The sequence below is a fragment of the Zosterops lateralis genome (assembly GCF_965231275.1).
Source record: "Zosterops lateralis genome assembly, chromosome: 14".
Classification (NCBI taxonomy): Eukaryota; Metazoa; Chordata; class Aves; order Passeriformes; family Zosteropidae; genus Zosterops; species Zosterops lateralis.
Window position 1 is genome coordinate 18,606,784 of NC_139774.1, and position 141,068 is coordinate 18,747,851.

Here is a 141,068-nt window from a genome sequence, read left to right on the forward strand (position 1 = left end):
GAATGATGAGAGTAGCTATCAGATTGTAATTTGGTGTGTTTGCAGGGCTGAGAGATGCCCTGTTTATGGAGTTTTCATGGCTATGGATGAAGTAAATGATACTCAAAGAAGGTATGTCCTAGGATTCTAAAAAGGGTTCTACTTTTCTGACCTGAATAATTGATTCTCTTGTTTCTGAGTCTTTACCTTGCCTGCACTCTTTCTGCCTGTGCTGCTCTTTACTAGTTATCTCCATCTGTCTCTGTGTTGATCTTGATTCCAGTTCTCCATCTTTCTCTCTCTTCTTCTTTTTTTTTCATTCCTCTTTCTCTCAGGTTTCCCTTTTATTTCGAGCTGAAAATCGCATTTGTGATTTGGCTGCTCTCCCCTTACACCAAGGGCTCCAGTGTCCTCTACAGGAAGTTTGTGCACCCAACGCTCTCCAATAAGGAGAAGGTACTTGCTTGTTGTTGGAAGATACTGACCTGACTGGGAACTGACTGATTGCTAAATCAGTTATGCCAGAATAAAAACTGAAATCAGTGAATCTTGCTTGTGCTGACCTTAGTGAATGTAGAATGATTCTGTGTCTGACAATGATGTCATACTGCAGCTTACTGAAGATTGCAGCGTAGCCAGTAGTTTGCCTAATGCTTAGAAAGCTTGTTTGGCTAACCCAGTGTCATGAGCCCTTACAGTCACCATCAGTAGTTCAGCCTTTTGAATCACGATAGGAGTGGCATGTTCTGTAGCCAGTCTGTTTTTCCACATTGTTGGTGTAAGCAACTGCTTTGTTTCAGCAGTTATAATACGGAAATGGCATGCTGTAAATTCAAGTTGCATTTACAAGCTTTCTGTAATTAGTAGAGAAACTCGAGTTATATGATCAATGATACATGATGCTAGTAGCCTGAAAAAAAGAGTGTCCAGATGAGCTTTGTGTTTTTAAGGGTGATGATGGGGGAAACTTTGATCGTGTTTGTAACGAGGCGCTAAATGCCATGTTCCATGTTGCATTCCTAGGAAATTGATGAATACATTACTCAGGCTTGTGACAAGAGCTACGAAACCATGATGCGAGTTGGAAAGAGAGGGTTAAACCTTGCTGCCAATGCAGCAGTTACTGCAGCTGCAAAGGTAATGCAATGCCTTTGGTAAATTGAGGAATTCTCCAGCAGTTTATCTTTGTGTACCAGCAGTTAGGTGCTGTGGGTCTTTTAGAGATACTAGTACTTGTTTGGCACTAACCTACTTTTCCTTCCTTCCAGTTTGCTCTGCAGTTAATCCCATCCTTTGACTTAGAAAAAGTAGAGGGGGAGTGGAGTGGATTTTGCTTTAACCTCTTAGTTATTGTTCTTGGGAGCATACATTTTCCCTTTTCTTTGGTTTTTTTTTTTTTTTTTCAGAGTACTCTAATGGGGAATAGGGCATCTTTGCTCCTCTTCTGAAAGAATGAGCCCATGTGAGATGAACTTGGTGAGGTGTCTTTCACCCTAATTTTATGTCCTCTTAGGGCCAGGGAGTTTTGTCTGAGAAGCTTCGAAGTTTCAGCATGCAGGATCTCACTCTGATCCGAGATGAAGATACTGTGCATATGCGAAGCCATGATCCACAGCTGCGCCCCTCTGGTGCGAGTCTTCTGGAAACTATTGAAGATTCAGGTAAAGAGCACCTGCTGGGCCCATTGTAGGAGACCTCAGATGGTGAGCCAGGAGGGCATCCCTGAGCCTTGGGTCTCAGAAAGGAGTACAAGATTGTTGAAGTTGAGCTGTCTTCCCTAGAGCCTTCTCATTTAATATGTATTCCTGTACTTATCCAGTACATTATTCAGGATGGTTGACATCCCTCTGTCATGCATTCCTTGAGGATGGGACATTTTAAGCCTCATGAGATTTTTTTAAAAGTTTGTTAAAACTTTTTACATTTGTTAAAAGTTTTTCTCTTGTTCCTTAGCTTCCTGTTACTCCTCAGGAGAGGAGAGCAGTGTGGCACATCGGTCTAATGGAACCCCGCCAGATACTAGAACAGATCCATCAGATGAAGATGCAGGAGACAAACTTCCTAAACGTTCCCAGAGTCTCAAAACTCCTAAAAAGGTGATGAAAGCTGAGGTGAGTTGGTGTATAGATAATTTGCAGCACTGACATTGATTTGTGAGCTTGGTTGGAAGGTTCTAGCTTTATAGTCTCAGCATTTAGAAGCTGTACATATAAATTTTGTTGGACTGTCTTTGCTAGTTGAGTCCTACATCAGAGGACTTGCCGTCTACTTGCTATACTTGTCTCTAGCTTTTGCATTTTTATCGTGCCTGTAAGCCTCTGTCATGAGCCAGAACCCAGCTTTTCTTTCATTTGGGTTTTGTGTTGAAGGGCAGAGCATTAGATATTTTTAATGTGTTTCATTGATAATGTCCTCTCTGCTGTCTGCTACAGTCTGAATATGTAACAGACACATTTATCCCTGGGACAGCCACTTTCTCTTCATCTAAATGCAGCAATTGTGTACCCTCTTAGGCCTGCCTTGACTTTTACACATTAGGTATGGAGAATTACCCCACTCCCCACCTTCCCCATTCCTGGAGTTTTTTCTTGAAATTTGAGTAACTCGTGATTTTTCAGTTGTCTTCCTATGTTTATGTGATGATCCAAGGTATTTATGGCCATTCAGATGAGATATGAGATACCTGATTTCTTATTATTAAAATAAACCATACACAAAAGTAAATGTGCTTGTGTCCAAGAATCGTTTAAGCTTAGCAGTCTTGTTTTCAGATGTGTTTTGTAGAAAATGTTCTGGGATGCTGCTTCCCAGGTCTTGACTCTTACTTGAGTGTTTCTTATGGCTTGATTTGTACATGATAAAATGCTTCTCCCTTTTTGAAGGGAGTTGGGGTCCTATTTTCTTGATTCAACTTGGACTTCTAATATTATTATTTTTACCTAAGATAAAGAATGCTATATAACTGACTCACACTGTTGAGCTATTCAGGCTAAATATTAAATAGTTTGAAGGAAAGTAGTTGCTTAGAGCATGATTTTAGGTTGTATTGTTAATCTGATTTTACAGTGTATGGGAAGACTTGGCATGTGCTTAAGTACTCCGTGTAATAGAATCACAGAATAGTTGAGGTTGGAGGGGATCTCTGAATTCATCTGATTCAAATCCACTGCTCTTGTAGAGCCAGTTCACTGGACCAGGTCCAGGTGGCTTTTGATTTTCTCCAAGGATGGACATCTATGTCCAAAGATGTGTTTTAATTTAACTCAGATCTTTCTATGGCTTCTTTCTGAGTTGACCCCTCTTCTTTCTTGTCTACTGTATTAGACAGGAGCAGGGAAACAAGAGGCTCAAAATTTGAGTGAAAGTTTCCTAGTGAGAACTTTCCAAAGTGAAACTGTAAAAATTCAGAAAGTAGTCTTCTATGCCGTTTATTGTGAATACAGAAATACCGATGAAGCCCTTTGCAGACGTTTTGGTTTTTATGCTCAGACTGTTGGATCTTTGGGTCAGATGTAGGACTTGTAGGTGTTCTTTGACTGCAATCTCTGAGATTGCCAGCCAGGGCTGAATGCATCATAGATGAGTAAATGTGCTCTTCTTGCTAATGTCTAGCATGAAAGATACAGAAGTAAAGTGTGCAAATTAGTTCAGGATGTTTCTACAGCTTTCAGAGAACTGCACTGGCGATTAACTGGAAGTTAAGAAGCAGAAAAGTTAGAGCAGTGAAATGTTATGTGAATGTTACCAGTTAGAAATATGTGTTTAACCTTTTGTTTGGACAACCGACTTTGATTTTACTACTGTACGTATCCTGTTATAGAATGTCTTCTCCTGATTGCTATTTGATGGATTTGTTGATTGATTTGTTTAATGAAAAAAGAAGGAGTGGTTAAATAACCTTTTGAGACAACAGATGACATGAATAGGGTCATGTCATAGCTGTTTTGTCCTATTTTCACTCTGCATTCTTGCGTCTTTCTGTTAGACGTTTAGATGTTAAAATAAACCAGCCTAAGATGCCTCTTTTCTTTCTCCTCAGCTTCCAGTGAGAAGTGTAAAAGCCCGCCCTAAGAAGAAAACTGCCACCTCTCTTGCTTCTGGCGAGTCATCCTAAGACGACCTCCTCCTCCCCAGCATCTGTCTCTGTCCTGGGATTTGCCTTTCGCTTTTATGGGGAAACTCTCCAAAGGAAGGGAGCTGAGATTCTTGTACATAACAGATACTGCTTTACAGAGCTCATTCCAAGGCAAGGGGGAGGCTGGGATTCAGAAAGCAGAGTAGAGGATACAAATCCTCAGGAATTTTCTCCTTTTCATCTCTCTGTTGGAGGGAATGCTGATATGTCTGTACATAGCCAGTTGCTTTGGAATTCCCACTCTATAACTCTAGTTGAGAATCTTTGCTGGAAAAATTGACTAGGGTTAGAGACATCCATTGCACAGAAGCTGGAAAAATACTAGACACTGGAATTCCACTGGGTGGGTGGCTCTCTAAAATGTCTTACCTTGCTCTGGGTATTCTCCTGCAGCTGTGTGTTGTTAAGAAGTGCCCACCATGAGTTGTATTCCTTAAGAATGGACCATACCTGATATGACCATAGCCTTTGAGAAAGTGACTGAAGTGATGTATGCTGAGTGCTTTTGAACTTAAAGGACTGTCTCATGGGAGGTATATGCTAGATTCCCATTACTCATACTGGAAGATGAAGAGATTGGTTTTTATTTTACTTTCTCTGGAAGGTGAAGGGAGACAATTGGAAAAACTAATAAAGGAAATGTGCTATTACATGCACATTATATGATGGAGTATGTGAGAGTTACTGTTGGGAAGGAAAGTTTGGCATCTCTAAGGTTTTGGCTCTTTTTGAAGCTGATTGATTTTTATTTCAGGTTCTAATGCTCACTTTGACTCATATGACAGCATCAGAATGAGGCAAGTCCCATGCAGTTCCGTGGCAAGTCATACTCACTTTGCCATTTAGCGATTGAACTCATGTCATTGTGTTGCTTGTTACATCACATAAATTCCTTTATTCTAGCAGATGACTGGGGAAAATCTGTCTCAAAATAGTCTGCGGGCATACTGGAGAATTTCAGAAGCCCTCACCTCTCAACTTTAGCAGAGTCAATCCTCAGGACACGATAACTGAAACAGTTGATGTATTAACAGTTAAGTTCGCCAACTTCAGGATTACATTCATGGGGGATAAAAAGCAGGGACTAGGGCACAGTACTGTGATTAATCAGTCCTCTTGCTTTATCCTGCTGCAGGCCTTGCACAGATTTTCTGTCTGACATGTGTTGTGCTTATCAGTGTCCTGAGACTCAAGCAATACTTAACACTTGGGACAGAAAACTACAAGGAATGTAGAATATGTATTGTGGGAGTGAAATCACAATGCTGCAGAGAAAATTTGCGTCATGCCAAGCCAGGGTAATCTCTTGAATGTTGTTATGGGGACATCCCCTGTACATGTGCCAGCTGAGTCAATGAAAATGTATGAGATTTATGAGTATGGTTCTTGTTATCAAGATCTATAATGAAAGTGCACCATTATAGATGTGAGTGTCTGAATGAATACTCAATGGTCTTAATTTTCACTGAAATTAGTTATCAAAGGAGCATCACTCCTACATGCAGGTTGGTGTTTGTCCCATACTTACGTGTGCTTGTGTCCCATACTTTTGCTATCGCGTTTCTGAAACTACAGTGCATTCTTCACAGAGCACAGTATTTTGCTGTTGAAAAATTCTGCAACTAATGCTCCACGAGTATTTCTGTCCTAGAGAATAGCCTTTCAAAAGTTTATAAAGTTGAAGATTAAGACTGATTTTTTTTTTCCTGTTTCCCATTGTCTTGGTGGCAAATTCTTTGCTGTTGAATGGACCAGTTATTTCAGGAAGCCAATTAAGTTTGGTTTACTATTTTTTGTCACTTTTAAAAATTTAAATCTTTACAGTGCATGTTAGAAATTTGCATCTCGTCAGAAATATTTCTCCTAAATTATCCACGAGGCCTTATCCAGCTAGTAGAAAATCCTTGATTTGGTTCTGAGTTTCACAAAAAAAACCCAATTATTTTGTTCTTTTTTAGTTTATTAGCAAATTTCATATTCATGTCTTACTAGCACATCCAAATGCATGTCCTCAAGCAGGAATACTTTCTGTTTCCAAAGGAAATTCCTCTCTCCGGACAACAGATAAAAATCTTTTATGGTTATGTGGAAGATCTAGGTGTGAGGAATTGCTGTGCTAGACTTGACTGTGCTGAGCAAGAGAGAACCATCATTCTCTATATGCCAAGTATGTCTATGGCCGTGTTTCTTGATTTTTTTAAAATTAAAATTTTGGATAGCAAATTATTCATGTGAATCATTGTGAGGGACTTGATTTGGAAGCCAAGTCTCCCCTTGTGCTCATCTTCTTGCCCTTTCCTTGTGCATGCACTGTGATGTCTACGATTACTAGGTTTCCACAGAGTGACTTCTCAGAATCTTCTCTAGAATCCGTTTATTTGTTGTGGCTTTTCTGCTTTGAAGCACAGGAAGAATTTCTGAAGATTCATTTGTGGTATTTGGAATATCTTTGTCTTCCTGAGCTAGGTCCTGTGCTAAGTAACTTTTACTTAGCATTGATGCTTGATGTCATTTGCTTGTGGGTAAATATGGGTCAGTTTTACTCTGACTTTTGTTTATACGGGGGAATTGGTTTTTGGTTGCAAGAATGAGTCTACAGTAGAGTCAGGGACTATCTAGCGTGTGATGTGAAGCTGATGATGTCAAGCAGCAGAATTTACCCAGAGCAAGATTAATGTCTTAGCATGGGATACCGTTTTCTTCTTCTGGTACAAATGTGACTGCTAGATTGTGCTTTGCTTGATCAAAGCCACTGCAGGTCTACCACCACCCACGTGACCTTTTAGTGACTTTCTAGATATAGTTCTGCATTGGATGGCACTGTCTTGCATAGAAATTCTCTTGTTAATGAGAACGCTGAATGTGCTGTTTTGATGAAATGCTTTTATCAGCTGCTGTTCGGTGTTTTCAGCAGGAAATGCTGGAATGTAGTTTCTCTTCAGTATCATCTGTGGGCTTCATTGTGCAATTAAGCGAACGGTTAAATCTTCACCTGGCAGCAGAACCTGTTGTATTTGGTAAATGTTTAGATCCTTTTCCTAATAGGCCTGACCACAGAGCAAAGTGCAGTAAGAGAAAATGATACTTGATGGTGGGGGCTGAAGAGGGTGGCATGAGTGTGTCAAACTTAGTGTGCCTAAAAGTTATCCTAAAATACCTGTACCATGAGATACAAAGTTGAAACCATGACTGCCTTTTGAAAAGAAATGTTTTACTTTCATGCTTTGTAGCAGTATGAATCAGGGTTCTGCTGGTAGAAAAGAAAATAGTGAAGCGTGGTTTTCTGTCTGAGAAACTTAAAGATCTGTTGCATAAAAGGGAAAAACATTTTCTTGTTTAGCAGTAATCCTCCATGGTAGGTAAGAAATATGAAAATATAGGGGAGACAATTGTCAGGTTTTAAACCTTTACACTTTAGGTAAACATCTTTATTACTTACTTTTTTAAAATTGAGTTTGTGATTCTCCAGCTTTACATTTCTGGGACTGATTTCTTTTAGACTAGAATAATTTGCTTGGTAGTTAGAGCATATATATAGAGAGGGGTGCTGGTGTTAAAATTGCGAAGCTTGTTCTGGAGGAAGTTTCATCTTCCCTCATTGTAGTGAATTGATTTCCATTCATTGTGTTTTTGCAATGCTGGGCTTTCTTTTATACATCCCTCTTGGGAGTACGACTCCCTCACAATATACTTCATTGGAAAGCAAGATTTCTAGGGAACCACAATTTTCCAGAAATGGTTATTTATTCTGTGCCATCTCAACCAGCAGGAAATTTAGTGCCTTAGGAGAAAAGTAAGATATCTGTGGAGAAGTCTGCTGGTTCTCTGATCTGCACGTAGCATTGTATTAAGGAGGCTCACAAGTTAACTGTGAAGTGTCATTGTATGCTTGAGAGCAGCTGTTGAATTGAGCTCATTTTTCTTTTCTGTATTCCAAAGCTCCATTACAGTGCTGGAAAGTGTGGATTGTTCCCTTAGAGAGAAATCTAGGGGAAAAAAAAAGTTGTATTCTAATGGAGACACTATTGTCACATTACTGCTTGCCGGGGACATGCTGAATGACATCTCTATGTAACTGGTCTGTACTACAGCTTTTCTTGCTTTAGCCAGTAGGAATTTGTAATGTGCTGTCTGTCTGAAGCATTTTGTGGTGCTGCTTTGTGAGTTGTCTTGGAAAGTCAGATATGTGGAAAACCAGGAAAGTATTCCAAAGTTACATGAGCTTGTAGAACCATAGAGCTGTCAGAGTTGGAAGGGGCCTCTGGGGGTCATCTGGTTCAACCTCACAACTCAGTCAGGGCCACCCACTGCCAGTTCCTGTGTGCTATTTCTGGTCTGGAATCTACTGAGTTTGATGTTTAGGAGCTGATAATATGTGCAGAAATGCATATGCTGCATGGGAATGTGCTTTTAGTGTTACTGAAGAGAAATGTTTCCTGATCACTTTTCATCTGGAATTTGACTCTGTTGTAAGACACTAAACATAACTCATTCTTATCTTCCATATAGGTATTGTTAAAAAGCCTAGAGGCCTCAAAAAAAGATCCTAAGAGTTATGTAGAGTAAGATGTGAAAACAGCTGGTTCTAATAGTAAATGGAGACGATAGCTGCATAGCAGCCAAGAACCTTCTAGGGAGACAGAATTAGAGTAGAAAATGAGCTGTGTATAGTAGAGTTGTCCAGTAAATACTGCTAACTTTCTGAGCCTCAAGCAACACTTAAACTGTACGTTCTACAGCTGACAGCTTGATGTCTTTTTTTGAGCCTGATTTCGCTGTTAGAGTCAGTGTCTGTCTTCCTGCCTCCCTTCATTCCCCCTTTCCTTTCCCCCCTGCCCCCTTCAACTTCTGAACTGGGCTTGAGTTGAGATTCTTCAAACTTTCATCTCTTCAGAACAATACAGTTTGACTTTTACCTCAGCAGGCAACTGATCTGCGGGGAGGACCAAATGAATATCAAGTATCTCATCACTTGTAGGTGTTTTATGCTGGAGAAGCACTAGCAGGAAGGATATGTTCTATAAGGATACGCACTAGCTTCAGAGGATATGTTTGCCCAGGAAATTCTACCCTCTATCCACTGCCAAAGCCCACATTTTTGGGTGAACCAAATGCTGGACTTAGCTATGCTCATGTACACAATTATTTGTAGAATCCCAAAATTCAGTGTCAGAATTTCCAGTGCTTTGTTTCTGATGATAACAGGAATTAAAATAATATGAAGTGATAAGAAAGAGTGACAAATTGGTGGGAATTTTTTCTGCAACTTTGCGGGTAAATTTAGGTCATTGCTATTTATACGCCTAAAATCTTTGCCTGAATCCCCTTGCAAGCTATCTGTTACTTTCTTGCTCTCGTTCTGAGCTCCTATTCTTTTGTGAATTGGTAAAGTTTTTTTATTAATGTTTAATTTTATTAATAATGTTTACTCTTATTGAGCAAGGACTGGCTTCCATTTTACTGACTGAGGAGACTTGAAATATACTGTATTAGGGCAGTAATTTAGCCTTTTTTTGTTATTTAAACCTATGACCTAGATTAATACGTGTAACTTGTACGACAAAGCCTAAGGCTGGATTCCCAGGTGGAATGTGAGCATCTATTGCAAAAAACATAGTTTGACATACTTCCCTTTTCTTACAGTGGATTCTGGAATGTGCTTACTGCAGACCTTTTGGATAAGAGCATTCTGTCAGGATTTAAGATAATATTAGAAGTAACATTTATGGGAATATTGCAAAAATAAGTCAACACTAGAGGAGCAAAAGCTCCTCTGTTTGATACTATGTAAAACACTAAAGCATTTCTGGTAGCGGTGGAAATACATTGCTGTACTGACTTACAAAGGTGGGGAATTCAGTCATGGTCTTTGTAGCAGGTTTGGGAGCAGTCAGTCTGGATGACAGGCATATAAAGTTTTACATACCAGGGAACTAAGTTTTTATCACAAATAGTGCTTAGTAATGCTACCAAAAAGAAAGAAGTCAAAAAACTTTGGTGACTATTAAATGGAGAGGAATTTTCCTGAACATCAAATCTAGTGTTGAATATAAACCTGTATTCATGCTGCTGCCTTATTTGGAAAAGCACTGAGTTAATAGATTCCTTATTTCTGGCTCCTCTGTTAGATTATTTCTCAAATTAATGTCAAATTAGAGATGCTTGGGTTTTACTCAGCATTTTAATGTCAAAGTCCCTGTTAGCACGGTGCTAATCTAAATGCAGTACTGCACAAGGAGGGTTGTGAGTTACTTGTTGTCCACCAGAGGGTAGAAGCATAACACAGAATCACTTAACATGAGAGAGCAGACATGTCCCTTAACAGTTCAGTTATGACAGTTGAACAGCAGTATTTCCTAGGTATGAGTGAAGGTCCTCCTTGGGGGTGACAGGGAGAACAAACTAGGGCTCTGATGGAGAAATATGAAATAATACTGCTGTTAACCTCTGACCGAAAAGGCTATTTAAGCTTTTTTTGTTTTGTTTTGTTTTTTGTACATTCAAACCATTTCCTAGCTGCAGGAAGCAGCTCTGAAAATAGCCATGTTTGTGATTCCCCACCCCCCGCCCCAGCTTTGCAATTAACCAATTGCTGTGTGTTGCTTTACTTCATACTCTGAATTTTAATAGTAATTTCTGGTAAGGGTGAGTATTTTCTTTCAGTTGGATCTATTTTCTGTGAAAAGAGAAGCAATTTTAATCTAAAAATATAGATGTATCTAATGTTACTATGGTAATTTGTGACCATGGGAACAGAGAGTTAGCATTCTGGAGAACAGACAGACAAATTTGGTTGTTTTTTTGGTTGTTTGGATTTTGTTTGTTTGTTTGTTTGTTTTTAACTCAGTGACCTAATTAGTGGTGCACGCATTTCAGAAAAAGAACCTGAGTTTTCATATTTGTTAACCATACAAGATCATACGGGTCCAAGGGATTTTGACATTCTTACATAGAAAAGCTGATGAAGTGCAGGCTGAATGAGCAGACAGGGCAGTGGAGAAAAAAGCTGGCTTGATGGCCAAGCCCAAGGGGGGCAGATCAGTGCCAGAAAGTCTAATCAGAGGCCAGCAGCTGGCAGCATACCTCAGGGTTAGGCCCGTTCTCTTCATTAGTGATGGGAAAGAGCGTGCCCTCAGCAAGTGCCCTGGCAATGCAAAACTGAGAGGCGTGGCTGATATACCAGAAGGTTATACAGGAAGCAGCAAGAGGAACATAAGTTATTTTACCTTCACTCTCAAAATACATGGAAATCCTAGTAGGAACATAATGTAACAGTATGAGATTTTTTTCCAACATTGAGAAAATCTTTTATTTGCAACAGCATAGATGAAGACTTGCAGGCTGAAGGAGGATCCAGGACATACCAGGAGGTTTCTGTAGGAAAGAGAAATGGAATCTAGAGTACTCCTGGGGATTGTTCAGTGTCAGTCTTAGGGGGAGAAAACCAGAAGAATAAAATATATTCAAAATGTTTCTATTTTTCCATCATATGATCAGAGTTGGGTAAACTAACAGTGCTTTTGGGCAGGTGCTAAATTTCAAGTACAAGTTGTGGATTGTCCTGACATGCCCCATCCCAAGAGCACGTACTGCATTCTATAAACCATTTAGTAATGATTTAAAGAGTTAAAAGAAATTAACTTCTTAGTGAGGGAGATAGGAATGGGCTTTTGTGGCTAAGCCTTGTATTTAGTGTATTTATCTCTGCCAGTATAGAGCTAACATTGAAGGCTCTCTCCTGTCAACAGTCAATGTCAATTTTATAGGAAGTGTGTGGATGTAAGTTTAGCCAAAACCAAACCACTGATTTTTTTTTCCAAGCTTTTCCTTTTTTCTAGGCTCTGTTGGGGAATCTAGCAACTGAATGGAAAATGTAACATTGCTGCTTTCACTTGCTTAATTGGGGCAATGAATATACTGAACTAAATACAATTAAGCAGCATTTAATAGCATAATTTTTGTAAAATCTAGCTCTTGTGACCGTTCTGTATTTACCACAAGAATATGGTAACTGAGGCATGGAGCCCTTGTAATGCAGGAAGGATATTGACTTCAAAAAGGGAAAGCAGAGAAAAGGCCAACCCAAACTGAATTGGTACGGCTAGTGCAGTCTCCTGTCTCTGATGCTGCTCTATCTATTTGATGACCAGAGGGTAGTTTGGAATTAAACACACATTGGAAAACGCCTTGTCATGACACTGTCACCTTTTTACCCATGTGCTGAAGCACAGTGGTGTTAAATGACTGGGTTAACAAAGTTTTCCTGGGAGGGGCAGTTGTTTGAATTCTGTCACTAATTTTTTGTAGTCATTAAGTTTGGTCGCTTGCTGCATTATAATGACTTATACATACCAAACCTAAGTGTCATGTTGTGCTTGCTTTAATACCTAGACTCTTCTTAGGTATCTTTTAACATTCTCTTTTTTGAAGAACCTATTTTAAAGGGCCCTTTGCTTATCCTCCGTTTCTATCTGGAGTATAATACAGAAGGTTCTATGAATGCAGATGTACTCTCATTCCACAGGGTGGCAACTAATCCTTATTCCTCTATTTAATTATTTTGATATTTCCACTAGAAGTGGCTTTCCTGGCTAAGTTCCCTTCTGAGGCATCAGGGTCATAAACATGGAAACACAACCCTTCTGCTGGAGTTAAAGAGTATTTGGAAAAGCTTATTATACTGTGTCTATTCAGGCTGTATCAACTTGCTGAAGATTGCTGATGAGACCAAAAAGGCATCATCTAAGGACTAAATTTTGAACACTACTTCTTGGTACTGTCTCGTGTGGGTCTCTCTGGTAAGTGGTGCTCCCAAGCACAACTGATGACAAGTCTATGATGGCACCTCTAAAGAAAAAGTTGCTGTAATAAGGTTTAATTATTGATGTGGTTAGGGGAGAAAGGTTCTGGAGGTTATTTATTCACTTTTTATTTCCAGTTTATTTTGACAGATAAATGTCTTGGATACTTTGAATTTAATTCTACATGTGTCATTAGAACAATCGTATAGATTTGAGTTGAAGGTATGGCTTTTTGTTCTTTGCTAGTGAGTCTGCACACCTTTCTCCCACCTCATGCCCCAGTTTCTTGCTACTGATGCCTGTGGATATTATTTTTAAAAATGCTGTTTTGCTATCTTGTCAAATTGTGCTCCTAAATAATTTTAGGTTATCTTCATGTCTTATGTGTTTAGTCTTCTGCCTTTCCCCCTCTCCATTGTTGACCGAATAAAGATATGAAAATGAATACAGAGTCCTGCTATTTCTGCTATGTAAAAATCAGTCAAATTTTGGGCATCTGTTTTGTCCTGGCATTGTTTCCTCACTTAAACGTTGCCTCTCAGGCTGTGCCCGCTTCCCAGCTGTTAACTGAGGACTTGGATTCCTATCACAAGTGTATTTGTTAGGTGCCCTTTTTGTTCCTGCAGAAAAAAACATTGTTGCCATTAAGCATCTAGGAGACCTACCTGAATTGTAATTGCAAATAACTTTTGAGGAGGACAGAGGTTGGAAAGCATTCATTTGTGCAAAGTTAGAGAATGGTGAATATCTTTTTCTAGGTCCACAGAAGCACAAATGTTTAGTCAGTACTACATACCTAGGCATGAAACATTGGAGTGGTCAGGAAATAATAACTGTCTTGCAGAGCGGGTAGCAAGAACTCAGCTTGCTTACTGGAAAACCTGTGGTACAGACAACAGGCAGAGGGTGTGTGAAATTACAAGTTAAAAAGTCTGTGAGAAGACTTTTCTGTAGCTATCAGTAAGAGTTGGTCTTCCACTGACCCAACTAGCGGGTAAAGTGGGTAGTTGGGAGCTAGCAGTTGTAGTGGCTGGGATAAGAGAGGAAGTCAGCTTGCTGGGTTCTAGTGGCATCTTTATACCTGGCATTTTGGACAACGTAAGTCTGAAGCTGATGAACTGTGGTCTCTATCTGGAACTTCTTAACAGTAGTAATGGACTGAGTCTCTATTTTGGATTGAGTTTAAATCATTTTTGGCTTTGAAATTCAGCCTAGCTTTTTTTTTTTTCCTCCCCCCACAGTAGACTCTTGTGTAGGTGGAGCCTTTCTCTTTTTACCCCCTTGCTGTCAGTTTTTCCTGCCAATGCAATGAATCAAAGAATCATAGACTGGATTGAGTTGGAAGGACCCTTTAAAGATCTCTACTGCCAGCCTTCCACCTTTGTGAATGTCCTTGTGAAGGAAGCAGATTTTCTTCTGTTTCAGCCAGCTCAGATTGGCCATTCCTAAACACAACCGTCGAAAGCTGAAATGTTTATATAGTAAATAGAAAGTGTCTAACTATATTTGTAAGCATATGCAAAAATTACGTGGTTATTTTGCTCTTTGTATATGTCTGTGACATTTCATATCCCCACTTGCTCCAACAGCAGCTGACCTGTGCAGAACGATTACAGGAGCAGTTAATGAGCTGCACTGGGTTTGGACTTTGAGGTTGCCTGTTTGTTAAAATCATTGGCTACTCTTGAGACTGAGCCTCTTCTCTGGGGCTAGCAGGCTCTAGTGGAAATTACCACTGAATTTGTGAGTTGCTAGCCCTAAACAGTCTTTTCCTTATCTCTCATGAAACTCTTGACAAGCAAGGAATGCTTCTCATCAAATTGACCTCACAGAAATCTTAACTGCATCCTTCTTTAGCTTGGGTATTGCTATGCACTCTAAAATTTTTGCATATGTTCTTTTTCTAACTGCAGGGAAAAAAAATAATTAAACATGGGAGATATATTTTACACTGCTTTTGAAAAGGCAGCTTCTGCTTTCTAATGAGTTACCTAAGCCACCGTGCAGTGAAATTTCCATCCTTCCCCTTGTAATTGCACACAAACCCATTGTTTTTATTAGCTTGACACATTGGTAAAACGAAGCCATTTGAGAAGGGAGGAGGGCTGAACTTTTGTAGAAATTCCAAACAGCTCTGAATCATCAGTCCCAAGAGCACAGACATTCCATAGAAATGTCAGACAGTCCTTCTGGCATATTAATGAGGAAGCAGCAATGAATTTTCAGTCATGCTGATTTTAAAGTTCTTGCTCAGCTTCCAATAAAAATTCTTAGCATTTGATAATAGAACAGTTTAAGCAAATCCAAAATCAAGATAAGGATACAATCCAGATTTGGGCTATTTCAGTTGTGAAGTAGGAGGGGAACCTTGCCTCTAGTGATGTGTTCATGTGTTATTACAATCACACTTTTTTCCTCAGCTTTCACAATCAAGACTAAGAAAACCTGTAAGTCTACCACTATTCTAACTACTATGAGACTTTTTCTAGTGGAAGATTGTGAACTTTAGCTTACTATATGCTTAAGCATTGTTTTATCTTTCAATACTCTGAAGTAAATTTTGCATTCAAATTTTCTTTGAAGCAAGACTTGTGCTTTATTTTGAAATTTTTGTCACAGATCACCCTTGAGAAATAAAAAGTTAAAAAAATACATTCAGGAACAATAGCTTACAGAAGAGGAAGGGCAGGAGATTAGGTAATTAATATGTTTGTGACATTTTTTAGTCAAAGGATTTAATGTTTATTGAATGCAATGCAAAAAAACTCCCATTCATGTGCCACTGAAGTTGAATATATAAAAATAAATGGAAATGCAAATGGGAATGTTAACAGAGTGAGTTCAGTATAGGCACATTGTATTTCCCCTAATTTAAGAAGTACAAGAGGAGGTGTTGTCAAATTCTTGTATTCTATAAAAATTAATTCCTTGGGCTTCCTTAGTCTAGGAATAAGAAAAAGTGAATTGACTTGTTTTTATTGCAAGAGCCAAAGTTTTGTCTCCAATACACAAGTCTGTAAATTGCGAGCTTGTGGGATTCGTTGTTGCAACATGTCTAAAATCAATGGGTTTATTAGATTTCAAGTATTTGATTTGTTTTATAGCATACATAGTAACTGAAAATATTATAGTAAATGATAAAGCAAAAAAAAAAAAAAAAAAAAAAATCCAAGCAAACAACTACTGCTTTTCCCTCCCTTCTCTACTCACCTGCAAAACGCAAAAATTCTAGACGCAACATTACCTTGTCTGAGCTACAGACCAGGTCCAGCATGCATATAGTACTCTATGGATTCATTGCTGCATATTTTTCTCTACATAACACAGCATTTCACAGAATTGTTATTGAGATTAACCACAGATAGAGTCCTCGGTCTTGGTGGTGAGTAACAATACAACACAACATGTAATTTGTAAGTCCGGCTAGAAGAGGAAATTATTTCCTTTAAGAATACTGATGTCCTTGTACTTAAGTAGTCTTTCACTGGTCTATGGTATTTCTTCATCTTCCTACCTATTTATCTAACATGTCTTGAGTTACCACGAAGTCAGTTAAAAATACTACTTTCACTTTTCCCCTGCCTGCATTTACCATTCAGAGAAAACAGTGGATTTTAGCTATGTCCACAAATCCAAAACTATTCTACAACAAGTATATGCAGTTTCTGAAGCACTGAAATTAACAGTTTGAGACCAGTTGCTTATAAAATGTCAGTGTTGGAGATGTAACAGAACATAACTTCTTTGATCTAATCCAAAGACTTTATGCTCAGTCTATGATAACGTCTTCACCATCTTTCCTGTGATAACATTCCTTCAGTGGTCCACGTTTGTGGGAGGTTCTGTGTCTCAATAATGGAAATGAAAGACGGAGGACAATTGTGTGAAGGATACCAGTTAACATAAGAAATTGGCCTTTCTTGCCTCACATATAAAATATAGTAAACTCCAAACAAAGCTTCTCTCCTGGGTGCAGGACACTAAACATCAGTTTAGGCAGCATCCCTGGCATTTAATGAGATCTGGTTCCTCAGATACTAGTGAGATCCTTTGCTGATACCGTAATGTAGTTGTCATGGTTACAAAAGGACTAGGTGCTGAATACAAAATATCAGAATGATTTTCTCCATTTTCATCTATGTCCAAACAAAAGGTTGCAGAGCAGGTAAGATGGTATCAGAAAAAAAATAAAGGGAATGGTGGCAGCAACCAGGGAATTTGACAGGAAATAAGAGGAAAGAAAGTTCAAAGGTAGATAATGAGATGTTTGATCCAGAAGCAGATCTTGAAGGAACTTGACATGCTTATGTTTGTAATTAATGAAAAGCCTTCAAACAGAAGTCTGGAAATAATATTCCCTAGCAAAAGTCCCTTTTGGCTCATTCTCTGTGAAGCTTTGCACATTATATCTTAAGAACGTACTGTGGAAGACAAAGTTATGTTCTGATACTGAAGCATGGACAGTAAATTTTCCCCCCAGGATAATACAGCTGGTGGCATAGGTGAAAAATAGAGGTAACTATATACGATGTTGGACATGAGATTTGCATAGAGCGTTCCTGACTCTGTGCCCTCTATGTTGTTGATGTTTTGGGCAAGTTCCATTTGAAAGATATAGATCTCCAAGATGTAGCTTCTATGTTCTCTGCCTTGGTTTTGAGGCAGTAAAGATTTAGATGTCCCCCTGCTTTTTTTTTTTTTTTTTTTTTAAGTTGGTGAAAGCTAATTGAACCTTTTGTTCTGATGAAAAGAGTATCTGAGATAATAAAATGAGCCTCATAGTGCGATGTGAGTTAATATCACAGTGATTCCCTGAGCAAGTGGGTTGGGATCTTCAATTAATTCCTGCAGCAAGATGGGAAATCAAGTTTCCATGGATACTGAGCCAGCAGCAGCACTGACACTCAGCAATTGCAAGCTTAGTTTCCCTAAAGCTTGCTTCCTAAGGAGGATTTGCCTGCCTGTTTCCCCCTGCTCTGTATTCTGTATTTTCAAATCAAAAATGTGAAGACAGATGGGCATTTCAGGAATAGTTAGAGACAAAAAATACTGATCCCCTAACCTAGAAAACTGAGTACAAGAAATGCAAGTGACTTGCATAATTAAAATCTACAATTAGGAATAAAACAAAAAATATTAAACCTAGGGGAGGAGAAAGGCTGTAGACTATTGAGCTTTTGACAGTCACTGAGGATGACAAGGCCTCTGTAAGGACAGATTTAAAGCCAAGAACACAGAGCAGAGTACCTTTTCTAGTGCAGGGCTGTAGGTGGTTTCAACATATGTGCTCACCCAGGTGATTGCAGCAATATGTATATTAGCACTCACGAAAGAAAACTGGAAGAAAAAAGCATCCAATTAAAAATACAGTATAGAAACCCTAAATTATAGTTCTTAATGGGCTTGCTGCCAAGACATAGTGATAGGTGGTGTGCTCACATTTAAAACATATAATATAAATGAGAGGAAGAAAGATATTTGGTAATAATGTGCATTTTTAAATCTCTTTTGAGTCAAAGTAATAACTAGCATTGTATTTTTATCTGCCACAGGATACAAGTTTGAGGAAATTTGCCACCTTATTTACACCATGGAGTAGTCCATCAAATACAGAATGAAGACTGATGGCTTGCATAGGAAGGCACTATAACTAGGAATGTCTTCAATACCTGATCTACTCTAGAAATCCCTAAAACACATTCTTACTGATTATAATTTAAACTCCCATTAACCTCTTATGCTGACTTATTTAACATGGTATTTATAGATCCTGGCCAACTCCATTGGCAAACACAGCAAAAGAAAAGCCATTCTTCATGTTATTTTCTATCCAACACTGCAGTGAGAGTGGGGAAAAAAACTCATGGGGTTTGAAAACTGGAAGACAGACTTTCAAAACAGTAAACTGCTGACCTTGCCATAACATGTTGAGTACACAGCAAGCACTTTGGCTTTGTCTCCTAGTGAACTGTCATACAAGAGAGAGAGTACTCTGCGTAGATATTTCAGGTTAAGCAGAAAGGCAGTATGGTAGAGTTCATAGGTATTTCTGTGATGAATTTTCTAGTGTTTTGCTGTCTAACTCCCAAACCTTTTCTTGTCAGGCTGGTTTGCCTCTGTGGTTTTGTGATATCTTGTAAATAAACACAACTTGTAGCACTCTTTGTGCTCTCAAGAGTTGTGCTTGTTCTCAAGGTTATGTAATACTACTTGCAGTATGTGTTCCCTGTACTGTGCTAGGAACATACAATCAAATTGCTCTTTGAAAACATTTTTCTGTCACTAGCACCACCAGTCCAACTTCCCCTACAGAATACAAGGCCTACATCAGAGGCTACAGTTCCATCTAGGCAGTAGTTGTTAATGATGAAGTGCTGGGGTGCAGTAACCTCCACAATCCATCTAACTGAGCTAATTTAAGAGCTCAGATTCAAAGCAGAACTTCTTGTCTATCAGTCTATCAGTCTTCCTGAAAATCAGTCTCCTCTGCCATGAAAGCTTGTGAGGAATTTTAAGTGTCACATGCTTTGATGTTAGTTGTTCTATCCTGATACAGACCACAAATCTCAAGATATGGTACCAATGCTCTCATTGGTACCAACCCTAGTTTCTCATTCCCTTGTTTTTACATCCCTTACATTGCATTCAGTTAATCTTTATATATGAATATGAGCTGCACAATAAAGTTTACATATCTTTTGTAAGTTCTGGATAAAGATCCCTGGCCACTTGTGTACATAGTGTCCGATTACAGACTCATAATGGTCTGTCCAACCTGGCATTGAAATCCATGTAGTTTTGTGGGTTTCTTTTTCTTTGTACTTTACTGTTTTTCCCTCAGTAAGTCAAACTACAAAGAAACTACTACATCAGTTCAGAAAGTAACTTTAATAGCTATGAAAATCATTCATAGTCCTATGGAGAAATAAAACCCCTATGGTCTTTTCTTCCATGTGAATAGCAATCCGCATATATGTTCATCCAGCATGCTATCATATTGCTGGTGATGGTTGTGTTAGGTGAGGAAAAGCATATTCTTACAATTTGTGTTTCCTTTTTATGAAATGTTAATCCAATGTCAGAATTCCTCAGCTTCAGTACACTGAGTCTGCCTGGCATCTTTACTAACCCTTCACCTCTAAAGATACACACACATACGGTAGATGGCATCAGTGATTCTTGTTCTGAAGCACAATGCAAGTGTGTGAAATAATTACTACCAAAGGAGGAAAATGAGTGCTTGTGTAACAGCAGCAGGGAGAACCCAGCACTGACAGAAGCATCTCTTGTCTTTGTTCATTGATGATGGCATTTGTTGAATGCTCATAATTGTTGCCTGCTTTGCCTTTCTTCCACTACTTTCTTACCTTTACCTTTCTAATACCTCATATATATTAATTCTACAGGGACAAAGAGGACAGCCTTTTATATGGTGAATTGTCTAACTCATCCTGATACCACAGTAGACTTAATACCATTTGTCACAGGTCTAACAGCAAAGCATTGTAAGGTAAGCATTGTCTCTTAGCAACCACAACCAAATTACCTGAACTGGAGGATGAAGGTTCACCAGAGCAGAGGTGCTCTTCAGCACCAGGGGAAATATTTGAACAGTTTGAGTATTGTACAAGCTCTTGAAGTCCATGCAGCCCAAATGAACTATTTTTAAAGGGTTTGTTTAAATCAAAGCATGAAAGCCTCAGAGAAAAGCCCTCAGCTGCTTTAGATTGCTTAAAAAAAAAAAAAAAAAGACATTATCTTTCCTCTCATCTCTAATGTCTGAGATTAAGATAAAAAACAAGCAAGCAACCCAATTCTTACACAAAAATCCAATTTGTCTGAATTACGCACTTCAAAATCTGTAAAGGAATATTGGGCCTAACGCAGAGGGTATGAATGAAATTCTCTAAGAATCAGGCACCACTTTCTGATCTTGAAAAGAAACTGAATAAAAAAAGAGAACAAGGAAGAAGCAATGTCAGTAAGATGTTCAGAAGCCAAAACAAACTACAGACGTTTTCTGCTTCTTGTAGAAAAAGTCAAGTTCTACTACTCATCCTTTTCTAATAGAGCTCCAAACTATGACATGCTGATGAAAGTCAGCCTAGTTGAAATCATTATGTATGGGACATCACAAAACCTGCAGCAGGTGTCGGTTAAAAAAGGAAAAGCTCCAAATCACATTTTCAAAATAGGGGCTTGGCCCGCTCCACTGAAAACCAGTAAGATTATTCTCCATAAACTGTAAGTACCAAAGGACAGATGCGCCGTCGTTGCCGTTGAGTAACAGCAGCTGCAGATCAGGAGAAGCCGGCCAGCTGCGTTTTTCCTGGAGCCATTGTGCTGCTACAGCCCATCACTGATTTTAACGTGGAAACGTATCAGTGTGCGAGGCACTGCACAATGTTACTGGCAAGGCACGGTCCTAAATATAGCAACTCAGTTAAAAACCGTACACATGGCAAAAGTCTAAATATTCTATAAAGGCGGGCAGACATAGGCCTGCCGTTGTTCGCAACTCGAATATAAATCACAAAGGCAGTAGAGCCTAGAGCTACCTTCCACAGCAAAAGAAGGCCGCCTGGCATAAAGCGTCGTGCGGCGCAGCCCGGGGCCAGGATTTCCGCGGGGAAGAGCCCGCTCTGCGCCCGGCCGCGGGCGGTGCCCCGAGCGAGCGGAGCCACACCAGGAGAGGAACCGAGTCGCTTGCCGTTACGCTCCGTCTTTGCGGCAGAGGCAGCGCCGTCCGCGGCAGAACACGGAGCCGCGGAGGGCGGCGAGCCAACTCCCCGGCAAGTCCCGCGCCGCACCTGGCGATCGCCTCAGGCCCGGTCACCGCCTCAGGCCCGGTCACCGCCTCAGGCCCCGCCCCCGGAGCCCCGGCACTGCGGGGAAGCCCTCGCCGCGCTGGCCGCGCACGCGCACTGCGGCCGCACTGCGTCGCCGGTGCCGCCTGGCCCCGCGCCAGGGAACCCCGCGCGCCGGGAGCGGGACTGCCCGGGCGGGGCGGGGCGGCGGCCGCGGCGGGCGCTATTTATAGCGGGGAGGCTCCCCGGCCTGCGGAGCGGCTCCTCCGCGGAGCGCGGGTTGCGTCGAGCGGGCGGCCGAGGGTTCCGTGCGGAGCCGGTGCGGGGCGCAGCCGGCGCTTTGCAGGGAGGGCAGGAAAGAGCTGTAGCCGTGTCAGGGGACAAGCTAAGGCCGCGAGAGCAGAGTCCCGAGCGCTGTCACTTTTCATCGCGCTGAAGTCAGTGGTGGCTGTGGCCATGTAGTACCTGGGGCTCTCTGTTTACCAGTGCCTCGTTCTCCGCTAAGTGAAGGAGGCGCACGGAGCCGGGGTCGGTCCCGGTCCGGCGCTACGGGCAGACCTCCGCCACTCTCGTCGGCAGCGGGCGGAGCGGGGCGATCCCGGCGGGCCGCTGGGATCCCGGAGATTGCCTTTTCCGGGAGCGGGCAGCTCCTGTCTTGGGCGCGCTGCCAGCACCCAGAAAACTCCACATGGAGACTGCCCCGGGGCGGCACCGCTGGCCGTCACTGCCGGCGCTCGGCTCCTCCGCAGAGACGGAGGGGAGGCGAGCAGGGCGAGCTGAGCAAACGGGGTGGGGGCGAGGGGGAGTTCTGCCCGCAAAACCACGTCGGTGATCCCGGGTTCTGCCCGGTGCTCCCCGAGGCTCCTGCGCCACCTGCCCGGGCAGCGGCCCCGCTCCTCCCAGCCCGGGCCTTCCGCCTGCTGCTGCTGCCCGGGGGCGGCTCCGCGCCCCCCCAACCCGGGGCCGGAATCGCCATATAAGGAGCAGGAAGAGTCGGCCGGAATCGAGACTTATAAGGTTGTTTCCTAATATGGAAAGTACGGCGGGGGCTTCCGGCGGGCTGGCCGGGACCGGCGGGGGCCGGGGATCCCATCTCCCGGGACCGGCGTTGCTGCGGCGGCGCTGCGGCGGCGCTGCCCCCGGCGGGGGTCAGACTTGCGCCGGGCGTGGGGCCCTCAGCCCGGGGCGGGCGGGGCCCCCCGGCCCGGCTTTCCCCGGTGCCAGGCTCTGACGCCAGGAGGGGTCCTCCGGCCCGCATCCATATAAGGGCTTCCTGCTTTCCATATATGGCCATGTACGTCAGGGCTGGGGCGGGCTGCGGCCGGTGAGACCCGATATATAGAGGCGGTGCCGGGGCGGGCGGGGAGCCGAGCGCTTCCAGCGGGCAGAGCCGGGGGGAGCCCCGGGCGGGGAGCCGAGCGCTTTCAGCGGGCAGCGCCGGGGCGACAGCGGCGCGGGGCGCAGAGCAGGCGACGGCCGCCTCCCCGCAGCCGGGCCCGCGGCGGCAGCGCCATCACCCGTCAGAGTCGGACCCCGGCGCCCTCATGGCCGCGGCCAAGGCAGAGATGCAGCTCCTGCCCCCGCTGCAGATCTCCGACCCCTTTGGCGCCTTCCCGCACTCGCCCCCCGCCATGGACACTCACTATCCCAAGCTGGAGGAGATGATGCTGCTCAGCGGTGGGGGCCCGCAGTTCCTTGCCCCGCCCGGGGCACCCGAGAGCGCGGGCTTCGGCGCCGCCGGGGAGCCCGGAGAGCAGCACTTCGAGCACCTCGCGGCAGGTAAGCGCGCTGACCTCGCCCAGGCGGGCGGGGAGTCCTGGTCTGCAGCGGGGGCAGCGACGCCTGCGGGAATTCCGCGCTGCAGCGTCGCCTCTGTCCCGGCGGCCGCGCGGGGGGATTCTCCTGTGTGCGTCAGCGGCTCCGGACTAGCTGCGGCTGGAGAACTGCCAGCGACTCTGCAATATGTTACGCTCAATTAGTAATTAAACAGAATCTGGGGCTGCGCCGTGAGAGGGATGGCTCGCGAAGCACCGGCAGCAGCTGCAGTGGCTGCTGGAATTAATTGCTATTCCTCTCTTTGCAGACACTTTTCCCGAAATCTCCCTGAACAACGAGAAAACCCTGCCAGAAACCAGCTATCCCAACCAAACGACGCGACTGCCACCGATAACCTACACGGGGCGCTTCTCCTTAGAGCCGGCCCCCAACAGCAGCAACCCCCTATGGCCAGAGCCCCTCTTCAGCCTCGTCAGTGGGCTGGTGGGCATGGCTAATGCACCTCCCACCTCTACGCCTACTTCATCATCACCATCCTCCTCGCAGAGCTCCCCATTGAGCTGTTCTGTCCAAGCCAGCGAGAACAATCCAATTTATTCAGCTGCACCAACGTTTCCCAACTCCAGCTCTGACATTTTCCCTGAATCTCAGACCCAGTCCTTCCCCAACCCCTCTGGAGCCCCCATACAGTATCCGCCTCCAGCTTATCCGACTGCTAAAACCAACTTTCAGGTGCCAATGATCCCGGATTACTTGTTCCCTCAACAACAGGGTGAGCTCAGTCTTGTTCCAGCTGATCAGAAGCCCTTCCCAGCCCTTGAGACCAGAGCACAGCAGCCTTCCCTCACACCACTGTCCACTATTAAGGCATTCGCTACGCAGACTGGCTCCCAAGAGTTGAAGACCCTCAACACTAATTATCAGTCCCAGCTGATCAAGCCCAGCAGGATGAGGAAATACCCAAACCGTCCCAGCAAGACGCCTCCTCATGAGCGTCCCTATGCCTGCCCAGTGGAGTCCTGTGACCGGAGGTTTTCACGATCTGATGAGCTAACGCGGCACATACGCATCCACACGGGACAGAAACCTTTCCAGTGCCGCATCTGCATGCGGAATTTCAGCAGGAGTGACCACTTGACTACACACATCCGCACGCACACAGGAGAGAAGCCATTTGCTTGTGACATTTGTGGCAGAAAGTTTGCCAGAAGTGATGAGAGGAAGAGGCACACTAAAATCCACCTTAGGCAGAAGGACAAGAAAGTGGAAAAGGCAGCTCCAGCCTCAACTGCTTCCCCAATTCCTGCCTATTCATCCTCTGTGACTACATCCTACCCTTCCTCCATTGCCACCACTTATCCCTCCCCAGTGCGCACAGCATATTCTTCTCCTGCTCCCTCTTCCTATCCCTCCCCTGCACACACCACATTCCCATCCCCTTCTATAGCAACCACTTACCCCTCTGGCACTGCCACTTTTCAGACCCAAGTGGCCACCTCCTTCTCATCTCCAGGAGTCACCAACAACTTCAGCTCACAGGTGACCTCAGCACTTTCAGACATGAACTCAGCCTTTTCTCCAAGGACAATTGAGATCTGCTGAGACTACCTTCTGGAACAGGAGAATTCACCTTTTCCATCGGTATTATCAGACACGGAGCCTCCAATTACTCCCACAACACCATACGTTGCAAGGCTATTTAGTTAAAACAACAGCTGCCTGAATCAACTGCTGCTTAAGTTTTCCACCTCTGTTGAATGACTTAATTTGCATGGATTGTGGATATAAGTTCAATATAATTTCCCCCGTAAACAATAGTCTTTTATTAGGAAGAAAGGACTTTTGATTAAGTATCTAGCCGATGTAAATTGTACATGTGCCATGGTTTTGCTTTCCTTTAGGTACTATTGATGTTGAAAAAATCTTTGCATATTCATATTGTATAATTTGGAGTTTGCAGGGCCCTATTTTGTAAGTGTTAATTCTATTTCAGTGACAATGCTATAATGCGTTTCAAACTTCTTTGGGAACAGCACTTACTGTATTTGAGCATGTTGGAGTGATGCTATGTAAATATCACCTGATGAGACTCTCACATGTGGCAGAAGTTTTGTTTTAAAAGTTACAAGTCTTGGTGCCTTTTTGTGAAGCCTTGCTGACGTCATGCGTTTGTGTGAGTGGATGCTTTGCATCTTGCCTTAAAGTGGAAGGGATGTTACTTAAAGAATGTAAGGAAGAGCAGGGAATGGGTGGGGACAGAGTGCGAGAAAGGGCCAGGGGATGGAATGTAAAGGAAAAACAAACAACCAAACCCCAACAACCCCTCCCACACGCCCTCTCCCCCCCACCTCTCAAAGTCTATTTTTGTTACAAAAATGTAAATTTATATATATATTCAGGAGTTGGAATGTTGTAGTTACCTACTGAGTAGGCAGCAATTTTTGTATGTTATGAACATGCAGTTCATTATTTTGTGGTTTATTTTTACTTTGTAATTGTGTTTGTTAAAATGAAAGTGACTGTTTGGCTTCTAAACCCATTGAATGCGCTTTCCTGCCATTGGGATATTTGGTGTACAATACCCTTCAGAAAAAAAATAAATAAAACATCAAATTGTGCAGACTTACATTTTCCTTGAAATTACTACTTAGGAAGACTGCACCTCAGCTTCAAAGTCACATGTACGACTTGTCTCCTGGAAAAAAAATACCATGTTTGAAGAAAGGAGAGGAAATCAATTCTATGTCTAGTTGCTTGCAAAACGGAGGGATGGTGCATTCGTGTCCTTGCATTAAGCGTATCACCAGTTCTTTTGATGTAGCCACACTTACTGTCTTTTGGCTTTTCCAGAGCTAACCTTAGACAGAAAAACAATTCTTCTAATGCTGAAATTAAAGTTGGACAATTGGAATCTCAGCTGTGTTCATAGGTAGTCAGAAATCTTACTAGATGTCAAAATAACAGAGCACTTTCTAGGCTGGAAATACAGTAAGCGCAGCCATAAGGGCTGGCTGATATAAGATAGCACTGGTCAGCTGAGGGCTGCCATAAGTTCCTCCTTGACACAACACAAGGCATATGACTGTGTGGGCTGGATACCCTTTATTACAGGTGTTTCGGTATTTACAGGAGAAAACACTTCCTTTCCTGGTGGCTTGAAATGCATTTCGGGGGTTATGTGACCACTGCAGGCTGAATTCAGAGGAAATTGGATCTGTGAGAGCTGGTGGCACAGGTACAGAAGAGGGTTCTGATGTTTCTCCTTTTGGGTAGGCTCTCTACAAGATACTTACGTTTAAGGTTGTGACTAGCTGGCAGAAACAGGTCTCAATGAATGCACCTAGCATGGTCCAAACTGCCTAGCAATCTCTTCCAGACACGCGTGCCCTACTGCTTACCAAAATTGACTGTACTGGCTAGGAAGGCAAATCTGCTGAAGTCCGAATTCTAGTCCTTCTCCTCAGGTATGAAGACCACCTCTGGCAAACGGTATCAATTCTGAAAGATACCAAAGAGCTTGCCAGTTGGTAAATCCCAGTCTCAGATAGGACTGGGACAAGCTGTCTGGGACAAGCTGTGGGGGAAAGACCTGTGCAGCTTTGTGCTGGCTTGTGCCTGCAGTGCTGGATGTATTTTTGCAAGCTGCTAACGGGGACTTTGCAGCTGAGTTTTTTCGGAAAATGTGCTAACTCTTTTCAACTCGAGGGGCTCTGGCCTCTGTTCAAGGCAGGTTGACTGGCAAGTTGAATATATCGCTTCAGACCACCTGAGCATATAATCCACATTAGAAGTCACAGAATTCCCCTTATGGGAGACAAGACAATGAAGAGTCTCCAAATGTGGTGCTTCAAAGAAGGAGGCAAATAACATTATGTACAGGTAACAGTAAAATTTTTGCCTACATCCGTTTCCCAATGTCAAGAACAAAATAGGAGTTGGAGTCAGGTTATTCTGATTGGTGAGCACTGCTCTGTTCAGATGTATAGAATAGAATAGCTCAGTTGAAAGGGACCCAGGGCCTACAATGAACATCTAGTCCAACTGCTATTAAGGATACATATATTATTACAATGTACAAATGTCTCTTCAATACTCACTATTTTCATGGCCTTTGTACCATAAAACAAAATCAGATTTCAGGGAAAAAAATATGCTTTATGAGAAAACATTGCCCATACATTTTCTGCAAGATCTTTCGTTTGCTGTTGGCCTGAAGACAGGATTTCTGATTCTTAAAAAGTTTGCTTCTAGTCCAATTAGTAGGATGAGTCGGTTTCAAGGCGATTGTTCCCAAGGTAACAGCAGGTGTTGTCACTGGCCAGGAAAACCCTTCCTCCTGTAGGAAGGGCAGCGAATACCACTCGCCTTCACGCTCACGCGCAGAAGACCCATTTGCTCGGAACTAAACCTCGCCTGCTTGCGATTGAGAGCCCAGTTCAAATCTGTCTACTAGCGACATGAACGGCGGCCCGGCTGGGCTGGGAGGATGCCCCCGCCCGGCCCCACAGCCCGCGGCGCCGCGCCAGGGCCGGGAGCGCGCCGGGGCCGGGCCCGGCTGAGCAGAAGCACCGCCCTGCGACGTCCGGAACTTCGCTGACCATATTTGGCATTTCCTACACGCCTTTTATGGCACTTCCGCGACCCAAAAAAGGAGTTTCCTGCTCAGGTGTTCCGGGGCTGCGCCGCGCAGCCGCTGGGTTGCCGCAGCTCGCCCGCCCTCCCGCTCCCCCCGCCTCTCCCCCCCCGCCCCCCGGGGCCCTCACGGGGCCTGCGGGCCGCGCCCTCATGGCTCCCGCCGCTCCGCAGTGGGCCGAGGCTCTCCGTGGGGCTCCCAAAGGCCGCTGGAGCACAGGCCGACCATCAGCACTTCCTCACTGCTGGTTATTGTTCGTTTTCGTTAACAGGGACTGAGTTGCTCTTCATGCACGCCGCCGAAAGAGGTAGGATGCGGTCTAACCTGTGGAGTGCTGCAGAGGCCGGTGACCTTGTCCACCCAGGCGTTTGCTCTGCAGATCGTTTCTGTAAGCGACTGTTCACGTGGGGAAGTCAGGATAGTAGTCCTCGACTAGGTGGCTCTTTTGTTTCCACTAGAGAAAAATGATGGTTCGGTTTTCTTTCCCCTTGGAAATAAGGAGCTAAAAGTAAGTTTGGGCATACTCGGAGCCCAGTATCTGGTGTGGTTCGCCGTGCAGCCTGTTGCATTGTGTCTTCTTGTTTTCTAGAAATGCCACTGGAGGCTTTCTGTAAAGCTGGTAAAATGCAACTAACTGTTGCAGGTACTTCTGTTGTGAGTGCGAGCTGCTCTTACCAAGTAGCTCGTGGGCCCTGACTGGAGAGACGAGACAACACGGAGACACGGAGAAGAGAGAGCTGTAGGCAGAGACTTTGTAGTGAAGAGGTATGTGGATATGGGCCTTTCTTTCCTTTAGGGCCTTCACTCGTACATGTCCGAGTTTTATACATCTAAGACCTCAGGTAGCCCCAAGAAAAATAACTTTGTAGGCTCTAAACTGGTAGCTGGCAGACTGAAGGTGATGTTGAGCTGCGGCAGATGTCCTTAGAAGGGCTGCTTCCAAATATGTGCTCACGGCTAAAGCTGAGTGCAGTGGCTGAAGGCCGGCTCACGAAGTGTGTGTTCTAAACCAAACTATTAACTAGGGGTGACCCCTTCTAAAAGCAAACTGAACTGTTAACTAGGGCTAGCATATTTGTCGACTTTTTGGTGTAAGTGGCTGTTTATTTCAATTTTTTTTTCTGTTTGTGACCCAGTAGACTTCAGAATCCTCAAGAGTTTTTAGTGTAGATAATAGGTTTATGAAAAGGATGTGGTGCTGTGATTGTTGAGCTAAACAGCTCACGTTTTCACCTGTGTACATTAGCTTCATGTAACCCTAATAAGTATTGGTTAAACCTAGAAAAGAGATTGCATGTTTTAAAGTGCACAAAGACTCTAGGATGAAATGTGAGACATAGCTAAAGAACGAGAACTTTAAAAATAGTTAAGCTTTTCTGCTATAATCAAAGATCAGCCTTGACTGCTAGCGTAATGATTTATGGTCTTGAATGAAACTCTCTTGTAAATAGCTGAGGCTGATGCTTATACATAATCTCTAATACTTTCCAGGCTTCAGTTTGTGATAATTTTTTGGCACTGTCATAACAGAAATGATCGTTACACAGAAGTATTTTCAATGTGCATATTTCACTTCCATAAAGACAAAAAGCATTATCAAAGTACATTTTTGAGCCCTTTTTAAAGAAGCATATAGGCGTGTCTTTTTCTTTTGTGAGCTTTTCATACCCCATTTTTACATCTCCAAACACAAATGATGCTAGCAGCAAATGTTGACAGTTGAAAAGTCTGCTATTCGTGTTCTCTGTTAGGTTGACCTGAGTAATATGACATGACTAATGTTATCCCAGCTACTGTGATAATGGGTTTCTCCTCTAGCAGTACAACTGTTGATCAGTAAGAGATGTGCAAACATCGGAGTTAAAGAGATGGGGAGAAAAAAGGCACAGAATGCTTTCATCCTTTTGGTAAGATGTAGTTAAAACTTTAGCTGAGTTTTACTTTTTATGAGCATAAAGACTGAGCATTACTTTTTATGTCAGTGGTTGTTTTTCAGTCTGACAAGATTAGTTGGGCATGGCTTTAGAAGCTCATGAAAACATTTTATATAATGAATATCTAAAATCTGTTTATCCTGACTGTTGCACTTGTGTGACTGCACCAGTGTGTGCAGCTCTCAGGTTATCTACCAGAATGTGCCCGGCTACGTAGTGAGTCACTGAACTGCCTGGTGCATTCTGACATGCGACATCCTGTGAGCTTAGTGTGTGAACTGGAGCTGTGTGTCCAGGTTTGCCTGCATTCACAGGAATTCTAGTCATAGCAACTTGGGGAACCCTTGAAATACTTTTAAACACACCTTAGTAAAATCTGAACATTAGTCAAAGAAGTGTGATTAAGCTATGGAGTGGATGAGTTTGCTTTTACTGTTTTTAATACTTTTTACTATATTTTTCTTTGGAATTCTTTAAAGGACACTGGAGTGTAAGGAAATGAAAGGATAGGCTCGATTGAGCGACTTACTACCAATTTCTTTGAACAAAATGTCAACAGTGGTTCTTAGAATATTGTCTAAAAGGTTTCTTCCTAATTAGCCAGAGAACTGGAGTTGGAAATAGGACACAAAGCTGAAGGAAATGTACAGCAGCAGCAACATTTTATTCTGAAGATACTTGTGGTTAAAGCTCTCGGACATGATTCTTAGGTTCTGTTTGTGGAAATAAGCTTGAGAATTATACAAAGCTCCAGATGCATTCAAATGAACTGGAACACATCTGTGAGGCATTGAATTTAATGGCAGAAGGTATCTATACATCTCAGGTTTTTCCTAAGGAGGAGGTCTTTTGTGTACAAAACAAGCCACCTGAGGTGTTTTGACTGTGGTTGTAATCTGCCACAGATCTCTAGGGTCATAAAACAAAGACATGATCTTTTTTAAAAAGCATGCATACATTAAAATACAGTAGTTAATAAGCAAGGAAGCATTGATGGTGTTTGTGAAAGGAGTCATCATAGTCAAAAGGAGTTCATTCTCTGGTCCATTGTCCAAGACAACCCTGGAATATTTTTCTAGTGATTGTAACCTGTGGCTGATAAATTTCATGGGCCAGAGGTCATGGCTTTGCACATTTCATCTATGGTTGTCCAAGTGATTTTGTAACCTATATTAAGTTTTAGCATTCACAATATCTGATGGAAAAGAGAATTTTACAATGTCCAGGTGCTGTATAAAGAGAGAGATGTGTGTTTAAACCTGGTACTTCCTTATGTCATCTGATACCTCTTAGGACTTCTATTACAGAAAATTATGAATAATACCATTTCCATGATCACTGCTGAACTTTGTCATGATTTTCCCAATTTGCTTTCTGGTTGAAAAGCAAAGTCTGTTTTGTATGGCAGCTGATCTGTATCTCATTTCATACATGCATATCTTCTAGTACTTTTTCATACTGTTACCTCATTTTAGAGAGGTAGAGATCTGCATTGGACACCATATTCAAGATGGAGGAGCAATGTGGACTAATTGTAATGTCATTCCGTGCCCCCTCTCCCCCCAATCTATGTTTTCTGTTGTTTTTCAATATTTCCAAGTCTTCCATCTGACTTTTGAGCAATGAGCTTTTAAACCTATTAATTATCAAGATCCCGTTTTGGTCGTAACAGTTCTCTGTTATGGCAATGTATAGTGTTCAGTATTCAAAGTTTAACATTCAAACTTTGAGTCCATCTCTTGTGCGCCTTTGGTTTTTATTTTGTGCGTTATTCACGTTGATATGCGTCAGCAGCTTTACTGTTTGTTCCCACAATATTGTTAGCCCCTGCAGCAAAAAACATGTCAGCTGTCAAACATGGAGGTGTTATCAAATGGGAGTGATAGTTCCCAAGCCAAATCAATCTCCTGCCTTGTGAAGCTCAGAAATGTGGGGAGAGCCCAACTAATGTAGGGCTTGGACTGGCAGATAAAACTGCTGGCGAGTGGTAGGGGAAAACATCGTAATAGGGTGCCTCAGTTTGTACAGGAATCATGCAAAAATTGTCCCAAAAAATAGGGATCAAATGGGATTTACATGTTCCTTGGACACCACAATTTAGTGGGAAGGTTGAGAGAAGGAAACAAGGCCAAAAAAGGCAAATGAGCCAAATCTGCCAAAAACCTCCAATGGCCGCATTGTCTGGCATTGCTGAGGAATTTAGCCAAGCTCCAAGCAAAAAATGTGTCCATATGGAATCCTTTGTGGGAGACCATATCTGACTGTGACTCTTCCTGGTAAAAGCCATGGGATAAGTTATCTCAGTTTCAGAGAATGTCATTTCCTTGGGAAAGAACACTTTGGTCATTCCATAACTTTGTTTGAGCCTCACCAGTAACCTGGGATATCCAAGTCCATCATCCCCAGCAGGGAGACTGGGAGTACATCCAGACATGAAGAATTTCTGGGAGGGCCACAGAGAAGAAAGAAGACTATATTATATATTGTATATATGTTATAACCCGTCCTGTCAGCCACTCCCGTTTGATCACGGTGCATTTGTCCTCTTGGATTCAACCTCAGCAGCACTAATTGCTGGGAATTAAGCAGCCTTTGGGACTTCTTTTCTGTGAAACCTCTCCATCCTTCCCTTCAATCTCGTGCCAGAGGAATATTCCAAAACTCCATTTTTTCCCCTCTCCCCTTCATTTGCCTCCTCTTTTCCTGCAGGCTTTGGACTATCCAAACTCAGATGTGGATTAGGCAGAGCACCCCAGAAGCTCAGCTCAAGGTGGGATTGGAGCAGTATTGGAACCACTATGGATTCTCCCAAGGTTTGGTGTGAGGAGCTGCATTTTGGGAGGGGTTGGGATCTTGTGCCATTATGTTTGGGTTTTTTTTCTTGTTTTGCTTTTTGGGACACCTCAGAGAAAAAGCTGGAAAACAGAAACTGAAGGGGATTCCCAAATTCCTTTCCAGACCTTCAGAGGAGGCACAAATCCATGTGGAGTTGAGGAAAGAGGAAACTGGGAATAATTGAGGCTCAGCACTCTGCACTTCATTCTTTTTATGTATTTGAAAGTGCAGGAAATGCCAAATCCCAAAGGAATTCTGTCTGTAACATCAAGTGCAGCCTCTACCTCAAAGCTTTCATAGCGGGGTTTTCCCAAGGGTAACACCAGATGTGACATGGAAAAGCTTGACTCCACAGCTTTTGGAAAAGTTTAGCAGCCAAACAATATCAAATTTCAATCAGATTTATATCAAATGTGATGTTCAAATCTGAGACTGCTCAGTTCCCTGGGTATGAAATTCCTTGAACTAGCCAAGCTGAGCTGTTTTTGAGAATTCCAAGCATTGTGTCCTTATGATTCTTAATACAATATTTAAATAACAATTATTGAGACAATATCAAGCGGACTTTTTAGAGTGACAAAAATGTTTTTTTCACCCGGAAGTGTGTTGGGATGATCAATACAAGACTCCTTAAGTCAGAATTAATTGGTGTTCCTTCTTTTCCCTGTTTTTTCCTTCTAGATTGTGGATAGTTGGGGCAAGTATTTGGGATAAAGAACTGAAAAGCACGGGGGAAGCTCCACATTCCTGAGGGAGTGCTTTGGGCATGTGCAGCTTCTGAAGCGCACCAATAATCCCAACTCCCCCAGAAACCTTCCAAAGCTGGCAGGGACAGGTAAGAAAATTCCAAGAGTGGTGGGAAGTGCTTTATCCCAGGACTGGACAGCACTGGGATTGGAATGACTTCAGAGTTCCATTTTAAATGCTCAAATTAATATATTTTAATTATATTTAGATACAGTTGAACATAGATAATTGCAGTGCTATTTAATAAATAGTGGTATTTATATGTGGTTTTTATTCAATATTACGTTCTTTGGTGGTATATAGACCCATTATGGTGGATTAGGACTTGCACAAATGTGAAGATAGAAGATTCTGGCCATAGGACTTTCAGGCATCCATCTTTGCAGTTCTTGGAATGAGTCGTCCCGTTAGCATCTTCTTCCTGTAGGGTTCTCTGAGCCTCATTGGCTTGCCATGGGTCTTACCTCGGTCATCTCATTCAGAGTTCTCTTGGTCCTCATGGTCATTCTTCTGAATTTTGTGTCCCTGTTGTGTCCCCTCATTTGTCATGTCCGGTGTCACAGGTGTGTGTTTGTCCCGGAGCTGCCCTGCCCTGCTCCATAGCTGGGTGTAGGGGTAATAGGACAAGTCCCGGGGACTTAAAATTTGTCATGTGGGGTGTAGTTGGACTCTAGATGGTATCTGTAGATTGACACGAGATGTCTGGACCTGTTAAGTTATACTGCACCACTTTGACTTTTGTCCTAACTTTCTTTCAGATGCAGATAGATTAAATCTGTGGCAGAGCACCCTGTACTGGTGGAGGGGATTCCCCCGAGCTGGTCAGTCCCCACCGTTCAAGATGAGAGTCACATATTTCACATTTATTGGCACTCCAGTGCACCCCACCAACATGAATGGCTTCAAACAAGTGAGTCCCTTGCTAACCCCCCCTGGGGAGCAGCTGGAGCCTCCTCCGGGCTGGGCTGAGGGAGTAACACTTGGGGCTGACACAGCTCCACACTGAGGGTACTTGGGAAAATGCTTAGCTTTGTGGGGTTTTGTTTGAGCTTTCTACAAGTTTTTAATCATCAACTTGGTAAAAATAAATGGTAATGACCGAAAACATGTAGGGCTGGCAAGTTATACACACCAAAGACAACTTTTTTTTTTTTAAATAGCTGTGAGAATTGTATCTTGATTTTCAGACTCTCTTTTTTGGCCAACTTTATTGTAAAAAATCTTATTGTAAAGTAAGCTGCTTCAATAATGAATTTATTGTACAAATACCCTCTAATATCATAAGGTTAAAGCACTAACATCAACATGGCACCTCCATAATTTTTAGCAGCAAAACTTGATCTTTACTAAACTTAAAACTTCATTTTTCTGCTGCTAATAAGTTAATAAAGGTGTTTATCAGCTTTTACTGCCCTTCACTGATACTCAAGGTCGTTAAAAAATTGCTCTACTGCTCTAAAATAAATACAGATTTTAGACCTCCCTCATTCTCTCCAGACTAGAAATATGTGAATTGATTTTTAATCTTCTTTTTTTTTTGTTCCTGTGGGTTTTAAGCTGCATGGAGAAGGTGTCTGTGGACACGGCACCCAGGGAATGGTGCTGGGGAGGGCAGGATGGAAAGGAACTGCTCAGAAATCCAGGAGCAGCAGTGGATTGGGAGCTGGTGATCCTGCCTCAGTCACACTCTCCTGGACAGTCTCTCCAATGATAATATTCCTATTTTCCCTCCTGAACGTGGAGTCAGAGGAGAAGAGAAGTTCTTCACATTGGCAGAAAGGGGAACACCAGGGAAAATCTGCTGTTTGTGTCCTCAGAGAGCAGTGGGGAGAGCCTGAGAGAAACACTGGCTGGCTATGGGATAGTTGTGTCCCCTCTGGAATAAATTCCTGTGTCTCCTCAGAGCTGCTGGTTTGCAGTAGAGTTTGGGCACCTTTTGCTGCAGATTTGGTTCTTAATAACTGGAAATCCATGGATTGCTGGGTGATTTCCATAAGTTCTCCTATTTTGTAGGAGCTTCAGGGTGAGGTCAGTATTCTGAGGGAGGCCCTGGCAAAGATACCGAGGGCAAGGAACACGGAGCATCCGGGGGCTTCTCCCACCTGAGTTTCTCCTGGAGCGTGCTGCGTGTCACGCTGGATGTTTAACCTGGCTTTGGGGTGTTCTCCTGCAGTCCCAGCTCTAACTGCTGCCCCTGAGCCGAGGCCTTGCTGTGTCCCAGCACTAAACCCGGCAGGTGGGTCCTGCTTTTCCAGCCCTTTAATCCCTCGGGCAATCCCAGATTCCCGGAGCTCCCCTGGGCCCAGCCTGGACTCGCTCCCTGGGAGCTGCACTTCAGTCTGCCTGAACCAAGGACCTCCTGTTTGAAACTTTATTCCTGCTGTTTTTCCTCTTGCAGGTATTTGGCAAAAAAGGAGAGAGCGAGTAGGAAGTGGAGCCACTGGAAGGACTTTTCTCTCTGACTCCTGCATAATTGCTTGACCATAATCAGAGACTGGTTTCCTGCCCTTTCCAATAAATTGTTGCTTTCAGCTGGAATGTGTTCCTGGTGTCATGCTCCTCCTCCATGGATTTGTAAATAGAATTTGACTTTTGCCGAGTGGAATTTTGTTATTCCAGCAGTTGTAGCTCTTTTTTTCTGCTGGAACTTCCCAATTCTGCTGACAGTTTCAGCTGTCAAATAGAAATAAGACTGGAGGTTTTTTTGAATGTTACTCCCTCAAATGCAGATACTTCTTGGATCGGAGTACATAGACCTGTTGAATTCCCACTTCCCCTCAAAATTAGAGCAGAGGCAGCAGATTTGAAATCATCATTCCATGAACTTCCACCACCTTCCTGACTGTTCCAAAAGTTTTCCATGTTAGAAATTCCTGAGCTTGTTTTGCAGGCTAGCTGGGATTTAGATATTATTCCTTCCTTTTATTTGATGATTTTCCTCTCTCTGATTTTAGTGAGGGAATATTTATTTTTTCCTATTTTCCATCCTAATTGGAATTTTGCTGCTTCTTAGGGGTCTTTTCCAAGGAAATTTACCAAATTAATGTTGGTAAATCAGGAGTTGTTCAGCACCATATCCACAGAATTCTGGGAATTCCCAGGAAAACTTGCTAAGTTTTAATTGCCATGATTCATCTCTTTGTAAAGTTCAATTCACTGCATTGTTAATTACATAAATCCCATTAAAACTTAAATCTCGGCCTAGTTGCTGTTCCTTGGACACAATGGGGTGGTTCTTTCCTGCCTTGGCACATGTGGATGTTCATCCAAAGTGAGCTTCCCAATAAAACAGAATTTATTTGCATGCAAAACTGAGAATTTTCTAGAAAACCTTATTTTCTGAGAGGTTTTCGCGATCGCTGCACAATTGAGGAAACTCCTGGAGCCGTTTTAAGCAGTGGCATGAGGGGAGAGCTGTGTTTATTTAATTTTGTCTCTTATTTTACTTATTGTTTATTTTATTTTTTACTTTTTGATTTTTGTATTTTTTATGTTAAATATTGTATTGTGGTTAATGTTTTCATAGGGTGTTTTTGTTTTGTATTTTTTTAAAATGTCTTTGGTTTATTTCTTTTATTTTTATACTTTTATTCTATTATTTATTTTTTAATTTTTATTTTTCTTTAGTACTCTTTAAAATCTTAATTATTCTTTTTTTAAAATTTATGGGTGTTCTGGTTTTTACATTTGTTATTTTTATTTTTAATTTTTTAATTATATTTTTTATTTTAGATTTTATTTCGTTCATTTGTTTTTTTACTTTTTTATAACTTTTGAGTTTTATTTTCTTTTTAAATTTTTATTTTGTCTTATTTTATTTTATTTTTTTTTTTTTTTTTTTTTTTTTTTTTTTTGTTCCTTACTCTTTTTTCCCCTGTGTGAAAGTTTGGCTGTCAGCAAGAAAGAAGTTGAAAAATGATCTCCATGTACATTGGATGTCTGGATAGAATTGAGAGTGCAGTTAGCAAAAACCTCTGTATTTTATGCTGAATTAAACCTGAATGGAGAAAGCTGTCAACACCGTGGTGTCTTTTTTTTTTTCCTTTTGATCCCTTAACAGGTCTCATTCTCCCCATGCACAGTATTGCCAGGAGTAACTCGATGTCGAGGTGTATTTCAGAGGTAGCAATAAAACTATGTAGACATTTTATTTTGTAGCTCTCTCAACCTCCTTGTTTGTTAGCCAAGAAATACAACACAAAGGAAACAAAAAAAACCCCAAAACAAACCCCCCCCCAAACAACCTACCCTCACCAAAAGCACACAGAAAGAGAAAATACGCCCATATTATTTTAATAAAGATTAAATATTTACTCCTCCTAGAAAAGCAGGGTCCTTCAATTCTAATTAACTGTGGTTCTGATGTGCTAGGTTAATGAATTCATATAGTTTAAAATATTGTTTAAAATATCAAAAATTAAACACGAATTGAAAAAAAGTACAAATACAAAACAATAAGAAAAATATAAGTAACAAAAAGAGAACTATAAAATATGAAAAATAATATCAATAGATACCCTATGTATTATTACATGTTCCATATATTACAATATGTAAAATATACCTAATATAATGTACATGATCTAATAGATAAAATGTAATGATTAATAAAAATATCAAACTAAGAAACAGAAGAAATATTGAAATATAGCCTAAACTGAAGGCTTTTTTGGATTCGGTTTGGTTGATGGCAGGGTTCTCGTCGTTGTTGTGGTTGGGGGTCTTTTGGGGCCTTTATTTTCGAGGCTGTTTGGAAGGGGAATTTTGGCCGCGTTCTTCTTTGCCGGTGCGCGGGGCACGTAGCAGTGCGGCCGTGCTGCCACCGTGTGGACACAGAGCGGTACTGCATTTCCCCTGCCTGGCACCGGGCTGTGATCTGTGAGGCAATGCTGCCATCCTGTGGATAAATTTCGGTACTGCAGCGCTCCCCCAGGCTGTGATCTGTAAGGCAATGCTGCCATCCTGTGGATAAATTTTGGTACTGCAGCTCTCCCCCGTGCCCGTAGCAGCCCCGGGCTGTGAACTGTAAGGCAATGCTGCCATCTCGTGGATAAAAAGCGGTACTGCAGTTCTCCGCCGTAGCAGCCCCGGGCTGTGAGCTCACGGGCAGTGCTGCTGCCCGAGGACCGAAAGATCACGGCCAAAAAAAGGGGGAAAAAAAATGAGGGGACCCAGGGCACGTGGCAGCCGGGTGCCTGCGCGCGACCCGGACCACGGAGCCGCCCAGGAGCGATTTTTCCGCGGCGTACGCAGGTGAGCGGGCACGGGATGGGGGCCGAGCGGCGCCACGACAGTGTTCGGGCAGGCGATATGGTCAGGCGCCTGTGCGAGCAGCCGAGGGGGACATTTGGGGGGGATGCCACAACCAAGATGGCGGCACGGCTTGGGGCGCTTGACCTTCTAAAGATGGCGGCCAAAAAGGCGGGAAAAAGAGAAGACCCCATGTGTGTTTATCTGGATGCCTGCATAAAAATCCCGACCACAGCGCCACCCGGGCCAATTTTCCCTGGTGTTTCCAGGTGTAGGGACACGGGCTGTGGGTTCAGCCGTGCCGCGGCCGGATTCAGGTTGGTGGATTTAGTCCGGCGCCTGTGTTAGACACCTATAGGGTCCTTAAGTTTGCCACAACCAAGATGGCGGCTCGGCTCGCTGCTCTTGACCTTCTAAAGATGGCGGTGGGGAGGGGCGAAAGTGACGTAATGCTCTCTGCCACCAAAAAAGGCGAGGTGTGACGAAAATGACCGAGAGTTGCCGAACAGCCGAAAAGAGCCGACTGCTGACGGAAATCACCGAGTGTAGCCGAACAGCCGAGAATAGCCGACGGCTGACGGAAATGACCGAGTTTCCCCGAACAGCCGAGAATACCCGACTACTGACGGAAATCGCCGGGTTTCCCCGAACAGCCGAACCCAGCCGAATTTCCCCGAACAGCCGAACACGTCTGACTTTCCCCGAACGTCGCCCCCCTCAGCCGAACCGAACGAGCCGCGCCCAGCCGAGCCGGGGGCAGTTCCGGGCCGGCCCCGGCCGGTGTCCGCCCTCACTGCCGCTTCCTCGGCGGGCCATTCAAGGCGGTGTCGGGGCCGCTGCCGATCCCCCGGCGGGCGGGCGGGCGGGACACGCTGGCGCTGTGCCCGGAGCTGGAGCACTCGCTGTCGGCGCTGGAGCCGAGCCGGGGTTCCCGGGGAAGGCGGCAGGAGAAACCGGTAAAACGCCCGGATTGCTCGTGTGGCCCCGGGAGCCCCCGGAGCATTGATTTGTGGGGGTCTGTGCCAGCCGCTTATGCCCAATGGAGAGGGATTTCTCACAAGGACACGCAGTGATGGACAAGGGGAACGGCTTCATCAGGATGAAGGGAGGCTGAAACGACGCGGAAAGAACTCCACAACTAATCCGAGTTGTTAGAGCGGTTTGTATTTATTGACGTGGGGAATAATTTTATCAAAGACACGCATACCCCCCCAGGGGATTTGCCCCCTTTCTTATTTTCTGAGGTTTTACATATTCATGATATCTTACAGACTTTCTTCATACGTATTTATTTTTTGATCTTGCTTATTTTCCTTTGATATGGTAATTACTTTATGCTTTTCTGGGCACGCTCAGTGGTTAGTGGTGGTGGTCTCCAGGCCGTGGTGGGGGTCACTTTTTATTAATTTTTTCACCTTTATCTTTCTCATGTGTGCTTTGGCTTTTTTGGCACAATTTTAAGAGAACATATTGTTTTAGAGTCTGTGTTCATTTCTTTACTTGTGCTCTTAATGCTGTTATTCTGTTGTTTAGGTTAGTTCTTCTAGTTCATTTTCTGATTGTGCTGAAGGTTTCATATTTGTAATGTTGAAATATATGCAAAAAAGTAATAAGCACAGTATTACTAAATGCTATCTTATATATTTTAAAATACTACTTGGAATATATTCTATTATACTGTATATGCTCTTTAATTTACTATAAAGGATTAGTTGTGATTTTTCAGTTTATGCCTCAGAGGCCAGTTTAGATTAAATATCATGAAGGAATTGTTCCCAGTGAGGGCGGCGGGGCCCTGGCACAGGTTCCCCAGAGAAGCTGTGGCTGCCCCTGGATCTGGTGGAAGGTGTCCGTGCCCTGGGTGAGGCTGGAATGGGATGAGCTTTCCCTTCCACAATTCAGTGGTTCTGGTGGTCTTGCTGAGGTCAGTCAGCCTGAGGAGCTGTTGCAATTTCAGGCTGGAAGTTGAGTGCTTGTAATTTACACAGTGTAAAACAAGAATGAGTGCTTAAAAAAATTCTACTGCATGATTTTTTTAATATAAAAAGCAGGGGGAGAGGTGCTTCCTTTTATTTTCTTCTGATTAAATTGTATTTCTCACTTACAGCACCGTAGAAACCCTGTTCTGCTCTGGCTGCTGAAGGACACTGCAGCATCTCCAGGTGCACCTGAAGGGATCTCGACACCAAGAGAGATTTGCTCTGTTTCCACATTGACTCTGTTGAAAGGTGAACACAGAATGTCCATGGGTCACCCTGCCAGCTCCACTTGGCTCAGCAGGCATCGCAGGGAGGGCGCTCCTGTCATCTCTCTGGTGAGTCTGGAGGTGGGTTTTTCTGCTGCTCTGGGGCTGTGCTGGGACCCCTCAAATTCCAGTCAGAGGTGCTGGGCACTGCTGGGCCTTGGGGACACCACTGAGAGGCGGCTGCTTTGGTTCTTAATACCTGGAAATCCATGGATTGCTGGGTGATTCCCATAAGTTCTCCTATTTTGTAGGAGCTGCAGGGTGAGGTCAGCATTCTGAGGGAGGCCCTGGCAAAGATACCGAGGGCAAGGAACACGGAGCATGCGGGGGCTTCTCCCACCTGAGTTTCTCCTGGAGCGTGCTGCATGTCACGCAGGATGTTTAACCCGGCTTTGGGGTGTTCTCCTGCAGTCCCAGCTCCAACTGTTGCCCCTGAGCCGAGGCCTTGCTGTGTCCCAGCACTAAACCCGGCAGGTGGGTCCTGCTTTTCCAGCCCTTTAATCCCACGGGCAATCCCAGATTCCCAGAGCTCCCCTGGGCACAGCCTGGACTCGCTCCCTGGGAGCTGCACTTCAGTCTGCCTGAACCAAGGACCTCCTGTTTGAAACTTTATTCCTGCTGTTTTTCCTCTTGCAGGTATTTGGCAAAAAAGGAGAGAGCGAGTAGGAAGTGGAGCCACTGGAAGGCCTTATCCCAGTCCAAGGTTCCCACTTTTCTCTCTGACTCCTGGAAAAACGCCTGATCAGAACCAGAGACTGTCCATTTGATTTCCTGCCCTTTACAGTAAATCGTTGCTTTCAGCTGGTTTGTGTTCCTGGTGTCATCCTCCTCCTCCATGGATTTGTAAATAGAATTCCTGACTTTTGCTGAGTTGAATTTTGTTATTCCAGGAATTGTGGCTCTTTGGTTCCATTGAAACTTCCCAACTCTGCTGGGAGTTTCATCTGTCAAATACAAGTAATATTGGAGTTTCTTTGGATTGTTACTCCCACAAACTAGAGATCATTCTGGAATAGGAGTAAATAGGCATGTTTAACTCCCTCTTCCCTGGAAAGTCAGAGCAGAGGAAGCAGGTTTGAAATCATCATTCCATAGACTTCCACAGACTTCCTGGCTGTTCCAAAAGTTTTCCATGTTAGAAATTCCTGAGCTCGTTTTCTAGGCAAGCTGGGAGTTAGATATTATTCCTTCCTTTTATTTGATGTTTTTCCTCTCTCTGATTTTAGTGAGGGAATATTTATTTTTTCCTATTTTCCATCCTAATTGGAATTTTGCTGCTTCTTAGGGGTCTTTTCCAAGGAAATTTACCAAATTAATGTTGGTAAATCAGGAGTTGTTCAGCACCATATCCACAGAATTCTGGGAATTCCCAGGAAAACTTGTAAAGTGTTTAATTGCCTCGATTCATCTTGTTTTCAAGTTCAACTGAGTGTGTTTTTAATTACATAAGTCCCATTAAAACTTAAATCCCGGCCTAGTTGCTGTTCCTTGGACACAAGGGGGTGGTTCTTTCCTGCCTTGGCACATGTGGATGTTCATCCCAAGTGAGCTTCCTGCTAAAACAGAATTTGTTTCCAAGCAAAACTGGGAATTGTCTAGAAAACCTTATTTTCTGGGAGGCACTGGGTTTGTTTACCCTATCCCTGCCTAATCAAGAAAACTCCTGGGGCCTGTGTTAGGAAGTGGCATGAGGGGAGGGCTGTGTTTATTTAATTTCGTAATTTTTTTTACTTATTGTTTATTTTATTTTTTACTTTTTGATTTTTGTGTTTTATGTTAAATATTGTATTGTGGTTAATGTTTTAATTTTTTTTGTTTTGTCTTTTTAAAATGCTTTTGGTTTATTTCTTTAATTTTTATATTTTTAGTCTATTATTTATTTTTAAATTTTTCAAATTTCTCTTTATTACTATTTAAAATCTTAATGACTTTTATTTTTTTTTAAATTTATGGATATTATTTCAGTTTTTACATTCATGTTATTTATTTTGTATTTTTAAATTTTTAAACTATATTTTAAATTTATTTTAGATTTTATTTCTTTTCTTATTTTACTTTTTTATTAACTTTTGAGGGTTTTTTTAAATTTTTATTTTGTTTTATTTTATTTTATAATATTTTTTTTCATGTTTTCATTGTTCCTTTTTTTTTTCCTTACTCTTTTTTCCCCCGAGTATGTGGAAGTTTGGTCCCGCCCCCATCCCGGGCAGGGCAGGGCGTGGGGCGGAGCCGGGGGGGGGCGGAGCCGGGGGGGGGGGCGGAGCCGGGGGGGGGGGCGGAGCCGGGGGGGCGGAGCCGGGGGGCGGAGCCGGGGGGGCGGAGCGGGGGGGCGGAGCCGGGGGGGCGGAGCCGGGGGGGGCGGAGCCGGGGAGGGGCGGAGCCGGGGGGGGGCGGAGCCGGGGGGGGGCGGAGCCGGGGGGGGGCGGAGCCGGGGGGGGGCGGAGCCGGGGGGGGGCGGAGCCGGGGGGCGGAGCCGGGGGGCGGAGCCGGGGGGCGGAGCCGGGGGGCGGAGCCGGGGGGCGGAGCCGGGGGGCGGAGCCGGGGGGCGGAGCCGGGGGGCGGAGCCGGGGGGCGGAGCCGGGGGGCGGAGCCGGGGGGCGGAGCCGGGGGGCGGAGCCGGGGGGCGGAGCCGGGGGGCGGAGCCGGGGGCGGAGCCGGGGGCGGAGCCGGGGGCGGAGCCGGGGGCGGAGCCGGGGGCGGAGCCGGGGGCGGAGCCGGGGGCGGAGCCGGGGGCGGAGCCGGGGGCGGAGCCGGGGGCGGAGCCGGGGGCGGAGCCGGGGGCGGAGCCGGGGGCGGAGCCGGGGGCGGAGCCGGGGGCGGAGCCGGGGGCGGAGCCGGGGGCGGAGCCGGGGGCGGAGCCGGGGGCGGAGCCGGGGGCGGAGCCGGGGGCGGAGCCGGGGGCGGAGCCGGGGGCGGAGCCGGGGGCGGAGCCGGGGGCGGAGCCGGGCAGTTCACGGGGCAGGCCGGGGTTCTCGGTGTTTGGGTTTTGTCTGGGCTTGTCAGCCAAGTCATAAACAAGCCAACTCGGCTCCTGAACTCTCCAATGAATGTTTGAAACGCTTCCACAGAAGGACACGTTAAGAGTGATTCCAAAGGAATATTTGTAAATGAAGGGTAACGATTTCTGGGGAATTTCCTTCGGAATTATGAACCTCAGGCATATGGACTTTCGGGGGTGGAATCCCAGTTCCAGCCTCGGGCACCTGCAGGAGAAGAGGGGTCCTTATCCACAGCAAGGGAAGCCTGGTGCCCCATCGTGTCAGCTGCAGACAATGAACCGTCCCGGGAATGAACAGCAAGTCCCCTCTGTCCTCACCCTCGGAGTGGCAGCAGCTGCAGGTGAGAGATGCCACAGGATGGGGAGGGGAGAGAGCAGCCCCAGGTGGAGCTGGGAACAGTGAGGGAGGACAGAGCAGCACAGGTGGAGCTGTGATGGATAATGAGGGGGCGGTTCCAGCCAGGGGAAATTTAAAAGGGGAGCCTCAGCTGAATTCGGTATCAAGCTGTGAGGAGTGAGAAATTTGTATTTAGGTTGTGGCTCTGCTTCATGAAGAGACTGCAGGAGCACTTGGATTTGGGGTTTTACTTCAGGAAGCGACGAGGGACAAACTTCTATACTAAAGAGATAAGCCAGTTTGGGTTTATTGGGGGGACTTTTTACCTTTTTAGCTTCGTCTCACCAATCCCTCCCCGGTGCTCCCAGAAGAAAAAGGAGTTATGGAGACAAAAGGAGTTCAAATTGATGGAAGAAACTCCTTTTCTGTTGTTGTCTGTGTTTAAAGTGGGGGAGTTTTCTCTTTACCTGGAATTTTAATGAATAGTGGCACTTTTGTGTGGCTTTTATTTAATATTATGTACTTAGGGGATATGTAGTATTTTGTGTGACTTTTTGGAGTATTATTTGTTATATATAATTTGGTTTTTGAGTGACGGTAACTTTATGGTTGGGTTTGTTTGTATTTGAGGTAGAAATGATTTAAGTAGCTCTTTTTGAGGGACTTCTGAAATGTGTTATTGGGGTTTTGTGTATTGTATGGAGGGATTCAGGTTGGGTAGGGCTGTTTTTTTCTGTTTGGTGGTTTTTAGTGATTTATTGTGTGGCTTTATTCTGTTCGTAGGTGGTGTATGGTGAGGGATGTGTGGTGTATTTAATTCATGTTAGAATTCATAGTTCACATGGTCAGAGTATTTTTGAACTGAGTTTCGTTGTTGAATTGTTTTTGGGGGGATATTGTGTTTTTCCAGGGTTTATTTTGTAAGGTTTACAGTGGTGTAATAGGCTGTGGTGTGAGGTATAGGGGAAGGTTTATTTGTTTAAGAAATAAAATAAAATAAAAAATAAATAAATAAGTCAGGTGGCTTTTATCATAGGGAGCATCTAGTGTTTGTTTTAGTGGGTTTGAGACAGTGTGATGTAGTTAATTTTTTAGGGTTTCTTAATATTTACAATTAAATTATTTTTTTGTGTGTTATTGGGGTTTGTTTATTTAGCCTGCTTGGCTATGGTATATGTTTTATAGTTTTGGATAATTTAGGGGATACTGTTTGTAGTCTAATGGGTCTTTTGGTTTTGTGTGTATTTATAGGTGGTCTGTTTGTTTTGATGGTTTTGAGGAATTATGGGTTCATTGAGTTAGGAATAATTCTTTTTGGTGCTGTTAGTTTAAGCGTATTTGTGCTATTTTTATTTTTGTTGATTGATTTGTTTATTGTTGTGCTTCTCTGGGTTTTTCAGTCTGCAGCAGGTTTAAACAGTCAGAAGAAAAAGGGAAAAAAAAAGGCTTTTCTTTAGCTGGCTAAAACTAACTAAGAGCAAAGGAGATCTGTGTGCTGCAGTCTGTCTGTGCTTGGGCTGAATACACTGGACAGGGAATGCACAGGAGTAAACACTGTTTTCTTAAAACAGGCTGCGTGCTTTTTCTTTCCTTGCTTTGCTCCCAAAATCAGTCTGGAATGTACAGAAGGCATTTTTGAAGTAGTTATTTTAAATGTTTGAGGTTTTTTTGGTGGATAAAATGTTTATTTTGGGGGAAGTTTGTTTGAAGTTTTTGCTTAGTTATAATGAAATTATTTTATTTCTAATTGGGTGTTTTTAGTTTTTATTGCAGTTAAAGGTTGTGAATTTTTTGTTATGTTAGTAATAGAAAATGGGTTTTGATTTGGTATGTAGAGATGGGATTGGTGTATATGGTGTGCTGGTGTTGATTAAGGATCTAAAATTCTGTGGTTTTGATGTGTTAGCTTAATGAGTTTTTATAGTTTAAAAGATGTGGGTTTTATGCTTCTTTGGTTAGAGGCAGGTCTTTAAGTTGGGGGGTTCTGAGTACGTATTTTGGAGGTTTTTTGAGGAGAATGGATATAGGGGTTATTTTTTTTATATTTGGAAGATGGACTAGGAATAATAAGAGTTGGCTTTTTTTTGCTGGACTTTTGTTTGTGTTTTCTAAAATTGATATGTTTGTGTGGTCAGGGCAGTGGTGTTTCTGGTGCAACTCTGAGCATCCCTTATTGTTTGTGTGTTTCAGGTGGTCACTTGTCTCACACTGAGATTCTCTCACCCAACAGCCCTGCTGAGATCATCCGTGGATGTTTGGTTTTCTTTATGGCACCTGACTGAGACAGCAGGAATTTCCCAGAGGCAGAGACAGCCTTCCTTGGCCCCTGATGTGGATTCTCATCCCTGGACATCCCAGAGATAAGTGAAGGGCTCAAAGCCACAGAGGGGGTGAAAGTGGGGTGTGGGTTGGGAGTCACCGGGAGGGATTTTTGGGTCAGGTTTGGAGATGGGGATGTCCAAGCTGTGACCCCTTTAGGGCACGTGAAGGGAAGGTCTCACAGTGCTGAGGTGTGCAGGGCAGAGCAGTCCCAGGGCACGTCGTGTCACTTGTCTGTTGTGCACTCTGTGTCTTTTGTGTGTTTTGTTTTGTGTGTCTTTTGCCTTAACCTTTCAAGGGGTCTTTTGGAGACCCCAGGCATTGTTCTTAACATCTCCTTGTTCCTTGGCCAGGCACTGATATCATTGAACTTTGACTCAGGAGCTCAGACACACATCAGGATCCATCTCTCTTCACAAGTGTCCAGTCTGATGCCTTTCCAGGTCTTGTTCTGAGCTGTATCCACAGCTGTGCACTGCTGTGATCCATTCAGGTGGATTAGGTCTTGTCAGAATGCAGAGACAGGTAGATGATTCTGACCTTAGGATTCTCAGGCATCCATCTCTGCTTTTCTTGGGATCAGTGATCCCGTTGGCATCTTCTTCCTGCAGGGTTCTCTGAGCCTGGTCAGCTCCCCATGGGTCTTACCTCGGTCATCTCATTGCGAGTTCTCTCGGTCCTCAGGGTCATTCTTCTTGCTGAGATATTTCTGTCCCTGTTGTGTCCCCCCTTTTGTCCTGTCCTGTGTCACAGGGGTTGGTGTGTTTGTCCTGGAGCTGCTCTGCCTTGTTGCTCAGTCTGGGTGTAGGGGGAATGGGACAAGTCTTGGGTACTTGTAATTTGTCATGTGGGGTGTAGTTGGGCTGTAGAGGGTATTCCTGGATTGACACAAAGTGTCTGGAGCTGTCGAGTCCTCCTGCAGCACTTTGACTCTTGTCCTGACTTTGTTTCAGATGCAGATGGATTCAATCCATGGCAGAGTGCCCCATCCCGGGTGAGGGGGCTCCCCTGAGAAGGTCAGTCACTGTTTGCGTTTGCAGGGGAGGTGTAAATGGTGGCCATGTTACAGCACTGTTCTTTGTCTTTGTTTTTAGGAGGTAAGGCTGGATCTCTGCAGTCAAGGTGAAGTGGATGAGGTGAGCAGTGATGGTGGACAGAAGCAGTTGCTTTTGCTGAAGTCTCACTTCTGGTTCTACTCTAAGCATTCACTGGTTTTATTTATTTATTTATTTTGGGTGGTTTCCTTGGCAGATGTGCTGGCCCAGGATGCCAGAGGAGGGTAGATGGGTGCAACATCAAGGTTCACTTGTGCTGTGCTTCAGGCAGAGCAGGGAGGTTGCTGTTTCATAGTAACTCAGCATAATTTTTCCTTTTTTGTTTCTTTGCAGGTGCTGCTGCTGCTGCCCCAGGTGTGCCAGGGAATAGAGGGAGTGGGTGCGTTGGCACTTGGGCAGGTGGCCCAGAGGTGAGTGCTGTGCTCAGTGTGTCCCTTTTCCTTTTGCTGGGTTCACTCTGGGCAGCCTCTGGAGTGGGGGGAAGATCTGAGGGGGGGCCGGGACAGGGGTGCAGAGGAGCGCCGGGGGTGACTCTTCTGGAGTGAAATAGTCACATTTTCTGTTCTGTGGTTCCAGGTAGTGTGAGGAGGTGCACAGCTGGAGTTTGGATATGGCAGCACTGAGAGAACGTCTTCAAATCCACGGAGCCAACACGTTCATTTCTGCCCAGGATGGATTTTGTCCACTCATATTCAAAAGTTAAGTTGCTGGGGCTGGTGGTTGGGAGAAGGGAAAAAACCTTTTCAGTGCCAGGAGGCAATTTAAAGTTACCTGAGAGAGGAGAGAGCCCTTGTGGGATGGACCCCTCAGGAGTAAAAACAGTGAGGGTGACACAAAGTGTCTGGAGCTGTCAAGTGATCCTGCAGCACTTTGACTTTTGTCCTGACTTTGTTTCAGATGCAGATGGATTACATCCATGGCAGAGCACCCCATCCTATGTGAGGGGGCTCCCCTGAGAAGGTCAGTCACTGTTTGTGTTTGCAGGGGAGTGTAAATGGTGGCCATGTTACAGCACTGCTCTTTGTCTTTATTTTTAGGAGGCAAAGCTGGGTCTCTGCAGTCAAGGTGAAGTGTACGAGGTGAGCAGTGATCAGTGGACAGAGGCAGTTACTATTGCTCAAGCCTCACTTGCTGGTGGAACGCTGAGCGTCCAGTGCTGTGTGTTTTAGGTGTTCCACTCACACGATGCCGAGCTCCCCTCACCAACCAGACAGTGGGAGCATTACAGGACTCTATGGTGAAGCCTTGACCTTCTCCATTTGAAGGGGCCATCCAGGTGGGCTTTGGTAACAGCCGAGGAGTTGAGGTGTGTCAGGGAGGAGGAGGGAGGCTCTGCTCAAGTTTCAGCAGTGCCACATCACCTTGTCTGCTCTTAACCCAGGCACACCCCGCAGTGTTGGTGTCTGAGCAGAGCTGGAGCACAGGGCCCGAGGACCTGGGTGTGCTTAGGAGGTGGTGAGTAGCAGAATTGCTGGTTTTTGGCCAATGTGCTGCTGAGATCACACGGTCACATTTGCTTTCCTTTATTGTAGCTGAGTGTGAGATAACAGCCCAGTGACAGCAGGAATTTCCCTGAGGGAGAGGTGGCCTTTTTTTGTACCTGACGTGGATTTGCATCTCCAGATGTCTGAGAGATAAGTGGAGGGCTGGGAGCCACAGAGGGGATGAAAGTGGGGTGTGGGTTCAGGGGTCACCAGGAGGGGTTTTTAAATCAGGTTTGGAGATGGGGATGTCCAAGATGTGACCCCTTAGGCTGTGTAAAGGGAAAAGTCTCATTTTTGATCCCAGTGCTGAGGTGTGCAGGGCAGAGCAGTCCCAGGGCAAGGTCGTGTCACTTGTCTGTTGTGCGCTCTGTGTCTGTTGTGTTATCCCTTTGAGGGATCTGTTAGAAACCCCAGGCATCATTCTTAACATCTCCCTGTTCCTGGTGCTGATACCAGGCCAGGCATCAAACCCTTGACTCGGGTGCTCAGACACATCAGGATCCATCTCTCTTCACAACCATCCAGGCTGGTGCCTTATCCATCTCTCTTCACAACCATCCACTCTGATGCCTTTCCAGGTCTTGTTCTGAGCTGTATCCACAGCTGTGCACTGCTGTGATCCATTCTGGCAGATTAGGTCTTCTAAAAGTGCACAGCTGAGTGGAGGATTCTGACCATAGGATTCTCAGGCATCCATCCCTGTGTTTCTTGGGATGAGTGATCTCGTTGGCATCTTCTTCCTGCAGGGTTCTCTGAGCCTGGTCAGCTCCCCATGGGTCTGACCTCGGTCATCTCATTGCGAGTTCTCTCGGCCCTCAGGGTCATTCTTCTTGCTGAGATATTTCTGTCCCTGTTGTGTCCCCCCTTTTGTCCTGTGTCACGGGTGTTGGTGTGTTTGGCCTGGAGCTGCTCTGCCTTGTTGCTCAGTCTGGGTGTAGGGGGAATGGGACAAGTCCTGGGGGCTTGAAATTTGTCATGTGGGGTGTAGTTGGGCTGTAGAGGGTATTCCTGGATTGACATAAATTGTCTGGAGCTGTCAAGTTATCTTGCAGCACTTTGACTTTTGTCCTGACTTCCTTTCAGATGCAGATGGATTAAATCCATGGCAGAGTGCCCCATCCTGGGTGAGGGGGCTCCCCAGGGAAGGTCAGTCACTGTTGATGATGAGAGTCCCATATTTCACATTTATTGGCACTCCAGTGCAGGGCACCTGCATTTACAGCTCCAAACAAGTGAGTCCCTTGGTAACCCCCCCTGGGGAGCAGCTCGAGCCTGCTCTGGGCTGGGCTGGGGGACCAAACACTTGGGGCTGACACAGCTCCACACTGAGGGGGCTTGGGAAAATGCCTGGTTTTGTCCAGGATTTTGTTTTTAACCTTTCTACAAGGCTTTAGTTGTCAACTTGGTAAAAATAAATGCTAAGGACTTCAAACCATGAGGGGCTGGCAAGTTATGCACACCAGTGACAGCTTTTTTGTTTTGTTTTGTTTTTAAATAGCTGTGAGGCTTATATCTTGATTTTCAGACTCTCTTTTTTTGGCTGACTTTTTGTTAAAAATCTTATTTTGAAGTGCCTCAACCAAGGACATCCTGTTTGAAACTTTATCCCTGTTGTTTTTCGTCTTGCAGGTAGTTGGTAAAAAAGGATGGAGCCAGTAGGAAGCAAAGCCCCTGGAAGGCCTCATCCCAGTCCAGCTGTTGTTTTGTGTTCTTTAAAAGATTTTATATTTATTTTTTATTTTTAACTTTTTTTAACATTACTTTTAGATTTTTTTTTAGATTTTTATTTTATTTCCATGTTTTTATTTTTTGTATTTTTAATTTTTAAAAACTTTTTATTTTTATTCAGTTTTTTTTAATTTTTATTTTTTCATGTTTTCTTTGTTCCTTTTTTAAATACTATTTCTTACCCAGAGTATGTGGAAGTTTGACCCTAAAGGAGAGAAAAACCAGGAAAAGACTGACATCAAAGAACACTAAATTCATTTGTGCCATGCTTTAATATGAAAAAGATAAAGGATAGCATGAAAAAAGACCAAGCATTCTCTGTTTTCCAGGAGACTCCCATTCTCTGAGCACTGACCACCCTTCCGGTGGACTTCTACACAGAAACCATTAACTTATGTTTTCTTTGGGGTTGTTTTTTTTTTTTTTTTTTTTTTCCTCCATTCTCTTTCTTACCCTGAGTAGAAAAATGACCTCCATGTCCATTGGATGTCTGGATATAATTGAGAGTGCAGTTAGTAAAAAACCTCTGTATTTTCTGCAAAATTAAAAAACCTGAATGGAGAAAGCTGTGAACACTGTGGTGCCTTTTTTTCTTTTAGGTCTCATTCTCCCCATGCACAGTATTACCAGCAGTAACTTGACGTTGAGGTGTATTTCATTGTTCTTTGTCTTTATTTTTAGGAGATAACATATGATATTGGCACTCCAGGTGAAGCAGACAGGGTGAGTGTTGACTGGTGGATGGAAGCAGTTGTTGCTCAGGTCTCAATTTCTGGTGCAACTCTAAGCATACACTGTTGAGTTTTTTTGGTTTTTTTTTTTTAGGTGGTCCACTTGCAAGGTGTTCCAGTCCTGGATCCCAGCAGCTTGGTGGGTACAAGTTTAAGATATACATGTTTCAGAGTTCTGTCAGACTGGAGCAATTGTGTTTTCACAGTAACTCAGCCTGCTTTTTGCCTTGTTTCTTTGTGGGAGCTGCTGCGGCCCTACGCATACCAGGGAAGAGGGGCAAGCAGGTGAGTTGACATTTTGACAGGATGACTCAGGTGAGCGGTGTGTAACAGCACGCTAAATATGTGCCTTTTCCTTTTGCAGGTACCCTCCGGGCAGCCTCAGGAGTCAAATGATGATCTGAGGTGAGCCGGGGTAGCGGTGCAGGGGAGGCCTGGGGATTACTTTTTCTGTCAGGCAATTGTCACATTTTCTGTTTTGTTGTCTTAGGTACCATGAGGTGCAGAGCCCAAGACTGGATATGGCAGCACTGAAGTGGATGTGTTCTTTTCCATTGAAGATGGATTTTTGTCCGCTCATCTTGTGAAAGATAAGTGTTTGGGCTGGTGTTTGGGTGAAGGGGAAAAAGCTTTGCAAAAGGAGGCAATTCAAAGTCAGCTTAGAGGAGAGGGCCCTAGTGGGACGGGCCCCTCGGAAGTAACGGGAGAGGGTTTCACCTCGGCCTCACCGGAGGCTTTGCCGGGCAGGGCAGTTCCGCGTTCTCGCGTGTTTTGCGCCGTCATCTGTCTTTGGGTCTCAACATCCTCGTGGACGTTTTCACCCAAGGATGTCGCCTTCGGGTCCAGAGCTATCGCCACGGTCCCCCGGCAGTCATCGCTTCCTTCTCTTGGCCTACCCAGCTTCTCGAGCATCGTATTAACAACTTAGGCGCTAGTTCTTGTAAGGAGTTCCGTTTCATCATCACGTGCTATTGCCTTAAAGCTTTCTTTCTTTTGGTGTCATCAGCCTGTGGCTCATCTTGTGCTAGGAGTCTTGGGTCCATAAGGTGAAGCTGCCTGGCAGTTTCAAGTTGTGTCTGCTGTGTTGTCTGCGTCTGCATTGTGTTGTTTGTGTCCCTTGTCTTCTGTGTGATAGGCCTTTGTTACATCCAGACGTTTTATCTGCATCATTCCGGCCCACATCGGCCGTATTCTCCTCGCGTACTTTCCCGGATCATCCTTATTCCGGCCTCGTTACATTTTGACTTTTTGAGGCCGGCACACGGACACTTGAGCGTTTTCATCCGTTTTCATTCTCAGCTTCGGTAGCGCCGCCTTTTCAGATGCCATTCTCTTGGACTTTTATAAGGAGGGTATTAGATTCCCCTCACGTGCCTGCAGTATCTTTCAGAGTTATCTGAAGTCAGCACTTGTATTCTACCTGTCTCTGCTCACGTTGTATGTGCCAACGTTGAATGCGCCAATATTGCGTCTCTCAGTGTCGGCTTATATTGTGTGTGCCTACATTGTATCTGAGTCTATTGCATCTCACTATGTTGGTTTATATTGTATGTGCCTACATTGTATCTAAATATGTTGTATGTGACTATGCTGGCTTATGCTGTATCCTATTGTATGTGTCTATGTTGTATCAGGCTATCTTATGCCACTTATGTGTGAGCTGCCCTGCCCTGGCACGTAGTCTTAGTGAGGTAGAACAGTTGTAAAACTTCACAGTTCACCTCTTTTCTGTGGAGTTTTGGGCATAGGAGATATGGGCCTGGAGTGGGGATAACTTGCTGTCAGATAAGCCCTTGTTGACCACCTCTTGTTGTCTTCCAGGTCCCTGAGGAGGATTAGCATCTCTGTGCTTGCTGATGCTACAAGTTTCCTGGAATCTACCATGTACGCTGAAGAGTGACTGTGTGTATATGAGAGTTGTCTGTGTTTGCTTGTGTTTGCCTGTGTGTGTGCTGACTGGTTTGACTGGTTCTAACCTTGTGTGCGTGACTTTTGCCTTTCAGGTTTTTCAACACATTTTAAATTTAGAATAAAAAATCCCCAGCTGGGGGGGTTTTTTTAATTTTCCCCCCCGGCTGGGTTTTTTTTTCCTCGGTCCCGGCCGGTCTGCGAGGCGATGTTCATCGCCAAAGTTTGGGTGCCGACGGCCTAGGGACCGGGGTTTTCGTCAGGCAGGCCGGTTTGTGTTGAGGCTCCCGGGAACCACGTTCCCGAGGAGTGCTGCGAGTGTGTGTTGATGATTGGGGGTTGTTGGGAGGTGCTTTGAGGTGAGAGCGAGGGTGGGTTTGTGTGCAAGTTGAAGGAGGTGCGTGTGGTGGATGACTGTTCTATTTTACATCTGCTGCTTTTGTTTTGCATTTTCTGTACCAATAAAATGAGATATAATGGATGTTTCAGAAGCAGAAAAACTGTTCTATTGTCTCAATGTGTATTTGGCTTGCGGTTCCCTGTATTGTTCTGTATTTGCATTTGCTGCCGTGTTTCCATGTTTTGCTCTGTACGAAGCTGTACTTTTGTCAGCGTGTCTATGGGTTGTATCTGTACTTGCATTTGTATGTGTTGTTTCCATGTGTTTTGCTGAAGTGTAAATAAAAATGTTCATTCAATAGTAGTTGAATCCACCTTAATTAAGATTCCCTCCTGCCCCCTCTGCCCCCCTTTGGCTCCTGTCTTTATTTGGTGTCATTGAGTCATTTTCTCTCACTCTATTTCTTGCTTTCCTTCACTCTATTTCCCTACTTCCAGGTAAGTCTATTTATTTTCCTCTCTATATCTTCATGCTATTTCCTTTTCTCTCTCACTCTGCTTCTTTCTCTCTTAACTCTTTATTTTCCTCTGTTGTTCTATTTCTAGCTGTTTCTCTTTTGCTTTCATTCTGTGTTTCTCTCTAGCTCTGTTTCTCTTTCCCTGTGTTTCGCTGTAACTCTATTTCAGTGTAACTCTGTTTCTCTTTCAGTCTCTGTCTGTTTCTCTGTTTCTCTCACGCTCACTCTGTCTCAGTTTCACTCTAATGCTGTTTCTCTTTTACTTCCACTCTAACAACTCTGTTTCTCTCCAAGTCTCTCTTTCGCTCTAACTCACTGTGTTTCTCTGTTGCTCTGACTCTTTTTTGCTTTGTTTCTCTGTCTGTTTCGTTCTCTCTCTCTGTTTTTTCTCTCTTTCTCTCTTTCTCTTTCTTTGTAATTTAAAGTTAGAAATAAAGTTTAACTTTATTTCTAACTCTGGTGCAGTGGTAGGAATTTTCATGCGGCCAGGGAACAAATACTAAAAAAAACTTTAAATAAATAAAAATATTTGGTCCCTGGCCGCATGAAAATTCCTACCACTGCACCAGACTTATTATTTTTACTCTTTTTAATTTATATATACACCCTATAGCCCCCCTATACACAGGGTATACATAATGTATGCCCCCCTAATTAGTCCTCCAGCTGGGAGCAGCTGATTATAGATGACTGCTTAATCACCACACCCCCCACTCCCACCTGGACCACTAATGACCCAATTAGCCAGTTGAATAATTAATCACCCTATGCAAATAACCTAATTAATTACCTACACATATGCAAATCACTCAATTAATTATGCTGGTGATCTAATTAAATATTCAAACCACCCAATTAATTATGCAGGGTTACATTTACATATAGGGTTACATGTGGGGTTGATTTTAGGGTTCAGAATGCATTACGGTCAAAGGTCAGAGGGTCAAAGGCCGGGGGTCAGGGGGTCATAGGTTAAAGGTTGTAAGTCAGGGGTTATAGTTCAAAGGTCATATGTCAGGGGTCAAGGGTCAAAGGTCAGGGGTCAAGGGTCATAGGTCAAAGGTCAAAGGTCATAGGTCAAAGGTCAGGGGTCATAGGTCAGAGGTCATAGGTCAAAGGTCAGGGGTCATAGGTCAAAGGTCAGAGGTCAAAGGTCAGGGGTCATAGGTCAAAGGTCATAGGTCAAAGGTCAGGGGTCATAGGTCAGAGGTCATAGGTCAAAGGTCAGGGGTCATAGGTCAAAGGTCAAAGGTCAAAGGTCAGGGGTCAAAGGTCAGGGGGTCATAGGTCAAAGGTCATAGGTCAAAGGTCAGGGGTCATAGGTCAAAGGTCATAGGTCAAAGGTCAAGGGTCATAGGTCAAAGGTCAGGGGTCATAGGTCAAAGGTCATAGGTCAAAGGTCAAGGGTCATAGGTCAAAGGTCAAAGGTCAAAGGTCAGGGGTCAAAGGTCAGGGGTCATAGGTCAAAGGTCATAGGTCAAAGGTCAGGGGTCATAGGTCAAAGGTCAAAGGTCAAAGGTCAGGGGTCAAAGGTCAGGGGTCATAGGTCAAAGGTCATAGGTCAAAGGTCAGGGGTCATAGGTCAAAGGTCATAGGTCAAAGGTCAAGGGTCATAGGTCAAAGGTCAAAGGTCAAAGGTCAGGGGTCATAGGTCAAAGGTCATAGGTCAAAGGTCAAGGGTCATAGGTCAAAGGTCAAAGGTCAGGGGTCATGGGTCAAAGGTCATAGGTCAAAGGTCAAAGGTCAAAGGTCATAGGTCAAAGGTCAAAGGTCAGGGGTCATAGGTCAGAGGTCATAGGTCAAAGGTCATGGGTCAAAGGTCATGGGTCAAAGGTCAGAGGTCATAGGTCAAAGGTCACAGGTCAAAGGTCAAAGGTCACAGGTCATAGGTCAAAGGTCATAGGTCAAAGGTCAAGGGTCATAGGTCAAAGGTCAAAGGTCAGGGGTCATAGGTCAAAGGTCATAGGTCAAAGGTCATAGGTCAAAGGTCAGGGGTCATAGGTCAAAGGTCAAAGGTCAGGGGTCATAGGTCAAAGGTCAGGGGTCATAGGTCAAAGGTCAAAGGTCAAAGGTCATAGGTCAGAGGTCATAGGTCAAAGGTCAGGGGTCATAGGTCAAAGGTCAGGGGTCATAGGTCAAAGGTCAAAGGTCAAAGGTCAAAGGTCAAAGGTCATAGGTCATAGGTCAAAGGTCAAAGGTCAGGGGTCATAGGTCAAAGGTCATAGGTCAAAGGTCAGGGGTCATAGGTCAAAGGTCAGAGGTCATAGGTCAAAGGTCAAAGGTCAAAGGTCAGGGGTCAAAGGTCAGGGGTCATAGGTCAAAGGTCATAGGTCAAAAGGTCAAAGGTCATATGTCAAAGGTCAGGGGTCATAGGTCAAAGGTCGGGGGTCATAGGTCAAAGGTCAAAGGTCAGGGGTCAAAGGTCATAGGTCAAAGGTCAGGGGTCATAGGTCATAGGTCAAAGGTCAAATGTCAGGGGTCATAGGTCAAAGGTCAAAGGTCAGGGGACATAGGTCAAAGGTCAGGGGACATAGGTCAGGGGTCAAGGTTCAGGGGTCAAAGGTCAGGGGCCGGGGGTCAGGAGTCAGGGGGTCAGGGGGTCAGAGGGTCAGGGGGTCAGGGGGTCAAGGGTCAGGGGGTCAGGGGGTCAAGGGTCAGGGTAGCGGGTTAGGTGTTAGGGTTAGGGGTTAGGGGATAGCAATAAAACTAAGTAGACATTTTATTTTATAACTCTCTGAACCTCCTTGTTTATTACCCAAGAAATCTAAAACTAAGCAAACAAAAAAACCCCCAAAACAAAGCCCCCACAAACAATCCCCCCAAAAGCACGCAGAAAGAGAAAATTATTTCATTTTATATTATTATTTTAAAATTATTTTTATATTATTTATTAGAATGTATTTTTATTTTAATAAAGATTAAGTGTTTACCCCTTAGAAAACCAGTCTTTCAATTCTAATTAACTCTGGTTTTGATCTGTTAGGTTAATGAAGTCATATAGTTTAAAATATCAAGAAATAAATGCTACCAAAAGAAATAAAAATACAAAAAAATAAATATATACATAACAAAAAGACAACTATAACATCTAAGAATAATATCTTTAGTTACACTATTATTACATGTTCCATATATGATAGTATGTAAAATATACCTAATAAAATGAACATGATATAATAAACAAATTTTAATAATATAAATAGGTAGATTATATAAATAGATAAATTATACTAGATAAATACATGAGATAATAGAAATATCTTAATAAGAATTAGAAGAAATATGGAAATATAGCATAAAATTTAGGCTATTTTTGTTTTGGCTTGGTTGATGGCAGGGTTCTCGTAGTTGTTGTGGTTGGGGGTCTTTTGGGGCCTTTATTTTCGGGGATGTTTGGAAGGGGAATTTTGGCCACGTTCTTTTCTGCCTCCTCTCCCTGCGGCAGCGCTGCCACCGTGTGGACACAGAGCGGTACTGCAGCCCCCCCTCACTGGCACCGGGCTCTGAACTGTGAGGCAATGCTGCCATCGTGTGGATAAATTTTGGTACTGCAGCTCTCCCCCGTGCCCGTAGCAGCCCCGGGCTGTGAACTGTAAGGCAATGCTGCCATCTCGTGGATAAAAAGCGGTACTGCAGTTCTCCGCCGTAGCAGCCCCGGGCTGTGAGCTCACGGGCACTTTTGCCGCCCGAGGACCGAAAGATCGTGGCCAAAAAGGCGAGAAAAAATGCGAGGACCCCCGGACACGTGGCAGCCGGCTCCCTGCGCGCGACCTGGACCACGGAGCCGCCCGACAGTGATTTTTCCGCGGCGTACGCAGGTGCGTGGGCACGGGATGAGGGCTGAGCGGCGCCAGGGCAGTGTTCGGGCAGGCGATGTGGTCAGGCGCCTTTGCGAGCAGCCGAGGGGGACATTTGGGGGGGATGCCACAACCAAGATGGCGGCGCAACTCGCGGCGCTTGACCTTCTAAAGATGGCGGCCAAAAGGGCGGGAAACAGAGAGGACCTGTGGTGTGTCTATCTTAGTGCCTGCATAAAAATCCCGACCACGGCGCCGCTCGGGGACAATTTTCTGCGGCGTTTCCAGGTGTAGGGACACGCGCTGTGGGTTCAGCCGCGCCGCGGGCGGGTTCAAGGGAGACATTTTAGTCAGGCGCCTGTTGTATACACTGATGGGGTCCTTAAGTGTGCCACAACCAAGATGGCGGCGCGGTTCGCTGCGCCTGACCTTCTAAAGATGGCGGTGGGGAGGGGTGAAAGTGACGTAAGTCGTGGCGTCACCGAACACAGCCAGGGAGGGACGAAAATGACCGAGTGTTGCCGAACAGCCGAGAAGAGCCGACGGCTGACGGAAATCGCCGAACAGCCGAACCCAGCCGAGTTTCCCCGAACAGCTGAACCCAGCCGGCTTTCCCCGAACGTCGTCCCCCTCAGCCGAACCGAACGAGCCGGGGGCAGTTCCGGGGCAGTTCCGGGCCGGTGTCCGCCGTCACTGCCGCTTCCTCGGCGGGCCATTCAAGGCGGTGTCGGGGCCGCTGCCGATCCCCCGGCGGGCGGGCGGGCGGGACACGCTGGCGCTGTGCCCGGAGCTGGAGCACTCGCTGTCGCCGCTGGAGCCGTGCCGGGCGCTCCCGGGGAAGGCAGCGAGGAGAAACCGGTAAATTAGAATTAATGTAGAGGGGACAGGGCAGGCACAGGTGCAGCTGGGATGGATAACGAGGGGCCGGTTCCAGCCGGGGGCGGTTTAAAAGGGGAGCATCAGCTCAATTCGATATCGAGCTGTGAAGAATGAGGAATTTATCCTGAGTTCTGGCCGTGGTTCATGAAGAGACTGCAGGAGCATTTGGATTTGGAGCATTTCCTCTGGGGACGACAAGGGACAAACTTCTATGCTAAACAGATAAGCCACTTTGGGTTTATTGGGGGAATGTTTTTTTTCTTTTCAGCTTCGTCTCACCAATCCCTCCCTGGTGCTCGCAGAAGAAAAAGGAGTTATGGAGACAAAAGGAGTTCAAATTGATTGAAGAAACTCTTCTTCTGTTGCTGTCTGTGTTTAAACTGGAGGAATTTTCTTTTCACCTGGAGTTTTAATGAATAGTGGTACTTCCACATAGCTTTTTATTCAATATTATGTTCTTAGGTGGTGTGTAGTGTTTTGTTTGACTTTTTTGGTATTATTTATTATATATAATTTGGTTTTTGAGTGAAGATAACTTTATGGGTGGGTTTGTTTGTATTTGAGGTAGAATTAATTTAAGTAGCTCTTTTTGAGAGACTTCTGAAATGTGTTATTGGGGTTTTGTGTGTTGTGTGGAGGGATTCAGGTTGGGTAGAGCTGGGTTTTTTCTGTGTGGTGGTTTTTAATGATTTATTGTGTAGCTTTATTCTGTTTGTAGGTGGTGTGATGAGACATGTGGTGTATTTATTTCGTGTTTGGTTTCATAGTTCACATGGTCAGAGTATTTTTGAACTGAGTTTTGTTGTTGAATTGTTTTTGGGGGATATTATGTTTTTCAAGGGTTTGTTTTCTAAGGTTCACAGTGGTGTAATTGGCTGTGGTGTGAGGTATAGGGGAGGTTTTTATTTATTTAGTGGTGGCTTTTATCATGGTGAGCATCTAGTGTTTGTTTTAGTGGGTTTGAGACAGTGTGATGTAGTTCATTTTTTAGGGTTTCTTAATATTTATAATGACATTATTGTTTGGGGTGTTGTAGGGGTTTGTTTTTTTAGCCTGCTTGATTACAGTATATGTTTTATAGTTTTGGATAACTTAGGGGATATTGTTTGTAGTCTAATGGATCTTTTGGTTTTGTGTGTATTTATAGGTGGTCTGTTTGTTTTGATGGTTTTGAGGAATTATGGGTTTATTGAGTCAGGAATAACTGGTTTTGGTGCTGTTAATTTGAGTATATTTGTGCTGTTTTTATTTTTGTGGATTGATTTGTTTGTTTGTTGTGCTTCTCTGGGTTTTCCAGTCTGCAGCGGGTTTAAACAGTCAGAAGAAAAAGGGAAAAAGAAGTCTTTGCTTTAGCTGGCTAAAACTAACTAAGAGCAAAGGAGATCTGTGTGCTGCAGTCTGTCTGTGCTTGGGCTGAACACACTGGACAGGGAATGCACAGGAGTAAACACTGTTTTCTTAAAACAGGCTGCGTGCTTTTTCTTTCCTTGCTTTGCTCTCAAAATCAGTCTGAAAGGTACTGAAGGCGTTTCTGAAGGAGTTACTTTAAGTATGTGAGGTTTTTTGGCGCTTAAAATATTTATTTTGGAGGAAGTTTGTTTGAAGTTTTTGCTTACTTATAATGACATTATTTTATTTTTAATTAGGTGTTTTTATGGGTTTTTTTGTAGTTAAAAGTTGAGACTTTTTTGTTATTTTATTAATAGAAAATAGGATTTGTTTTTGTATATAGTGATGGATCGGTGTATATGGTGTTGACTAAGGATTAAAAATTCTGTGGTTTTGATGCATTAGGTTGGTGAATTTATATAGTTTAAAAGATGTGGGGTTTATGCTTGTTTGGTTAGAGGCAGGTGTTTAAGTTGGGGGGGTTTTGGGTGTATATTTTGGAAGTTTGAGGGGAATGGAGAAGGGGTTATTTTTATTATATTTGGAAAATGGACTAGGAGTAATAAGAGTTGGCTCTTTTTTGCTGCACTTCTGTTTGTGTTTTCTACAATTGATATTTGTGTGGCCAGGGCAGTGGTGTTTCTGGTGCAACTCTGAGCATCCCTTATTGTTTGTGTGTTTCAGGTGGTCACTTCTCTCACACTGAGATCCTCTCACCCAACAGCCCTGCCGGCACCAGGAAATCGCCGCCGCCGTCCTCTCGTGCCCGGAGCCCCGGCAGGACGCCGGCGCAGCGCCGGCTGCGGGCGGAGCAGGAGCGGATCCTGCCGCCCGGAGCGCTCCCGGTCCCGATCGCGACCACAACGCCGCCCCACCCTCAGCCCGGGCCCCGAACCCCCCGGCCCCGATCCGGCGGCCCTGGCGGGAGCGGGGCCGTGAGGGGACAGCGGGGGGGGAGGGTGCTCGCGGAGCCGAGCTGGGATTGGCGGGGCCGGCGCTGCCTCCGCTTGTGATTGGTTGGGCTCACCTGGCCGGCGCTTCCTCAACAGGGATTGGCGGGACCGGCGCTGCCTCCGCTTGTGATTCGCTGAGCTGGCCGGCCCTGGGGCATAAATAGCGCCCTGAGGGGCCGGGGGCGTCAGTCCGGCGGCGGGACGGGGAGCGGCGTTTGGAGCTGTGCGATCGGTCGGCCGGGAGGAGCGCCGCTGCGCCGGGACGGGATGTCCGCAGCTGCCGGCCCGGGGAGCGAGGGTGAGCACGGACGCGACTCCCGCGTCCGCCTGCGCCAGTGTCTGGGGGCCGGCGGTGTCCTGGGGCAGTGGCGCCAGCCGTACCCAGGGCGGCCGGAGGCCTGGTGCGGGGCCTGGTGCGGTGCAGGAGGACCGGCTGTGGCTACCAGGGGCAGGGGAGAAGCGCTTCTGTAGTTTCTGGATTTAAAGCAGCGTTTAAAGGGTCAGAAATAAAGCAGCGTTTTTTGCATTTTTTGTTATTTTATTTTGCTTTTATTAGAAGTAACTATGTTTTTCATATTTATTGCATCTTTTCATTATTTTCCTTGTTTCAATGCACTATTTTTGGCTCGTGGTTTTTTTTTTTTTTTTTTTTTTTTTTTCCTAAATATCTGATGTTAATTCAGTAAAGGTTGTAGGGCTAGGGCTGAAACAGCAGTTGTGAGCCCAGTAGAGACAGAAAGCCCCAGGATGTGGAATAAAGCCCTTGGCACTAGAGGCAGGCCCAAAACAGTGTGGAACAGTGGAAATGCTGGGGCTGGAGGGTTCTCCCCACGGGAGAAGGGGATGGAGCTGCAGCTCAGGGCCTGCAAGAGATGCTGGGGGGGGTTACCAGCCCTTGCCCCGTGGTACCCAGCAGAGGCTGAGGCTGTGGGGGCTCGGAGGGCTCCAGGCCCCGAGAACCAACCCGTGGACACCTTTTGGGATGAGGGAGCAGGGGCCCAGTGGCTCTTTCCAGCCCCTGGTGCTGCCTGGGGGAGCTGGAGGGCTTTCGGACAAGTGCTGGGCTGAGACCCAGGGGAAGGGGGGAGATACATGTTGGCCTTCGGGCTTCAAGTGTCCCCAAGGTTGAGAACCCAGGAGAGTGGGTGATACAACTCCTAAAGACATTGAAGTGATGACAATGACTGACTTGTGGCTTTATCAACAGCCCCGGGCTGCAGTGAGAAGCAGTAGCAGTTTTAGCTGCAGGCAGTGGGAAGCTGAGGAGCTGGAGCTGAGACAGCAGAGCTGGAGGAGACACAAAGATGGTAGGCTTTGGGGTAAAACCCCTGGGGGGCTGCTCTGGGGAATATGGAGCCGGGACGGGAACTGCGGGCTGGAGCTGAAATCACTGTAAGGGCTGGGGTAGGGACTGGAGAGCTGTTGCTGCAGTAAGGATTAGCAGGGTGAGGCTTGAATATGGGAACAGGAGCTGAGCTGAAACAACACAGAGCTAGAGCAAAAATAAAAAAATCATACTCTGAGAACCAGAAGCAGCATTTTGTGCCACTGCTGGGAAGATGTGGAGACAGAAGTGGAATAGAAGAGCTGGCAGTGAAATAAAGCTTGTGGGACTGAAGCTGAAATCACTGGGCACTGCAGTGCTGCAATTGCAGTCACTGTTCAAAGGGGATAGTGAATGTAGACCTGGGAAGCGACTGTGAAATGGGACATGTGCCCAGGGGTTGGTAATGGAATAAAGATTAATGGGATGGAGGTGGAATACCATTTCTAGAGCTAAAGCTGAAACCGCACAACTAGAGACAAAAAAAGGACCCTGTTGTCTCAACCTGCAGCAGCTACACCTGGCAGAGACAGGCAGAAAAACGCACGCAGAGCTGGAAGAACTGTGCTGGACTTGAATGAAAGCTTGCGGGTCGAGAGCTGAAATCACTGGGGCTGGGAAGGGGACTCTGCAGGGCTCCAGCTGAAATCGCTGCAGCGGTGGCATAGAGACTGCCAAGGCCATAGACACTCCAGGGCTGACATAGAGCCTGTATCATTGCTGTGCTGAAATCATTGTAGGCCTGTGATATTGATGTTGGGGCTGGGTCTTGAGGCTGAAATTGGGAGGAGAGGGGTGTACAGATAAAAAGGGATTGCTCTAAGATGGCTCCTTAGAAGCTGGCGCTGCTGGGATATTGCCTGGCTCTGGGTGTGGCACTAAAGGGCTGGGGCTGAAATCACAGTGGGGCTGGGATATTGACTGCAGGGTGAGCATAGACACTGTAGGGCTCAGAGCTGAATTGTTACCGGGCTGGTGCCAAGATGAAGATCCTGCCTATTTAAAGCAGGACAAGATTCAGGCTGTGGAGGTGGAGAAACACACACGTAGGGCTGGATGAAGAAGAACCCAGCTGGCCGTGAAATAAAGCTTGTGGGTTAAGAGCTATAACCACTGGGGCTGGGAAGGGCTTTCTAGAACTCCACTTGAAATCACCAGAGGGTGGGATAGACATTGTTAATGGCATAGGAACTATAGGACGGGTGTAAAGACTGTAGGATTTGTGCGCTGAAATCTCTGTAGGCCTGTGATATTGATGTTTGCACTGCCTATTGTGACTGAAAATGGAACAGGATCACTAGACCTGAAAAGGGGAATGGAAGATTGCACCAGAAATCCCAGGTTTGCACAGATATTGTCTGGGCCTGTGATAGCCACTGTAGGGCTGCTGCTGAAATCACTGTGGGGCTGCAATTGTGAGTGGTAATGGAAAGAAACCGCAGAGCTGAGAAAGGAACTGAGAGGTGCATGGTGAAATGATGAAAGGGCTGGCATAGCGACTGTGGGGCAGGGATGGGGACTCTAGGGCTGCAGCTGAAAAGGACGGTGCGGCTGGGATATTGACTCTGGAGTGGACTTAGTGATGATATTCAAATCAGCTGAATTGTTGCAGAGCTGGAGCCGAGACAAAGATCTCTAGCAGTGTGCTTTTTGCATGGTGGAGCTGCTATCTAGAGCCCCATAAACATCTCCTGTGGAAAAGCCACTCGCGGAGGATTCGGGCTAAGCAGTCAGACTCACATCACACATGCCGTGGCTAGGCTCAGCAAAGAGAGGCAAGAAGGGACTGTTGTTATGATAAATTCCAGCAAGGTTTGTTCCAGCACACCAGAGGGTTCAGGGACAGAAAGACCTGGCCATGTGCTGTGCACGGGCCTAAATAGGGATCAGGAACCAATGGTCTAAGGGCACGGGGGTGGTCCAAAGAGCAGGGCAGGGGTCAGTGATCTAGAGAGGGGATGGGGGTTCCAGGGACTCCACGGGAGAGTAGAAGAGTTGTTGCTCTGTGGGCAAACAGGCCTCACATGATAAATTCTTGGCTCTCTCATGCACCCTCATTACCCTTCCTGCAAAGGCTATGTGTGAGCTATGATGGCACTCAGGGGCTTAACCCCTACAGAGCTGCTGCTGCAACCCCTGCACTGACCTACATGCCCATAAATCTTACCGCAGGTGATGGGAGGGAGAGCTCACCTGTGCTTCTGCCACCAAAATACCCAAGCAGAGGCTGTGGCCACAAGAAGCAGCACCGCAATGGTGATGCTGATGGTAGGGGATGTGCTGTGCTTTGCTGGGACAGGGAGGGAAGAGGGCGACTGTGTGAGGGTGACAGCGCCCATCAGGTGCTGCCCCTCACAGGGCCAGTGGCTGTCATCTGCAGCCTGCACCCCATGTCTGAATGGAACCTACCCCACGGGATGAGAAGGCTGCGGGCGCCCAGGCTCTGGTGGCTCACACGGCTGACACAGCTGTGCCCAGCACGGGGGGCCACGGCCAGGACACTGCAGAGCTGGTGGGTGAGGTCAGCCTTGGGCAGGATGGGGCTGCTGTTAAACGCCAGGCCCGGAGGCACCTCCTGGCCGTCCTGCAGCCAGGCCACGCTGATGGGATTGGGGTGGAAGCCGCTGGCGTGGCAAACAGGCAGCAGCCGCTCTAGCCTGGGGCTGTGCGCAAAGACCGTGGCCACAGGCAGCTCTGGGGAATGAGAGCAATAGCGTGGGGCAAGTTCTGTGGGCAGGGCTGGGCCCCAGCGTGGGGGTAGCTCTTGCAGGGTCACGGTGGGCTCACCTTGTCTCTCCAAAATTGCCATCCCATACCTCTTCAGCCTGAGGAAGTTGCTCTGCATATCCACGTGGAGACAAAGTGCTCCATGAGCACTCTGACCTCTGCTTCTTGAGGCTCTTGCTGATCAGCTCTGCCACCTGTGATGGCTGCCATGACCCCCAGTGCTGTCTATCTACCTCAAAATCAGCGAGGTCTCTGCCACCCCAACTGACATTCAGCAAGCCCTGCCTTGTCGTATTGGGCTGCAGCACAGAACCTGCACAGAACTGCACCAGCAATGGCTCTGTCAAGGGAAAAGCCAGTGGAGAGGTCCCCTGAGTGTGTGGGACATGGATGGCATGAACTGGGGTCTGGCTGATGGCACATACAGGGATGGAGTGGAAAGCAGGGTGCAATGGCCAGCAGGGGGTCACGCCATGCTTCAGGAGACCCCAGACACCCTGCAAGCCTACAGAAGCCTCTTAAGAATAGAGTAGATACTGGTGTGCGGTGCTTCTTTAAAAAGAATTCTGTCCTCCAAAAGATTTGCCCCCAGTTTTCTCTTTCGTGATTCTGGCTGTGTCAATCCTGCAGTTCCAGGAAATTTGGTGGCAGCTTTCTGACACGCAGAGGGGTTCCTTGTGCCACATGGCAGGAGCTCTGAGGGGCATTTTTGGTCTGCTGCCCTGCCCAACCCTGCTAGTCATATGCCCCAGCAGCTGCAGGGTTTCAGGAGCTCTTGCACCCGATGAGACATCAGATGCCATCCTGCTGAGGAGGAGGGCTCTGGCAGGGCTCTTTCCTCTACTCACACTGCTCTTCTGTCTGCTGAACTGTGGCGTGCACAAATTGGATGATATTGCACAAACCGATTTTGTACTGGGACGTGATCTTTTCCCCATCACCTTCAGCTGCAGCCTGGCTGGCCCGGGGCCAGTGGAAGCAGATGCTCCAGTGGGCAGGATGCACTGGTAAGATGCATATGTCCCCTACGAGTGCCACGCATGACACCTCAGCAGACCCGATGTTGGCAAAGAGGCCACTCAGGAGCTACTGGATAACCTGCAACTCTGCTAGGAGGGAGGATGGAGACAGGAAAGGGTGCAGGAAGGAGATGACTGGAGGTGCTAAAGGGGAAATGGCAAATGGAGGTGCTGGCAGGGGAACATGGGATTCAGATCAGATAGTAAGAAATTAATTTTCTGTGTGAGGGATAGATAAACACTGCCATATGTTACCCAAACGTATGGTGGAGCCCCATCCCTGGAAATGTTCAAGGCCAGGTTTTTTGGAGCTCTCAGCAGGGAAGGTGTCCCTGCCCATGGCAGAGGGCTTGGACTGAATGGCCTTTAAAGGTCCTTTTCACCCCAAAATCATTCTGTGCTTCTATGATTCTATGCTCTTCACCCTCCTCAGAGTTGCTTTCTTGTTTGACTTCACGCTCTTTTTGATTCTCTGTTTTACTTTCAACAATGGTTGTCTGCTGCAGATTTTAGCCATTTTATCCCCTCCCTCCCAGCTGGAGCTGCTGTCTGACTGCGAGAACAGCACCCTTGCTGCTTATTTGGGGTGATGGTTCCCCCCAGGAGAAGCACCTGTGCCAGGACCTGTGTCTGCCAAAGACCTGGACATGGTACGCAGGATAGAGGATGCTTGATAGGAAAGAGCATTTTTGTCCAGGCTTGGGGCTCCCTGATAGGGCCAGAACACCAGCCCAGCCCAGAGATCAATCCTGCCTTTCTGTGGCTGATGCTGCCTGCCCTGGAAGCATAAAGTCTCACGGGCTTGTGGTAAAAATCTCTGTGTGACAGCAGTGCCTGAAACACCGTTTAGCAGATGCAGCTCCCTAATAAATTAGGGGCTGCTCTAAGGGGCCCTCAGCACCCTGTGGATCTCAGATTTGCCTGGCACCCATGGGCTCCCTGCAGGGGGAGGACATCTTGCAGGCAAACTCAAGCCTCAAGGCCTCTTTTGGCACCACTCTTGTTTCTTCTACCCGTGTGCCCAAGGCTCTGTGTTGGAGCTGGTGGGACAGAAGTCCTGAGCTGGAGGCAGGAAGAGAGAGGGTGGGCAGGGACAAAGCATGCTTGGCTGGTGCATGGTGGGAGGTCACCCTCTGATGCTGGGAATTATCTGCTCCCCCATACGGCCCAGTGGCCTGGCCGTGCCTCCCCTGAGTGAACTTGTGGGGTCCTGTGACGGGGCGGGGGATGAGAACGGTTGAGGTGAGCCAGGGCTCCCACTTACCCTCTGGGTCTGCCCACATCCCAGGGAGGAGGATCGGGAGAAAGAGGAGGAGGAGGAGGAGATGGGGCTGCACGGTGCACGCGGCAAGGCTGAAGCAGCAGCAGCAGCAGCGGCTGCGGGATCTCAAGCTTCAGGCCAGCGCAGCAGTCACTGCGGCGGCTCTCCACCAATTGGAGAATCGGTGTATGAGGGAGGGGCCCAGAGCTCCCAAGCTGAAGGCTGGAGATGTGTGGGAGGGACAAAAGCGCCTCGCTCCTCACGGCCGGCCGCCGCCCGTCCCCGGTGCCCCCGGCTGAGGCGGAGAGCCCGGGCCCGCTGGAGCCCGGCCGGGCGGTGCCGCGGACACCGGCCCGTCGTGCGGCCCGCCGGAGGCGAGATGCCGCCGCCCTCCCGGGGTCGCGCCCGCCCGAGAGGCCTCCGGACGGCTCCGGCGCCCGCCGGCCCCGCTCCGCTCCGCGCCCGCCGCTCCCGCCGCACACACCGAGCCCTCGCCTGCGGCCGGGGCTGCGGAGCGAGCGGAGCCGAGCGCCGCTTGGCCGAGCGCGGCCGAACCGCGCCGGGTGGAGCCGAACCGAGGCGAGCCCGGCCCGAGCCCGCCGAGCCCGGCTGCAGGTAGGGAGGGGACCGTGGGCCGGGGCGCGCAGCCCCTCTCCTCTGAGGGGGAGCGGGGCAGGAAGGGCCGGGGGGGCTGCCGGGCTCGGCCGGGGCCGGGCCGCTGAGGTCTTTCCTTTTCCCGCAGCGTTCGTATCCAGGGACGGACGGAGCCTCCCTCGCCACCCACTCGGTGAGGTGAAGTCCAGTTCCTAGAAGCAGCTGCATGATGGTGCCCCTCAGCATCGGTAAAGACACGAGGCAGAGAATAATTCAGCAGCTGTGGAACCATTTTGGATTGATTTTCACTCTCTTTTTCTTTAAATGAAAAGCAGAATGAGCTTTGGGAGTCAGGAAGTAAATTGATGCATTGATTTCATGCACAAGAGGGAAATTGGTGAATACGGGGAAATGATGTTGAAGCAATCAGATAACACAGTGGAAAACAGCTTCACCAACAGCTCTGACCTTCACTGGTGATTCTGAGCCAGCTTTCTGGGGGCATCTCAGCAGGAAGGGCTGAATCCTGTTTGAGCAAATAGGAATCCTACTGCCCTCCTGCCAGATAAAGTGATGTCAAAGGCTGGAATTCAAATTTTTTTTTTTTTAAGTGTCTTAGCAATTACAGTATCTCCAAGTCCTGGCTGCTTCTGAGGAGAATCTGCCAAGGCAGGGAAAGGTACTTGGGAATTCTGAATATTTATTTGTGCATGCTCCGAAAAATGTATTAAGTCAACTCGAGTGTAATACTTGAAAACCTGTGAATATTGCCAATGTGATAATTTAATGGTGTGGTTGTATTTTTATTTTAAAGAAAATGTTGTTTTTCTGTAATTTTTAGGGGATTATTATGAATTTTCTCTAGGCAGGTAGTACCACCTTGCTGTGCCTTGGTAAGAAACCCCTGGGTCCTTCAGCCAGTTCTGCTTTCATGGGCCTACTGTGTTAGAAAAACAATTTGTTTCTTTTCAATATTTGTCAGACCACCCACCCAAAACTTTTGCTTCCTTCTCCTGCTGTTATATATCTAGGTGTGACTTGTTTGAATCTCTTACAAACAACTTTTCTGGTTTAGCTTTCCTTTCTGCAGGATTTCTGTGGAGGAGAAAAGCCTCAGATGGGGAATGCTTGAAGATCTACCAGAAACATTTCAACACTGGGCAGAAGTTCTCAGAGAGAAGCTACTGTCGTCAAAGGCAGGCAGATGATTGCTGTAACTTCTGTCCGAGAGGTAAATTCATTCGGGTAAGGCTTTTCATTTCTTGTGTAGGTAATTTTTCAGTACGTAGCTGAAAAGACCAAGAAGTGTGCTGTTGTCTTAATCCATATCATAATCCATCAACAAAATACTAAAATATCTGCATCAGGCAGGAGACAACTGCTTGGAAGAAGTTCGAAGTGAAACCGGACCTTTGCAAATATTTGTTCTTGTCCAATATACACTCCAGAAAGTGGATACATTCAAATCTTATTTTAGCGACAGGAGGGTCTTGTAATTTGCTGTATTCACAGGAGACATCAAAGCAATTACCAAATAGATTTTCTATACCTTTTGGTATTTGATAAAGGTCTGCGTTATATATGCAAGAATATAATTTTTAATGCCATTATGTATCACAATTCTTTTATTTTGAGGTGTAATTGATTAAAATTGTGATTTCTCAGGGGTTTTACAGTCAGGAGCTGTAATTTAACCAAAAGTGTGGTAAATTACAGATAGACCCCAAACTGCACGTTATCGGCTTATGATTAGTTTCCTTTGAATAGCAGATTATGAGACATATTGGTTTGTTATATATTGCCATTCAAAATATCCTAAATAACATAGGAATGTGATTACGGCCCCTCCATGCTTGTGCAACTGTGGACATCATCAGACCTAAAATAAACGCAAAATTTCTGCTCCTATTCATTTATGTATTAAAAGCTGTGAAGTACTTGTGTCCCCTCTGGAATAAATCCCTGTGTCTCCTCGGAGCTGCTGCTTTGCAGTAGAGCTTGGACACATTTTGTTTCTTAATAACTAGAGATCCACCAGTGAATGATTCCCATAGGTCCTCCTATTTTGTAGGAGCTGCACGGCGAGGTCAGCATTCTGAGGGAGGCAAAGCAGCTAAAGGCAAGGAACGTGGAGCATCCGGGGGCTTCTCCCACCCGAGTTTCTCCTGGAGCGTGCTGCATGTCACGCAGGATGTTTAACCCGGCTTTGGGGCGTTCTCCTGCGGTCCCGGCTCTAACTGCTGCCCCTGAGCCGAGGCCTTGCTGTGTCCCAGCACTAAACCCAGCAGGTGGGTCCTGCTTTTCCAGCCCTTTAATTCCACGGGCAATCCCAGATTCCCGGAGCTCCCCTGGGCCCAGCCTGGACTCGCTCCCTGGGAGCTGCACTTCAGTCTGCCTGAACCAAGGACCTCCTGTTTGAAACTTTATTCCTGCTGTTTTTCCTCTTGCAGGTAGTTGGCAAAAAAGGAGAGAGCCAGTAGGAAGTGAAGCCACAGGAAGGCCTTATCCCAGTGCAGGGTTCCCACTTTTCTCTCTGACTCCTGGAGAAATGCCTGAGCATGACCAGAGACTGTCCATTTGATTTCCAGCCCTTTCCAATAAATCGTTGCTTTCAGCTGGTTTGTGTTCCTGGTGTCATCCTCCTCCTCCTCCTCCTCCATGCATTTGTCAATGGAATTGCTGTCTTTTGCTGAGTTGCATTTTGTTTTTCCAGAAATTGTGGCTCTTTTGTTCCGCTGAAACTTCGCAACTCTGCTGAGAGTTTCAGCTGTCAAATCCAAGTAAAATTGGAGTTCCTTTGGATTGTTACTCCCATAAATGAGAGATCCTTTTTCGAATAGGAGTAAACAGGCATGTTTAACTCCCTCTTCCCTTGAAAATCAGAGCAGAGGAAGCAGATTTGAAATCCTCATTCCATGGGCTTCCACCGACTTCCTGACCGTTCCAAAAGTTTTCAGCGTTAGAAATTTCCGGGCTTGTTTTGCAGGCAAGCTGGGAGTTAGATATTATTCCTTCCTTTTATTTGATGTTTAGCCTCTCTCTGATTTTAGTAAGGCAGCATTTATTTTTTCCTATTTTCCATCCAAGTTGGAATTTTGCTACTTCTTAGGGGACATTTCCAAGGAAATTTACCCAATTAATGTTGGTAAATCCGGAATTGTTCAGCGCCGTATCCGCAGAATTCTGGGAATTCCCAGGAAAACTCGTTAAGTGTTTAATTGCCGTGATTCGTCTCTTTGTGAAGTTCAATTAGGTGCGTTTTTTATTATATAAGTTCCATTAAAACTTAAATCCTGGCCTAGTTGCTGTTCCTTGGACACAAGGGGGTGGTTCTTTCCTGCCTTGGCACATGTGGATGTTCATCCAAAGTGAACTTCCCGATAAAACAGAATTTGTTTCCAAGCAAAACTGGGATTTGTCTAGAAAACCTTATTTTCTGGGAGGCACTGGGTTTGTTTTCCCTATCCCTGCATAATCCAGGATGCTCCCAGAGCTGTGGTAGTCAGTGGCATAAAGGGGAAAGCTGTGTTTATTTAGTTTCATATTTTATTTTAATTATTATTTTCCTTTTTACTTTTTGATTTTTGTATTTTTTATGTTAAATATTGTATTGTGGTTAATGTTTTCATGGGGTTTTTTTTTGTTTTGTATTTTTAAAATGATTTGGGTTTATTTCTTTTATTTTTATATTTTTGTTCTGTTATTTACTTTTTAGTTTTTATTTTTCTTTATTACTATTTAAAATCCTAATTACTCAATTTTTTCATTTTTCAATTTATGGATATTTTAGATTTTACTTTCATGATATTTTTTATTTTAAACAATTTATTATATTTTTAATTTATTTTAAATTTTATTTCTTTTTTAGTCTTTTGAGGTTTTTTTTTCAACTTTTATTTTATTTGTTTTATATTAATTTTTTTTTCATGTTTTCTTTATTCCGTTTTTTTTTATCCTACTCTTTTTTTCCCCTGAGCACGTGGAAAATTGGCTGTGGGCAAGGAAGGAGTTGAGAAATGACCTCCCTCTCCGCTGGACGTCTGGATATAATCAAGAGCGCAGTTAGCAAAACTCCTCTGTATTTTCTGCTGAATTAAAAAACCTGAACGGAGAAGGCTGTGAACACCGTGGTGCCTTTCTTTTCCTTTCAAACCCTAAACAGGTCTCCTTCTCCCCGTGCACAGTATTGCCAGCAGTGAGTCAATGCCGAGGTGTATTTCAGAGGCAGCGATAAAACTGTGCGGACATTTTATTTTGTAACTCTCCGAACCCCCTTGTTTATTAGCCAAGAAATCCAAAATTCAGAAAAAAAAAAACCAAAAAAAACAAAAAAAAAACCCCCCCACAAACAACCCCCCCCTCCCCCAAAGCACGCAGAAAGAGAAAATGTGCCCATAATATTTTAATAAAGATTAAATATTTACCCCTTAGAAAACCACGGTCATTCAATTCTAATTAACTGTGGTTCTGATCTGTTAGGTTAATGAATACATAAGTTTAAAATATCAAGAAGAAAACACACACAAAAAAATATATATATATATATATATAAGCAAGAAAAAGAGAACTATAAAATATGAAAAGTAATATCAATAAATCCACTCTATATTTTTACATGTTCCCTATATTATAATATGTAAAATATACCTACTATAATGTACATATCATAGATAAATTGTAATGATTAATAGAAATATCAAAATAAGAAATAGAAGAAATATTTAAATATAGCCTAAAATGAAGGCTTTTTTGGTTTTGGCTTGGTTGATGGCGGGGTTCTCGTAGTTGTTGTGGTTGGGGGTCTTTTGGGGCCTTTATTTTCGGGGATGTTTGGAAGGGGAATTTTGGCCACGTTCTTTTCTGTCTCCGCTCCCTACGGCGGCGCTGCCACCGTGTGGACACAGAGCGGTACTGCAGCTCTCCACACCCGAGGCGTATAGCAGCCCCGGGCTATGATCTGTAAGGCAATGCTGCCATCCTGTGGATAAAAAGCGATACTGCAACGCTCCGCCGTGCCCGTCCCCGCGGGCCCGCAGCAGCCCCGAGCTGTGAGCTCACGGGCAGTGCTGCCGCCCGAGCGCCGAACGTTCACGGCCAAAAAGGTGGGAAAAAATGCGAGGACCCCGGGCGCGTGGCAGCCGGCTCCCTGCGCGCGACCTGGACCACGGAGACGCCCGGGAGCGATTTTTCCGCGGCGTACGCAGGTGCGCGGGCACGGGATGGGGGCTGAGCGGCGCCACGGCAGTGTTCGGGCAGGCGATGTGGTCAGGGGCCTGTGCGAGCAGCCGAGGGGGACATTTGGGGGGGGTGCCACAACCAAGATGGCGGCGCGGCTCGGGGCGCTTGACCTTCTAAAGATAACGGCGAAAAGGGCGGGAAAATGAGAGGCCCCTATGTGTGTCTAGTTGACTGCCTGCACAAAACCCCGACCACGGCGCCGCCCGGGGGAAATTTTCTGTGCTTTCTTCAGATGTAGGGACACGGGCTGTGGATTCAGCCGCGCAGCAGCCGGGTTAAGGTTAGTGGATTTAGTCAGGCGTCTATGTTAAACACCGACGGGGGCCTTAAGGGGGTGCCACAACCAAGATGGCGTCTCGACCAGAATTGGCTTCAGCCACAACTAAGATGGCGGCAGGGAGGGGCGAAAGTGACGTAATGCTTCTCGCAACCGAAAAGAGCCGGGGGGGTGACGAGAACGACCGAGTGTTGCCGAACAGCCGAGAAGAGCCGACGGCTGAGGGAAAGCGCCGAGTTTCCCCGAAGAGCCGAAGCCAGCCGAGTTGCCCCGAACGTCGCTCCCCAGGACCCTGATTTTGGAATGCTTTATGGAATTAGCCGAGCAGCTTTTACTTCTGAGGTTCCCATAGAGAGGAAATGAGCTGTTCCATAGATTTATTTTTCGCAATGCGTTTTGAAATTATACCAGAATCTCCGCTCTCCCGTCAGACCCCGTGTCCCCGAGTTTTGAGGTTTCTCGTAAAGATTTTTCTGCCTATGCTGGAAACAGATTCCCTGGCACCACGGGGAGCGGCAGGATTTGGGGGGGTCCCGGGGCCGGCACGGGGGTTCCCCGCGGCCCGGCCCGGCCCTGCCGGCACCAGGGAAATCGCCGTCGCCGTCCTCTCGTGCCCGGAGCCCCGGCAGGACGCCGGCGCAGCGCCGGCTGCGGGCGGAGCAGGAGCGGCTCCTGCCGCCCGCAGCGCTCCCGGTCCCGATCGCGACCGCAACGCCGCCCTGCCCTCAGCCCGGGCCCCGAACCCCCCGGCCCCGATCCGCCGGCCCTGGCGGGAGCGGGGCCGTGAGGGGACAGCAGGGGGGGGCTCGCGGAGCCGAGCTGGGATTGGCGGGGCCGGCGCTGCCTCCGCTTGTGATTGGTTGGGCTCACCTGGCCGGCGCTTCCTCAACAGGGATTGGCGGGGCCGGCGCTGCGTCCGCTTGTGATTGGCTGAGCTGGCCGGCCCTGGGGCATAAATAGCAGCCTGAGGAGACGGGGAGCGGCGTTTGGAGCTGCGCGGTCGGTCGGCCGGGAGGGAGGGCGGGAGGAGCGCCGCTGCGCCGGGACGGGATGTCCGCAGCTGCCGGCCCGGGGAGCGAGGGTGAGCACGGACGCGACTCCCGCGTCCGCCTGCGCCAGTGTCTGGGGGCCGGCGGTGTCCTGGGGCAGTGGCGCCAGCCGTACCCAGGGCGGCCGGAGGCCTGGTGCGGGGCCTGGTGCGGTGCAGGAGGACCGGCTGTAGCTAGCAGGGGCCAGCGAGAAGCGCTTCTGTAGTTTCTGGATTTAAAGCAGCGTTTAAAGGATCAGAAATAAAACCGCGTTTTTTGCATTTTTTGTTATTTTTTGCTTTTATTAGAAGTAACTATGTTTTTCATATTTATTGCATCTTTTCACAATTTTGCTTGTTTCAATGCACTATTTTTGGTTCAATTTTTTTTTCCCTGTTTTTTTCCCCATGGCAGTAAAATTCTCTAAAGCACTAAACTGGCTGCATAATGGCATTTTATCGGACAAAGTAATGCTGCTTCTCCCAGCCAGCACTGCACTGTTCTTGGTGCAATTTTTCACTGTTTCCTGTAGCCCCAGAATCCGTGGCTGTCCCTCAGGGTTCTGAAGGAGTGCTGTATTTGGATTTTTCGCTTCAGGATCTAAACTGTGGCATCTGGGCTGTATTCTAGGAACCCTGGAAAAGCAAGTTCTTATTCGTGAGGACCCATTAACTCTTGACAGTCGAGCTGTCTTGCAAGAGGTGCTGCAAAGGGTGAGATATCTTTTTTTTGTAATCATCTCTGTGAAACCTTAATATGCTTAAACAGTTTCTGCGGAACAGATGATTTCACCCAGAGCATTTCAGAACATTGTAACACATACTGGACTGCTTCATGTAATCGGTATCTTTATTTTTCCCAATGCGTTTTGAAATGATACCAGGATCTCTCCTCTCCCCTCGGACCCGGCTCGGCTGAGCTGTGAGGGGCGGGGCCGGCCCAGGGAGAAGGGCGGGGCCGCGGGCGATGGTCCCGCCCCCATCTCGGGCAGGGCGGGCGCTGGGCGGGCTCGGGGCGGGGGCGGGGTCGGGCAGGGCCGGGGTTCTCGGTGTTTGGGTTTTGTCTGGGCTTGTCAGCCAAGTCATAAACAAGCCAACTCGGCTCCTGAACTCTCCAATGAATGTTTAAAATGCTTCCACAGAAGGACAAGTTAAGAGTGATTCCAAAGGAATGTTTGTAAATGAAGGGTAACGATTTCTGGGGAATTTCCTTGGGAATTATGAACCTCATGCATACGGACTTTCGGGGGTGGAATCCCCGTTCCAGCCTCGGGCACCTGCAGGAGAAGAGGGGTCCTTATCCACAGCAAGGGAAGCCCGGTGCCCCATCGTGTCAGGTGCAGACAATGAACCGTCCCGGGAATGAACAGCAAGTCCCCTCTGCCCTCAGCCTCGGAGTGGCAGCAGCTGCAGGTGAGAGATGCCACAGGATGGGGAGGGGAGAGAGCAGCCCCGGGTGTGAGCTGGGAACAGTGAGGGGGGACAGAGCAGGCACAGGTGGGGCTGTGATGGATAATGATGGGGCGGTTCCAGCCGGGGGCTGTTTAAAAGGGGAGCCTCAGCTCAGTTGAGTATGGAGCTGTGAGGAGTGAGGAATTTATCCTGAGGTTCTGGGTGTGATTCATGGGGAGACTACAAGAGCATTTGGATTTGGAGCATTTCCTCCGGAAGCGCCGAGGGACAAACCTTTGTGCCAAACAGGTAAATAACCCAGTGCGGGTTTATTGGGGGGACTTTTTTCCTTTTCAACTTCGTCTCACCAATTCCTCCCCGGTGCTCCCAGAAGAAAAAGGAGTTATGGAGACAAAAGGAGTTCAAATTGATGGAAGAAACTCCTTTTTTCTGTTGTTATCCGTGTTTAAAGTGGCGAGATTTTCTTTTCAGCTGACATTTTAATTAATAGTGGCCCTTCTATGTGGCTTCTTTTCAATATGAGGTTCTTAGGTGGTGTGTCGTGTTTTGTCTGTCTTTTTTGGTATTATTTATTGTGAGTAATTTGGGTTTTGAGTGAAGGTAACCTCATGTGTGAGTTTGTTTGTATTTGAGGTAGAACTAATTTAAGTAGCTTTTTTAAAGAGACTTCTGAAATGTGTTATTGGGGTTTTGTGTGTTGTATGGAGGGATTCAGGTTGGGTAGAGCTGGTTTTTTTTCTGTTTGGTGGTTTTTAATGATTTATTGTGTAGCTTTATTCTCTTTGTAGGTGGTGTGATGACGGATATGTGGTGTATTTATTTCATGTTTGGTTTCATAGCTCACATGGTCAGAGTATTTTTGAACTGAGTTTTGTTACTGAGTTGTTTTTGGGGGATATTGTGTTTTTCAAGAGTTTGTTTTCTAAGGTTTACAGTGGTGTAATTGGCTGTGGTGTGAGGTATAGGGGAGGTTTTTATTTATTTAGCGGTGGCTTTAATCATGGCAATGGTGTTGTGTTTGTTTTAGTGGGTTTGAGTCAGTGTGATGTAGTTAATTTTTTAGGGTTTCTTAATATTTATAATTAGATTATTGTTTTATGGGATTTGTTTATTTAGCATGCTTGACTACAGTGTATGTTTTATAGTTTTGGATAATTTAGGGGATATTGTTTGTAGCCAAATGGATCTTTTGGTTTTGTGTGTATTTATAGGTGGTCTGTTTGTTTTGGTGGTTCTGAGGTATTATGGGTTCATTGAGTTAGGAATAATTGGTTTTGGTACTGTTAATTGAAGTATATTTGTGCTGTTTTTATTCTTGTGGATTGATTTGTTTGTTGTTGTGGTTTAGGGTAAACCTGAGAGGAAACTTTTGAATAGGGTTTTTTTTAGAGAGTAAACCAAAATGGTCTCTCTTTTAAATTGGTTTGTGAAAGAATTTCTTTAGGAAGAAATGGAAAAAACTATTTATTTAACAAACAAAGTGGTCATAAGCATAAAGAATAAATAACAAAAAATAATAAAACACTTTGTTTTCCTGAAGGGAGATGGTAAATTCAGCAAGTCCTTGCTGTGGCTGTAGCTCATCTCCTTTGGTCTCTTATCCGCTGTTCTGGTGTTGATAAAATGCTGAGGTCCAGGCCCCGTGGCTGCAGGTGCACCTCTCGGTGCTTCTCTGGGTTTTTCAGTCTGCAGCAGGTTTAATGAACCCAAAGAAAAAGGGGAAATATTCAGTGCAGGGAACTTCTCTGCCCTAAAACTAACTAAGAGCAAAGGAGATCTGTGTGCTGCAGTCTGTCTGTGCTTGGGCTGAACACACTGGACAGGGAATGCACAGGAGTGAACACTGTTTTCTTAAAACAGGCTGCATGCTTTTTCTTTCCTTGCTTTGCTCTCAAAATCAGTCTGAAAGGTACTGAAGGCGTTTTTGAAGTAGTTATTTTGAATTTTTGAGGGTTTTTGGTGTTTAAATTATTTATTTTGGAGGAAGTTTGTTTGAAGTTTTTGCTTAGTTATAATGAAATTATTTTATTTTTAATTAGAAGTTTTATTGCAGTTAAAGGTAGAGGCTTTTTTTGTTCTGTTAGTAATAGATAATAGGCTTTGATTTGGTATGTAGTGATGGGATTGGTGTATATGGTCTACATGTGTGGACTAAGGATTTAAAAGTCTGTGGTTTTGACGTACTAGGTTAATAAATTTCTATAGGTCAAGGAATATAGGTTTTCTACTTTTTATGTGGTTAGAGGCAGGTATTTCAGTTGGGGGTGTTCTGGGTGTATATTTCAGAGGTTTTTTGAGGAGAATGGAGATGGGGTTATTTTTATTATATTTGGAAAATGGACTAGGAGTTATAAGAGTTGGCCTTTTTTTTAATGGACTTTTGTTTGTGTTTTGTTTTCTGAAATGGATATATTTGTGTGGTCAGGGCAGTGGTGTTTCTGGTGCAACTCTGAGCATCCCTTATTGTTTGTGTGTTTCAGGTGGTCACTTGTCGCACACTGAGATCCTCTCACCCAACAGCCCTGCTGAGATCATCCGTGGATGTTTGGTTTTCTTTACGGCACCTGAATGAGAGACAGCAGGAATTTCCCTGAGGCAGAGACAGCCTTCCTTGGCCCCTGATGTGGATTCTCATCCCTGGAAATCCCAGTGATAAGTGAAGGGCTAAAAGCCACAGAGGGGGTGAAAGTGGGGTATGGGTTGGGAGTCACTGGGAGGGATTTTTGGGTCAGGTTTGGAGGTGGGGATGTCCAAGCTGTGACCCCTTTAGGGCACGTGAAGGGAAGGTCTCACAGTGCTGAGGTGTGCAGGGCAGAGCAGTCCCAGGGCACGTCGTGTCACTTGTCTGTTATGCACTCTGTGTCTGTTGTGTGTTTTGTTTTGTGTGTCTTTTGCCTTAACCCTTCAAGGGGTCTTTTGGAGACCCCAGGCATCGTTCTTAATATCTCCCTGTTCCTTGGACAGGCACTGATATCATTGAACTTTGACTCAGGTGCTCAGACACACATCAGAATCCATCTCTCTTCACAACCTTCCAGACTGGTTCCTTTCCAGGTCTTGTTCTGAGCTGTATCAACAGCTGTGCATTGCCACCATCCATTCAGGCAGATTAGGTCTTCTAAAAGTGCACAGTTGAGTGGAGGATTCTGACCGTAGGATTCTCAGGCATCCGTCTCTGCATTTCTTGGGATCAGTGATCCCATTGGCATCTTCTTCCTGCAGGGTTCTCTGAGCCTGGTCAGCTCCCCATGGGTCTTACCTCGGTCATCTCATTGCGAGTTCTCTCGGTCCTCAGGGTCATTTTTCTTGCCGAGATATTTCTGTCCCTGTTGTGTCCCCCCTTTTGTCCTGTCCTGTGTCACGGGTGTTGGTGTGTTTGGCCTGGAGCTGCTCTGCCTTGTTGCTCAGTCTGGGTGTAGGGGGAATGGGACAAGTCCTGGGGACTTGAAATTTGTCATGTGGGGTGTAGTTGGGCTGTAGAGGGTATTCCTAGATTGACACAAAGTGTCTGGAATTGTCAAGTTCTCCTTGGTAAAAATCAATGGTAAGGACTGAAAACATGAGAGACTGGCAAGTTATACATACCAGAGACACGTTTTTCTTTTTCTTTCTTTTTTTTTTTTTTTTTTTTAATAGCTGTGAGACTTACTTCTTGATTTTGAGACTCTCTTTTTTGTCCAACTTTTTTGTTAAAAAATCTTATTTTGAAGTGCCTCAACCAAGGACATCCTGTTTGAAACTTTATCCCTGTTGTTTTTCCTGTTGCAGGTAGTTGGCAGAAAAGGATGGAGCCAGTAGGAAGCAAAGCCCCTGGGAGGCCTCATCCTAGTCCAGCTGTTGTTTTGTGTTCTTGAAAAGATTTTATATTTATTTTTTATTTTTAACTTTTTTTAATATTACTTTTAGATTTTTTTTTAGATTTTTATTTCCATGTTTTTATTGTATTTTTAATTTTTAAGAACTTTTTATTAATTTTATTCAATTTTTTTTATTTTTTATTTTTTCATGTTTTCTTTGTTCCTTTTTTAAATACTATTTCTTACCTGGAGTACGTGGAAGTTGGACCCTAAAGGAGAGAAAAACCAGGAAAAGACTGACATCAAAGAACACTAAATTCATTTGTGCCACGCTTTAATAGAAATAGGATACAGGATAGCATGAATAAAGATCAAGCATTCTCTGTTTTCCAGGAGACTCCCATTCTCTGAACACTGACCACCCTTCTGGTGGATTTCTACACAGAAACCATTAACTTGTTTATTGTATTTCTCCCTCTATGTATTTTAATTTTTTTTGTTGTTTGTTTTTTCGTTTTGTTTTGTTTTTTGGGGGGGTTTTTTGTGGTTGTTTTTTTTTTTTTTTTAAATTTTTTTTTTCCATACTCTTTCTTACCCTGTGTAGGTGGAAGTTTGGCTGTTGGTAAGAAAGAAGTTGAAAAATGACCTCCATGTCCATTGGAGGTCTGGATATAACTGAGAGTGCAGTTAGTGAAAAACCTCTGTATTTTCTGCTGAATTAAAACCTGAATGGAGAAAGCTGTGAACACTGTGGTGCCTTTTTTTCTTTTAGGTCTCATTTTCCCCATGCACAGTATTGCCAGCAGTAACTTGATGTCAAGGTGTATTTCAGAGACAGCAATAAAACTAAGTAGACATTTTAATTTGTAACTCTCTGAACTGCCTTGTTTATTAGCCAAGAAATCTAAAGCTAAGCAAACAAAAAAAAAACCCAAAACAAAGCCCCCTGCAAACAACCCCCCTCAAAAAGCAGGCAGAATGGGGAAATTATTTTATTATTTTATATTAATATTTTAAAATCATTTTTATTATTATTTATTTTTATTATTTTAATAAAGATTAAATATTTACCCCTTAGAAAACCAGGGTCATTCAATTCTAATTAACTGTGGTTGTGGTGTCTTAGGTTAATCAATTCATATTGTTTAAAATATTGTTTAAAATATCAAGAAGTAAGTAAAAAAAAAAAAACCACAAATACAAAAAAAAAGAGGAAAATATAAGTTACAAGAGAACTATAAAATATGAAAGATAATATCAATAGATACACTATATATTATTACATGTACCATATATTATAATATGTTATGTATACCTAATATAATGTGCATGATATAATAGGTAAATTATAATAATAGAAATATGTAGGTAATATAAATAGGTAAATTATAGTAGTTAAATACATGATATAATTGAAATATCATAATAAGAAATAGAAAGAATATTTAAATATAGCCTAAAATGAAGACGTTTTTGGTTTTGGCTTAGTATATGGTGGGATTCTCGTAGTTGTTGCGGTTGTGGGTCTTTTGGGGCCTTTATTTTCGGGGATGTTTGGAATGGAATTTTGGCCACGTTCTTTTCTGCCTCCGCTCCGTGCGGCAGCGCTGCCACGGTGTGGACACAGAGCGGTACTGCAGCTCCCCCTGCCTGGCATCGGGCTGTGATCTGTAAGGCAATGCTGCCATCTCGTGGATAAAAATCGGTACTGCAGTTCTCCGCCGTAGCAGCCCCGGGCTGTGAGCTCACGGGCAATCGTGGCGCCCGAGCGCCGAAAGATCACGGCCAAAAAGGCGAGAAAAAAGTTCAAAGACCCCGGACACGTGGCAGCCGGCTCCCTGCGTGCCACCTGGACCACGGAGCCGCCCCGGAGCGATTTTTCCGCGGCGTACGCCGGTGTGCGGACACGGGATGGGGGCTGAGCAGCGCTACGGAAGTATTTGGGCAGGCGATGTGGTCAGGGGCCTGTGCGAGCAGCCGAGGGGGACATTCGGGGGGCATGCCACAACCAAGATGGCGGCGCTTGACCTTCTAAAGATGGCGACCAAAAGAGCGGGATAGGGAGAGGACCTAATGTGTGTTTATCTGACAGCCTGCATAAAAATCCCGACAACGGCGCCGCCCTGTAGCAATTTTCTGTGGCCTTTCCAGGTGTAGGGACACGGGCTGTGGGTTCAGCCGCACCGCAGCCGGGTTCGGCTTAGTGAATTTAGTCAGGCGGCTGTTTTAGACACCGATGAGTTCCTTACGCATGCCACAACCAAGATGGCGGCGCGGCTCACAGTGCTCGACCTTCTAAAGATGGCGGCGGGGAGGGGCGAAAGTGACGTAATGATCTTAGCATTTGGAAAGAGCCGGGGAGTTACGAAAATCGCCGAGTGTTGCCGAACAGCCGAGAAGAGCCGACGGCTGACGGAAATCACCGAGTTTCCCCGAACAGCCGAGAGTAGCCGAGGTTCCCCGAACAGCCGAGAATAGCGAACGGCTGACGGAAATCGCCGAACAGCCGAACCCAGCCGAGTGTCCCCGAACGTCGCCCCCCTCAGCCGAACCGAACGAGCCACGGGCAGTTCCGGGCCGGATTTGCCCCCTTTCTTATTTTCTGTGGTTTTACATATGCATAATGTCTTACAGACTTTCTTCATACATATTTATTTTTTGATCTTGGTTATTTTCGTTTGGAATAGTAATTACTTTATGCTTTTCTGGGCAAGCTCAGTTTTTAGTGGTGGTTGTCTCCAGGCCGTGGGGGGGGGGTCTTGTTTTATTCATTTTTTCACCTTTATCTTTCTCATGTGTGCTTTGGCTTTTTTGGCACAATTTTAAGAGAACGTATTATTTTAGAGTCTGTGTTCATTTCTTTATTTGTGTTCTTAATGCTGTTATTCTTTTGTTTAGGTTAGTTCTTCTAGTTCATTCTCTGATTATTTGAAGGTTTCTTATTTGTAATGTTTAAATATATGCAAAAAAGTAATAAGCACAGTGTTACTAAATATATTAATATATATAATAATATATATTATATATATTATATATATGTAATATATAATAATAAATATATATTTTAAAATACTACTTGGAATGTATTCTAATATACTATATTATATACTATATACTATACTATATACTATTTTATACTAATATACATAATGTATATGGTCTTTAATTTACTATAAAGGATTAGTTGTGATTTTTCAGTTTATGCCTCAGAGACCGGTTTAGATTAAATATCAGGAAGGAATTGTTGCCTGTGAGGGCGGCGGGACCCTGGCACAGGTTCCCCAGAGAAGCTGTGGCTGCCCCTGGATCTGGTGGAAGGTGTCCGTGCCCTGGGTGGGGCTGGAATGGGATGAGCTTTCCCTTCCACAGTTCAGTGATTCTGGTGTTCTGGCTGAGGTCAGTCAGCCTGAGGGGCTGTTGCAATTTCAGGCTGGAAGTTGATTGCTCGTAATTTACACAGTGTAAAGCAAGAATGAATGCTTAAAAAAATTCTAATGCATGATTTTTTTAAATATAAAAAGCACAGGGAGAGGTGCTTCCTTTTATTTTCTTCTGATTCAATTGCATTTCTCACTTACAGTACAGTAGAAACCCTGTTCTGCTCTGGCTGCTGCAGGACACCCCAGAGCATCTCCAGGTGCACCTGAAGGCATCTCGACACCGAGAGAGATTTGTTCTGTTTCCGTATTGACTCTGTTGAAAGGTGAACGAAGAATGTCCATGGGTCACCCTGCCAGCTCCACTTGGCATCGCAGGGAGGGCGCTCCTGTCATCTCTCTGGTGAGTCTGGAGGTGGGTTTTTCTGCTGCTCTGTCCCAGAGGGGTTTTCTGTATTGCTGCTGTTGGCATCGTAGTGCTGAGTTGTGAGGAACATCACCTGTGTAAGGCAAATCCTGGAAAAAAAACAAACAAAACTGCCTTTTGTATGAGAAATTGCATTTTGTCCAGGAAAATCTCACCGAGCCCAGGGCACAGATGGGTTCCCTCCTATTTGATCAGGAGAGTGCACAAAGCAAACTCCTAAAGGGCCTGGCTGGAGCCTGTTGGGGTCAGCCTTAGCAGGGGGAAGGGGGGCCAGAGGGGCTCAGGCAGGGCTTGGGGTGGGTCTGACCTGCACTGGCCACGTCTGCTCTGTCCTTGCTGAGGTGGGCAAAGGCAAATCTGACAACTGAGTGTGTGCTTGAGCCTCTCACTCAGCTGTCTGAGGATCTGTCTAGAAAATGGAAGTGGAGTTGGGTTTAGTTTGGTGTACAGCACTTAAAAGTGGTCTTCAGATATTCTTCAGTAACTGATCCTGAATTAAGGCTCCATGCCAGAGTTCTTTGGTGAGTGCATTGTTCTAATGGAGGATGGTCGTTCATCTGAACTGGATTTAATGTCTCTGTTATTTTCTGAAGTTCTCATTTATTTTGCTGTGCTGTTGTGGATGCTCACCCTCGTACTCTGGACAGTGGTTTGGGGATTTTTTCCTTCATTCCCCAGCTATAATACTTTTTTTTTTTTTTTTTTTTTTTTTTTTTTTTTTTTTTTTTTTTTCTATGGCAGTAAAATCCTCTAAAGCACTGAACTGGCTGCAGAATGGCATTTTCTCAGAGAAAGTAATGCTGCTTGTCCCAGCCAGCACTGCACTGTTCTTGGTGCCATTTTTCACTGTTTCCTGTAGCCCCAGAATCCATGGCTGTCCCTCAGGGTTCTGAAGGAGTGCTGTATTTGTATTTTTGGCTTCAGGATCTCAACGGTGGCATCTGGGCTCTATTCTAGGAACCCTGGAAAAGCAAGCTCTTATTCATGAGGAACCATTAACTCTTGAAAGTTGAGCTGTCTTGCAAGAGGTGCTGCAAAGGGTGAGATTTAAACTGATATCATTTTTTTTAAATCATCTCTGTGAAATCTTAATAAGCTTCAGCAGTTTCTGCGGAACAGATGATTTCACCCAGAGCATTTCAGTGCATTGTAACACATACTGGACTGCTTCATGTAATTGTTGTCTTGTGTTATGGAAAATCTTCAGCAACTTTTCCTTCAATTTTCATGGTGATTAGCATTTTGTGTTTATCCAGCACAGCATCAGGTTCCCATTTGTGTCTCAATAATTTGACAGGTTGTTTCTAGTTAGTTGTGATTCACTTCTCCAGATCTTGACTTAACTTTGAGTCACGTCTCTTCTGCCTTTTGTGCAAATGGACTTAATGTTTTTGCTGTCAATTTGTATTGAAATATCGAGCAGCTTTTACTTCTGGGGTTCCCAAAGTCTGCCCTTGGCAGGTGCAGCCTGTGCTTCAACCTGGAGCCCTCAGTCTGCAGGGAAATGGACCTTTGGGGAAATTCTTCCAGCTCTAGTTAATGCTTTATGGATGATGCTGGTTTTCTGGAGGTAGGCTGTCCATTCTGACCCATTTTCTTCTCTCTCCTTGCAGACTGGACCTGCTGAAAGCCTGAGGCGAGACCAGGATGTGCAAAATCTCTGAGTCTGTCTTGCTGAGGCTGAAGCCATGTTTGCTGTCAACGGTGACATTGTGGAAGATGCTAAAGACTGAAAACTTTGGGGTTTTTCCCCTGAGTCACCAGACTCTGTCTGCAGCTGTGCCCTGTATATCTCTTAAAAGAGTTTCTGGGTTTAGAAAGGTTTTTACATTCTGCAATATTAATCTATGACTCAATTGAAAAGAATCATACTCTCTCAGTGTGGTGTTAATTGCTCTGAGTTGGTTAATTAAAATTATTGGTAAGGGGTTTTAGCAACCCTTGGATGGCCCTTGGAGCTGGCAGCTCTTGTTCAATTTCTCTTCATTCCTTTCATGTCTTTCAATTATTTCTTAAGCACTTACTGCAAATTAGGATATAATTTCTGCCTTGTTGGATTGGGAAATCCAAGCCGAGTTCCTTGGAGAGACTGAGGGAATGGGGAGCTGAGCCTCAGGGTGGGTTTTGACAGTGGGAGTTTGGTGAGGAAGAAAAGAGAGATCCCCCAAAAGTGATTAAGGTCAGTTCCTTGGGTGAATGAACTGGCTTTGGGTGCTTCTACCCCCAAAAAATCATTCTGGTTAAATGGGGCTTGGAGAAGCAGGGGGATGTGCCGGGGGCTGTGCTGGAACCCCTCAAATTCCAGTCAGAGGTGCTGGGCACTGCTGGGCCTTGGGGACAATACTGAGGGGCTCCACTGTCTGATCCAGGGAGTTCTCCCATTATTTCCTGTGGTGCTCAGACTCTGGCAGGTCATTGCAGCTCCACAGGCTGAAAATCCCATCGGAGCAGTTGGAGTCACAGGCGATCACACAGAAGCCAATCTGGGAGAGGAAATGAGCTGTTCCATAGATTTATTTTTCCCACTGCGTTTTGAAATTGTACCAGAATCTTTCCCCTCCCCTCGGACCCGGCTCGGCTGAGCTGTGAGGGGCGGGGCCGGCCCAGGGAGAAGGGCGGGGCCGCGGGTGATGGCCCCGCGTCCATCTGGGGCTGGGGCGGGGCGGGGGGCGGGGCCGGGCAGGGCCGGGGGCGGGGTCGGGCAGAGCCGAGGGCGGGGCCGGGCAGGGCCGGGTTTGGGTTTTGTCTGGGCTTGTCAGCCAAGTCATAAACAAGCCAACTCGGCTCCTGAACTCTCCAATGAACGTTTGAAACGCTTCCACAGAAAGACAAGTCAGGAGTGATTCCAAAGGAATATTTGTAAATGAAGGGTAACGATTGCTGAGGAATTTCCTTGGGAATTATGTACTTCACACGTACAGAATTTAGGAGGAGGAATCCCCGTTTCAGCCTCGGGCACCTGCAGGAGAAGAGGAGTCTTTATCCACAGCAAGGGAAGCCCGGTGCCCCATCGTGTCAGGTGCAGACAATGAACCGTCCCGGGAATGAACAGCAAGTCCTCTCTGTCCTCACCCTCGGAGTGGCAGCAGCTGCAGGTGAGAGATGCCACAGGATGGGGAGGGGAGAGAGCAGCCCCAGGTGGAGCTGTGATGGATAATGATGGGGCGGTTCCAGGTTAAGAGGGAAGCCCCAGCTCATTTTGGTATCCAGCCGTGGGGAGTGAGGAGCTCACGCTGAGGTCCCGGCTGTGGTTCATGGGGAGCACGTGGGTTTGGAGTGTTGCTTGGGAGGCGATGGGGATCAAACCTTTACACTGAGCAACAGCAGAAGGTAAGCCAGTGTGGGTTTATAGAGGGGACTTTTTTTTCCTTTTCGGCTTCATCTTAATAAACCCTCCCCGGTGCTCCCAGAAGAAAAAGGAGTTATGGAGACAAAAGGAGTTCAAATTGATTGAAGAAACTCCTCTTCTGTTGTTGTCTGTGTTTAAATTGGAGGAGTTTTCTTTTCTCTTGGAATTTTAATGAATAATAGTACTTTTATGTAATTTTTATTCAATATTGTGTTCTTAGGTGGTGTGTAGTGTTTTGTGTGACTTTTTTGGTATTATTTGTTATATATAATTTGGTTTTTGGGCAAAGGTAACTTTATGGATGGGTTTGTTTGTATTTGAGGTAGAACTAATTTAAGTAGCTTTTTTGAGAGACTTCTGAAATGTGTTATTGGGGTTTTGTGTGTTGTATGGAGGGATTCAGGTTGGGTAGACCTGTTTTGTTCTGTTTGGTGGTTTTTAGTGATTTATTGTGTGGCTTTATTCTGTTTGTAGGCGGTGTATGATGAGGGATATGTTGTGTATTTATTTCATGTTTGGTTTCACAGTTCCCATTGGTCAGAGTATTTTTGAACTGAGTTTTGTTGTTGAATTGTTTTTGGGGGGGATATTGTGTTTTTCCAGGGTTTATTGTCTAAGGTTTACAGTGGTGTAATTGGCTGTGGTGTGAGGTATAGGGGAGGTTTTTATTTATTTAGTGGTGGCTTTTATCATAGGGAGCATCTAGTGTTTGTTTTAGTGGGTTTGAGACGGTGTGATGTAGTTAATTTTTTAGGGTTTCTTAATATTTACAATTAAATGATTTTTTATTGTGTTATAGGGGTTTGTTTATTTAGCATGCTTGACTACAGTATACATTTTATAGTTTTGGATAATTTAGGAGATATTGTTTGTAGTCTAATGGATCTTTTGGTTTTGTGTGTATTTATAGGTGGTTTGTTTGTTTTGATGGTTTTGAGGAATTAAGAGTTCATTGAGTTAGGAATAATTGTTTTTGGTGCTGTTAATTTAAGTATATTTGTGCTACTTTTATTTCTATGGATTGAATTGTTTGTTGTTGTGGTTTCGGGTAAACCTGAGAGGAAACTTTTGGATGGATTTTTTTTTTTAGAGAGTAAACTAAAATGGTCTTTCTTTTAAATTGGTTTGGGAAAGAACTTCTTTGGAGAAAAATCGGAAAAACTATTTATTTAACAAAGTGCTCACAAGCATAAAGAGTGAATGACATAAAATAATAAAACTTTCTGTTATTCTGTGGCGAGATGGTAAATTCAGAATGTCCTTGCTGTGGGTTGTAGCTCCTTTGGTCTCTTGTCAGCTCTTCCAGCATTGATAAAATGCTGAGGTCCAGGCCCTGTGGCTGCAGGTGCAGCTCTCGGTGCTTCTCTGGGTTTTTCAGTCTGCAGCAGGTTTAATGAGCCTGGAGAAAAAGGGAAAAAAAATCAGTGCAGGGAACTTCTCTGCCCTAAAACTAACAACTAACAAAGAGCCATCAGATCTGTGTGCTGCAGTCTGTCTGTGCCTCAGCTGAATACACTGGAGAGAGGGAATGCAGAGGAGTGACCACTGTTCTCTTAAAACAAGCTGTGTGCTTTTTCTTTCCTTGCTTTGCTCTCCAAATCAATCTGAAAGGTACAGAAGGCATTTTTGAAGGAGTTATTTTAACTATTTGATGGTTTTTGGCACTTCAAGTACTTGTTTTGGAGTGTTTGGGGTTTTGAGTTAGTTATAACGGGATAATTTTACTTCTAATTAGGTGTTTTTAGGTTTTATTGCAGTTAAAAGTTGTGACTTTCTTGTTTTGTTAGTAGAAATAGAAAATAGGTTTTGATTTTGTATACAGTGATGGGATTGGTGTATTAGTGTGGACTAAGGATTTAAAATTCTGTGGTTTTGATGTGTTAGCTTAATGAATTTATAGTTTAAAAGACGTGGGGTTTATGGTTCTTATTTGGTTAGAGGCAGGTCTTTAAATTGGGGGGGTTCTGGGTGTGTATTTTGGAGGTTTTTTGAAGGGAATGGACATGGGGTTATTTTTATTATATTTGGAAAATGGACTACGAGTAATAAGAGTTGGCTTTTTTTTTGCTGGACTTTTGTTTGCAATTCCTAAAATTGATATATTTGTGTGGTCAGGGTGGTGGTGTTTCTGGTGCAACTCTAAGCCTCCATTATTGTTTGTGTGTTTCAGGTGGTCCAGTTGTATCACACTGAGATGTCCTCACTGACCAGCCAACAGCCCTGCTGAGATCATCCCTGGATGTTTGGTTTTCTTCATGGTACCTGACTAGGAGACAACAGCCCGGTGACAGCAGGAATTTCCCTGAGGCAGAGACAGCCTTCCTTGGCACCTGATGTGGATTCTCATCCCTGAACATCCCAGAGATAAGTGAAGGGCTAAAAGCCACAGAGGGGATGAAAGTGGGGTGTGGGGTCAGGGGTCACCAGGATGGATTTTTGGGTCAGGTTTGGAGATGGAGATGTCCAAGATGTGACCCCTTTAGGGCACATAGAGGGAAGGTGTCACAGTGCTGAGGTGTGCAGGGCAGAGCAGCCCCAGGGCACGTCGTGTCACTTGTCTGTTGTTCACTCCGTGCCTTTTGTGTGTTTTGTTTTGTGTGTCTTTTGCCTTAACCCTTCAAGGGGTCTTTTGGAGACCCCAGGCATCGTTCTTAACATCTTCCTATTCCTGGTGCTGATACCAGGCCAGGCATCAAACCCTTGACTCGGGAGCTCAGAGGCTCCTCAGAATCCGTCTCTCTTCACAAGTGTCCAGGCTGATGCCTTTCCAGGTCTTGTTCTGAGCTGTATCCACAGCTGTGCACTGCTGTGATCCATTCAGGTGGATTAGGTCTTGTCAGAATGCAGAGACAGGTACAGGATTCTGACCTTAGGATTCTCGGGCATCCATCTCTGCATTTCTTGGGATCAGTGATCCCGTTGGCATCTTCTTCCTGCAGGGTTCTCTGAGCCTGGTCAGCTCCCCATGGGTCTTACCTCGGTCATCTCATTGCGAGTTCTCTCGGTCCTCAGGGTCATTCTTCTTGCTGAGATATTTCTGTCCCTGTTGTGTCCCCCCTTTTGTCCTGTCCTGTGTCACGGGTGTTGGTGTGTTTGGCCTGGAGCTGCTCTGCCTTGTTGCTCAGTCTGGGTGTAGGGGGAATGGGACAAGTCCTGAGGACTTGAAATTTGTCATGTGGGGTGTAGTTGGGCTGTAGAGGGTATCCCTGGATTGGCACAAAGTGTCTGGAGCTGTCGAGTTCTCCTGCAGCACTTTGACTCTTGTCCTGACTTTGTTTCAGGTGCAGATGGATTCAATCCATGGCAGAGTGCCCCATCCCGGGTGAGGGGGCTCCCCTGAGAAGGTCAGTCACTGTTTGTGTTTGCAGGGGAGTGTAAATGGTGGCCGTGTTACAGCCCTGCTCTTTGTCTTTGTTTTTAGAAAGGAAGGCTGGATCTCTGCAGTCAAGGTGAAGTGGACGAAGTGAGCAGTGATGGGTGGACAGAAGCAGTTGCTTCTGCTGGAGTTTCACTTGCTGGTGCAACTCTAAGCATTCACTGGTCTGTTTTATTTTATTTTAGGTGGTCCCTTTGGCAGATGTGCTGGCCCAGGATGCCAGAGGAGGGTAGATGGGTGCAACATTAAGGTTCACTTGTGCTGTGCTTCAGTCAGAGCAGGGAGGTTGCTGTTTCATAGTAACTCAGCATAATTTTTCCTTTTTTGTTTCTTTGCAGGAGCTGCTGCTGCCCCAGGTGTGCCAAGGAATAGAGGGAGGGGGTGAGTTGGCCCTTGGGCAGGTGGCCCAGAGGTGAGTGCTGTGCTCAGTGTGTCCCTTTTCCTTTTGCTGGGTTCACTCTGGGCAGTCTCTGGAGTGGGGGGAGATCTGAGGGGGAGCCGGGTCAGGGGTGCAGAGGAGCTCTGGGGGTGACTCTTCTGGAGGGGAATAGTCACATTTTCTGTTCTGTGGTCCCAGGTAGTGTGAGGAGGTGCACAGCTGGAGTTTGGATATGGCAGCACTGAGAGAACGTCTCCAAATCCATGGAGCCAACACGTTCATTTCTGTCGAGGAGGGATTTTGTCTGCTCGTATTCCAAAAGCTGAATGTTGGGGCTGGTGGTTGGGAGAAGGGGAAAAACCTTTTCAGTCCCAGGAGGCAATTTAAAGTTACCTTAGAGGAGAGGGCCCCAGTGGGATGGACCCCTCAGGAGTAAAAAGAGAGAGGGTGACACAAAGTGTCTGGAGCTGTTGAGTTCTCCACTTTGACTCTTGTCCTGACTTTGTTTCAGATGCAGATGGATTAAATCCATGGCAGAGTGCCCCATCCTGTGTGAGGGGGCTCCCCTGAGAAGGTCAGTCACTGTTTGTGTTTGCAGGGGAGTGTAAATGGTGGCCATGTTACAGCACTGCTCTTTGTCTTTGTTTTTAGGAGGCAAAGCTGGATCTCTGCAGTCAAGGTGAAGGGGACGAGGTCAGCAGTGATGGGTGGACAGAAGCAGTTGCTTCTGCTGGAGTTTCACTTGCTGGTGCAACCCTAAGCCTCCTTTATTGTGTGTTTTAGGCAATCCACTTGCACTGCACTGAACTCCCCTCTCACCAACTGGACTGCTGTCCCAGTCTGCCTCATTCATGAGCCCTTGGGGAACATTACAGGACTGTGTGGTGAAGCTTTGACCTTCTCCATTTGAAGGGGCCATCCAGGTGGGCTTTGGTAACAGCCGAGGAGTTGAGGTGTGTCAGGGAGGAGGAGGGAGGCTCTGCTCAAGTTTCAGCAGTGCCACATCACCTTGTCTGCTCTTAACCCAGGCACACCCCGCAATGTTGGTGTCTGAGCAGAGCTGGAGCACAGGGCCCGAGGCCCTGGGTGTGCTCAGGAGGTGGTGAGTAGCAGAATTGCTGGTTTTTAGCCCATGTGCTGCTGAGATCACACGGTCACATTTGTTTTTCTTTAGTGTAGCTGAGTGAGAGACACCAGCCCAGTGGCAGCAGGAATTTCCCCGAGGGAGAGGCACCTTCTTTGGCTTTTGACATGGATTGGCATCCCCAGATGTCCCAGAGATAAGTGGAGGGCTGGGAGCCACAGAGGGGATGACAGTGGGGTGTGGGGTCAGGGGTCACCAGGAGGGGGTTTTAAATCAGGTTTGGAGATGGGGATGTCCAAGATGTGACCGCTTTAGGGCACATAGAGGGAAGGTCTCACAGTGCTGAGGTGTGCAGGGCAGAGCAGTCCCAGGGCACGTTGTGTCACTTGTCTGTTGTGTACTCTGTGTCTTTTGTGTGTTTAGTTTTGTGTGTCTTTTGCCTTAACCCTTCAAGGGGTCTTTTGGAGACCCCAGGCATCGTTCTTAACATCTCCCTATTCCTGGTGCTGATACCAGGCCAGGCATCAAACCTTTGACTCGGGAGCTCAGAGGCCCCTCAGACTCCATCTCTCTTCACAAGTGTCCAGGCTGATGCCTTTCCAGGTCTTGTTCTGAGCTGTATCCACAGCTGTGCACTGCTGTGATCCATTCAGGTGGATTAGGTCTTGTCAGAATGCAGAGACAGGTACAGGATTCTGACCATAGGATTCTCAGGCATCCATCTCTGCTTTTCTTGGGATCAGTGATCCCGTTGGCATCTTCTTCCTGCAGGGTTCTCTGAGCCTGGTCAGCTCCCCATGGGTCTTACCTCGGTCATCTCATTGCGAGTTCTCTCGGTCCTCAGGGTCATTCTTCTTGCCCAGATATTTCTGTCCCTGTTGTGTCCCCCCTTTTGTCCTGTCCTGTGTCACGGGTGTTGGTGTGTTTGGCTCAGAGCTGCTCTGCCTAGTTGCTTAGTCTGGGTGTAGGGGGAATGGGACAAGTCCTGGGGAGTTGAAATTTGTCATGTAGGGTGTAGTTGGCCTGTAGAGGGTATCCCTAGATGGACACAAAGTGTCTGGAGCTGTCAAGTTCTCCTGCAGCACTTTGACTTTTGTACTGACTTTCTTTCAGATGCAGGGGGATTAAATCCACCCTTTTGTTTCCCCCGAGTATGTGGGAGGTTGGCTCTCAGCAAGGAAGAATTTGAGAAATGACCTCCCTGTCTGCTGGACGTCTGGATATAATTGAGAGTGCAGTTACTAAAAATTCTCTGTATTTTCTACTAAATTAATAAACCTGAACTGAGAAAGCTGTGAACACCATGGTGCCTGTTTTTTCCTTTCAGGTCTCATTCTACCCATGCCCAGTGTTACCAGCAGTAGCTTGATGTCGAAGTGTATTTCCGAGGCAGAGATAAAATAATATGGACATTTTATTTTGTAGCTCTTTGCACCTCCTTGTTTATTAGCCAAGAAATCCAAAACAAACCCCCTCTCCCCAAAAGCACACAGAAAGAGAAAATATGCCCATATTATTTTAATTAAGATTAAATATTTATCTCTTAGAAAACCAGGCTCATTCAATTCTAATTAACTGTGGTTCTGATGTGTTAGGTCAATGAATTCATATAGTTTAAAATATCGGTAAAAATGGAAAGAAGTAAATACGAATTGAAAATAATACAAAAAAATAAAAATATAAGTAACAGAATGAGAACTATAAAATATGAAAGATAATAGGAATAGATGCACTATTGATACACTATATTATTACTTGTTCTATTTATTATAATATGTAAAATATACTTAATATAACGTACATGATATAATAGATAAATTTGTAATGGTTATTAGATATATCAAAGGAAGAAATAGAAGTTATTTTGAAATGCAGCCTAAACTGAAGGCTTTTTTGGATTCGGTATGGTTGATGGCAGGCGATCTGTAAGGCAATGCTGCCATCCTGTGGATAAAGATCGGTACTGCAACTCTCCCCCGCGCCCGTCCCGAGAGCTGTGCGGCAGTGCTGCCATCCTGTGGACATACAGCGGTACTGCAATTCTCCCCCGTGCCGGTACCCGAGGTGAGCAGCAGCCCCGGTCTCTGAGCTCACGGGCAGTTTTGCCGCCCGAGGACCGAAAAATCACGGCCAAAAAGGCGAGAAAAAAAAAGAGGGGACGCAGGGCACGTGGCAGCCGGCTGCCTGCGCGCGACCTGGACCAGGGAGCGGCCCGGGAGCGGTTTTTCCGTGGCACACGCAGGTGACGGACACGGGATGGGGGCTGAGCGGCGCCACGGCAGTGTTTGGGCAGGCGATGTTGTCAGGCGCTTGTGCGAGCAGCCGAGGGGGACATTTGGGGAGGGTGCCACAACCAAGATGGCGGCGCGACTCGGGGCGCTTGACCTTCTAAAGATGGCGGCGAAAAGGGCGGGAAAAATGAGGACCCCCCCATGTGTGTCTATCAGACTGCCTGCACAAAAATCCCGACCACGGCGCCGCCCGAGGACAATTTTCTGTGGCGTCTCCAGGTGTAGGGACACGGGCTGTGGGTTCAGCCACGCCGCAGGCGGGTTCGGGTTACTCATTTTAGTCAGGCTTCTGTGTTAGACACCTAAGGGGGGCCTTAAGGGGCGCCACAACCAACATGGCGGCTCGGTTCGCTGCTGTTGACCTTCTAAAGATGGCGGCGGGGAGGGGCGAAAGTGACGTAATGCTCTCTGCCACCAAAAAAGGCGAGGTGTGACGAAAATGACCGAGAGTTGCCGAACAGCCGAAAAGAGCCGACGGCTGACGGAAATGACCGAGTTTCTCCGAACAGCCGAGCCCAGCCGGGTTTCCCCGAACAGCCGAGCCCAGCCGAGTTTCTCCGAACGAGCCGCGCCCGCCCGAGCCGGGGGCAGTTCCCGGGCGGCCCCGGGCTGGTGTCCGCCGTCACTGCCGCTTCCTCGGCGGGCCATTCAAGGCGGTGTCGGGGCCGCTGCCGATCCCCCGGCGGGCGGGCGGGACACGCTGGCGCTGTGCCCGGAGCTGGAGCACTCGCTGTCGGCGCTGGAGTCGTGCCGGGGGTTCCCGGGGAAGGCGGCAGGAGAAGCCGGTAAAACGCCCGGAGTGCTCGTGTGGCCCCGAGAGCCCCCAGAACATTGATTTGGGGGGGTCTGTGCCAGCCGCTTATGCCCTAATGGAGAGGGATTTCTCACAAGGACATGCAGTGATGGACAAGGGGAACGGCTTCATCAGGATGAAGGGAGGCCGGTTTGGATTAAATATCAGGAAGGAATTGTTCCCTGGGAGGGCGGCGGGGCCCTGGCACGGGTTCCCCAGAGAAGCTGCGGCTGCCCCTGGATCTGGTGGAAGGTGTCCGTGCCCTGGGTGGGGCTGGAATGGGATGAGCTTTCCCTTCCACAATTCAGTGATTCTGGTGGTCTGGCTGAGCTCAGTCAGCCTGAGGGGCTGTTGCAATTTCAGGCTGGAAGTTGAGTCCTCATAACTTACACTTGCATAAAAGCAAGAATGAACACTTAAAAAAATTCTAGTGCCTGATTTTTTTTTAATATAAAAATACAAGGAGAGATGCTTCCTTTTATTTTCTTCTGATTAAATTGTATTTCTCACTTACAGCACTGTAGAAACCCTGTTCTGCTCTGGCTGCTGAAGGACACTGCAGCATCTCCAGGTGCACCTGAAGGCCTCTTGACACCGAGAGAGATTTGTTCTGTTTCTGCATTGACTCTGTTGAAAGGTGAATGCAGAATGTCCATGGGTCACCCTGCCAGCTCCACTTGGCTCAGCAGGCATCGCACGGAGGGCGCTCCTGTCATCTCTCTGGTGAGTCTGGAGGTGGGTTTTTCTGCTGCTCTGTCCCAGAGGGGTTTTCTATATTGCTGCTGTTGGCATCGTAGTGCTGAGTTGTGAGGAACATCACCTGTGTAGGGCAAATCCTACAAAAAAACCAAACAAAACTGCCTTTTGTATGAGAAATTGCATTTTGTCCAGGAAAATCTCACCGGGCTCAGGGCACAGGAGGGTTCCTTCCCATCTGATCAGGAGAATACACAAAGCAAACTCATAAAGGGCCTGGCTGGAGCCTGTTGGGGCCAGTATTAGCAGGGGGAAGGGTGGCCAGAGGGGCTCAGGCAGGGCTTGGGGTGGGTCTGACCTGCACTGGCCACGTCTGCTCTGTCCTTGCTGAGGTGGGCAAAGGCAAATCTGACAACTGAGTGTGTGCTTGAGACTCTCACTCAGCAGTCTGAGGATCTGTCTAGAAAATGGAAGTGGAGTTGGGTTTAGTTTGGTGTACAGCACTTAAAAGTGGTCTTCAGATATTCTTCAGTAACTTTATCCTGAATTAAGGCTCCACGCCAGAGTTCTTTGGTGCAAGCATTGTTCTAATAGACGGCTTTTCATTTGGGCTGGTTTTAATGTCTCTATTTTTTTTCTGAAGTCTCTATTTATTTTGATGTCTTATTGTGGATGTTCACCCTCAGACTCTGGACAGTGGTTTGGGGATTTTTTCCCTTCATTCCCCAGCTATAATACCTTTTTTTTTTTTTTTCCCTCCCCCATGGCAGTAAAATTCTCTAAAGCACTAAACCGGCTGCAGAATGGCATTTTCTCAGACAGAGTAATGATGCTTCTCCCAGCCAGCACTGCACTGTTCTTGGTGCCATTTTTCACTGTTTCCTGTAGCCCCAGAATCCGTGGCTGTCCCTCAGGGTTCTGAAGGAGCGCTGTATTTGGATTTTTGGCTTCAGGATCTCAACGGTGGCATCTGGGCTCTATTCTAGGAACCCTGGAAAAGCAAGCTCTTATTCGTGAGGAACCATTAACTCTTGAAAGTCGAGCTGTCTTGCAAGAGGTGCTGCAAAGGGTGAGATTTAACCTGATATCATTTTTTTTAATCATCTCTGTGAAACCTTAATGTGCTTCAGCAGTTTCTGCGGAACAGATGATTTCACCCCGAGCATTTCAGTGCATTGTAACACGTACTGCACTGCTTCATGTCATTGCTATCTTGTGTCATGGAAGATCTTCAGCAAGTTTTCCTTCAGTTTTCATGGTAATCAGCATTTTGTGTTTATCCAGCACAGCATCAGGTTCCTATTTGTGTCTCAATAATTTGACAGGTTGTTTTTGGTTAGTTCTGATTCACTTCTCCAGATCTTGACTTAACTTTGAGTCACGTCTCTTCTGCCTTTTGTGCAAATGGACTTAATGTTGTTGCTGTCACTTTGTATTGAAATATCGAGCAGCTTTTACTTCTGGGGTTTCCATAGTCTACTCTTGGCAGGTGCAGCCTGTGCTTCAACCTGGAGCCCTCAGTCCGCAGGGAAATGGACCTTTGGGAAGTTCTTACAGCTCTATTTAATGCTTTGTGGATGATGCTGATTTTCTGGAGGTAGGCTGTCCATTCTGACCCATTTTCTTCTCTCTCCTTGCAGGCTGGACCTGCTGAAAGGCTGAGGCGAGACCAGGATCTGCAAAATCTCTGAGTCTGTCTTGCTGAGGCTGAAGCCATGTTTGCTGTCAACGGTGACATTGTGGAAGATGCTAAAGACTGAAAACTTTGGGGTTTTTCCCCTGAGTCACCAGACTCTGTCTGCCGCTGTGCCCTGTATATCTCTTAAAAGAGTTTCTGGGTTTAGAAAGGTTTTTTACATTCTGCAATATTAATCTATAACTCAATTGAAAAGAATCATACTCTCTCAGTGTGGTGTTAATTGCTCTGAGTTGGTTAATTAAAATTATTGGTAAGGGGTTTTAGCAACCGTTGGATGGCCCCTGGAGCTGGCAGCTCTTGTTCAATTTGTCTTCATTCCTTTCATGTTTTTCAAATATTTCTTAAGCAATTACTGCAATTAGGATATAATTTTTGCCTTGTTGGATTGGGAAATCCAAGCCGAGGTCCTTGGAGAGACTGAGGGGATGGGGAGCTGAGCCTCAGGCTGGGTTTGACAGTGGGAGTTTGGTGAGGAAGAAAAGAGAGATCCCCCAAAAGTGATTAAGGCCAGTTCTGCTGGCTTTGGGTGCTGCTATCCCCAGAAAATCATTCTGGTTAAACGGGACTTGGAGAAGCAGGGGGATGTGCCGGGGGTCCTGTGCTGGGACCCCCAAACACTGGTCAGGGCTGCTGGGAAGTGTCAACTCCAGAGGAGGAACACTCCAGAGGGGCTGTGCTGGGACCCCTCAAATTCCAGCCAGAGGTGCTGGGCACTGCTGGGCCTTGGGGACACCACTGAGGGGCTCTGCTGCCTGATCCAGGGAGTTCTCCCATTATTTTCTGTCGTGCTTAGACTCTGGCAGGTCATTGCAGCTCCACAGGCTGAAAATGCCATCAGAGCAGTTGGAGTCACAGACGATCACACAGAAGCCAATCTGGGAGAGGAAATGAGCTTTTCCATAGATTTATTTTTCCCAATGCGTTTTGAAATTATACCAGAATTTTTCCTCTCCCCTCGGACCCGGCTCGGCTGAGCTGTGAGGGGCGGGGCCGGCCCAGGGAGAAGGGCGGGGCCGCGGGTGATGGCCCCGCGTCCATCTCGGGCAGGGCGGAGCCGGGGGCGGGGGCGGGCGCTCCAGGGGGCGGGGCCGGGCCGGGCCGGCGTTCTCGGTGTTTGGGTTTTGTCTGGGCTTGTCAGCCAAGTCATAAACAAGCCAACTCGGCTCCTGAACTCTCCAATGTATGTTTGAAACGCTTCCACAGAAGGACAGGTCAGGAGTGATTCCAAAGGAATATTTGTAAATGAAGGGTAACGATTTCTGGGGAATTTCCTTAGGAATTATGAACCTCAGGCATATGGACTTTCGGAGGTGGAATCCCCTTTGCAGCCTCGGGCACCTGCAGGAGAAGAGGGGTCCTTATCCACAGCAAGGGAAGCCCGGTGCCCCATCGTGTCAGCTGCAGACAATGAACCGTCCCGGGAATGAACAGCAAGTCCCCTCTGCCTCACGCTCGGACTGGGAGCAGCTGCAGGTGAGAGATGCCACAGGATGGGGAGGGGAGAGAGCAGCCCCGGGTGTGAGCTGTGAACAGTGAGGGAGGACAGAGCAGGCACAGGTGGGAGCTATGTTGGATAATGAGGGGACGGTTCCAGTTTAAGAGGGGAACCTCAGATCAGTTTAGCATGGAGCTGTGAGGAGCTCACGCTGAGGTCCTGGCTGTGGTTCATGGGGAGCACGTGGGTTTGGAGCGTTACTTGGGAGGCGATGGGGATCAAACCTTTATACTGAGCAGCAGCACAAGGTAAACCAGTGTGGGATTATAGAGGGGACTTTTTTTTCCTTTTCGGCTTCATCTTAATAAACCCTCCCCGGTGTTCCCAGAAGAAAAAGGAGTTATGGAGACAAAAGGAGTTCAAATTGATTGAAGAAATCCCTTTTCTGTTGTTGTCTGTGTTTAAAGTGAAGGGGTTTTCTTTTCACCTGGAATTTTAATGAATAGTGGTACTTTCATGTAGTTTTTATTCAATGTTATGTTCTTAGATGGTGTGTAGTGTTTTGTGTGCCTTTTTTGGTATTATTTGTAATATATAATTTGGTTTTTGAGATAAGGTAACTTTATGGTTGGGTTTGTTTGTATTTGAGGTAGAATTAATTTAAGTAGCTCTTTTTGAGGGACTTCTGAAATGTGTTATTGGGGTTTTGTGTGTTGTGTGGAGGAATTCAGGTTGGGTAGGGCTGGTTTTTTCTGTTTGGTGGTTTTTAGTGATTTATTGTGTGGCTTTATTCTGTTTGTAGGTGGTGTATGATGAGAGATATGTGGTGTATTTATTTCATGTTTGGTTTCATAGTTCCCATGGTCAGAGTATTTTTGAACTCAGTTTCATTGTTGAATTGTTTTGGGGGGATATTGTGTTTTTCCAGGGTTTGTTTTCTAAGGTTCACAGTGGTGTAATTGGCTGTGGTGTGAGGTATAGGGGAGGTTTTTATTTATTTAGTGGTGGCTTTTATCATAGGGAGCATCTAGTGTTTGTTTTAGTGGGTTTGGGACAGTGTGAGGTAGTTAATTTTTTAGGGTTTCTTAATATTAATAATTAGATTATTGTTTGTTGTTTTGTAGGGGTTTGTTTATTTTGCCTGCTTGACTATGGTATATGTTTTATAGTTTTGGATAATTTAGGAGATATTGTTTGTATTCAAATGGATCTTTTGGTTTTGTGTGTATTTATAGGTGTCTGTTTGTTTTGATGGTTTTGAGGAATTATGGGTTTATTGAGTTAGGAGTAATTGTTTTTGGTGCTGCTAATTTGAGTATATTTGTGCTGGTTTTATTTTTGTGGATTGATTTGTTTATTGTTCGGTGCTTCTCTGGGTTTTTCAGTCTGCAGCAGGTTTAAACAGTCAGAAGAAAAAGGGAAAAAAAAGTCCTTGCTTTAGCTGGCTAAAACTAACTAAGAGCAAAGGAGATCTGTGTGCTGCAGTCTGTCTGTGCTTGGGCTGAATACACTGGACAGGGAATGCACAGGAGTGAACGCTGTTTTCTTAAAACAGGCTGTGTGCTTTTCTTTCCTTGCTTTGCTCCCAAAATCAGTCTTAAAGGTACAGAAGGCATTTCTGAAGGAGTTATTTTAAATGTTTGAGGTTTTTTGACGCTTAAAACATTTGTTTTGGAGGAAGTTTGTTTGAAGTTTTTGCTTAGGTATAATGAGATTATTTTATTTTTAATTCGGTGTTTTTATGGTTTTTTTTGTAGTTAAAAGTTGAGACTTTTTTGTTATTTTATTAATAGAAAAGAGGATTTGTTTTTGTATATAGTGATGGGATTGGTGTGTATGGTGTTGACTAAGGATTTAAAATTCTGTGGTTTTGATGCATTAGGTTAATGAATTTATATAGTTTAAAAGATGTGGGGTTTACGCTTATTTGATTAGAGGCAGGTCTTTAAATTGGGGGTATACCCAGATATATAAGATATGTATCTTGGAGGTTTTTTGAGGGGAATGGACATGGGGTTATTTTTATTACATATTATATTATGCTATACGTTTTTATATTATATATTATATAATATATAATATATTATATTATATGTTATTATATATATTATAGTATACATCATTATATTGTATTATTGTATTATATTGTATTATTGTATTGTATTAGGTAGTTTGACTATCAGTAATAAGAGTTGGGGTTTTTTTTGCTGGACTTTGGTTTGTGTTTCCTACAATTGATATATTTGTGTGGTCAGGGCAGTGGTGTTTCTGGTGCAGCTCTGAGCATCCCTTATTGTTTGTGTGTTTCAGGTGGTCACTTGTCTCACACTGAGATCCTCTCACCCAACAGCCCTGCTGAGATCATCCGTGGATGTTTGGTTTTCTTTATGGCACCTGACTGAGACAGCAGGAATTTCCCTGAGGCAGAGACAGCCTTCCTTGGCCCCTGATGTGGATTCTCATCCCTGGACATCCCAGAGATAAGTGAAGGGCTCAAAGCCACAGAGGGGATGAAAGTGGGATGTGGGTTGGGAGTCACCGGGAGGGATTTTTGGGTCAGGTTTGGAGATGGGGATGTCCAAGCTGTGACCCCTTTAGGGCACGTGAAGGGAAGGTCTCACAGTGCTGAGGTGTGCAGGGCAGAGCAGTCCCAGGGCACGTCGTGTCACTTGTCTGTTGTGCCCTCAGTGTCTGTTGTGTGTTTTGTTTTGTGTGTCTTTTGCCTTAACCCTTCAAGGGGTCTTTTGGAGACCCCAGGCATCGTTCTTAACATCTCCCTGTTCCTTGGACAGGCACTGATATCATCGAACTTTGACTCAGGTGTTCAGACACACATCAGAAGCCACCTCTCTTCACAACCATCCAGGCTGGTGCCTTTCCAGGTCTTGTTCTGAGCTGTATCCACAGCTGTGCACTGCTGTGATCCATTCTGGCAGGTCAGGTCTTCTAAAAGTGCACAGCCGAGTGGAGGATTCTGACCTTGGGATTCTCAGGCATCCATCCCTGCGTTTCTTGGGATCAGTGATCCCGTTGGCATCTTCTTCCTGCAGGGTTCTCTGAGCCTGGTCAGCTCCCCATGGGTCTTACCTCGGTCATCTCATTGCGAGTTCTCTCGGTCCTCAGGGTCATTCTTCTTGCCGAGATATTTCTGTCCCTGTTGTGTCCCCCCTTTTGTCCTGTCCTGTGTCACGGGTGTTGGTGTGTTTGGCTCAGAGCTGCTCTGCCTTGTTGCTCAGTCTGGGTGTGGGGGGAATGGGACAAGTCCTGGGGAGTTGAAATTTGTCCTGTGGGGTGTAGTTGGGCTGTAGAGGGTATTCCTGGATTGGCACAAAGTGTCTGGAATTGTCAAGTTCTCCTGCAGCACTTTGATTTTTGTCCTGACTTTGTTTCAGGTGCAGATGGATTAAATCCATGGCAGAGTGCCCCATCCCGGGTGAGGGGGCTCCCCTGAGAAGGTCAGTCACTGTTTGTGTTTGCAGGGGAGTGTAAATGGTGGCCATGTTACAGCACTGCTCTTTGTCTGTATTTTTAGGAGGCCAAGCTGGGTCTCTGCAGTCAAGGTGAAGTGGACGAGGTGAGCACTGATGGGTGGACAGAAGCAGTTACTATTGCTCCAGTCTCACTTGCTGGTGGAACTCTAAGCATTCACTGTTTTTTTTTTTTTTTTTTTTTTTAATTTATTTTAGGTGGTCCCCTTTGCAGATGTGCTGGCCCAGGATGCCAGAGGAGGGTAGATGGGTGCAACATTAAGGTTCACTTGTGCTGTGCTTCAGTCAGAGCGGGGACGTTGCTGTTTCACAGTAACTCACCATGATTTTTCCTTTTTTGTTTCTTTGCAGGTGCTGCTGCTGCTGCCCCAGGTGTGCCAAGGAATAGAGGGAGGGGGTGAGTTGGCCCTTGGGCAGGTGGCCCAGAGGTGAGTGCTGTGCTCAGTGTGTCCCTTTTCCTTTTGCTGGGTTCACTCTGGGCAGCCTCTGGAGTGGGGGGAGATCTGAGGGGGAGTCGGGACAGCGGTGCAGAGGAGCCCTGGGGGTGACTCTTCTGGAGGGGAATAGTCACATTTTCTGTTCTGTGGTCCCAGGTAGTGTGAGGAGGTGCACAGCTGGAGTTTGGATTGGGCAGCACTGAGAGAACGTCTCCAAATCCACGGAGCCAGCACGTTCATTTCTGCCCAGGATGGATTTTTTCCACTCATATCCCAAAGTTAAGTTGTTGGGGTTGGTGCTGGTGTGAAGGAGAAAAACTTTTTCATTTCCAGGAGGGAATTTAAAGTTACCTTAGAGAGGAGAGGGCCCCAGTGGGATGGACCCCTCTGGAGTAAAAACAGTGAGAGTGACACAAAGTGTCTGGAGCTGTCGAGTTCTACTGCAGCACTTTGACTCTTGTCCTGACTTTGTTTCAGATGCAGATGGAATAAATCCATGGCAGAGTGCCCCATCCCGGGTGTGGGGGCTCCCCTGAGAAGGTCAGTCACTGTTTGTGTTTGCAGGGGAGTGTAAATGGTGGCCATGTTACAGCACTGCTCTTTGTCTTTGTTTTTAGGAGGCAAAGCTGGGTCTCTGCAGTCAAGGTGAAGTGGATGAGGTGAGCAGTGATGGGTGGACAGAAGCAGTTACTATTGCTCCAGCCTCACTTGCTGGTGGAACTCTGAGCATCCAGTGCTGTGTGTTTTAGGTGTTCCATTCACACGATGCCGAGCTCCCCTCACCAGCTGGACCCTGGGAACATTACAGGACTGTGTGGTGAAGCCTTGACCTTCTCCATTTGAAGGGGCCATCCAGGTGGGCTTTGGTAACAGCCGAGGAGTTGAGGTGTGTCAGGGAGGAGGAGGGAGGCTCTGCTCAAGTTTCAGCAGTGCCACATCACTTTGTCTGCTCTTAACCCAGGCACACCCCGCAGTGTTGGTGTCTGAGCAGAGCTGGAGCACAGGGCCCGAGGCCCTGGGTGTGCTCAGGAGGTGGTGAGTAGCAGAATTGCTGGTTTTTGGCCAATGTGCTGCTGAGATCACACGGTCACGTTTGTTTTCCTTTATTGTAGCTGACTGAGAGACACCAGCCCAGTGACAGCAGGAATTTCCCCGAGGGAGAGGCGGCCTTTTTTTGTACCTGACATGGATTTGCTTCTCCAGATGTCTAAGAGATAAGTGGAGGGCTGGGAGCCACAGAGGGGATGAAAGTGGGGTGTGGGTTGGGAGTCACCGGGAGGGATTTTTTGGTCAGGTTTGGAGATGGGGATGTCCAAGCTGTGACCCCTTAGGCTGTGTAAAGGGAAAAGTCTCATTTTTGATCCCAGTGCTGAGGTGTGCAGGGCAGAGCAGTCCCAGGGCAAGTCATGTCACTTGTCTGTTGTGCACTCTGTGTCTTTTGGCAACTCGTCTCTTTCATGTCTTTTCCCTTTGCCCTTCAAGGGGCCCTTCAAAAACCCTGGCATCAATCTTAGCATTTCTGATCTCTGCATTTCTCAGCCAGGTGACTTTGATTTAGGAGCTCAGACACACATCAGAAGCCACCTCTCTTCACAACCATCCAGGCTGGTGCCTTTCCAGGTCTTGTTCTGAGCTGTATCCACAGCTGTGCACTGCTGTGATCCATTCTGGCAGGTCAGGTCTTCTAAAAGTGCACAGCCGAGTGGAGGATTCTGACCTTGGGATTCTCAGGCATCCATCCCTGTGTTTCTTGGGATCAGTGATCCCGTTGGCATCTTCTTCCTGCAGGGTTCTCTGAGCCTGGTCAGCTCCCCATGGGTCTTACCTCGGTCATCTCATTGCGAGTTCTCTCTGTCCTCAGGGTCATTCTTCTTGCCGAGATATTTCTGTCCCTGTTGTGTCCCCCCTTTTGTCCTGTCCTGTGTCATGGGTGTTGGTGTGTTTGGCTCAGAGCTGCTCTGCCTTGTTGCTCAGTCTGGGTGTGGGGGGAATGGGACAAGTCCTGGGGAGTTGAAATTTGTCCTGTGGGGTGTAGTTGGGCTGTAGAGGGTATTCCTGGATTGGCACAAAGTGTCTGGAATTGTCAAGTTCTCCTTGCTAAAAATCAATTTAAGGACTGAAAACATGAGGGGCTGGCAGGTTATACACACCAGAGACAGCTTTTTATTTTTTTTTTTTTAATATCTGTGAGACTTATATCCTGATTTTGAGACTCTCTTTTTTGGCCAACTTTTTTTTTGTTAAAAATCTTATTTTGAAGTGCCTCAACCAAGGAGATCGTGTTTGAAACTTTATCCCTGTTGTTTTTCCTCTTGCAGGTAGTTGGCAAAAAAGGATGGAGCCAGTAGGAAGCGAAGCCACTGGAAGGCCTCATCCCAGTCCAGCTGTTGTTGTGTGTTCTTTAAAAGATTTTATATTTAGTTTTAACTTTATTTTATATTACTTTTAGGTTTTTTTTACTTTTTATTTTATATTACTTTATTATTTTTATTTTAGTTTTTTATTTTATATTACTTTTATATTTTTATTTTATTTTTATTTTTTATTTCCATGTTTTTATTTTTTGTGTTTTTAATTTTTTAAAAACTTTTTATTAATTTTTATTCAATTTTTTAATTTTTTATATTTTCATGTTTTCTTTGTTCCTTTTTTAAATACTATTTCTTACCCAGAGTACGTGGAAGTTTGACCCTGAAGGAGAGAAAAACCAGGAAAAGACTGACATCAAAGAACACTAAATTCATTTGTGCCACACTTTAATATAAAAAGAATAAAGGATAACATGAAAAAAGACCAAGCATTCTCTGTTTTCCAGGCGACTCCCATTCTCTGAGCACTGACCACCCTTCTGGTGGACTTGGACACAGAAACCTTTAACTTGTTAATCCTATTTTTCCCTCCACATATTTTTATGTTTTCTTTTTTTTTTTTTTTTTTTTTTTTTTCTCCGTTCTCTTTCTTACCCTGAATAGGTGGAAGTTTGGCTGTTGGCAAGAAAGAAGTTGAAAAATGACCTCCATGTCCATTGGGTGTCTGGATATAATTGAGAGTGCAGTTAGGGAAAAACCGCTGTATTTTCTGCTGAATTAAAAAACCTGAACGGAGAAAGCTGTGAACACTGTGGTGCCTTTTTTTCCTTTCAGGTCTCATTCTCCCCATGCACAGTATAGCCAGCAGGAACTTGATGTCGAGGTGTATTTCAGAGGCAGCAATAAAACAATTCAGACATTTTATTTTGTAACTCTTTGCACCTCCTTGTTTATTAGCCAAGAAATCTAAAATTAAGCAAAAAAAAAAGAAACCCCAAAACAAACCCTGAACAAACAACCCCCTCCCCAAAAGGATGGAGCACAAGAAAATAATTTTAATTATTAAATTATTTTTAGATTATTTTTATTATTAATTATTATTTTAATAAAGACTAAGTAGTTACCCTTTAGGAAACCAGGGTCATTCAATTTTAATTAAGTGTGGTTCTGAATTCTTAGGTTAATGAATTCATATAGTTTAAAATATTGTTTAAAATATCAAGAAGTAAATTAAAAAATACAAGTACAAAAATATGTAAGTAACAAAAAGGGAACTGTAAAATATGAAAAATAATATCAGTAGATACACTATATTCTTATTATGTGTTGCATGTATTATAATCTGTAAAATATACCTGCTATAATGTACATGATATAATAGGTAAATTATAATAATAGAAATAGGCAGATAATATAAATAGATAAATTATCATAGATAAATACATGATATAATAGAAATATCATAATAAGAAATAGAAGAAATATTTAAATATAGCCTAAAATGAAGGCTTTTTTGGTTTTGGCTTGGTTGATGGTGGGATTTTCGTAGTATTTGTGGTTGGAGGTCTTTTGGGGCCTTTATTTCCGGGGATGTTTGGAAGGGGAATTTTGGCCACGTTCTTTTCTGCCTCCTTTCCCTGCGGCAGTGCTGCCACCGTGTGGACACAGAGCGGTACTGCAGCTCCCCCTGCCTGGCATCGGGCTGTGACCTGTGAGGCAATGCTGCTATCCTGTGGATATAGAGCGGTACTGCAGTTCTCCCCCTGACTGTGATCTGTAAGGCAATGCTGCCATCTCGTGGATAAAAAGCGGTACTGCAGCTCTCCGCCGTAGCAGCCCCAGGCTGTGAGCTCACGGGCAGTTTTGCCGCCCGAGGACCGAAAGATCACGGCCAAAAAGGCGAGAAAAAAGTGCAAAGACCCCGGACACGTGGCAGCCGGCTCCCTGCGCGCGACCTGGACCACGGAGCCGCCCGGGAACGATTTTTCCGTGGCGTACGCAGGTGCGCGGACAAGGGATGGTGGCTGAGCGGCGCCACGGCAGTGTTCGGGCAGGCGATGTGGTCAGGCGCCTGTGCGAGCAGCCGAGGGGGACATTTGTGGGGGATGCCACAACCAAGATGGCGGCGCGGCTCGGGGCGCTTGACCTTCTAAAGATGGCGGCCAAAAGGGCGGGAAAAAATGAGGACTCCATGTGTGTTTATCTGACTGCCTGCATAAAAATCCCGACCACGGCGCCGCTCGGGGACAATTTTCTGTTGCGTGTCCAGGTTTACGGACATGGGCTGTGGGCTCCGCCACGCCGCAGCCGGGTTCGGCTTAAGCAATTTAGTCAGGCGCCTGTTGTAGCCACTGATAAGGTCCTTAAGTTTGCCCAACCAAGATGGCGGCGCGGCTCGCAGTGCTCGACCTTCCAAAGATGGCGGCGGGGAGGGGCGAAAGTGATGTAAGGCGCGACGTCACCGTAAAGAGCCGGAGAGTGACGAAAATGACCGAGTGTTGCCGAACAGCCGAGAAGAGCCGACGGCTGACGGAAATCACCGAGTTTCCCCGAACAGCCGAGAGTAGCCGACGGCTGACGGAAATCGCCGAACAGGCGAACCCAGCCGAGTCTCCCCGAACGTCGCCCCCTCAGCCGAACCGAACGAGCCCAGGGCAGTTCCGGGCCGGATTTGTCCCCTTTTCTTATTTTCTGAGGTTTTACATATGCAAAATGTCTTACAGACTTTCTTCGTACATATTTATGTTTTGATCTTGGTTATTTTTGTTTGGAATAGTAATTACTTTATGCTTTTCTGGGCAAGCTCAGTTTTTAGTGGTGGTGGTCTCCAGGCCGTGTGGGGGGGTCTTGTTTTATTCATTTTTTCACCTTTATCTTTCTCCTGTGTGCTTTGGCTTTTTTGGCACAATTTTAAGAGAACATATTATTTTAGAGTCTGTGTTCTTTTCTTTATTTGTGCTCTTAATGCTGTTATTCTGTTGTTTAGGTTAGTTCTTCTAGTTCATTGTCTGATTATTTGAAGGTTTCTTATTTGTAATGTTTAAATATATGCAAAAAAGTAATAAGCACAGTGTTACTAAATGTATTAATATATTAATATATATAATAATATATATATAATCTTATATATATGTAATATATAATAATAAATATATCTTATATATTTTAAAATACTACTTGGAATGTATTCTAATATACTATATCATATACTATATTATATACTGTATAATATACTATATACTATACTATACTAATATACATAATGTATATGGTCTTTAATTTACTATAAAGGATTAGTTGTGATTTTTCAGTTTATGCCTCAGAGGCCGGTTTAGATTAAATATCAGGAAGGAATTGTTCCCTGTGAGGGCGGCGGGGCCCTGGCACAGGTTCCCCAGAGAAGCTGTGGCTGCCCCTGGATCTGGTGGAAGGTGTCCGTGCCCTGGCTGGGGCTGGAATGGGATGAGCTTTCCCTTCCACAATTCAGTGATTCTGGTGTTCTGGCTGAGGTCAGTCAGCCTGAGGAGCTGTTGCAATTTCAGGCTGGAAGTTGAGTCCTCATAACTTACACTTGCATAAAAGCAAGAATGAACACTTAAAAAAAATCTGATGCATGATGGAGAGGTGCTTCCTTTTATTTTCTTCTGATTCAATTGTATTTCTCACTTACAGCACGGTAGAAACCCTGTTCTGCTCTGGCTGCTGCAGGACACCCCAGAGCATCTCCAGGTGCACCTGAAGGCATCTCGACACCGAGAGAGATTTGTTCTGTTTCCGCATTGACTCTGTTGAAAGGTGAACACAGAATGTCCATGGGTCACCCTGCCAGCTCCACTTGGCTCAGCAGGCATCGCACGGAGGGCGCTCCTGTCATCTCTCTGGTGAGTCTGGAGGTGGGTTTTTCTGCTGCTCTGTCCCAGAGGGGTTTTCTATATTGCTGCTGTTGGCATCGTAGTGCTGAGTTGTGAGGAACATCACCTGTGTAGGGCAAATCCTACAAAAAAACCAAACAAAACTGCCTTTTGTATGAGAAATTGCATTTTGTCCAGGAAAATCTCACCAGGCCCCGGGCACAGGAGGATTCCCTCCCATTGGATCAGGAGAGTGCACAAAGCAAACTCATAAAGGGCCTGGCTGGAGCCTGTTGGGGTCAGCCTTAGCAGGGGGAAGGGTGGCCAGAGGGGCTCAGGCAGGGCTTGGGGTGGGTCTGACCTGCACTGGCCACGTCTGCTCTGTCCTTGCTGAGGTGGGCAAAGGCAAATCTGACAACTGAGTGTGTGCTTGAGACTCTCACTCAGCAGTCTGAGGATCTGTCTAGAAAATGGAAGTGGAGTTGGGTTTAGTTTGGTATACAGCACTTAAAAGTGGTCTTCAAATATTCCTGAGTAACTGTATCCTGAATTAAGGCTCCATGCCAGAGTTCTTTGGTGAGTGCATTGTTCTCATGGAGTGTGGTTGATCATCTGAACTGGATTTAATGTCTCTGTTATTTTCTGAAGCTGCCATTTATTTTGCTGTGTTGTTGTGGATGTTCACCCTCGTACTATGGACAGCAGTTTGGGGATTTTTTCCTTCATTCCCCAGCTATAATAGGGTGGGTTTTTTTTTTTTTTTTTTTTTTTTTTTTTTTTTTTTTTTTTTTTTTTTCCCATGGCAATAAAATTCTCTAGAGCACTAAACCGGCTGCAGAATGGCATTTTCTCAGACAGAGTAATGATGCTTCTCCCAGCCAGCACTGCACTGTTCTTGGTGCCATTTTTCACTGTTTCCTGTAGCCCCAGATTCCGTGGCTGTCCCTCAGGGTCCTGAAGGAGTGCTGTATTTGGATTTTTGGCTTCAGGATCTCAACGGTGGCATCTGGGCTCTATTCTAGGAACCCTGGAAAAGCAAGTTCTTATTCATGAGGAACCATTAACTCTTGAAAGTCGAGCTGTCTTGCAAGAGGTGCTGCAAAGGGTGAGATTTAACCTGATATCATTTTGTTTAATCATCTCTGTGAAACCTTAATAACCTTCAGCAGTTTCTATGGAACAGATGATTTCACCCCGAGCATTTCAGTGCATTGTAACACGTACTGCACTGCTTCATGTAATTGCTATCTTGTGTTATGGAAGATCTTCAGCAACTTTTCCTTCAATTTTCAGGGTAATTAGCATTTTGTGTTTATCCAGCTCAGCATCAGGTTCCTATTTGTGTCTCAATAATTTGACAGGTTGTTTCTAGTTAGTTCTGATTCACTTCTCCAGATCTTGACTTAACTCTGAGTCACGTCTCCTCTGCCTTTTGTGCAAATGGACTTAATGTTGTTGCTGTCACTTTGTATTGAAATATCGAGCAGCTTTTACTTCTGGGGTTCCCAAAGTCTGCCCTTGGCAGGTGCAGCCTGTGCTTCAACCTGGAGCCCTCAGTCCGCAGGGAAATGGACCTTTGGGCAGTTCTTACAGCTCTATTTAATGCTTTGTGGATGATGCTGATTTTCTGGAGGTAGGCTGTCCATTCTGACCCATTTTCTTCTCTCTCCTTGCAGGCTGGACCTGCTGAAAGGCTGAGGCGAGACCAGGATCTGCAAAATCTCTGAGTCTGTCTTGCTGAGTCTTGTCTGCTGTCAACGGTGACATTGTGGAAGATGCTAAAGACTGAAAACTTTGGGGTTTTTCCCCTGAATCACCAGACTCTGTCTGCCGCTGTGCCCTGTCTATCTCTTAAAAGAGTTTCTGGGTTTAGAAAGGTTTTTACATTCTGCAATATTAATCTATAACTCAATTGAAAAGAATCATACTCTCTCAGTGTGGTGTTAATTGCTCTGAGTTGGTTAATTAAAATAAATGGTAAGGGGTTTTTGCAACCCTTGGGATGGCCCCTGGAGCTGGCAGCTCTTGTTCAAATTCCCTTCATTCCTTTAATGTCTTTTAGTTATTTCTTAAGCAATTACTGCAATTACGATATACACTAAGGAGAGCAGCATTTCTGCCTTGTTGGATTGGGAAATCCAAGCCGAGGTCCTTGGAGGGGCTGAGGGGATGGGGAGCTGAGCCTCAGGCTGGGTTTGACAGTGGGAGTTTGGTGAGGAAGAAAAGAGAGATCCCCCAAAAGTGATTAAGGTCAGTTCTGCTGGCTTTGGGTGCTCCTATCCCCAAAAATTCATTCTGGTTAAATGTGACTTGAAGAAGGCGGGGCGCTGGGCGGACTCGGGGCGGAGCCGGGGCGCTGTGGGGCGGGACCAGGAGGCGGCCGGGGGCGGGGCCGGGCAGTGCCGGGGGCGGGGCCCAGAGGCGGCCGGGGGCGGGGCCCAGAGGCGGCCGGGGGCGGGGCTCCACGGGCGCGGGGCGGGTCCCAGGTGCCAGGACCCCGGACCCCACCGGAGAGTTCCACACCGAGCTCATAGAGCATCGGCTTTTTCCGGCACCGATTTGAATCCCCGCCCGGCTCCCAATTGGCGGGCTTGTTGAGGAATCGGCAGCGCTGATTGGACAGCGGGTCCCGGGAACCGCCCCCGGCTCCGCCCCGCGCTCAGCACCGACCCCGATTCCTCCCGGCCCCGATCCCCCGGCACTGTGGAGGTGTAATGGATAACGAGGGGACAGACCAGGCACAGGTGGGAGCGGTAATGGATAACGAGGGGGCGGTTTAAGAGGGGGAGCCTCAGCTCAGTTCGGTATCGAGCTGAGAGCAGTGAGTGCTCAGGTCCTGGCTGTGGCTCTTGGAGTGAAGGCAGGAGCACGTGGGTTTGGAGCGTCACTTCTGGAGGCCACGAGGGACAAACCTTTATACCCAGCAGCAGCAGAAGGTAAGCCAGTGTGGGTTTATAGGGGGGACTTTTTTTTCTTTTTCAGCTTCGTCTCACCAATCCCTCCCCGGTGCTCCCAGGAGAAAAAGGAGTTATGGAGACAAAAGGAGTTCAAGTTGATTGGAGAAACTCCTCTTCTGTTGTTTTCTGTGTTTAAACTGGAGAGATTTTTCTTTTCACCTGGAATTTTAATGAATAGTGGTACTTTTATGTATTTTTTATTCAATATTGTGTTCTCAGGTGGTGTGTAGTGTTTTGTGTGACTTTTTTGGTTTTATTTATTATATATAATTTGGTTTTTGAGTGAAGGTGACTTTATGGGTGGGTTTGTTTGTATTTGAGGTAGAATTAATTTAAGTAGCTCTTTTTGAGAGACTTCTGAAATGTGTTATTGGGGTTTTGTGTGTTGTATGGAGGGATTCAGGTTGGGTAGAGCTGGTTTTTCTGTTTGGTGGTTTTTAGTGATTTATTGTGTAGCTTTATTCTATTTGTAGGTGGTGTATGGTGAGGGATATGTGGTGTATTTAATTCATGTTTGGTTTCATAGTTCACGTGGTTAGAGTATTTTTGAACTGAGTTTTGTTGTTGAATTATTTTTTGGGGGATATTGTGTTTTTCCAGGGTTTATTTTCTAAGGTTTACAGTGGTGTAATAGGCTGTGGTGTGAGGTATAAGGGAAGGTTTATTTATTTAAGAAATAAATAAAATAAATAATAAATAAATAAATAAATAAGTCAGGTGGCTTTTATCATAGGGAGCATCTAGTGTTTGTTTTAGTGGGTTTGAGACAGTATGATGTAGTTAATTTTTTCGGGTTTCTTAATATTTACAATTAAATGATTTTTTTTTTGTTGTTGTTATTGGGGTTTGTTTATTTAGCCTGCTTGACTATGGTATAGGTTTTATAGTTTTGGATAATTTAGGGGATACTGTTTGTACTCAAATGGATATTTTGGTTTTGTGTGTATTTATAGGTGGTCTGTTTGTTTTGATGGTTTTGAGGCATTATGGGTTTATTGAGTCAGGAATAATTGTTTTTGGTGCTGTTAATTGAAGTATATCAGTGCTATTTTTATTTTTGTGGATTGATTTGTTTATTGTTGTGCTTCTCTGGGTTTTTCAGTCTGCAGCAGGTTTAAACAGTCTGAAGAAAAAGGAAAAAAAAAGTCTTTGCTTTAGCTGGCTAAAACTAACAAAGAGCAAAGGAGATCTGTGTGCTGCAGTCTGTCTGTGCTTGGGCTGAATACACTGGACAGGGAATGCACAGGAGTGAACGCTGTTTTCTTAAAACAGGCTGTGTGCTTTTTCTTTCCTTGCTTTGCTCCCAAAATCAGTCTGAAAGGTACAGAAGGCATTTTTGAAGGAGTTATTTTAAGTATTTGATGTTTTTGGCACTTCAGGTATTTGTTTTGGAGTGTTTGGGGTTTTGACTTAGTTATAATGGGATAATTTTACTTCTATTTAGGTGTTTTTAGGTTTTATTGCAGTTAAAAGTTGTGACTTTTTTGTTATGTTAGTAATAGAAAATGGGTTTTGATTTTGTATACAGTGATGGGATTGGTGTATATGGTGTGCTGGTGTGGACTAAGGATTTAAAATTCTGTGGTTTTGATGTGTTAGGTTAATGAATTTATATAGTTTAAAAGATGTGGATTTTATGCTTCATTAGTTAGAGGCAGGTCTTTAAGTTGGGGGGGTTCTGGGTGTATATTTCAGAGGTTTTTTGAGGGGAATGAAGATGGGGGTATTTTTATTATATTTGGTGGTTTGACTATCAGTAATAAGAGTTGGCTTTTTTTTTGCTGCACATTTGTTTGTGTTTCCTACAATTGATATATTTGTGTGCTCAGGGCAGTGGTGTTTCTGGTGCAACTCTGAGCATCCCTTATTGTTTGTGTGTTTCAGGTGGTCACTTGTCTCACACTGAGATCCTCTCACCCAACAGCCCTGCTGAGATCATCCGTGGATGTTTGGTTTCCTTTATGGCACCTGACTGAGACAGCAGGAATTTCCCTGAGGCAGAGACAGCCTTCCTTGGCACCTGATGTGGATTCTCATCCCTGAACATCCCAGAGATAAGTGAAGGGCTCAAAGCCACAGAGGGGGTGAAAGTGGGGTGTGGGTTGGGAGTCACCGGGAGGGATTTTTGGGTCAGGTTTGGAGATGGGGATGTCCAAGCTGTGACCCCTTTAGGGCACGTGAAGGGAAGGTCTCACAGTGCTGAGGTGTGCAGGGCAGAGCAGTCCCAGGGCACGTCGTGTCACTTGTCTGTTGTGCCCTCAGTGTCTGTTGTGTGTTTTGTTTTGTGTGTCTTTTGCCTTAACCCTTCAAGGGGTCTTTTGGAGACCCCAGGCATCGTTCTTAACATCTCCCTGTTCCTTGGACAGGCACTGATATCATTGAACTTTGATTCAGGTGTTCAGACACACATCAGAATCCATCTCTCTTCACAACCATCCAGGCTGGTGCCTTTCCAGGTCTTGTTCTGAGCTGTATCCACAGCTGTGCACTGCTGTGATCCATTCTGGCAGGTCAGGTCTTCTAAAAGTGCACAGCCGAGTGGAGGATTCTGACCTTGGGATTCTCAGGCATCCATCCCTGCGTTTCTTGGGATCAGTGATCCCGTTGGCATCTTCTTCCTGCAGGGTTCTCTGAGCCTGGTCAGCTCCCCATGGGTCTTACCTCGGTCATCTCATTGCGAGTTCTCTCGGTCCTCAGGGTCATTCTTCTTGCTGAGATGTTTCTGTCCCTGTTGTGTCCCCCCTTTTGTCCTGTCCTGTGTCACGGGTGTTGGTGTGTTTGGCTCAGAGCTGCTCTGCCTTGTTGCTCAGTCTGGGTGTGGGGGAATGGGACAAGTCCTGGGGAGTTGAAATTTATAATGAAGAGTGTTATAAGTCTGTAGAGGGTATTGCCAGATTGAGAAAAAGTGTCTGGAGTTTTCAAGTTCTCCTGCAGCACTTTGACTTTTGTCCTGACTTTGTTTCAGGTGCAGATGGATTAAATCCCTGGCAGAGTGCCTCATCCCGGGTGAGGGGGCTCCCCTGAGAAGGTCAGTCACTGTTTGTGTTTGCAGGGGAGTGTAAATGGTGGCCATGTTACAGCACTGCTCTTTGTCTGTATTTTTAGGAGGCAAAGCTGGGTCTCTGCAGTCAAGGTGAAGTGGACGAGGTGAGCACTGATGGGTGGACAGAAGCAGTTACTATTGCTCCAGTCTCACTTCTGGTGCAACTCTAAGCATTCACTGTTTGTTTTTTTTTTTTTTTTAATTTATTTTAGGTGGTCCCCTTTGCAGATGTGCTGGCCCAGGATGCCAGAGGAGGGTAGATGGGTGCAACATTAAGGTTCACTTGTGCTGTGCTTCAGTCAGAGCAAGGAGGTTGCTGTTTCACAGTAACTCACCATGATTTTTCCTTTTTTGGTTCTTTGCAGGTGCTGCTGCCGCCCCAGGTGTGCCAAGGAATAGAGGGAGGGGGTGAGTTGGCCCTTGGGCAGGTGGCCCAGAGGTGAGTGCTGTGCTCAGTGTGTCCCTTTTCCTTTTGCTGGGTTCACTCTGGGCAGCCTCTGGAGTGGGGGGAGATCTGAGGGGGAGTCGGGACAGCGGTGCAGAGGAGCCCTGGGGGTGACTCTTCTGGAGGGGAATAGTCACATTTTCTGTTCTGTGGTCCCAGGTAGTGTGAGGAGGTGCACAGCTGGAGTTTGGATACGGCAGCACTGAGAGAACGTCTCCAAATCCACGGAGCCAACACGTTCATTTCTGTCCAGGATGGATTTTTGTCCACTCGTATTCAAAAGTTAAGTTGTTGGGGTTGGTAGTTGAGAAAAAGAGAAAAAAGGAGAAAAAACCTTTTCAGTCCCAGGAGGCAATTTAAAGTTACCTTAGAGAGGAGAGGGCCCAGTGGGATGGACCCCTCTGGAGTAAAAACAGTGAGAGTGACACAAAGTGTCTGGAGCTGTCGAGTTCTCCTGCAGCACTTTGACTCTTGTCCTGACTTTGTTTCAGATGCAGATGGATTCAATCCATGGCAGAGTGCCCCATCCCGGGTGTGGGGGCTCCCCTGAGAAGGTCAGTCACTGTTTGTGTTTGCAGGGGCGTGTAAATGGTGGCCATGTCACAGCACTGTTCTTTGTCTTTATTTTTAGTAGGCAAAGCTGGATCTCTGCAGTCAAGGTGAAGTGGACGAGGTGAGCAGTGATCAGTGGACAGAAGCAGTTACTATTGCTCCAGCCTCACTTGCTGGTGGAACTCTGAGCATCCAGTGCTGTGTGTTTTAGGTGTTCCACTCACACGATGCCGAGCTCCCCTCACCAGCTGGACCCTGGGAACATTACAGGACTGTGTGGTGAAGCCTTGACCTTCTCCATTTGAAGGGGCCATCCAGGTGGGCTTTGGTAACAGCCGAGGAGTTGAGGTGTGTCAGGGAGGAGGAGGGAGGCTCTGCTCAAGTTTCAGCAGTGCCACATCACTTTGTCTGCTCTTAACCCAGGCACACCCCGCAGTGTTGGTGTCTGAGCAGAGCTGGAGCACAGGGCCCGAGGCCCTGGGTGTGCTCAGGAGGTGGTGAGTAGCAGAATTGCTGGTTTTTGGCCAATGTGCTGCTGAGATCACACGGTCACGTTTGCTTTTCTTTAGTGTAGCTGAGTGAGAGACACCAGCCCAGTGACAGCAGGAATTTCCCCGAGGGAGAGGCGGCCTGTTTTTGTACCTGACATGGATTTGCATCTCCAGATGTCTAAGAGATAAGCGGAGGGCTGGGAGCCACAGAGGGGATGAAAGTGGGGTGTGGGGTCAGGGGTGACCAGGAGGGATTTTTGGGTCAGGTTTGGAGATGGGGATGTCCAAGCTGTGACCCCTTAGGCTGTGTAAAGGGAAAAGTCTCATTTTTGATCCCAGTGCTGAGGTGTGCAGGGCAGAGCAGTCCCAGGGCACGTCGTGTCACTCGTCTGTTGTGCACTCTGTGTCTTGTGTGTTTTGTTTTGTGTGTCTTTTGCCTTAACCCTTCAAGGGGTCTTTTGGAGACCCCAGGTATCGTTCTTAACATCTCCCTGTTCCTTGGCCAGGCACTGATATCATTGAACTTTGATTTAGGAGCTCAGACACACATCAGAATCCATCTCTCTTCACAACCATCCAGTCTGGTGCCTTTCCAGGTCTTGTTCTGAGCTGTATCCACAGCTGTGCACTGCTGTGATCCATTCTGGCAGGTCAGGTCTTCTAAAAGTGCACAGCCGAGTGGAGGATTCTGACCTTGGGATTCTCAGGCATCCATCCCTGCGTTTCTTGGGATCAGTGATCCCGTTGGCATCTTCTTCCTGCAGGGTTCTCTGAGCCTGGTCAGCTCCCCATGGGTCTTACCTCGGTCATCTCATTGCGAGTTCTCTCGGTCCTCAGGGTCATTCTTCTTGCCGAGATATTTCTGTCCCTGTTGTGTCCCCCCTTTTGTCCTGTCCTGTGTCACGGGTGTTGGTGTGTTTGGCTCAGAGCTGCTCTGCCTTGTTGCTCAGTCTGGGTGTGGGGGGAATGGGACAAGTCCTGGGGAGTTGAAATTTGTCCTGTGGGGTGTAGTTGAGCTGTAGAGGGTATTCCTGGATTGGCACAAAGTGTCTGGAATTGTCAAGTTCTCCTGCAGCACTTTGATTTTTGTCCTGACTTTGTTTCAGGTGCAGATGGATTAAATCCATGGCAGAGTGCCCCATCCCGGGTGAGGAGGCTTCCCTGAGAAGGTCAGTCACTGTCGATGATGAGAGTCACATATTTCACATTTATTGGCACTCCAGTGCAGGGCACCTGCATTTACAGCTCCAAACAAGTGAGTCCCTTGGTAACCCCCCCTGGGGAGCAGCTGGAGCCTGCTCTGGGCTGGGGGACCAAACACTTGGGGCTGACACAGCTCCACACTGAGGGGGCTTGTTAAAATGCCTTCCTATGTCCTGTGGTTGTTTATTTATTTATTTATTTATTTATTTATTTTTATTTTTTTAAGCTTTCTACAAGGCTTTAACCATCAACCTGGTAAAAATAAACTGTAATGACTGAAGACATGAGGGGCTGGCAGGTTATACACACCAGAGACAGCTTTTTTTTTTTTTTTTTTGTTTTTGTTTAATAGCTGTGAGACTTACATCTTGATTGTCAGACTCTTTTATGGCCAACATTTGTTAAAAACCTTATTTTGAGATATGCTGCTTCAATAACCAATTTATTGTAAAAATACCTTTAATGTCAGAAGATTAAGGCACTAACACCAACATGCCACCGCCTTAATGTTTAGCAGCAAAACTTGATCTTTACTGAAGTTAAAACTTCATTTTTTTTTCTGCTAATAGAAGTTAATGAAGATGTTTATCAGCTTTTGCTGCCCTTTGGTCATACTCAAGGTCATTAAAAAATTGCTCTACTGCTCTAAAATAATTACAGATTTTAGACCTCCCTCATTTTCTCCAGACTAGAAACATGTGAATTGATTTTTGATCTCCTTCCTTTTGGTTTGTGTGGGTTTTAAGCTGCATGGAGAAGGTGTCAGTGGACACGGCACCCAGAGCATGGTGCTGGGGAGGGCAGGAGGGGAAGGAACTGCTCAGAAATCCAGGAGCAGCAGTGGATTGGGAGCTGGTGATCCTGCCTCAGTCACACTCTCCTGGACAGTCTGTGCAATGATAATATTCCTATTTCCCCTCCTGAACATGGAGTTGGAGGAGAACAGAAGTCTTCGCATTGGTGGGAAGGGGAACACCAGGGAACAACTGCTGTTTGTGTCCAACTGCTGTTTGTGTCCTCAGAGAGCAGTGGGGAGAGCCTGAGAGAAACACTGGCTGGCTGAGGGATAGTTGTGTCCCCTCTGGAATAAATCCCTGTGTCTCCTCAGAGCTGCTGGTTTGCAGTAGAGTTTGGGCACATTTTGCTGCAGCTTTGGTTTCTTAATAACTGGAGATCCATGGATTGCTGGGTGATTCCCATAAGTTCTCCTATTTTGTAGGAGCTGCAGGGTGAGGTCAGTATTCTGAGGGAGGCCCTGGCAAAGCTGCCGAGGGCAAGGAACACGGAGCATCCGGGGGCTTCTCCCACCTGAGTTTCTCCTGGAGCGTGCTGCGTGTCATGCTGGATGTTTAACCTGGCTTTGGGGTGTTCTCCTGCGGTCCCGGCTCTAACTGCTGCCCCTGAGCCGAGGCCTTGCTGTGTCCCAGCACTAAACCCGGCAGGTGGGTCCTGCTTTTCCAGCCCTTGAATCCCACGGGCAATCCTAGATTCCCGGAGCTCCCCTGGGCACAGCCTGGACTCGCTCCCTGGGAGCTGCACTTCAGTCTGCCTGAACCAAGGACCTCCTGTTTGAAACTTTATTCCTGTTGTTTTTCCTCTTGCAGGTATTTGGCAAAAAAGGAGAGAGCCAGTGGGAAGTGGAGCTACTGGAAGGACTTTTCTCTCTGACTCCTGCATAATTCTTTGACCATAACCAGAGCCTCGGTTTCCTTTCCTGTCTTTTCCAATAAATCATTGCTTTCAGCTGGAATGTGTTCCTGGTGTCCTCCTCCTCCATGGATTTGTAAATAGAATTCCTGATTTTTCCTAAGTGGAATTTTGTTATTCCAGCAGTTGTGGCTCTTTTCTTCCACTGAAACTTCCCAACTCTGCTGAGAGTTTCTGCTGCCAAATAAAAATAAGATTGGAGGTTTTTTTGATTGTTACTCCCACAAATGCAGATAATTCTTGGATAGGAGTAACTAGACCTGTTGAATTCCCACTTCCCTTTAAAATCAGAGCAGAGGCAGCAGATTTGAAATCATCGTTCCGTGACCTTCCACCAAAAGTTTTCAATGTTAGAAATTCCTGAGCTTGTTTTCCAGGCAAGCTGGGATTTAGATATTATTCCTTCCTTTTATTTGATGCTTTTCCTCTCTCTGATTTTAGTGAGGGAATATTTATTTTTTTTCCAATTTTCCATTCTAATTGGAATTTTGGTACTTCTTAGGGGACATTTCCAAGGAAATTTACCAAAATAAGGATGGTCAATCAGGAATTGTTCAGCACCATATCCACAGAATTCTGGGAATTCCCAGGAGAACTTGCTAAGTTTTAATTGCCATGATTCATACCTTTGTAAAGTTAAATTTACTGCATTGTTAATTACATAAATCCCATTAAAACTTAAATACTGGCCTAGTTGTTGTTCCTTGGACACAATGGGGTGGTTCTTTCCTGCCTTGGCACATGTGGCTGCTCATCCCAAGTGAGCTTCCCCATAAAACAGAATTTGTTTCCAAGCAAAACTGGGAATTGTCTACTAAACCTTATTTTCTGGGAGGCACTGGGTTTGTTTTTCCAATCACTGCATAATCAAGGAAACTCCTGGAGCTGTGTTAGGCAGTGGCATGAGGGGAGATCTGCATTTATTTATTTTCTTCTTTTTATTATTTTTTTTTATTTTTGTATTTTTTATGCTCTTTTATTTTATTGTGGTTTTTATGGGGTTTTTTGTTTGTTTTGTATTCTTTCAAAAAATTATATTTTTTCTTCTATTTTTTAATTTTTAAATTTTAAATTACTTTTAGATTTTTATTTCATTATTTATATTTTTATTTTCATGTTTTATTTAGCATTTTTAATTTGTATTTATTTTAATTTTTTATTAACTTTTATTCAATTTTATTTATTTTTATTTTATTTTTTCTTGTTTTCTTTTTTTCCCATACTCTTTCTTACCCAGAGTATGTGGAAGTTTGGCTGTAAGGAAGAAAGAAGTTGAAAAATAACCTCAATGTCCACTGGATGTCTGGATACAATTGAGAGTGCAGTTAGCAAAAACCCTCTATTTTCTGCTAAATTATAAAACCTGAACGGAGAAAGGTGTCAACACTGTGCTGCCTTTTTTTTTCCTTTCAGGTCTCATTCTCCCCATGCACAGTATTACCAGGAATAAGTTGATGTCAAAATGTTTTTCAGAGGTAGCAATAAAACTAAGTTGACATTTTATTTTGTTACTCTCTGAATGTCCTTATTTATTAACAAAGAAATTCAAAACAAAGCAAACAAACCCCACCAAAAGCCCCCATGAACAACCCCCCCCCCCAGAAAACACAGAAAGAGAAAATATGCCAATATTATTCTAATGAAAATTAAACCTTTTCCCCTTAGAAAACCAGGCTAATTTAATTCCACTTAATTGTGGTTGTGATGTGTTAAGTTAATGAATTTATATAGTTTAAAATATAATTTAAACAAACAGGAATTAAAAAATAAATACAAACAAAAATACAAGTAATAAGGACAAAAATATATGAAAAATATCAATAAAATAAATTATTCCGTGTTATGTACAATATATAAAAGAGATATTAATATAAAAGATAATTTGTAATGATAAATATAGATATCAAAATTATAAATATAAAAAAATTTGAAATATAGCCTAAAATAAAGGCTTTTTTGGTTTCAGTTTGGTTGATGGCAGGGTTCTTGGTGTTGTGGCTGGGCGTCTTTTGGGACATTTATTTTAGAGGATGTTTGGAAGGGCATTTTTGGCCACCTTTTTTGCCTCCGCTCTGCCTGTCCCCTTGGCCCGAGGTGAGCGGCAGTGCTGCCACCCTGTGGGCACAGAGCGGTACTGCAGCTCAGCCCCGGGCAGAGGAGAGCGGCAGTGCTGCCACCCTGTGGGCACAGAGCGGTACTGCAGCTCTCCCCCGTGCCTGTCCCTAATGTGTGCAGCAGCCCTGGGCTGAGGTGAGCGGCAGTGCTGCCACCCTGTGGGCAAAGAGCGGTACTGCAGCTGTTCCCAGCAGCCAGAGCAACCAGGACGTGGCTGCTCTCTTTGCCAGGAGGTGAGGGGTGCGGAGCAGGGTGCCTGGTTTGCCCCGCTGCATTATGTTGCGGTGCTGCTGCATCACAGGAGGAAAGAGCTTGAGGTGCAAAGGTCTGAGCGGCATGGTGGGAAATGGGAGGTGAGGAAGGGTCGTGCTAAGGATGGAGTTAGTCAAGGAAGAGACATTTCTCGTCCAAACGAAAGATCTGTAAAATCCTAGCACTGCCTCGTGTTTAATGTGTTTTTACTTCATATTTATGTCATCACAAAAAGCAAGGAATGTGGATGTGACTGGTTCCCACTCTTGCAATGTGAAGATGTAAAAGCCTGTTGTGGTTTGAAAGCAAAGTGAGTGAGAGCCTCCAAGTCAAAAATACAATTTAACAGGTAGAAAGGTAAAAAAGTAAAATAAAATAAATGCAATAATACCAAAGACCACTGACAGAGTCAGAATACAACCTGAGCAGGATGGTGGAACAGTCCAGATGAGGTGGTCTGTGATCCTGTAGAAAGGTCTGGTATCTCTGCTCCTCTGGGAATCCAGTGGGTCGGGGCTGCTTGTACTGTCCCAAATCCCAGATTATATCCAGGTGAGAATGCTTAGCTCCTCCCCCTGGGTGGAGCATCTCACCAAGGGATGATGAGTCATGAAGTGGGTCCTTGATGGCCCATTAAACAGAGAGAGCTCCTGGAGGGAGTTCCCTGTGAGTCCTGGGCAAGGCATTGATGGGCCATGAGCAGAAGAGCGCAAAGGAGGGGCCTGGGAAAACACTGCCCCACCTGGTTCCAACAGCTCATGAAGATGGTGATGGAATAAATACTTGTGTACATCCTACACTACAACCCGGGACAGAGCCTGAATGAGAGAGAGGGGACTCCAGGCGGCTCTTTAAAGGTGCTGTTTATTTCATAGATTGAAGTCACAGCAGTCATGGGTCGTGGGTAAGAGAGCCAAGCCTATAGCTGTCAGCATCAGCTTATAGGCAAACCTGAAGCCACTTTAGCTCCGGTTACAATGCATTATGTAGTTTTCTTTATCGAGCATCTTAATACATAAAATCCAATCAGCATTGTACACAATACCTTTAAATTTATAGCCTATCACAACTACTATTATTACCGTATTATGGTTAGTACTATCCAATCACATTGAGTTAGCATGTTACATTTTAAGCTTAAAGTTGTTTTTTCTCTTTTCTTGCAGTGGAAAATTCTTTGACTTTTTTTTACTTGGTAAAAACATGGTTTTGTTCGGCTGGGTTTCTCTCTTTACTTGGTAAAAGCATGTTATTTTTTGTAGATGCCTTATCCTTTGATCTCAACCATAAATGTTTTCTTCCAACTCATCCTAACCTTTGTTCAGAAACAACTAACTCAGCAATCCCTAACTTAAACATTTTTTTTATTCTCCTGTATCCAAACTTGCTTTTATTTCTATTCTGCTTTCAGGTTCTACATTCAGAGAGCTTCTGCTAAGCATTCATATCTGTAAAACTCTACCTGCAAACCTTCATTGTTCCCAACATGAAGGTTTTTTACAGGCTCATGTATTACTCTGTCTTTTACTGCTTCAAGCTTGGCTTTTCCCTGGTTTTTCGATATCTGTGGCATCGGGTGTCACAAGGGGTTCCTCAGCAGGGGTTTTAGGAGTCGGTGCTCATTCTGCTTTTTCTGAAGGTGTGTGAAGGTGTGCTACCCCAATGGCTATTTTTTCCAGTGAAAAGTTTTCCACCTACGACCACCAAGGCATGCACGCGTTTTAATCTTGTAGCCAGCTGTACTAAGGTTTTTACTTTCTAATCCAACACCCGTAGCAGATTTCTGTTTGGATTGTGTCTGCGAGAGTTGGGATTTGTGCTGGAGAGGTGCCATTGGGAAGAAAAGATGGAGCAAATCCTGAGTTACAGGGAAGAGGCCTATGTATGAACTCTATTAATATTTCCCTGTAATTCTGGGTATTAGGATTTGGCCTGGGCTGTCAGGACGAGTCTCAAACAATCAAACCGAGCCCCTGAACCCGAGCGTCTGCCGCTGTTTTTGGGAGGCTGCACCCACCATGGAAGCCAAAGCCTTTGAAGACCACAGGTAAGGGTAACAACTGTGCCTTTTTTTATCTTCTCCAGGTCTCTGGCAAGTGTCAGACAAGAAGGAACCAAAACTCCTCGGGGCCCTGAGAAAGAGACAAGCAGAAGATCCAGACGTCGGGAGAGTTTCTGCGAGTGCCTGTTGGTGAGTCTCGTTCGGTGCCATCCCTCAGTCAGCTCCAGAGGCGCTCCCGGAGCACATTCGAGCCGTGCCACGTCCGCACCCAGCCGGGTGTGGGCGTTTGCCCCTCACCAGCCCCGGCAGTTGAGAGCCGCAGGTGCCCCTCTGGTGGCAGAGGAGGCATCAGACCTGGCACGGTCTGAGACTCCTGGTCTGGGAAAAGAGAAACAAGAGAAGGAAGGATGAGAACCTAATGAACCTGGGAGGCAAAGAGATTAATAACCTACAGGATAGCAAAGAAGTAAGGACTCTGTAACTTGGGACCAAGGAGCACAGAACCAATGCTTTTCTCTGGGTAATTTTGACTGCACCAGTCTGTGAAAAAGCCAGTAAAAATCCTGCGTGATGGAATGACTTTCTCTGTACGAGCCAGGCAACGTAATGATAAAATGATTCCCGTTGCACGTCCTGGCTAGAAAGAAATCACGCCTTGATTCTCTAAGCCCCAAAAAATTGTTGTTTCAATTCCCGAGTTTTTGCTTTTCCTGCAGTTTCTGTGACACGAGCCAGAGATCATGTGCATTGACTCGAACGGTGCGGTGTAAATTTTCTTTCAGAATCTCTGTAAAAAAAATGAAATGCAGTCCCATGAAACTGGGTTAGGCCAGGCTTAGACACCAGGCCACAGCTCACGGGCCAGCGATAATGTCCAGGTTTTAAGGTAAGAGTTTAGGGCCAGAGGACAAGGCAAAGCTATAGCCTAAGTGACTGCTGTTCTGCAGGGTGCTGGAAGAGACACTTTCCAGAGCCACACTTAAAGCCAATTTGCCTTCCAAGGTAGTTCAGCCACTGGATTTCCTCTTCCCACTCGGATGGCAAGGCTCGGCATACCCACAGTGGAGAGGAAACTGAGTTTAGCCTGGTGGGGTCTCCTCTTCAGCAGAGAACAGAGCGTGCTCAGGGCAGCCACGCTCACCTTCCTGACGGTGTACCAGGGACCCAAAAAGCTACAAAGCAAAAAGACTCCTTCAAGTGACTCACTTTCCATCATAACTGAGGAGTAAGTAAAGAGCTTTCCAAAGGAGGTGAGTACACATGGTACCAGAAAGGGAGTGTCTGAGGTAAAAAGAGGACATACATTCCTGGGGGTAGAATATATAAACAGTATGCTGAAATAAAGAATTGATAAGGGGAAAGAGAGAAATAGTAAGTAAAAACAGATCAGCTCTTTATGTAAATCATAAAAATCTGCGGGTTTGACCGGTGTTCTGTGTCTTTGAATTCAAATTTTGTGGTAGGAAAATTGACGATGAGAACTTTGGAACAGGAACAAAACCTTTAAAGGACGGCCCAGCGCTCGTCCAAAACCTATCGGACCTGCGCGTAAAGCTTTCTTCCTACGGTATCGTACCCACATTGCATAATCTCATATTCAAATATGAAATGAAATAGGAGCTAAGTCATTTTAAACCCTCCCACTGACACACCGGTGATTGCGGAAGCCCAACAAGCTACAAAATGCCAACTCTACTGCTTTAATACCACATTAAAAGAAAGGTGTAATTATAATGTACTTTGCCACTATTACCTCCTCATGTTCCATGCGCTCATGTTGTCAGTGATAACACTTAATCAAATGGAAAAAAAAGATAGTCTATAAGATAAACCTCTGAGCATCTTCCTTAAGGAAGGCTAAACACTGTACCAGCTCTTAATGGAAACTCTTTTGCTCAGAGAATTGTAAAACTATTTGCTAAAAAAGAAAAAAATTAATGGATTTTAGCTAAAGAAAAGAGTAGATTTTTTTAAGCCTACAACTCCATCTTGGAGGAAACCTCCACCCTCTGTGCTGCCTGTACTGTGTTACCGCCCCAGTCATCCTCACCAAATTAGAACTTTAACTTTTACAAGTACATGGATGCTCAATAACGTGTCACTGCTTTATTGCATGCCTGCTCTGAGTCTTTTATTTATACTTGAGAGGACTTTTCTCTGCATTCATACTCAGCTGTCACTCTGAGTGTACCCCAGGGGCTGCAGGGGAGCAGGACACGCACCCTGGAGCACAGTACAAAGCTGGGGATGCTCTGAGCGGGACACAGGTTAGCCGTGACCCCCCAGCACACAGTGACAGGTGTCCTTAGCCCACCCCAGGGGTGCCAGGAGCTGGGTTCCCTGGAAATGACACCTAGGACAAGTATTCAGCCGCTGTCTGATCAGGCTAGAAGGGACTGACACTGACCCTGTGGGACTGCACAGCTGTGAGCACATCACCCACCAAAGACAAATAGAGGAGTTCCTGACAGGTACCACCCCCCAGGCAGCCCACAGCACTCCAGGGACCAGCACTTGTCCTGGGACACCTGGACAAAGCACCTGTGCAGCACAGGCCAGGTCACCTGCACAAACGAGGTGTGTGTTTTACAGCTGGAGCAGGGAGAGGCTTGCTTTTTATTTCTGACTTTTTAGTTTTCAGAGGATGAGGGTTTTTCGAGTTCCTAATGTTTACTGTTTTGTTCCACAGCAACACCTCGGTGATGCATTCCAGGTAACAATCGGTGCCTGTCCGGGAAAGCCTTGGTCGGTAGGGCCAGGTAGCGCTACCCAAGATGTACGTCAGCTTTATGCTGAGAAGTGGGAAATTCAGAAGAATACAGCCAGGTTCTTTTTGCTGATGACACTCGTATAGGTGTGTCTTGTGTTCCCTTGTTCTGTGTGCTCCCCCTCCCACTTCCTTTCACTCTGTCTTGTTGTTCTTTTTCTTGTAAGGAACGAATCCTCAATATTTATTTAATAAATGTTGCTCAATCCCTCTCCCTGTTCTGTCCTGCTTTTTGTCTCCCTCCCTCACTCCCCACATCTTTGTCTTTCCTTTTTCATTCCTCTTTTCCCTTTGTCCCTCACTGTGACTCTTTCTTTGTCCCTCTCGTCATCCTTTTGCCCGTACCCGTCCGCACCTGTCGCCCAGTCCTTTGCACTTATTGTACCCTTCTCTCCATAAGCCTCCCCCCTTTCAGCCACACCTCTCCGTCTCCATCCCTGCACTGTGCCTTGCCCGTCTTCCCCCCACCAGCACCTGCCGTGGTCGTTTCCTCTCCGGTTCCTCGTTTCCCTCTTTGTCGCCATATGCATCTGTCCTTGCCATGTGTCTGGCACTCTGTCTTTTTCTCTGTCTTTTTCCATGCCTCACTCCCATTCCTTTTTTTATTCTCTGTGGCTCTGTGGTGCTCCTTGTGCCACTTTCCCACAGGAAATCTGGGATCCTGGTGTCCCATTTGCTATTTCTGTTCTTTTTAAATCCCTCTATGCTCTGCTGGCCATCTAAGGTTTTTTGTTTGGTGTTTTTTTTTTTTTTTTTAAAAGTTTCATCCTGCACCCTGATCTTAATTTCCCCCCCCCCCATCTTCTCTGCTGCCAATCCTTTGTGTCTCTTGCCTGTGACCGCAGGGGTAAGGAGGGACCGCAACCCTTCTGGGGGCTGTTCCCCTTTCTTGTTGCAGCAAAGTCCCTTTTTGGGGGGATGTACACTCGGAAAGGGCTGGAATAAAGCACCGTGCTGCTGTCCAGGGCAGTTTGACTCATTCTCTGCCTTCTTTGGGGGTGAGGAAAAAAAGCTGAGGGGGAGGGGGTGGAGACTTGGGGGCTCTGATGTCATTTGGGGCACCATTTGGGACCAAGAGGAAGCCACCTGGCAGTGGAGGAGCAGGTGAGTGAGGAATGAGGAGGGGTCATGCTGGGTGCCCTCCCCCGGATGATCCCAAAGCTGCCAGAAAATTCACAGGCACGGGTGGTTGTAGAATACTAAAACCTGTTAAATTTTTGTTTTTATAGATATTGTCAAAAATAGGAGCTTGTCTCTAAATTCTTTTGGAAAGAAACCCTCTCTCTATCCACTCTATTGTACACAGGAATGTAGGAAACTCTGACCAGGGATGGGTAATAGTTTTGAAAATAATGCCTATTGGTTTTGTGTAGGAATGATCCAATCAAGTGCTTTGAAACCATCAGAACAGATGCTGAGGCTGAAGGGAATAAAACAGGCTCTCCGGCAAATTTTGTCTCCGTTCTCCACCCGCCCCCAAAGCTCGCCGCAGTCCCCGGCCGACCTCAGCGGCAGTGTCGCCCCCTCGTGGACAGAGAGCGGTACCGCTGCCCCCCGACTCAGAACCAGTTTTAGTTCCGCTTGTGAAATCGCAGTGCTCGTCTGACATCAGCCGTTCTAGGAAGTTAAGGGGTAGGTGGCCTTGGCATCCCTTCAGCCCTCTCGTCAACTTACTCTGAAACATTCGGGTGCCAGTTATTCTAGCTCTTGAACAGAGGTACCTTTTCCTTACAGGTGGCATAGTTTGGATTCTGCTTCCTAAAATTTCTAGTGTTTCAGGTTTTACCACAGAGACCATCTGCCAGGATGTAGCTCTTTGTGAATCACGGCAGTCCCGGGTGTATATTTTGAACTCCTTCCGAATGTCAGGTTTGAAGTATTTCTTACCTCAGGAAAACAGCAGTCTTTTGCATCTACGTATCAGGTGTTGAACTTTTGCATTTCTTGAATCGTGCACGTCACAGAATTCCTCCCGGATGACAGCTGCCAGCAACTATGGCTCTGCTCGGTCACGGAGTTCAGGGGCTGTCTCCAAAGCCACCTACAGACACCGGAATGGAAATCTTTATTTACTGTGTAAAAGAATCACTCTGATGCATCAGCCAGGGTCTAAATTCTACCTTTCAAAAATACCAACAGTACATGAGTTCTTTCAGATTAAAGCTTCTGTGGAGTCAGGTCTGCCCAGCCCTCGAGCGTCACGCACTTCCCACGAACCGGTCTCGCCAGGACGGCTCGCTGACTTTTCCATCATGGGGAAAGAAGCTCCCATTTGGAGTCAGAAGCCTCGTGTGTCCTGTGGGGTTCCCCTCCTAAAACTGCAAATTTTGCAGGATTTCTTATAGTAGAAGTTTCCTGGGAGCTATGTCTCTGGCTGGATTTGGGCTCCTGCGACCGTCACGTGAAGCGACCTCGAGACCCCAGGGTGTGTGGATTTCCTTACCATTGAAAGGACTTATCGTTCGCATCCGGGAGCCACGGTGTGAAAGTGGGTGTCACCTCTTAAATTTGCAAATATCACAAGAGTTTTTCTAAATGAATGGTGCTGAGAACACAAGCTCCAGCCTGCTTTGGCCTTAGAGTTGCCTCCTCTAAATGGCTCTTTAGACACTAGGTTGGAAAGTTCCTAAATATGCCAAATAGCCCTTGTTTACAGCCAGGAGCCCAGATCTGACCTTAGGATTACACGTCTTAAAGTTCAGATCATCAGAGGGTTTCTCCCAGGTGAAGCCTGCTAGGGACAGCTTTCTCGCTGGCCTTAGGTATTTGGAAGGCTACTTCAAACCCCGTAAAGATCCAATCAGAAATCTTTCCTACCTGTGGAATCCAGCCACTTTTCTACTCAGGTGCTATTGTAGAAAACCAGGAATGCGCTTATCAAAATTGCAAACGTCAGACAATTTTTACCGGACCGGGACTGGCAGATGGTACACCGCCGTTGTTGAGACAGCCACAACACCCCGAGTGCTTCTTTAAAACCTCAGAAGGCTTCAGGCATCAGCACCTTGTTATCTAGAAGTCTTTCATATCTCTTCTATGTAGCCTCCCATGAGCAGATCCACACAGCTCTGGCTCTTTCTCTTTCTTCTCTCGTCCTTCTGCAGTTCCAGCTCGCTCCTTCCCGTCCCTAGCACGGCCACCTAACCCCGTCCATCCTTCACGTGCCCTGCAGTCCCCTCCTCCTCGTGGCACGGCCGGCAGACTCCAACTGTCCGTCTACCAGGTAAGTCACTCTTTTATTGCACCCATAGCTGTGAGGGCAAGGCTGGTCTCACTCTTGACTAATTAACATAGCTGCAATATATGAGAGGCAAGACTGCCTTTACCCTGTCTCTATCTGTATCCCCACAGTACACCTCCGGGTGGCCTCAGATTCTCATTTCCTCTCTATCCCTGAGCCCCCGAGGGGCTCACAACATCAGTTTATCAGGAGAGTCCACGAGGCACATTATGTTACAACTCGTGCGCCTGGCAGGGGAGTAATTTTCTGTTCAGAATCATCCCTATCCCAGCAGACCAGAACATTTGGTGCTCCATTAAGTCTTGGCAAAGTTTCAGGGACCTCATGACCTCCAGGGATACCATAGATGTCATCAGGTCCCTCTAGCAGGCCATCAGAGGTTTCTGAGTGGTATTCCAGGGCCTAGGAGGACTTAGGAGGTCCTACAAACTTTTCAGGGGCCTCTAGAAGCCCCCAAATCCACAGTCACCTTCTTTAAATCCTGACCGGCCTGATTCAGAACACCTAAACTATTTCCACCAGCTCCTAAAAAGCTTAAGCATCCCAGACCTGGTCCTAAAACCACTGAAATTATCCCAGCAACTGCATGTCCTTCCCAAATCTTTCTAAATCACCCCTGGACCCAAGGGACAGCTGTTTTCCATGGCGTGGACACCCCAGAGCCCTCAAGCTTCAGAGGCAGACAGCAGGCTGTGCAGCGAAGCCAATGACCTCCAGGACTTTTCTTTACCTCTCCCCAGCCATCCAAGTTCAAGCAGTTCCAGGTGTGACTTGCAAGGATTACAAGGCACCGGGTCCCCCAGGGGTCATTTTTAAGGGGTTACCTCTGCCTGCCCGCACAGGGAACCAGTAGGTGAGAGGGACTTCTGCTCTCCAGCTAACTCTTTTCTGTCCCTAGCACACCTGCCTATCCCCTTCTGTCCCTAGTACTGTAGCTTATGTCATTTTTCCCTCGACAGACCTCCTGTCCTCTCCTCCACACAGCACGGCTAGCAGACTCCAACTGACCCCCCTCCCAGCTAACTCACTCTCTATCACACCCATACCTGGGAGGGCTAGACTGTTCCCACTCTTTGATAATTAACACAGCTGCAGTGTAGCAGAGCTAGGATTGCCTTTAGCATTACTCCTAGTTATCTTCCCACAGGAAAACTCCTCTTTTGCCAATATTTTAGGGGACTAAAGCAAAGGGGAGAAGCCTTTTATCACCCATTGTGTCAGTTTAAGGGGGGCATCTCCCCCATTTCCTCAGTTTAATGGGTTCAGTTAGAGGAAGGTGTCCCTTTTCAGCATTTTAAAACAGCATTTCAGGGCACTTTTACCCACAGCCCGGTCCCAAATATCTCAGATGGGAGCGAGTCCGGCACATAACGCTGCCTGGGAGTCTGTTATTATTTCTTATTTTTTTCTATAATGTAGATACAACTAAGGGGACCCTAATTAAAAGTCCTAATGAGATTTATACCATTCTTATCAGCAGTACTCTTCTCCCTCCTATTTAGTCACATGTGGAGTACCACTTAGTAATCACTTAGGAATAATAACACAAGTCAGCAACAAGTTATCCAATTTATCTAGCTACCTTACCAAAACACAAAGCTTTCTTTTTCACCCATTTTCTGCCCTTTTGCTCAAAGTTGTTCCAGCAAAAAAGAAAGCACTATTATTTCTCTGAAGAGTTTATCACTACATGGGGCCCTTTACTCACCTGGAATTTAAGTCAGAGGAGCCAAACAACAACAGCCTTTCCCAAGGCTTTTATACCCGGTGGGATTTGTCTCCTCCCTTTTCTCAGGGACTTGTGGGAAAGGGAGGCGGCCCCCCAACAGGGGTATATAAAACCCAGCTTTTGCTAAGGGCTTCATTCCCTCCTGGGGATCAGCTGGGATAAGAGCTCTCTTCTCTTTTCAGTGAAGGGGCTCTTTCAGTTTGTCTCAGCTTCTTTTCAGTAGGTGCTTTTGGGCACCTGCAAGTAAGGGAGGCTTTGAAGACTCCATGAAGAAGACACCATTGAATACAGGGAGTATTTAAGTTTAGGGGTTTGGGTTGTGTGTTCAGGGGTGGTAAGGTGCTTTTGTAATTTCTGGGTTTGTTTTCTTTTTTTTTTAGGAGGAATGCAGCTCCTGAAATTCCAGGTTGTGTCAAGTATGATACTTCAGATTCTTTCAGCAGATTCATTGCCACAAAAGGGTTTGTGTCAAAGGTGATGTTTGTGATCAAGGCTTCTAATAAGTAAGTCAAGGATTGTGAGCTGGGTACCTGGTTAGGAATTACAGTTTGGGGATTTTGAAGACCACAAAGTGAGAAAGGGTGTTCACTTGAGGGCCTCCCCCAAGGCTTTTTCACAAGAAACAGCAGGTTTGTTGATGTGTCTTACAGCACATCCACCATGTTCAGAGAAGTGCTGTGCAATTTTGCCCTTCACTAACCTGGGTATCAAACATTCTAACAGCCCTCGCCTTCAAAGTGGGGTGAAACCACAGACTCAAGGGCCCAGGCACACTTAGCAGAGGGCAAGTAGCCACCTCACTGGGGTTTGGCCCACGTGCCACTAAATTTGTACATTGATCTTCGCTTTCTTTTTTGTAGCCGGTTGAGGCTAACCGGCGAGCGCGGGGTCTTCTGAGGCAGACTCATTTCATGTCCAAAGTGGGTTCACCTCAAAGATAAGTCAGGGGCCACAGCCTGGAGATATAATGATAGGACCACATTGTGGTGTAAGTCTAACGATTTATTGTCATTTGTGTGTCTTAGGTGGTCCAATCCTATTACACGGAGACCCCTCTCATCAACCGGCCAACAGACCCAGTTGGCTTCTCTCATGACCCCTCTGAAAGCGTTCAGGGACTGTCTGAAGAAGCCTTATTCTTTCCCTTTTGAAGGTGTCATTTGGGTAGACTTTGGTAACAGCCAAGGCATTGGGGTGAGTCGGGGAGGTAGGGAGGAGGAGCAAGAGTCCTCTCAAGTTTCAGCAATGCCACATTACCTTGTCTGCTCTTAAACCCAGGTATACCTTGTGACCTTGGTATCAGCCTCTGAACTCAGCTGAAGTGTGTGGCCTGAGGACCTGGCTGTTCCTAGGAGATGGTGAGTGGCGGAATTGTTGGGTTTTGGGCAATGTGCTGCTAAGAGCACGCACTGATATTTGGGTTTATTTATTGTAGCTGACTAAGGGAGAGCAGCCTGGTGATAGCAGGAATTTCCCAGAGGTAGAAGCAGCCTTCTTTTGCACTGGATGGGAGTTTGCATCTCCAGCTGTCTCAGAGATAAGTAGTGGGCTAATGAGCCACAGAGGGGATGGGAGCAGGGTGCTGGGTTGGCTTCTGGCCGAGAGGGGTTTTTGAGTGGGCTTTGGAGACGGGGCTGTCCAAGAAGTGGCCCCTTTAGGCTGCATAAAGGGAAAGTCTCACTTTTGATGTCAATGCTGAGGTGTGCAGGGCAGAGCAGTCCCGGTGGTTGTCATGTCACTTGTTTGTTGTGCACCCAGTGTTTCATGTCATTTCCCTTAGCCCTTCAAGGGGTGCGTCAAAAACCCTGACATCATTCTGAGCATCTTCGGTCCCTCCTTTTCTTGACCAAGTGCCGATACCATTGAACAGTTTACTTGAGAGCTCAGGTGGGCATGGGGATTGTATCTCTCTTCAGAAGCATCCAGACCGATGCCTTTCCAGGTGTTGTTCTGAGCTGTATCGACAGCCGTACACCGCAACGATCCATTCCGGCGGATTTGGTCTTGCAAGACTGCAAAGTGAGGTAGAAGATTCCAACTGGAGTGTTCTCAGGCGTCCATCTTTGCGATTTTTGGGACAAGTCATCCCGTTGGCTTCATCTTCTTCCTGCAGGGCTTTCTGAGCCTGGTCAGCTTGCCATCGTTCTTACCTCGGTCATCTCATTCTGAGCTCTCATGGTCATTCTTCTGGCTCAGAGTTTTTTGTCCCTGTTGTGTCTCCTTGTTTGTTGTCTCTTGTGTCACAGGTGTTGCTGGTCTTTGGCCCGGAGCTGCTCTGCCCTGCTGCACAGCTGGGTGTAGGGCTAATAGAACAAGGCCTGGGGACTTGAAATTTGAGTTGTAGAGTCCCTTGGATTCTAGGTGGTATCTGTAGGTTGACAGAAGATGCCTGGAGCTGTCAAGTTATCCTGCAGCACTTTGACTTTCATCCTAACTTTCTTTCAGGTGCAGATGGCTTAAATCAGGTGAATTGAAAACAGATCACTCTGTATTGGTGGAGTCCATAGCTCTGAGAGGGTGAGTCTTAGTTGGTGTTTGCAGAGGAGGAGTAAATGGTGGCTATGTTACAGCACTGGTCTTTGTTTTTGTTTTTAGGAGGTAAAGCAGGATGTTGCCAGTCAATCTGAGGAGGGCAAGGTGAGCGGTGACCAGTGGATGGGAGCAGTTGTTATTGTGGTGGTGTCAGTTTCTGGTGCCACTCTAAGCCTCTATTATTGTGTGTTTTAGACAGTGCACTCTCATTGTGTTGAATTCCCCCCAACAACGAGATGATGGGCCTGGGTGTGAGCCCTCTGGAAGCAATATAGGATGCTGTGCTGAAGCCTTGATCTTCTCCATTTGAAGGTGCTTTTCCAGGTAGGCTTTGAGAACAGCTGAGGAGTTGGGGAGGTAGGGAGGAGGAACAAGGACCCTCTCAAGTTTCAGCAATGCCGCATTACCTTGTCTGTTCTTAAACCCAGGTATACCTTGTGACCTTGGTGTTGGCCTCTGAATTTGACTGATGTGTATGGCCTGAGGACCTCAGCCTTCTTAAGAGATGGTGAGTGGTGGAATTGTTGGGTTTTGGGCAATGTGCTGCTAAGAGCACGCACTGATGTTTGGTTTTCTTTATTGTAGCTGACTAAGGGAGAGCAGCCTGGTGATAGCAGGAATTTCCCAGAGGGAGAAGCAGCCTTCTTTTGCACTGGATGGGAGTTTGCATCTCCAGCTGTCTCAGAGATAAGTAGTGGGTTAATGAGCCACAGAGGGGATGGAAGCAGGGTGCTGGGTTGGCTTCTGGCCGAGAGGGGTTTTTGAGTCGGCTTTGGAGATGCAACTTTCCAAGATGTTGCCCCTTTGGGTGCATAAAGGGAAAAGTCTCACTTTTGATGTCAATGCTGAGGTGTGCAGGGCAGAGCAGTCCCGGTGGTTGTCGTGTCACTTATTTGTTGTGCAGTCAGTGTTTCATGTCATTTCCCTTAGCCCTTCAAGGGGTGCGTCAAAAACCCTGACATCATTCTGAGCATCTCCGGTCCCTCCTTTCCTCGGCCAGGTGCTGATGCCATTGAACAGTTTACTTGAGAGCTCAGGTGGGCATGGGAATTGTATGTCTCTTCAGAAGCATCCAGACTGATGCCTTTCCAGGTCTTGTTCTGAGCTGTATCGACAGCCGTGCACCGCAACGATCCATTCCGGCGGATTTGGTCTTGCAAGACTGCAAAGTGAGGTAGAAGATTCCAACTGGAGTGTTCTCAGGCGTCCATCTTTGCGATTTTTGGGACAAGTCATCCCGTTGGCTTCATCTTCTTCCTGCAGGGCTTTCTGAGCCTGGTCAGCTTGCCATCGTTCTTACCTCGGTCATCTCATTCTGAGCTCTCATGGTCATTCTTCTGGCTCAGAGTTTTTTGTCCCTGTTGTGTCTCCTTGTTTGTTGTCTCTTGTGTCACAGGTGTTGCTGGTCTTTGGCCCGGAGCTGCTCTGCCCTGCCGCCCAGCTGGGTGTAGGGCTAATAGAACAAGGCCTGGGGACTTGAAATTTGAGTTGTAGGGTCCATTGGATTATCGGTGGTATCTGTAGGTTGACAGAAGATGCCTGGAGCTGTCAAGTTATCCTGCAGCACTTTGACTTTCATCCTAACTTTGTTTCAGGTGCAGATGGCTTAAATCAGATGAATTGAAAACAGATCACTCTGTATTGGTGGAGTCCATAGCTCTGAGAGGGTGAGTGTTATTTGGCCTTTGCAGAGGAGGTGTAAATGATGGCTATGTTACAGCACTGGTCTTTGTTTTTTTTTTTAGGAGGTAAAGCAGGATGTTGCCAGTCAATCTGAGGAGGGCAAGGTGAGCGGTGACCAGTGGATGGGAGCAGTTGTTATTGCTGTGGTGTCAATTTCTGGTGCCACTCTAAGCCTCTATTATTGTGTGTTTTAGACAGTCCACTCTCATTGTGCTGAACTCCCCCCACCAACGAGAGGATGGACCTGGATGTGAGCCCTCTGGAAGCATTACAGGACTCTGTGCTGAAGCCTTGATCTTCTCCATTTGAAGGTGCTTTTCCAGGTAGGCTTTGCTAACAGCTGAGGAGTTGGGGAGGTAGGGAGTAGGAACGAAGGTCCTCTCAAGTTTCAGCAATGCCGCATTACCTTGTCTGCTTTTAAACCCAGGTATATCCTGTGACCTTTCTGTTGGCCTCTGAACTCAGCTGAAGTGTGTGGCCTGAGGTACCTGAACCCTGGGTGTTCTTAGGAGATGGTGAGTAGCAGAATTGTTGGGTTTTGAGAAAGAAATTGTTGGGTTTTGCTGATAAGATCATGCCTTGATGTTTGGATTTGTTTGATTGACAGAAGATTGCTGGAGTTGTCAAGTTATCTTGCAGCTGACTAAGTAAGAGCAGCCTGGTGATAGCAGGAATTTCTCAGAGGGAGAAGCAGCCTTCCTTTGTGGTGGATGGGACTTTGCATCTCCAGCTGTCTGACAGATAAGTAGAGCGCTAATGAGCCCCAGAGGGGATGGGAGCAGGGTGCTGGGTTGGCTTCTGGCCGAGAGGGGTTTTTGAGTGGGCTTTGGAGACGGGGCTGTCCAAGAAGTGGCCCCTTAGGCTGCCTAAAGGGAAAGTCTCACTTTTGATGTCAATGCTGAGGTGTGCAGGGCAGAGCAGTCCCGGTGGTTGTTGTGTCACTTGTTTGTTGTGCACTCTGTGTTTCATGTCATTTCCCTTAGCCCTTCAAGGGGTGCGTCAAAAACCCTGACATCATTCTGAGCATCTCTGGTTCCTCCTTTCATTGGCCAAGTGCCGATACCATTGAACAGTTTACTTGAGAGCTCAGGTGGGCATGGGAATTGTATGTCTCTTCAGAAGCATCCAGACTGATGCCTTTCCAGGTCTTGTTCTGAGCTGTATCGACAGCCGTGCACCGCAACGATCCATTCCGGCGGATTAGGTCCTGCAAGACTGCAGAGCTTGGTAGAGGATTTTGACCAGAGCACTGTCAGGCATCCATCTTTCCAGTCCTTTGAATAAGTCATCCTGTTGGCTTCATCTTCTTCCTACAGGGCTCTCTGAGCCTGGTCAGCTTGCCATCGTTCTTACCTCAGTCATCTCATTCTGAGCTCTCATGGTCATTCTTCTGGCTCAGAGTTTTTTGTCCCTGTTGTGTCTCCTTGTTTGTTGTCTCTTGTGTCACAGGTGTTGCTGGTCTTTGGCCCGGAGCTGCTCTGCCCTGCCGCCCAGCTGGGTGTAGGGCTAATAGAACAAGGCCTGGGGACTTGAAATTTGAGTTGTAGGGTCCATTGGATTATCGGTGGTATCTGTAGGTTGACAGAAGATGCCTGGAGCTGTCAAGTTATCCTGCAGCACTTTGACTTTCATCCTAACTTTCTTTCAGGTGCAGATGGCTTAAATCAGATGAATTGAAAACAGATCACTCTGTATTGGTGGAGTCCATAGCTCTGAGAGGGTGAGTGTTATTTGGCCTTTGCAGAGGAGGTGTAAATGATGGCTATGTTACAGCACTGGTCTTTGTTTTTGTTTTTAGGAGGTAAATCAGGATGTTGCCAGTCAATCTGAGGAGGGCAAGGTGAGCGGTGACCAGTGGATGGGAGCAGTTATTGCTGTGGTGTCAATTTCTGGTGCCCCTCTAAGCCTCTATTATTGTGTGTTTTAGACAGTCCACTCTCATTGTGCTGAACTCCCCCCACCAACGAGAGGATGGACCTGGATGTGAGCCCTCTGGAAGCATTACAGGACTCTGTGATGAAGCCTTGATCTTCTCCATTTGAAGGTGCTTTTCCAGGTAGGCTTTGGTAACAGCTGAGGAGTTGGGGAGATAGGGAGTAGGAACGAAGGTCCTCTCAAGTTTCAGCAATGCCGCATTACCTTGTCTGCTTTTAAACCCAGGTATATCCTGTGACCTTGGTGTCAGCCTCTGAACTCAGCTGAAGTGTGTGGCCTGAGGACCTGGCTGTTCCTAGGAGATGGTGAGTAGCAGAATTGTTGGGTTTTGGGCAATGTGCTGCTAAGAGCACGCACTGATGTTTGGTTTTATTTATTGTAGCTGACTAAGGGAGAGCAGCCTGGTGATAGCAGGAATTTCCCGGAGGGACAAGCAGCCTTCTTTTGCACTGGATGGGAGTTTGCATCTCCAGCTGTCTCAGAGATAAGTAGTGGGCTAATGAGCTACAGAGGGGATGGAAGCGGGGTGCTGGGTTGGCTTGTGGCTGAGAGGGATTTTTGAGTCAGCTTTGGACATGGGGCTGTCCAAGAAGTGGCCCCTTTAGGCTGCCTAAAGGGAAAGTCTCACTTTTGATGTCAATGCTGAGGTGTGCAGGGCAGAGCAGTCCCGGTGGTTGTCGTGTCACTTATTTGTTGTGCAGTCAGTGTCTCATGTCATTTCCCTTAGCCCTTCAAGGGGTGCGTCAAAAACCCTGACATCATTCTGAGCATCTCTGGTCCCTCCTTTCCTCGGCCGGGTGCCGATACCATTGAACAGTTTACTTGAGAGCTCAGGTAGGCATGGGAATTGTATCTCTCTTCAGAAGCATCCAGACAGATACCATTCCAGGTCTTGTTCTGAGCTGTATCGACAGCCGTGCACCGCAACGATCCATTCCGGCGGATTTGGTCTTGCAAGACTGCAAAGTGAGGTAGAAGATTCCAACTGGAGTGTTCTCGGGCATCCATCTTTGTGATTTTTGGGACAAGTCATCCCGTTGGCTTCATCTTCTTCCTGCAGGGCTTTCTGAGCCTGGTCAGCTTGCCATTAGTCTTTACATTGGTCATCTCATTCTGAGTTCTCATGGTCATTCTTCTGGCTCAGAGTTTTTTGTTCCTGTTGTGTCTCCTTGTTTGTTGTCTCCTGTGTCACAGGTGTTGGTGATATTTGGCCCCGAGCTGCTCTGCCCTGCCGCCCAGCTGGGTTTAGGGGACTTGAAATTTGAGTTGTAGGGTCCATTGGATTCTAGGTGGTATCTGTAGGTTGACAGAAGATGCCTGGAGCTGTCAAGTTATCCTGCAGCACTTTGACTTTTGCCCTAACTTTCTTTCAGTTGCTGATGGATCAAGTCAGATGGATTAAAAGTGGGGCACTCTGTATTGGTGGAGTCCATAGCTCTGAGAGGGTGAGTGTTATTTGGTCTTTGCAGGGGAGGAGTAAATGGTGGCTATGTTTCAGCACTGCTCTTTGTCTTTATTTTTAGGAGGTCAAGCGGGATATCGCCAGTCAATGTGAGGAGGGCAAGGTGAGGCACTGCATGGGAGCAGTTGTTATTGCTGTGGTGTCAATTTCTGGTGCAATTCTAATCATCCCCTCTTGTTTTTTTTGTTTCAGGTGGTTAATGTGTGAGGTGTCCTGGTTCTGGATGCTAGTGCCCAGGTGGGTGTGAGTTTAAGTCAGTCCTTGTTTGTCTCTGCAGTGGCCGTGTACATGGTGCCTGTGTTACAGCATTGTTCTTTGTCTTTATTTTTAGGAGGTAACATGGGATACTGGCAGTCCAGGTGAAGCAGACAAGGTGAGTGTTGACTGGTGGATGGAAGCAGTTGTTGCTCAGGTCTCAATTTCTGGTGCAACTCTAAGCATACACTGTTGATGATTTTTTTTTTTTTTTTTAGGTGGTCCACTTGCAAGGTGTTCCAGTCCTGGATCCCAGCAGCTTGGTGGGTACAAGTTTAAGATATACATGTTTCAGAGTTCTGTCAGACTGGAGCAATTGTGTTTTCACAGTAACTCAGCCTGCTTTTTGCTTTGTTTCTTTGTAGGAGCTGCTGCAGCCCTACGCATACCAGGGAAGAGAGGCAAGCAGGTGAGTTGACATTTTGGCAGGATGACTCAGGTGAGCGGTGTCTAACAGCATGCTAAATGTGTACCTTTTCCTTTTGCAGCTACCCTCCGGGCAGCCTCAGGAGTCAAATGGCGATCTGAGGTGAGCCGGGGTAGCGGTGCAGGGGAGGCTTGGGGATTATGTTTTCTGTCAGGCAATTGTCACATTTTCTGTTTTGTTGTCTTAGGTACCATGAGGTGCGGAGCCCAAGACTGGATCTGGCAGCACTGAAGCGGATGTGTTCTTTTCCATTGAAGATGGATTTTTGTCCGCTCATCTTGTGAAAGATAAGTGTTTGGGCTGGTGTTTGGGTGAAGGGGAAAAAGCTTTGCAAAAGGAGGCAATTCAAAGTTAGCTTAGAGGAGAGGGTCCTAGTGGGAAGTAACGGGAGAGGGTTTCACCTCGGCCTCACCGGAGGCTTTGCCGGGCAGGGCAGTTCCGCGTCCTCGCGTGTTTTGCGCCGTCATCCATCTTCGAGTCTCAACATCCTCGTGGACGTTTTCACACGAGGAGCTTGCCTTCAGGTCCAGAGCTATCGCCACGGTCACCCGGCAGTCATCGCTTACTTCTCTCGGCCTACCCAGCTTCTCGAGCATCGTATTAACAACTTAGGCACTAGTTCTTGTAAGGAGTTCTGTTTCATCACGTGCTATTGCCTTAAAGCTTTTTTTCCTTTGGCATCATCAGCCTGTGGCTCATCTTGTGCTAGGAGTCTTGGGTCCATAAGGTGAAGCTGCCTGGCAGTTTCAAGTTGTATCTGCTGTGTTGTCTGTGTCTGCATTGTGTTGTTTGTCCCTCGTCTTCTGTGTGATAGGCCTTTGTTACATCCAGATGCTTTATCTGCATCCTTCCGGCCCACGTCGGCCGTACTCTCCTCACATACTTTCCCGGATCATCCTTATTCTGGCCTTGTTACATTTTGACTTTTTGAGGCCGGCACATGGACACTCGAGCGTTCTCATCCATTTTCATTCTCAGCTTTGGTAGTGCTGCCTTTTCAGATGCCATTCTCTTGGACTTTTATC

General features: G+C 45.9%; 2 protein-coding genes and 5 long non-coding RNA genes across 14 annotated transcripts in view; all 7 read left to right on the forward strand.

Annotated features, from left to right (window-relative positions):
* REEP2 (receptor accessory protein 2) overlaps window positions 1-13,341 on the forward strand; it is a 19,031-nt gene extending 5,690 nt beyond the window's left edge. For 2 of the 3 annotated variants that reach the window (XM_083871842.1, XM_083871844.1), the window contains 6 exons: window positions 46-111; window positions 315-435; window positions 1,003-1,116; window positions 1,493-1,640; window positions 1,933-2,090; window positions 4,019-13,341. In XM_083871842.1, coding sequence (XP_083727968.1) covers window positions 46-111; window positions 315-435; window positions 1,003-1,116; window positions 1,493-1,640; window positions 1,933-2,090; window positions 4,019-4,093 — 682 coding nt within the window. In that variant the 3' untranslated portion in view covers window positions 4,094-13,341. The remainder of the gene's footprint in view (window positions 1-45; window positions 112-314; window positions 436-1,002; window positions 1,117-1,492; window positions 1,641-1,932; window positions 2,091-4,018) is intronic. The other variant, XM_083871843.1, reaches the window with a different exon arrangement.
* Window positions 13,342-23,231: 9,890 nt separating this feature from the next.
* EGR1 (early growth response 1) lies at window positions 23,232-26,334 on the forward strand. Its single transcript, XM_083871651.1, has 2 exons — window positions 23,232-23,501; window positions 23,806-26,334. Exons 1-2 carry the CDS (start codon window positions 23,267-23,269, stop codon window positions 25,098-25,100), a joined length of 1,530 nt encoding a protein of 509 aa, XP_083727777.1. The 5' UTR covers window positions 23,232-23,266; the 3' UTR covers window positions 25,101-26,334.
* Window positions 26,335-28,233: 1,899 nt separating this feature from the next.
* Window positions 28,234-43,379, forward strand: LOC310914925. Of its 6 annotated transcripts, none has more exons than XR_014591121.1 (7): window positions 28,234-28,438; window positions 28,775-28,896; window positions 32,775-32,878; window positions 33,582-33,735; window positions 34,406-34,557; window positions 41,394-41,616; window positions 41,779-43,379. It is a non-coding gene; the product is annotated as an uncharacterized lncRNA (long non-coding RNA). The 6 variants fall into 6 exon arrangements; XR_014591122.1 differs by lacking the exons at window positions 41,394-41,616; window positions 41,779-43,379 and adding exons at window positions 35,661-35,883; window positions 36,046-36,958 and having other exon boundaries at window positions 28,721-28,896; XR_014591123.1 differs by lacking the exons at window positions 41,394-41,616; window positions 41,779-43,379 and adding exons at window positions 35,645-35,883; window positions 36,046-36,958.
* A 5,849-nt stretch (window positions 43,380-49,228) lies between these two features.
* On the forward strand, window positions 49,229-80,598 carry LOC310914926. Its single transcript, XR_014591127.1, has 3 exons — window positions 49,229-49,306; window positions 49,384-49,489; window positions 80,230-80,598. It is a non-coding gene; the product is annotated as an uncharacterized lncRNA (long non-coding RNA).
* Window positions 68,287-70,752, forward strand: LOC310915300. The gene is made up of 4 exons (XR_014591160.1): window positions 68,287-68,523; window positions 68,651-68,695; window positions 69,114-69,733; window positions 70,574-70,752. It is a non-coding gene; the product is annotated as an uncharacterized lncRNA (long non-coding RNA).
* Window positions 80,599-91,759: 11,161 nt separating the features above from the next.
* LOC310915285 lies at window positions 91,760-92,424 on the forward strand. Its single transcript, XR_014591158.1, has 3 exons — window positions 91,760-91,855; window positions 91,946-92,085; window positions 92,337-92,424. It is a non-coding gene; the product is annotated as an uncharacterized lncRNA (long non-coding RNA).
* A 25,336-nt stretch (window positions 92,425-117,760) lies between these two features.
* Window positions 117,761-119,638, forward strand: LOC310915301. Its single transcript, XR_014591161.1, has 3 exons — window positions 117,761-117,988; window positions 119,156-119,378; window positions 119,541-119,638. It is a non-coding gene; the product is annotated as an uncharacterized lncRNA (long non-coding RNA).
* The last annotated feature ends 21,430 nt before the right edge of the window (window positions 119,639-141,068 follow it).

What these genes read in the sequence shown, in the direction of transcription:
- EGR1 (XM_083871651.1), top strand. Translation starts at nt 23,267, where the DNA reads ATGGCCGCGGCCAAGGCAGAGATGCAGCTCCTGCCCCCGCTGCAGATC. An exon ending in CTTCGAGCACCTCGCGGCAG is followed by an intron (nt 23,502 to 23,805) that starts GTAAGCGCGCTG and finishes CTCTCTTTGCAG; the next exon opens with ACACTTTTCCCGAAATCTCC.